The 144179-nt window shown below is 43.4% G+C and overlaps 2 protein-coding genes across 2 annotated transcripts; both read right to left on the bottom strand.

Annotated features, from left to right (window-relative positions):
* Positions 1-30342: 30342 nt before the first annotated feature.
* Positions 30343-31731, bottom strand: LOC142669460 (uncharacterized). The gene has a single exon (XM_075847106.1). The coding sequence runs from the start codon at positions 31520-31522 to the stop codon at positions 30464-30466; it is 1059 nt and encodes a 352-aa protein (XP_075703221.1). The 5' UTR covers positions 31523-31731; the 3' UTR covers positions 30343-30463.
* Positions 31732-86162: 54431 nt separating this feature from the next.
* LOC142656024 (uncharacterized) lies at positions 86163-141008 on the bottom strand. Its single transcript, XM_075830886.1, is given in 12 exon segments — positions 86163-87298; positions 87301-89022; positions 96841-96952; positions 97119-97216; positions 103629-103743; positions 103910-104007; positions 104134-104212; positions 104299-104396; positions 130141-130264; positions 130349-130534; positions 130999-131153; positions 140932-141008. Coding segments are annotated over 11 exon segments (2949 nt in total). The 5' UTR covers positions 131077-131153; positions 140932-141008; the 3' UTR covers positions 86163-87059.
* Between the last annotated feature and the right edge of the window lie 3171 nt (positions 141009-144179).

Below are 144179 nucleotides of genomic sequence, written 5' to 3'. Positions count from 1 at the left end.
TCTTTGATGAAACGAGACAAAAAATAACTATAATAATTGCAACCAAACAAGAACATGATTTATTCTCTTTGTGAATTCTCTGATGAGTTTAAGACATTATTTACACGAGCGTTGCGCATCTCAGACGTTGTGCATCTGTGCTCTGCGCTGCAGGACGCAATGTCTCGCATCCCCCATAGATGAGAGTCTATGGAGGGATGCGTTAAGCGTGAAAAGATAGGACATGTCCTATTTTCTGACAGACCCTACACACGGTCTGTTGAAACAATGCATGTGTGAACGGCCACATTGAAATACAAAGGTCCGTGGGACGGCCGTTTAACACGCTCGTGTAAATAAGGCTTGACAACTTTATTTGTAAATCAGATATAGTTGGCAACTGCCCTCAAATCTTAAATTCTAATATAAGTTGCAAAACGAACCACACTAGGTGTACACCACCTATGTATGTATGTATGTTCTCCGCCATATGTGACAACCTGGGGACCACTTAGCTCATGGGATCGCCATCTCCCAGGTGAGATGGTTGGCACACATAGAAAGTTCACTCCAACTCCTTGAGTAATAGGTTTAAACCAGCCGCAGCTAGCTTTATTGTCTTCACAACAGCAATCAGTGGTACAACAATAAACATACAAAATAAACCCTAGGCCGTCCAGCCTCTAACTAACACATTCAGTGTCCCTCACTACGAGACACTGAGCCTTGTGCCCAGCACCTCAAAACCTTCAGTTTTACCTCCCACGGTGGTGACTCTCACAGGCCAGTATGCCTGTCTTCCCCAGACTGAGAGCCCTGTGTGAACAGCACACACCTGAATTAAAGAGCCGTCTCAGGTGAAGCCTAACTAAGCTCATCAGACAGCCCAAGACATGGACTGTCTGTATGGAGTGGAAGCCCGCCCTTCTCCTTCACACTCCTGCAAACCAGGCCCTATTCCAGGCTTTACACCCAAGCAACAGCAGAGAAAACCCTCTCTGCTGTACATGCTCCCTGGTTGCTTAAAACCTGAGTTTCTGCACTGCTACATATCCCCCCTTTGATAAAGTCTGTAGGACTGATCACATTTCAACCTCCCTCCAGGGTCAAAGCTCCTACGTTGGGACATAATCACACTTAGGGTCACCCCTACAGTAACAGACATTTGATAATCACCCCTGGGTGTATTAGACAGGTGCTCCTGCAACTCTTCTATGTTGGCATGCCTACCATCCTCATCCCTTGTAGGCACTACTAGCTTTTGCTGATCACAGCCGTATTTACTTGTGTTGTGCCCTACATTCATGGACCTTTCCGCATCCATGAAGTGGCTTTGTGTGTCACCCCTTGGTTTAGACACTGGCTCATAGTGTTCAGTAACACTCATCTCGTGAGTTTTGGTATACACCGTACCATCTACCAAACCACTTTCAGACGCTATACTCCCCTCCATCTTGGAGTTTTTCGTCTCAGCATTTAAATGCTCAGACTGTCCGTCTAGAGACAATTTTTCACCGCACTAACCCGTCCCCTCTGAGTTACTTCTATCAGACCCAGTAGTAGTCGTCTTTGCCGCAGTGTTAGGGCCCGCATCCTGCTTAGTTGTATAGCACCACTTGTTGCCCTTAGCAACCTGTCTTGTGTCACATGCAACTTCAATGGCTAAAGCACACTCTGCATTAGTATCCATTAAACCAGCCTGGAAGACCCCCTCTATTGCTCCCGTTACCTCTTGGGAAAGTGTGGGCGCAATATGGGTCTCAACGTCTACATGAGAAAGACCTGCAGGGGGCAGAACTTCTAAGGGTGAAGTAGTAACCCTTCTCACACTATACATGGCAGTAGTGTCCTCATTGGTACCATGGACAGCCCCAACCTCTAGGGTAATGTTTTCATGTACATCTGGTTCCCTACCGGGCAGTTCATTAGTGACCGAGGCCACAGCCACCAGCGCACACACCTCACTGACACCACTGTCCAGGAACTCATGTGCGTCACTTAGGGCTACATTCACACTGGTGTGGTCGCTCAAATAAAAAGGTGGATCACTGCTGCTGGATTCAGCTGACTCTGAGGTGACCCCAACCACATTCTCAGACCTGTAGAGTTTATCACCACTCCACTCACACATCGCAGCAGTATACAGCTGGTTGCCATTAGGAACAGTGCACACATCACCTGCAACAGTCTTGTTATTGTGAACCATGACCTCTAGGGGCACACTTGAGCCTTTAGTAACCTGTTTTACATCACATGTAATATCAGGGACAGAAGCATACACTATAGTAGCCTCCACTGAACACGACTTGAAGTCTACCTCCTGTGCTTCCCCCATCCCCATGGAATGAGTGAGTGTTACATCAGTCTCAGTTTCTACAGCATAGGAATGACCTGTAGGGGGCAACATTTCTAAAGGTGCTGCAGTCACCTCTATTGCACCAGGCACATTTTCATCACCATCACTAGGTATGGCAGGGCTGTACTCCAGGTTACCACCATCAACAATCCCAACCTCTAAGGAAATCTCAGATACACCTGACACATCTGTTTCCAAGGACACATCCTCTGGATTACCATCAGTAACAGTACGCACATCACATGTGACACGCTCGACTTTCTCAACTACAGCCTCAAGGGGCACACTTGAACTAATCCCCTCTTCTGTCTCGGCTGCTGTTTCTTTAACAGCCTGTTCACACAATGCATTAACCTGCTCAGGCTGGGTGACATACTCATGGATTAAAGACACGTTAGGCACAATTTTTGACATTTCACTAGTGTCATCACATAAACGATGTGCATCAAATACATGTGCGTCATTTTTAGCAGGCATTTCCTGAATCACATTATCACTTGACATCATTACAACTGGTGCATTTTCCCTTTCTGGCAGTGGAGCAGCACACCCTGCAGAGGACTTTTCCCTGTAATAGCTACAATGCTTATCGGAGATATTGCCTTTCTCCCACAACTGACAAAAATGAGGGAAGTCCCTTCCCAGCACAAACTCCTCATCAAGTTCCTGACATTTTATAAGTCTCTGCTGCACAGTCCCAAAATCCATTTCAAAGTCAATCAGAACGGTCTCACCTATTTCAGGATTCTTCTTCACGAACAGCAAAATGTCCGGATGCACCCACGAGAACTCTTGGCGAAGATCCAGACTGACCAGTAGCGGAATCCCACCAACCAACACTTCACGTGTCTTCTTTTGCGCTCTCTCTGGCCTCCTGACCAGAGAACAATCAGGTGCACATCCATCCGCTCAATGGCATCTCCAACAGCGCTCCTTTTGCTGAACAGCTCCACATGCTATCGGGGTTGGTTGCTCCTAGCAACCACATCTGGGCGATTCAGCACACTTGGCTTTTTAACAGCTGCCCAACATTGCTTGGGAACACCTTTTCCATCCAGACAATAGTCCGCTTGCAAAGATTCCCACCATGAGTCCGGGTGGTTGCCCTTAGCAACGGTCCTCACAGCTTGTATCACAGGTATGCATGCTCTTTGCTCTCTTCTGCGAACTGTCTGCAACACGTCAGGAGTACCCGGCATCAATGCAGCTGGTGTTGAAGAGCATCCACTTGGCTTGGAATGCTGCGTATCCTTGGACAGCACTTGTGCCCTTAGAGCCTCTCGATCTGCTTCCAACTGTGCCAGGAACCTTTGGTTATCCTCCCTTTGTTTGGCATTTGTTTCCTGCAGCTCTGCATTCATCTGCACCATTTGTTTGAGGAGTTCCTCCATAAGACCCATTGCAATGGAAAAACAGTCTCTTTAATTGGGCTTCTGGCCCTTTAAATTTCACTGCACACTTCTTGTGCCATTTTATTGCCCAAAGCAATTCTCCGCCATATGTGACAACCTGGGGACCACTTAGCTCATGGGATCGCCATCTCCCAGGTGAGATGGTTGGCACACATAGAAAGTTCACTCCAACTCCTTGAGTAAAAGGTTTAAACCAGCCGCATCTAGCTTTATTGTCTTCACAACAGCAATCAGTGGTACAACAATAAACATACAAAATAAACCCTAGGCCGTCCAGCCTCTAACTAACACATTCAGTGTCCCTCACTACGAGACACTGAGCCTTGTGCCCAGCACCTCAAAATCTTCAGTTTTACCTCACACGGTGGTGACTCTCACAGGCTGGCATGCCTGTCTTCCCCAGACTGAGAGCCCTGTGTGAACAGCACACACCTGAATTAAAGAGCCGTCTCAGGTGAAGCCTAACTAAGCTCATCAGACAGCCCAAGACATGGACTGTCTGTATGGAGTGGAAGCCCGCCCTTCTCCACACTCCTGCAAACCAGGCCCTATTCCAGGCTTTACACCCAAGCAACAGCAGAGAAAACCCTCTCTGCTGTATATGCTCCCTGGTTGCTTAAAACCAGAGTTTCTGCACTGTCCAGTAGCTGCACTGCTACAATATATATATATATATATATATATATATATATATATATATATATAGCAATTAATAATGGGAAGGGGGAAAGATGTGTGATTCTATAGAGAATAACAATTGAAAATATACAAACATACAAACAGAGTGTCATAATGATGGCGGCTGCGCGAAAATCACGCAGCCACGCATCATATGCAGCTGACACACTGAGCTGTTATGTACCTTTTGCGTGCGCAAAACGCAGCGTTTTTTGCGTGCGCAAAACGCAGCGTTTTTTGCGCGCGAAAAACGCACACGCTCGTGTGAATCCGGCCTTAGTGTGTATTTTTTTAGTCATGGCTCAATCCAAGATTACTGATCAGATTCAGTCACTGCTATGACAAAGAGAAGAACTTTCAAATGTTTTTTCCTCAACGATACAAAATGAATCCCAACACTCTGGTAGAGAAGTGGATGTCAATGATATCTTCAAAAAGTTTAAAGACCAACAAATTAGATAGATACACCTGGACAAAATCAACTCTGGAACAGTATATTGAGCAAGGTCTTATTTCCAGAGGCCTCTTTTCAACTTCCTATGAACTATCCAAACCTGGACTTAAAGACAAATGGGAAACAGCGCTATCAGATTTGTTCTAGGGTGTTGATGACCATCCTTATTGAGGATGAATCTTACATCCTAGAAAATGTGAAAAAGAATTAGAAACCTTGACCCCAAATCTGGAAACTCATGTGGGATCCCCACGTTTTGAGGAGGCCTTCCATAAGACTCACAAAAATAGAAAAAGGAATGAGGCAACTGAAGCCTCTGATTCAGAAACAGAGGTGACCACCCAAGGCCAGATTAAGAGACATTCCAGTCCCCTAAGAGGATATCCAGATGTAGCGTCCATGGCCCCGGGCCGTCGGGTTCACTCACCTCCCGACGCCCGCAGCCATGGATCCGTTCGGCTGTGTCCCGTAGGGTGCGTGCGCACGCTCGTGCCCGGCCTTAAAGGGCCAGCGTGCACAAATAGGAAATCGTCATCATCATCAACTGCCCTGAGTTCCTGGTCTATAAGAAGGCCCATGGCCTTCTGATCCTTGCCTGAGCGTTGTTAGTCTATCCCAGTCTGTCTCGCAAATGGTCCCTTAGTGTTTCCCCGTTCCAGCTGTTACCCGTGCCCTGTTACCCATTCCTGTATTCCGTATTGTTCCAGTTCCTGTGCCTAGCAGCGTTGGAGTCGTGTCTACTGCCATGTCCAGTGTCGTCTGCCACGTCCAATGTCGTTTGCCACGTCCAGTGTCTTCAGCCACGTCCAGTGTCTTCTGCCACATCCAGTGTCTTCTGCCACGTACAGTGTCTTCTGCTTCATCGGATACTGCCCGCCACGTCTGGTGCCACCTGCCGCACCAGCCTCCATCCGTGCTGAAGCCACAGCCACCGTCCGGACTATTTCAGGTGCCCAAGCGTTACTGTCTGCCATTGACTTTCGCATTGACTTTGGCATGGGCGAACCCAATCTTGGAGCAACAAGGACCTGTATCCGCGGACCTAGCCTTGTTCCTGCAGTCCTTTCGTGCCGTTTTTGAGCAGCCGGGTCGAACATCCTCTGCCGCAGCCACTCTGTTGACCCTCAAGCAAGAAGGCTCCACAGTCGGGGAGTATGCTATCTCCTTCCGTACCCTAGCAGCCGAGCTGGCATGGAACAATGAGGCACTGGTTGCGACCTTCTGGCAGGGACTGTCCTCTCACATCAAGGACGAACTGGCAGCCCGCGACCTTCCTTCTACCTTGGATGCCCTCATCCTGTTAGCCACCCGGGTTGATATGAGAATCCGGGAGCGCTCTCAAGAGGTTCGACAGGAGAGCCGGATCCACAGACCAGCACAATCAGTCCAGAGACCACTATTGTCCACTCCTAGTGCGCTACCTGAAGAACCCATGCAGGTAGACAGAGTCCTGTTATCTGAACAGGAGAAGCAGCGCAGACGCTCCTCTGGACTTTGTATGTATTGTGGACTCAAGGGTCATTTTGTGCGCCAATGCCCACAGAAACCAGGAAACTCCAGTACCTAGTGTTGATTGGAGAGGCAACTCTAGGTGGAATGTCTCCAAACGATAAAACCTCTTCCAGATTATCGATTCCTGTGTCCATCGTCACCGGAGAGGCATCACATCCTTCCTCCGCCTATCTTGACTCTGGAGCGGCTGCTAATTTCATCCAGCAGGATCTAGTGGATCGTTTTCGTGTACCCACAGTCCGTCTGGAGAGACCACTGGCTGTTGCCTCTGTAAATGGTCTACCATTGCCTGATCCGATCATGCTCATCACAGAGCCGTTGACACTACGGGTTGGAGCTCTTCACTCAGAACAGATCACCTTCCTGGTACTACCCAAGGCTATCAATCCCATCCTGCTGGGTCTGCCATGACTCTGTCTACACGCCCCGACACTTGACTGGAATTCTGGAGAGGTTCTTCAATGGGGTTCCAGATGCCATAGCCATTGCCTGTCACAAGTCCGTCCTGTTGTGCCCCCTCTGCCTCAGTCACTTTCCGGTCTACCATCTCAGTATGCCAGTTTTGCGGATGTCTTTTGCAAACGAGAGGCTGAGACGTTGCCTCCACATCGGAATTATGACTGTCCCATTGAACTGGTTCCCAATGCTTCTCTTCCCCGTGGATGAGTATATCCTCTCTCCTTGCCAGAGACTTTATCGATGTCAGCCTATATCAAGGAGAACTTGGAGAGGGGTTTTATTCGAAAATCTTCCTCCCCGGCCGGGGCAGGCTTCTTCTTCGTTAAAAAGAGAGATGGATCTCTTCGACCCTGCATTAACTACCGTGGTCTCAATCAGATCACGGTCAAGAACAACTACCCGTTGCCACTTATTTCCAAGCTCTTCGATCGCATACAAGGAGCCAAAAAAAATTCTAAGCTAGATCTGCGGGGGGCTTATAATCTAATCCGGATTCGCCGGGGTGACGAATGGAAGGCGGCATTTAACACCCGCGATGGGCACTACGAATACCTAGTGATGCCCTTCAGACTGTGTAACGCTCCCGCAGTATTTCAGGAGTTCGTTAATGATATCTTCCGAGATCTCCTCTATATGTGTGTTGTAGTTTATCTCGATGATATTTTAATTTTCTCCCCAGATCTGATGACCCATCGGAGGCATGTTCGTCAAATTCTTCTGCGACTAAGAGAGAATCGCTTGTATGCCAAGTTGGAGAAGTGCACCTTTGAAAAGAGGTCTTTGCCCTTCCTGGGCTGCGTCATCTCGGATCAAGGCCTTAAGATGGACCCTGAGAAACTAAATTCTGTCCTGGAATGACCACGTCCTCAAGGCCTAAGGGCCATACAACGGTTCCTGGGATTCGCCAATTTCTACCGGCAGTTTATTCCAAACTTTTCTTCTCTGACGGCTCCCATCTCCACCCTTACCAAGAAGGGTGTGAACGCCAAGGTGTGGACTCCAGAGGCAGAGTCCGCATTCATTAGCCTCAAGAAAGCCTTCACTTCAGCTTCAATCCTCCATCACCCTGACGTATCTCGGCCGTTCTCACTAGAAGTGGACGCTTCCTCTGTTGGTGCAGGTGCACTTCTGTTCCAGAGGAGCTCCAAAGGGAAGGCAGTGGTATGTGGCTACTACTCAAGACTGTTTTCTTCTGCTGAGCGCAATTACTCCATTGGAGATAGGGAGCTACTGGCTATCAAATTTACCCTGGAGGAGTGGAGACATCTTCTAGAAGGCGCAGCTCACCCCATCCTGATCTTCACCGACCACAAGAACCTCACCTACCTTCAGTCCGCTCAGAGACTGAATCCTCGTCAAGCCAGGTGGTCGCTGTTCTTCACCCGTTTCCAATTTCTGCTCCACTACCGTCCCGCTGACAAGAATGTGAGGGCCGATGCCCTGTCCAGATCATTTGAGACGGAAGACACGGTGGAGTCCCTACAGACTATCATAGACCCATCCTGCGTTGTAACCGCTAATCCTCTGCAGCTTAGATATATCCCTCCGGGGAGAACTTTTGTTCGGTTGGCAAACAGAAAAAGAATTCTCCGCTGGGGACACAGTTCTAAACTAGCTGTCCGTAAAACCCAAGACCTGATTGCTCGTCACTTTTGGTGGCCCACGCTACCTAAAGATGTTCTGGACTTTGTCTCTGCTAGCACGGTGTGTGCCTCTAACAAAGTGACTCACTCCAAGCCTGCCGGCCTGCTTCAACCTCTGCCTGTACCCAGTGCCCCCTGGCAGCACATCGCAATGGACTTCGTCACAGACCTTCCTCCCTCAGCAGGATGCAACACCATCGTGGTGGTGGTGGACCGGTTCTCTAAGATGGCACATTTTATCCCGCTGACCGGCCTACCTTCTGCTCCCCGACTGGCGAGTCTCTTCATTCAGCACATCTTTCGCTTGCCACTTCACATTTTGTCCGACCGGGGGGTTCAGTATACCTCTAAGTTCTGGAGAGCCCTCTGTAAACTTCTGGATGTGAGTTTGGACTTTTCCTCTGCCTATCACCCCCAATCCATTGGGCAAGTTGAGAGGATCAACCAGATCATGGAAAATTATCTCTGCCACTTCATCTCTTCACAGCATGATAACTGGGTACAGCTTCTTCCATGGGCCGAGTTTTCATACAACAACCACACAAGTGAGTCCACCACATGCACTCCGTTTCACATCGTGTACAGTCAACATCCCAGAGTCCCTCTTCCTGTGTCGACTTCATCTCAGGTACCCGCTGCTGACTCTGCATATGGGGACTTCCTGCAAATCTGGCAACAGACCCGGTCCTCTGTTTTGCTGGCAGTAGATTGCATGAAGCGAAAGGCAGATACTAAGAGAAGAGAGCCGCCTCAGTATCTTCCGGGGACTAAAGTTTGGCTGTCCTCTCGGAACATTCGCTTGAGGGTGCCTTCATACAAGTTTGCTCCCAGGTTCCTTGGTCCTTTCGAGATCCTGCAACAGATCAACCCTGTCTCCTATAAGCTGCGGCTGCCTCCTACCCTCAGTATCCCTAACTCCTTCCATGTGTCCCTCCTGAAACCAGTGGTCCTGAACTGCTACAGCAAGACTTCTAGTTCCACAGTTGCCCCCAGCGGTCCTTCTGATGTATTCAAGGTAAAAGAGATCCTGGACTGCAAAAGGGTAGGAGGAAGGACTTTCTATTTGGTGGACTGGAGAGGGTTTGGTCCTGAGGAGAGGTCCTGGGAGCCAGACGAGAACCTCAGCGCTCCTGCTCTTATTAAAAAAATCCTCTCTCACTCTGGCCCCAAGAAGAGGGGGCGTAAGAGGGGTGATACTGTAGCGTCCATGGCCGCGGGCCGTCGGGTTCACTCACCTCCCGACGCCCGCAGCCATAGATCCGTGAGCGCTGGTCCCCGTCTCCCTCCTAGGAGACGCCAGCTGTGTCCCCTGAGTTCCTGGTCTATAAGAAGGCCCCAGGCCTTCTGATCCTTGCCTGAGCGTTGTTAGTCTATCCCAGTCTGTCTCGCAAATGGACCCTTAGTGTTTCCCCGTTCCAGCTGTTACCCGTGCCCTGTTACCCGTTCCTGTATTTCGTATTGTTCCAGTTCCTGTGCCTACCAGCATTGGAGTCGTGTCTTCTGCCACGTCCAGTGTCTGCCACGTCCAGTGTCGTTTGCCATGTCCAGTGTCTTCTGCCACGTCCAGTGTCTTCTGCCACGTCCAGTGTCTTCTGCCACTTCCAGTGTCGTCTGCCACGTCCAGTGTCTTCTGCTTCATCGGATACTGCCCGCCACGTGTGGCGCCACCTGCCACACCAGCCTCCATCCGTGCTGAAGCCACAGCCACCGTCCGGACTATTTCAGGTACCTAAGCGTTACTGTCTTCCATTGACTTTCGCATAGACTGTGACCTGGTCAGCTGCCTCCCCGCTACGGCGGAGCGGCCTAGTGGGTCCACATACCCTGTGTCCGTGACACCAGAGATCCGCAAGAAACACATCCATAACCCGGAAGTCCTTTTTTTACGGGACAGAGTGAGATTGAGTTTCAGGGGGACCTGGAGAGAGAAAGGCAGGAACCGGGAACCTCACAGGAGGTAACTTCCAACAGATTTGATGCACTGGGAGATTCTTTGAGAGTCATTAATCTCTCAAGGCATCCTCTCACTGGAACACAAGTACAGGTCTTAAAAAAGGGTCTTGATAAATTTTTGCTTTACCACTCAGCTGAACAAATTTACAGTTATCAAGGATCTATACCTTTCCAGACGAAAGCTCATATATACATTTTTTTTTTTGCTAAACAAGAAATACTTGCCCACGGGGACACTGTTGAAGATGGGTCCGATATTCTACCATTACAGATGATGTCGGAGCAGGAAATAAACATCATGTAAGCCTTTGGCGGCGTTAAATTGACAACATTCTCATGATCTGGGGGTGGGGGGTACCATCCCCGATCTGCAAAAATTCATCCAATTGTTGAATGATAATGACTTGACCGACACTTGCTTTTGATCGCCTTTTTGAACGTCAAAATTTACGCCGACATTGTAAAAGATCTGCCAGGCACAGCTTCTGTGTCAACGCCCATAGGTAATCAGTCTGCACCTGCTTCTATGTCTGTGAGACTGACTCCATCTTCCACCACTCAGGATGGCAGGCTTAGGAGTGGGAGAGCCTATCACAGCCTGGCCAGACGGAGCTAGCTCCCGCCCTCTGTCTATTTATACCTGCCTTTCCTGTTCCTCCTTACTTGTGATTCTTCTCATTTGGTTTCCTGGCCCTGCTGCAGCTTCTTGAACTATTTGACCCTGCTTCATACTGACCCTGGCTTACTGACTACTCTCCTGCTCTGCGTTTGGAACTTCTTACACTCCTGGTTTGACTCGGCTTGTTCACTACTCTCCTGCTCTGCGTTTGGTACCTCGTACACTCCTGGTTTGACTCGGCTCTTTCACCACTCTTGTTGCTCACGGTGTTGCCGTGGGCAACTTCCCCATTTCCCTTAGCTTCTGTGTACCCTTGTCTGTTTGTCTGTCGTGCACTTATTGAGCGTAGGGACCGTCGCCCAGTTGTACCCCATCGCCTAGGGCGGGTCGTTGCAAGTAGGCAGTGACTGAGTGGAGGGTAGATTAGGGCTCACTTGTCTGTTTCCCTACCACCACCATTACATAATCACAAGCCCATATACCTAGTCTACCCTGGTCCCTGACACTACTATGGACCCCGTTGAGACCCTGGCTCAGCAAATGCTCCAGGCCCTGGCTCAGAGGGTTAACCAGCCTGATGCTACCATGGTAGTGCCCCTCACCTCACCTCTTGAACCCCACCTCAAGTTGCCTGACCGGTTCTAAGGGGACCGGAAGACTTTTCTCTCCTTTCGGGAGAGTTGTAGGCTCTATTTTCGCTTAAAGCCCCACTCCTCAGGTTCTGAGAGCCAGCGGGTGGGTATAATTATGTCCCGGCCCCAGGAAGGGCCCCAAGAATGGGCCTTCTCCTTGGCTCCTGACGCCCCTGAACTTTCCTCCATTGATCTTTTCTTTTCTGCTCTCGGACTCATTTATGACGAGACTGACAAGACTGCCTTTGCCGAGAGTCAGTTGAGGAGTATTGTTCTGACTTTAGGAAGTGGTGCGTAGCTTTTCGGTGGAAAGACCCTGCCTTAAGGTGCCAGTTTAGGTTGGGTCTGTCGAACGCCCTGAAAGACCTGCTAGTTATCAATCCCTCTTCTGACTCCCTAGACCAGGTTATGGCTTTAGCGGTACGACTTGACCGACGTCTCAGGGAACGACAACTTGAACGTTCTTGTGTTTTCTCCTCTGACTCCCCCATGATGCCTCCCGAGGTTCCGTTGCTTTGTTCTTCCACGGAAGACTCGGAGGTACCTATGCAACTCGGGGCCTCCGTGTCCCCCCAACAACGTAGAGAGTTCCGCAGGAAGAATGGTCTCTGCTTCTATTGTGGAGATGACAAGCATCAAGTGAACACCTGTCCTAGGCATAAGAATAAGCAGCCGGAAAACTTCCGCGCCTAAGTGATCATCGGGGAGGTCACTTGGGCGCACAGGTATTTCCCGTAAATATGAAACGTAATAAAATCTTGCTTCCCTTTCAGGTCTCTTTTGGTGGTAGGTCTACTACCGGCAGTGCCTTCATGGATTCAGGGTCTTCTGCTAATATCATGTCTGTGGAATTTGCTATGTCTCTAGCTATGCCTTTGATTGATTTGCCTAAACCTGTCCCGGTAGTGGGTATCAACTCCACTCCTCTTGCTAATGGTTATTTTACACAGCATACCCCTGTTTTTGAACTCCTTTTTGGCTCCATGCATTTGGAGCAGTGCTCTGTACTGTTGATGCAGGGATTATCGTCCGATTTGGTTTTAGGCCTTCCCTGGTTGCAGTTGTATAATCCCACGTTTGACTGGAATACTGGGGATCTTACCAAATAGGGTAATGAATGCTTGACGTCATGTTTTTCTGGTAATTCTATTTCTCCCCCTGAGGAGGTGAACACGCTACCTGAGTTTGGTCAGGACTTCACTGATGTTTTCTCTAAGGAGGCCTCCGAAGTGTTACCTCTTCATAGAGAATACGATTGCGCTATCGAATTGGTACCAGGAGCTAAGCTCCCTAAGGGTAGGATATTTAATCTCTCTTGTCCCGAACGTGAAGCCATGAGAGAGTATATCCAGGAATGCCTGGCCAAGGGTTACATTCGCCCCTCTACTTCTCCGGTAGGTGCTGGCTTCTTCTTCGTAGGGAAGAATGATGGTGATCTTAGGCCATGCATTGACTACCGTAACTTGAATAAGGTCACTGTAAGGAACCAGTATCCCCTTCCTTTGATTCCTGATCTCTTTAATCAGGTTCAGGGGGCCCAATGGTTCTCTAAGTTTGATCTACGGGGGGGGGGGGGCGTATAACCTTATCCGCATCAAAGAGGGGGATGCGTGGAAGACTGCGTTTAACACGCCCGAAGGTCATTTCGAATACCTCGTCATGCCCTTTGGGTTGTGTAATGCTCCCGCGGTCTTCCAGAATTTCATAAATGAGATTTTAAGAGATTACCTGGGGGTATTTCTTGTAGTGTACCTTGATGACATACTTGTGTTTTCCAAGGACTGGTCCTCCCACATTGAGCATGTCAGGAAGGTGCTCCAGGTCCTTCGGGAAAACAAACTGTTTGCGAAGACCGAAAAATGTGTGTTTGGGGTGCAGGAGATACCATTTTTGGGCCAAATCCTCACTCCTCATGAATTCCGCATGGACCCCGCCAAGGTCCAGGCTGTGGCGGAATGGGTCCAACCTGCCTCCCTGAAGGCGTTACAGTGCTTCCTGGAGTTCGCTAATTATTACAGGAGATTTATTGCTAACATCTCGGTCATCGCTAAGCCTCTTACGGATCTCACTTGCAAAGGTGCTGATCTCCTCCACTGGCCTCCTGAGGCTGTCCAGGCTTTTGAGGTCCTTAAGAAGTGCTTTATCTCGGCCCCGGTGCTGGTTCAGCCCAACCAAATGGAGCCATTTATCGTGGAGGTTGACGCGTCCGAGGTGGGAGTGGGGGCTGTCTTGTCTCAGGGTACCAGGTCCCTCACCCATCTCCGTCCCTGTGCCTACTTCTCCAGGAAGTTTTCGCCCACTGAGAGTAACTATGATATTGGCAACCGCGAACTGGGCCACTTGAAGAGTGGCGCCACTTCCTGGAGGGGGCTAGGCACCAGGTAACGGTCCTTACCGACCACAAGAATCTGGTTTTTCTAGAATCTGCCCGGAGGCTAAACCCGAGACAAGCTCGATGGGCGTTATTTTTTACCAGATTCAACTTTTTGGTTACCTATAGGGCTGGGTCTAAAAATATTAAGGCTGATGCACTGTCGCGTAGCTTCATGGCCAGCCCTCCTTCGGAGGAAGAGCCTGCTTGTATTTTGCCTCCAGGTATAATAATTTCCTCTATTGATTCTGATTTAGTCTCTGAAATTGCGGCTGATCAAGGTTCAGCTCCCAGGAACCTTCCTGAGAACAAGCTGTTTGTTCCCCTGCAATTCCGGCTAAGGGTACTTAGGGAAAATCATGACTCCGCACTATCTGGTCATCCAGGCATCCTGGGTATCAAGCACCTCATTGCCAGAAACTATTGGTGGCCTGGGTTGCCTAAAGACGTTAAGGCCTACGTCGCCACTTGTGAGGTTTGTGCTAGGTCCATGACTCCCAGGTCCCGACCAGCGGGCTTACTACGTTCCTTGCCCATTCCCCAGAGACCTTGGACCCATATCTCCATGGATTTTATCACCGATTTGCCTCCATCTCAAGGCAAGTCGGTTGTGTGGGTTGTAGTAGACCGCTTCAGTAAGATGTGCCACTTTGTGCCCCTCAAGAAACTACCCAATGCTAAGACGTTAGCTACGTTGTTTGTCAAAGACATCCTGCGTATCCATGGGGTCCCTGTCAATATTGTTTCTGACAGAGGGGTACAATTTGTTTCATTGTTTTTGAGAGCCTTCTGTAAAAAGTTGGAGATTGATCTGTCCTTCTCCTCTGCCTTCCATCCTGAAACTAATGGCCAAACTGAGAGGACTAATAAGTCTCTAGAACAATATTTAAGGTGTTTTATCTCTGACTATCAATATGATTGGGTCTCATTCATTCCCCTCGCCGAATTTTCCCTTAATAACCGGGTCAGTAATTCGTCAGGGGTCTCCCCCTTTTTCTGTAATTTTGGGTTTAATCCACGGTTCTCCTCTGTTTCACCTGGTAGTTTCAACAATCCCGAGGTAGAGGTCGTTCATCGGGAACTGTGCGCAGTCTGGGCCCAGGTTCAGAAGAACCTAGAGGCGTCCCAGAGCATACAAAAAACTCAGGCACATAGAAGACGTTCTGCTAACCCCTTGTTTATGGTCGGGGATCTGGTGTGGCTATCATCAAAGAACTTGCGCCTTAAAGTCCCGTCCAAGAAGTTTGCTCCCCGGTTTATAGGGCCTTACAAGGTCATTGAAGTCCTCAATCCTGTCTCCTTCCGACTGGAGTTGCCCCCATCTTTTCGAGTACCCGACGTGTTTCATGCCTCCCTCCTTAAACGCTGCTCTCCGTCCTTGGCTCCCTCGAGAAAACCTCCTATCCCCGTTCTCACCCCTGAGGGGGTAGAATTCGAGGTGGCCAAGATTGTGGACAGCAAGATGGTCCAAGGCTCCCTCGAGTACCTGGTCCATTGGAGAGGATATGGGCCTGACGAGAGGACTTGGGTACCCGCCCGGGATGTTCACGCTGGGGTATTGGTCAGGAGGTTCCACCTTCATTTCCCCATTAAACCAGGTCCACCTAGAAAGGGTCCGGTTGCCCCTCATAAAAGGGGGGGGGTACTGTAAAGGATCTGCCAGGCACAGCTTCTGTGTCAACGCCCATAGGTAATCAGTCTGCACCTGCTTCTATGTCTGTGAGACTGACCCCATCTTCCACCACAGGATGGCAGGCTTTGGAGGGGGAGAGCCTATCACATCCTGGCCAGACGGAGCTAGCTCCCGCCCCCTGTCTATTTATACCTGCCTTTCCTGTTCCTCCTTGCTTGTGATTCTTCTCGTTTGGTTTCCTGGCCCTGCTGCAGCTTCTTGAACTATTTGACCCTGCTTCATATTGACCCTGGCTTACTGACTACTCTCCTGCTCTGCGTTTGGTACTTCGTACACTCCTGGTTTGACTCGGCTTGTTCACTACTCTCCTGCTCTGCGTTTGGTACCTCGTACACTCCTGGTTTGACACGGCTCGTTCACCACTCTTGTTGCTCACGGTGTTGCCGTGGGCAACTTCCCCATTTCCCTTAGCTTCTGTGTACCCTTGTCTGTTTGTCTGTCGTGCACTTATTGAGCGTAGGGACCGTCGCCCAGTTGTACCCCGTCACCTAGGGCGGGTCGTTGCAAGTAGGCAGGGACTGAGTGGCGGGTAGATTAGGGCTCACTTGTCTGTTTCCCTACCCCCACCATTACAGACATCAAGGGGGAGATTCATACGGATTTGTTCAGAAAGGAAACTTCCACCAACAGCTCGCTCACTGCTGATAGCGCCCATTCCAGGAACACAATTAGACGAAACTGCTTGACACTGCCTATCTTTAAACATAGAGCGTTGGAACTTAAATCTAGACTCCAAGTGAGGAACTACTCCAATAGAAACATTAAGGAGGCATACAATGTATCTTTAAGAACTGCCCGGGAAGAACTGTTAAACTCAACTGTTAACTGTTAAGAAGAAAAATAAAAACAAGGAATTTGCTAGTCAATCGAGATTCATTACAGGTCTCAATAAAATTCTGGGAGATAGAGTCCCTTCGGGATACGGTAAAGGAAAAAGTATATCAAACCTCCTGGTCTCCAGTCACTTTTCACAAAATGATACAAGCAATATTACATCAACTCCAGGGTTCTTTCCATGTAAATTATGTAAAGCCTGTAGAGTGTTAAGAACCACAAAAGAGTTTGTAGACGGCTTCGGGAACAAATGCCCCATTAGAGAACACATAATATGTACATCAGTAGGTGTTGCCTACTGCTTAGAGTATCCATATGGTCTGAGATATGGGGGCAAGACAATGAGAGAACTCAGGGTCCGCATTACACAGCACATCGGTAATATTTTTTATTTTTTATTTCATTTTTTCTTATTCAACACTGTGAAATTTTACAGGAATATATCACTTTAAAAATAGAATATTGCAATACACATTTTATAATACAAAAAGGCTTTTAAAGCTTTTACCACAAATCTTGACACCCGCCCGCCCCCCCCCCACCAATAAAGCCCCCCCATTACCCACCCCAAGACAAGCATGGAATCAGATTCCTCAAAAATTACTTGAAATTACACAGGAACAGAATCACTACCATTGGCCCCAGAAAAGCTATTTTTAACGTTATTACAGGAGGTACTATTCAGTGGCGGATCATCATTAGGGCGGTTTTAGCGGCCGCCCGGGGGCCCAAGTCTCCCAGGGGGCCCATGGCCGCCCGAACCGCACATGACCAACCGGACCCCTTCATGCCCGGTGGCGTCGCTAGCACTGGAGGGGGCCCTGGTGCCAGGGCCGCACCTGTCATGAGGCGAGGTGAGCTTCTGTCCGACTCCCAGCTATTAGCAGCCGTGGTCTGTGCTGCGATATTAAAACTCCCTCTGCTACTTTAGAAGCTCCCCCTCAAGCCCCCTCCCTGCTCTACACACCTATCCTCCTCATCCTGCTCCTGCTGCTGCTGTTACCAGTCGGGACATGAGGGAAGGGGAGGGGAGACTGTCTGAGGCACTGTATCTGGCCATAAAGTTGCTGAATGTCCTTCAGAAATATCCTACATAAAAGGTAAGTGCATGTGTGTTTACAATGTGTACTTTATGTGTATAATGTGCATATTCATGTGTGTCTGTGATGTGTACGTGTGTGTGTGTGTGTATGTATGTATGTATGTATATATAGCGTGTGTGTATGTATATGTGTAGTATATGTATGTATGTATGTATGTATGTATGTACTGTATATATATAGTGCACGTATGTGTGTCTGTATATATATATATATGTATATATATATATATATATATATATATATATATATACATACATTGAAGGAAATAAGTATTTGATCCCTTGCTGATTTTGTAAGTTTTCCCACTGTCAAAGTCATGAAAAGTCTATAATCTTTAGGCTAGGTTAATTTTACCAGTGAGAGATAGATTATATTTAAAAAAATATATATAATTTTGACAATGTGATTTTCTGGTTTTGTTTTTATATAATCTATCTCTCACTGGTAAAATTAACCTAGCCTAAAAATTCTAGACTGTTCATGCCTTTGACAGTGGGCAAACTTACAAAATCAGCAAGGGATCAAATACTTATTTCCTTCACTGTATATATATATATATATATATATATATATATATATATATATATATATATATATATATATATATATATATATAGTGTATGTATGTGTGTGTATATATATATATATATATATATGCAGAAAATGGTGCGTATTTTGCTGCGTTTTTCTCAACGTTGCGAGATGGTGACATCTCCTTTGAAAAACGCAGGAATTCAGTCCACTATCCGCAGCAGGAATTTACATGCTGCGGCCCAAAAAATACGCACCGCAATACAAAATTTCTGGTCGGAAATTTTACGCAGCGTCTGAATGAGATTTGTTAAATCTCATTAACTTTGCCACTACTTTCCGGAAAATACGCAGCAAATCAATTAAGTGCGGACAAGCCCTAAGACAGTAGCAGCGGAGTAGATTAAATGTGAACAATTCTCATCCACACGTAAATGATATGGGGGGAAAAAAAAGCTCAGAAATTGACCTGCGATGCGATTTTTTTATTCCGCAGCATGTCAATTGTATTTGCGTAAATGCTGCTTATTTGTTTTGGGTTCTCCCAATTTAATTCAATCAGGAGGTAAAACCTGCAACAAATAACAGATGTTATGTAACAACACAATTTAGAAAAAATAAAAATCTTATACTTGCCCAGAATTCTGTTCCTTCGTCCGGGCCGGCTTCCTGGGATAACGTTTCACCCCATGTCACAGACTGCAACAGTCATATGGGATAAAATGTCATCCCAGGGCTGCAATGTAGCGACGCTGTGTAGCACTATATACAAGGGGGGGAGCGCTGTGTGGCACTATATACAAGGGGGAGCGCTGTATGGCGTTATATACAAGGGGGGAGCGCTGTGTGTCACTATATATAAGGAAGGGAGAGCTGTGTGGCACTATATATACAAGGGGAGAGTGCTGTGTGATGCTATCTATAGGGGGCTGTGGGATGCTATCTATTGGGGGCTGTGTTGCGCTATCTATAGGGGGCTGTGTGGCGCTATCTACAGGGGGGCTGTGTGTGGCGCTATTTATAGGGTGGTGTGTGTGTGGCACTATCTACAGGGGGTTGTGTGTGTGGCGCTATCTACAGGTGTGTGTGTGTGTGTGTGTGTGTGTGTGGCACTATCTACAGGGGGTGTGTGTGGCACTATCTACATGGGGGGTTGCTGCTATCTACAGGGGGCACTGTGTAAGTGGTGCTTTACTTTACACTTTGTGACACAATTATATTCAGGGGCGCAGTGCATGGTGATATTATATTTAGGGGCTACAGAAATGGGCCATGGCTGGGAGAAGTCATCATGAGCTCTGGACCGGATTTAGAAGAAAAGAGGAAAAGAAACTACTAGCATCTGAGATGTCGTCACCTGTGAGTCACTGGATTTGTAGAGAATCTGTCCCCTCTCCTGACATGTTTATTATAGGAAATCCTTGTATTTCACATAAAGTCTTTGTGCTGTCCAGGACTGACAGAATTGTTCGGGCTCTCCAGAACTTCGAAGTAAACTGAACCCCCTGATCAGACACAATATGCTGAAGCAAGCCGTGCAGGCGGAATATGTGCTGGATAAACAGCTTGGCCAGCCGAGGAGCAGAAGGAAGACCAGTCAGAGGAACGAAGTGGGCCATCTTCGAAAATCGGTCCATCACCACCCAGACAGCATTGCATCCAGCAGAGAGAGGCAGATCCGTAATAAAGTCAATAGCTATATGCTGCCAGGGAGCATTGAGCACAGGCAATGTCTGGAGCAGACCAGCAGGTCTGGAGTGATCGGCCTTGTTGGCTGCACATACAGAACAGAAAGAAACAAAGTCCATAATATCCTTGGGCAGCGTGGGCCACCAGAAATAATGAGCAATCAGATCCCGGGTCTTACGGACCCCCGCATGACCTGCCAGTCTAGAGGAGTGTCCCCAGCGGAGGATTCTTCCACGATCAGCCAGGCTCACAAAAGTCCTCCCTGAAGGAATGTCCCTAACTTGCAGGGGATTGACAGAGACAATGCAAGATGGATCAATAATTTTCTGTGGACTCTCTATGGTGTCTTCCGTCTCGAAAGACCTGGACAAGGCATCGGCCCTCACATTCTTGTCGGTCGGACGATAATGAAGCTCAAACTGGAACCTTGTAAAAAACAGTGACCACGTGGCCTGACGAGGGTTCAGCCGTTGAGCCATCTGGAGGTAGGTCAGATTCTTGTGGTCTGGAAAAATCAGGATCGGATGAGCTGTGCCCTTTGGTAGATGTCTCCATTCTTCCAGAGCCAATTTGATGGCCAGTAACTCCCAATCCCCGATCGAGTAGTTGCGTTCTGCGGAAGAGAAGAGCTTAGAAAAATATCCACGTACCCTTGACTTGCCCTTGGGACCTCTCTGCAACAGGAGTGCACCAGCACCAACAGAGGATGCGTCCACCTCCAACGAGAATTGCAGAGACATCCGGATGATGGAGGAAAGAGTCTGACGTGAAGGCACTCTTCAGGCTATTGAATGCGGACTCTGCCTCGGGAGTCCACACCTTGGCATTCATACCCTTCTTAGTAAGGTTAGAGATGGGAGAAGTCAGTGAGGAGTAGTTTGGAATAAACTGCCCGTAAAAATTAGCGAATCCCAGAAAGCGCTGTATGGCCCTCAAGCCTTGAGGACGTGGCCATTCCAGAACAGACTTTACCTTCTCAGGATCCATCTCGAGACCTCGATTCGAGACGATGTAGCACAGGAAGGGTAGAGCATCTTTGTCAAACACGCACTTCTCCAGATTGGCGTACAAACGATTCTCCCTTAACCGTAGCAGAACTTGACGGACATGTCTCTGGTGCGTCATAGGATCTGGAGAAAAAATCAAGATGTCATCAAGGTAGACTACTACACAAACATAGAGGAGGTCACGGAAAATGTCATTTACAAACTCCTGGAAGACCGCGGGAGCATTACACAGGCCGAAGGGTATTACTAGATACTCATAGTGTCCATCACGGGTGTTAAATGCAGTCTTCTATTCATCACCCTGGCGAATCCGGACTAGGTTGTAAGCCCCACGCAGGTCTAGTTTAGAAAAAATCTTGGCACCCCGTATACGATCAAACAGTTCAGAGATCAGTGGTAACGGATATTTATTCTTCACCGTGATCTGGTTGAGACCTCTGTAGTCGATACAAGGACGAAGAGAGCCATCTTTCTTTTTGACAATGAAGAACCCGGCTCCTGCCGGGGAGAAAGACTTTCGTATGAAGTCCCTCTCCAAGTTCTCTTTCACATAGGTGGACATGGACAGATTCTCTGGCAAGGAGAGAGGATATACCCTACCACGGGGAAGGGATGCACTAGGAATCAGTTCGATAGGGCAGTCATATGCCCGATGTGGAGCCAAAGTCTCCGCCTCCCTCTTGCTGAAGATGTCCGAAAATGCAGCATAATGACCCGGCAACACTGCCAATGACCGAGGCAGAGGAGGCTGAGCCGAACGAATCTTCACCAGGCAACGACCTTGACAGTCAGGGCCCCACTGGAGAACCTCTCCAGAATTCCAGTCCAGAACTGGGGCATGCAGTCGGAGCCAAGGCAGGCCCAGCAACACAGGGTTAACAGCTTTAGATACCACATAGAAAGGCAGAAGTTCGGAGTGAAGAGCTCCTGCTTGGAGCCTCAGCGGCTTGGTCACAGCTATAACTGGGTCTGGCAGAGGTAGTCCATTCACTGAAGCAACTGTCAACGGGCTCTCCAGAGGGGTGGTGGGTTATTGCAGAAGATCCACCAGGTCTCTACGGATGAAATTAGCAGCGGATCCAGAGTCTAGATACGCAGAGACCTGATGCGTTTTCTCGCCGGACACTATGGTCACAGGTATGGACAAACTAGATGGAAGTCCATTCTTACCCAAGGTTGTCACTCCTAGCAACCCTAGGTTTTGGGATCTTTGGGGACACAGGCGCACAAGATGGCCACCGAGGCCGCAATAAAGACGGAGTCCAGATGTGCGTCTGTGTTTCCTCTCCTGGGTGGATAGCTTATACTGGTCCATTATCACAGACTCCTTAGGAGGATTGACATCTGAGGACAGCAGGGGTTGCTGCAAAGTAGGAGCCAAGCTGGGAAGGGCTCCCTCTCGTCGAACCTCTTGGAGGCGTTCTCGTATCCGTATATCAATCCGGGCAGACAGAAGGATGAGGTTGTCCAGGGTAGACAGCAGATCTCGGGCGGCAAGTTCGTCCTTATTTTAGGAGACAGCCCATGCCAGAATGCAGCCACCAGGCCCTTATTGCTCCATAACAGCTCTCCCACCAGGGTGCGGAAGTGGATGGCATACTCACTCACGGAGGTGTCTCCTTGGCGTAGATTAATCAAAGTTACCGCTGCAGATGAGACTCGTCCAGGCTCCTCAAACACCATGCGAAAAGTCCAGAGGAAGGCTTGGAAGTCACGGGTCTCTGGACCTTGTCTCTACCAGATAGGGTTCGCCCATGCAAGAGCCTTGCCGGTGAGGAGAGAAAAGATGAAAGCGACCCTTGCGTCATCAGACGAAAATGTACTACTATACAGGCTGAAGTGGATCTGGCATTGATTAAGAAATCCATGACAGGTACTTGCTTCTCCATCATAGCGGTCAGGAAGTGGCAAAGAAATACGCGGGTCAACACTGCCAAGAGGTGTAGTCTGAGGATCAACACTGCCAGGAGGTGTAGTAGGAGGAACAGCAGCTTGTGCCTCCTGCCGACATGCAAGGATGTTTAACGCCTGGAAGAGTTGGTCCTGTCGGGACCGGAGGTCCAGCATATCCGCTCGCATCTCCTGTGACGTCGTCATGCTCTTGAATCTGCCAGCGGGGTCCATGGCCTGAGCGTACTGTCACGAAGGGTCTGTGGACCCACTTGGTGGTAAGGCAGCTGGCCAACAGGGCGCAGGTGAATGTCTATAGTACATATAGGGTACCTGTGGCAGCTCAGACAGCAGCAGGGCAGGCTCAGCTAGGACTAGGCAGCAGGTAGACGTCAGACGAGGTGAAGCAGGTCAGACGTGGAAACAGCACAACACAACTTTGGCACAGCACAGTGCTCGACCAGGGTGGTATGGAATACTAGGAACAGGAACTGGAACAGGTACAGGAATAGGAAGTGGAACAGGTACAGGAACAGGTAACACACGGGATCCGGCTGAGGTGAGTGGACGTGAGCGTTGGCTGGGGCCAGCGCTTGCCGACTCATGGCTGCAGCTGTCAGGAGGGGACCGGAGCTGACAGCCCGCAGCCACGGACATTACATATTGTTTATGTTTTCATATCTTATGATTGTTTTCACGTTATGGATCCATGCTTCTACAGCCAGTGTTAGAGATCCATTTTATAACGATCTGAAGTTTGGCGATAAACAATAATTTTATTGGGGAGAGAAAAGAATATCCACTTCCTGACGGCCCGAAATGTCTTTAAAAATTGCTACCCAACATTTGTACAACTGCCAGACAGCTCCATAGGATGTGCATATAGTCGGCCTCCACCTCCTCACATCTGGGACAGATAGCAGACTTTTTTTTATAGATCCTATTCAGGAACACCGGAGTGTAATAAAGTCTGTGAACTATATTGAATTGTATCAATTGGTGATTCCTGTTTAATGAGGCTCTACTAATGTTTTTATAAATAATATCCCATTTTAACTTCCCTAAACATTTCAGGTTGTTTTCCCATTTTTCAATACTCCTAAATTCTAATTTATCTGAATTAACCTCTAGCAATGTTTTATAAATATTAGATAGGGCCTTGACCCCTACTTCTTGGATGAAAAGTCTTGAATAGAAGCCATTCGTAACATCCTTATAAAGGAGCAATTTATTGTCCAAGTGATCAATGGCATGTTTTAATTGAGCATAGAAGAACCTTTCCTTTGAGGATAGATCAAAAACCACTGAAAGTTACTCCCATGATTTATTTTTTCTTTATCAACAATTTTTATTAGAGTATAAAACATAGCATATAAAACATCTCACAATATCACAAATATAATATGCAATGAAATCAAAACTGTACAAGATAATTTTACAGAGACAGAAGAGTAATTTGAGGCGGTAACCTCGCAGACATAAAAAAATAATAACAGCTAATGGGAAGTAGCAGCACTATAACCATAATCAAAAGTAGTGCAATACGTAGGGAAACAAGTCCCAAGAAACTAATACCAATAATATGTTAAGTGTGAAAATTCAACATACAAAGTTACAAAAAACACAAAGACAAGACAACAAAGGGAAAAACAAACAGACAAAAGCGGCAGAGAATTTGCGTTATGAGCATTCAAAAGAGGCCATCCAACCAGAGAAGCAAATCAGCGCCACCCCGAAAACAAAGACCACACTGACCAAGTTTGACCAAAGACTTCGGATTTACCCCGATCAGCAGACATCAACTCCTCCATTCTCATAATACCGTTCATCTCCGTTACCCATTCCTGCAAAGAAGGCACATTAATGAACTTCCAATGACGTGGTATTACAGTTCTAGCTGCAGTCAGAAAATGCCTAAAGACGCCCCTTTTGAGGTGTGGGAGTGATCCAGGAACCATGGAAAGCAATCCAATAGAAGGAGAAGTAGGGACATCAGTGCCAAAGAGCTTATTTCCAAGATCAAAAATTTTCCCCCAAAAGGGACAGAGCTTAGAGCAATCCCACCAAATGTGTAACATAGTTCCAGGAGCATCCCCACACCTCCAACAATCTGCAGACACATCAGGAAATATCCTATGTAAAAAGGAAGGGCAACGGTACCAACTTCTGTGAATTTTATCGTTTTTCTCTTGAGCAAAACAGGAAGTCGGCAATTTATGGGCCAAGTGGAAAGAAGTCTGACAATCCTCAGAGTGTTGAACGCCCATTTCCCCATCCCATGCCTTGGTGAACGCCAACTCAGAATAAGAGTAACCAGGCCGGAGGATTCCATGTAAAAAGGATAGCATATGAGATGGAGCAGAAGACAATGATAGATAATGTTCCAAAGGAGTCTTATCCTGAAGCAACGCAAGACAATCTCCCATGGAAGAGAGATAGGACCATAATTGAAAATAGGACCACCAAATTGAGCGTCTCCCCAGGCAGGCCTCAGAGACAGCAGCAAGCGACAAAATTGCACCAACAGGTGTAAGGGTCTGAGCTAAGAACCCCCGTCCTGTCTCCCCCAGCAGAGGAATGTGTCCACACCCACGGGCGGAGGGAAGGAAGGATTATCAAAAAGAGGGGTGAAAGCACCTGGACGGTGAGCAAGGTCCAGAGCACCAATGAGCCGTTCCCAAACAACAAGAAACTGATGTGTGAGGAAAGGCAAAGAAGACGCGAGTCGCTGTGAACTAGTCAACTAAGGCAAAGAGGACAATGCAAGAGAGGACATACTTTTATCAATGCGCACCCATTGCTTACCAGTATCTGAGCGGAACCAGTCCTCCAATCTCATGATGATCGCAGCTTGGTGGTAACGTTTGAAGTCCGGCAAATCCACCCTCCCCCTCCAATTTAGGCCGGCTAAGGACAGAGAATCTATTGCGAGGCTTAGAGGAGCCCCACACAAATTTGGTTATGGCCCTATGTACTGTCCTGAAGAAGACTGTGGGAACCACAATAGGGACAGTCTCAAATATGTACACATTTTTTTACAATATATCCATTTTAACAGTGTTAATACGCCCAAACCACGACATGTGCCCGCCCCCATACGCCTCTAAATCTTGTAAGGTACACTGTAGGACAGGAGTGTAATTTAGGGTAAACAGATCAGACAAATGAGTGGGGATATGTATCCCCAAGTATTTAAATGACGTGAGCTGCCACTTTAACGGGAAAACCTGAGCGAGATGAGCAGCAAGAGGAGCTGCTAGAGATATATTCAACGCCTCTGATTTAGAGTAATTGACTTTAAAATTACTCAAATTACCAAATCGCTCAAACTCCCCAGTCAAAGACGGCAAGGAAATCATAGGATCAAGTCAGGCAAGAACGTAGAAAGGCGAGAGACAATCAATTTCACAAAGAGTTTCACATTTAGCAAAGAAATGGACCTAAAGTTTGCACATTTTGTGGGATTCTTACCCAGTTTTGGCAGAAGGGTAATGTGAGCCTCTAGAGACAGAGGCGCAAAGACACAAGAGGAAGACACGGAATTAAGAACTTTTGTCAAAAATGGAGCAAGTTGATCCATAAAGGGGTTGTCTGAGATACCATCGTATTTTCAAAAACCCCTTTAATTCATGTAAGTTATAAATGCAAATACTGTACATTTCTAATATACTTACGTTTTCCAAAGTGGCCCCGTTTCCAGATCCTGCCGTCAGGAACTTGACTGTTGACGTCTCTCTCTGCTCCGGATCTGCCGCTTTGTTGATCTTGGATTCTTTGCGGGTATACGACACGTCACTTGTGACGTGGTGTATATCGGCTTGTTCTGCTGTAACCCGCATTCGCGGCCCCTGCGGTTATCTCGAGAACAGCAGGGACCGCGAGAACAGCAGTGACAGCGCATGCTCGTTACGGGCTGTGAAGCAGAACAAGCCGATATACACCACGTGACAAGTGACGTGTCGTATACCATCCGAGGTCTCTATGGTTTGAGACCATGTGATCGGTGAAGGAGGCTGAAAACGTGACGTCAGAGCTCATGTGATCAGAAGGAAAAAAGAAGCCAGAGCAGAGAACAGAAGCAAGATTGCACGGGTAAGTATATTATACAATTGTAAATTTAAACCAGAAAAAGAAGAAAAATCACGACCAAGTATTTGCAAAATTACAAACAATCTTTATTTCAGTCAAAAATACACAGAAAAAACACATTACAACTATACACAGTGTGAGACAGTGACAGGTAAAGTCATTGAGGGAAGGTACATTTCCCCTAGAATCCTGTCATATGTATCCTAAGCTCCAGGGAATGAGTAGTTCTTGCATTGAAAGCTCTAGCTTTCCAATCTCGGCTTAAGGAAAAGCCGGAAAAAGGGCCTGGAGTTGGATTGGAGAAGAGCAGGGCGGGTTCCCCAATCCCTAGTCCATCTCTGTTTGTAGGACAAGGCTGCTGCTCAATTAGCTGCACCTGTAGCCTGTGTATAAAAAGGTGCAGACACAGTGTGTGGGAGTCTCACCCCTGACTCAGACTGGAGACTACTAAGGCTGGAGTAGCCTGTATGCTATGTGAGTAAAGACCTGTGTTACTTTGTGTCCAGTGCCTGGTAGGAAGGCACTTGGTATAGTTAGATAATATCTTGTTTAGTTAGTGCTCAGATGAGCAGGATTTATTTTGTATTTTGCCTTGTTGTACAAGAGGCTGTTTCTTTGACAAGAATAAAAACATAGGCAAAGCCCTGTTATGACTTTTAATGCACGGTGTCCCTGTCTCTGGCTACAAAGAAACCGCTGTACCAACCTCTCCTGATGCTAAACCCTCATAACAGTAAAAAGAATAAACCCTCATAAAGAGATGGAGTCCGAACATGAAAGCAGCCTGGTCCCCCAGATGTTAAAATGGTCAAAAATCCCACAAAAAGCATAAATCAATATTTTTAGGCAGGTGCTAAGCCTAGTACATTTGCACAGATAGATACCTAATAAAATACATGCAAAGTGCAGTCATAGGCAAACTAATGAGCAGTATACCTACACCTACGTAGTGGAAAATGAGCAGATCATCAGGACCGGGAGGGGAGACCGCTGCCAGACCCGACGCGCGTTTCGCTGGTGACGATTAATTTTACTACTTTTTGGAAACATGACATCGGGACCATTATTAACTTTGACAAGAATGAGAAAGAGAGTCAGATCCAAAACAAACCATTTACTCCCACCCCAATTGCCAGGCTCTTTAGGAAGAGACAGAACCTGGATTAGACTACTCTCAGACGTTGGGCTATCTGTAAGATTAGTTGGGCATCAGGGGTGGCAATTTGGATGAGGCTCTCTTGAAGAGAGAGAGAGCAAATGGATCTTTTGCATGAACTTTTTCTGATTGGCTCCTATTCCTGTCAATCAATCAACTGACCTATTTGCGGGCTGCTGGTTTGGCGGTCGCCACCCCTAGAAGAAGCCAGAAATGCCAGCGAAACGCATGTCGGGTGCTTAGTTACAATTTTAATCAATCCAATGTTAGGCTATAGTAATCTCTCTGCAATATAGCAATCCAGCCTACCTCCACATACACAATCACCCAATGTGTCCTTTCCCTTCCCGTGATCTACGGTCATCCTAACAGTGGGAATTCCCGAGTCACAGCTGGGCTGATACAGCCGCTCTGACACACATCTCAGAGCGGCTTTTCCAGTTATCTGTGCCTTTTCTCCTCCCTCTCCACGCTTACCCCGAAAGTGGGACTCAAGGAGTGACAGCTGAGCTGAAACAGCCGCTCTGACACACTACTCAGAGCTGCTCCTCCAGCTCACGCTCTCTATCTCGTTGCTCTTTGTGATCCTTACAAACACAGACGGTGTCACTGCGGGTTCACACCGGTCACTGCTTCTGCATGTGGGGCCGCTCCACCGTTGGACTTCATTCTTACAGTCCGGTGGAGAGGCTTCGCTAACATGCAAGCACATACAGGGCAATTCTATATCTAGCCCACACAATTTCTCAAGTGCAATGCAATCACTGGTGTGTTGAGGACTACTTCGATGACAGCATTTTTTTTTTATTCTCAATAAAATGGTTAATGAGGGTTGTGTGGAGGAATTTTATTTCAATAAAATATTTTTTCTATGTCCTTGTATTTATTTTAACTTTATTACTACTGTTTTAGTAATGGCCGCTGGCTGATTGACAGCGTCCATTACTAAGGCAGGGCTTAGTGTTAGCCAGTCCAGAGGTTAACACTGGGGTGGCCGCTGGCTGGTATTACTAGGCTGGAAAAGCCCAAAAACAGTGGCTCTTCCAACCCTGGTAATGCTAATCTGCTGCTGCTAAGTTGTATCTGGCTGGTTATGAAAAATGGGGGGGACCACACATAGTTTTTTCCAATTATTATTATTATTTTTTTTTTAAACAATGTTGGGTGCCCTCTTTTTTTCATAACCAGCCAGATACAACATAGCAGCAGCAGCCTAGCATTACCAGGGTGGGAAGCCCCACTGTTTGTGGGCTTTCCCAGCATAATAATACCAGTCTGTGGCCGCCCCTCACTATAGATGGTCAGGTACTGGAACGCACCCGGCTCTTGCCGGCACCCCTGGTGGTGGTGGGTACCGGGGTAATAATGGGGGTTAGGGTTAGACTCTGCACCAGCTAACATTAAGCCTCGCCTTAGTAATGGATGGTGTCAATCAGCCAGTGTCCATTACTAAGGGGGTAGTAATAAAGTTTAAAAAAAATACACAGACATAAAAAATATTATATTGAAATAAAAAAAACACACAATCCTCAATAACCATTTTATTGAAAATAAATGGCACAGTTTTGCCGCGATATTTGCAATTGTGGCAAAACCGCACCATTTTAACCGTGATTAAGAAAATCACGGGAAAAATGGGCCGATATTGACACGATTGCGAAAATCGCAGCAAAAAACGCAACAAATTCGGGAAACAAATGCAAAGTCATGTAAACATGAGTGATTGGGGAAGCACTTTCTGTAGTGGTCTTCACAGCCCTCTGCAGTCTCTAAGGAGAAGGGGAATCGCTGATGATCGGACTGCAAACTGCAGGTACTGTACCCGTTAAGGTCTCAGGAGATGTCATGAGTGGTGGGCGGGATCTTCTCTCCTGGGTGGAAGCAGCTGACTTCTTTAGAGTTCCACGGTCTCCGGTCTTCATGCTGCTTGTGCAGCAGCCTCATATCATTGTTTAACTGAGGTGGTGCGAGCGGGCCCTCCTGGATTTGGCACCCGGTCGCAAGTGCGACCCCTATAGCTACGCCACTGACTGGAGGTACTTCACACTATTGTGTTTTGTCCAGTTTCTCTCATTGCAGAGCGTTTACAATTCATATGGACCGATTTTCCTTCATGTTAGTGCAGAATTAGGGGTCATCTGAACTCGGTACATCATACTCACATTGGATATTTTAATAATTTATTAATCTATTTAATAAAGGTTTTTTATTTTCAATTGTTATTCTCTATAGAATCACACTACTTTCGCGCTTTCCCATTATTAATTGCTATTTGTTTGTAAAACATTTTTCACATACTGAAACATCAAAACGGCTTCTCTCCTGTCTGACTTCTCTGATAATCCCAAAGTCTCGCTTTACTAATAAAACATTTCCCAATTCTTAACATATATATGGCTTTTCTCATGTGTGAATGTTCGCATGTGCAACAAGACTTGATTTATTTGTAAAACATTTCCCACATTCTGAACATGAATACGGCTTCTCTCCTGGGTGACTTCTTTTATGTATAACAAGATGTGAATTATGTGTAAAACATTTTTCACATTCTGAACATGAATATGGGTTCTCTCCCGTGTGACTCCTCTTATGTATAACAAGATGTGATTTATTTGTAAAACATTTCCCACATAGTGAACATGAATATGGCTTCTCTCCTGTGTAAATTTTCTCATGTGTAACAAGATTTGATTTATCTGTAAAACATTTCCCACATTCTGTACATGAATACGGCTTCTCTCCTGTGTGACTTCTCTGATGATCCCGAAGCATGGATTTAGTAATAAAACACTTCTCACATTCTGAACACAAATACGGTTTCTCCCCTGTGTGAATTCTCTCATGTATAACAAAACATTTCCCACATAGTGAACATGAGTACGGCTTCTCGCCTGTGTGAATTTTATTATGTCTAACGAGAGTTGAGTTATCTGTAAAGCACTTCCCACATAATGAACATGAAAATGGTTTCTCTCCTGTGTGAATTCTCTCATGTATAACAGGATTTGATGTATTTATAAAACATTTTCCACATTCTGAACACACATATGGCTTCTCTCCTGTGTGAATTCTCTCATGTGTAACAAGATGTGATTTATTTTTAAAACATTTTCCACATAGTGAACATGAATATGGCTTCTCCCCCGTGTGGATTCTCTCATGTCTAACAAGACTTGATTTATCTATCAAACACTTTCCACATAATGAACATGAAAATGGTTTCTTTCCTGTGTGACTTCTCTCATGTACAACAAGACTTGATTTATGTGTAAAACATTTCCCACATTCTGAACATGAATATGGCTTCTCTCCTGTGTGACTACTCTCATGTATAACAAGACTTGATTTACCTATAAAACATTTTCCACATTCTGAACAGGAGTATGGCTTCTCCCTTGTGTGAATTCTTCTGTGCGTAAAACGACCTGAGTTATTTGTGAACTGTTTACCACATTGAAACATTTTACCCCCTCTCTGAGCAGTACTGATAATAACAATCGGTGATTGGTCCGGAGTAGATTCCTCATGACTAGGAGAATTATATTATAGATCTGTACTGTGAAGTCCTGGATATACATTAGGGTTAATTACATTTTCTCTCGAAGAGTGCTGCATAATATCTTCATCTTCCACTTTAAAATTTTGTGACAACATTGAATTTCCCTCAGTGGAATTTTCTATTGATATAATAAAAAAGTATTTAAAAAAAAAAACAACAAAAAAACACAGTTATAACATATATAACTTTCCTATTAGGCTGGAAAAACAGATTCAGCTTTTGATGCATTGTGAAGTGCAGATTTTGAGCCTAAGCCAGAAGTGGATTCAGCAGGAAGGAGAAGTATAAGCTATTCTTTTGGAATCCACCCCTGGATTTAGCTAACTAATAATAATTTAAAAAAAAAAGCTTCATATAACACTTTCAAATATACACATACTATATTTAACATCTGGTCTACACCCAGTCACCACTTTTATAACGTAAACCTTAACTTGATAACATCCAAAAACGTGAAAAGCACAACCTGGTATGGCATCACTTTAATACAACTTAACTTACTATTATTAAAAATCTAATCATCGCCACAGTCTACATTTAACAAGGTCATGTGCCATGGGACTAAGCAACATCTCAAGCTGAATTCACGGACTTGACAATGAGGTCTGTATATCCTAATAGCTGCAGTCACCAGATCTCAATTTTATAGAGCATCTTTAGGATGTAGTGGAATAGGCAGAGTGCTGTTATCAATCACAATCTGTAATAAAGGTTTCCAGTATCTTGTTATATCATTTTACTAAGAATTCAGGCTGTTCTAAGAAGAAAGAGGGTACTACCTACCAAAACTTTAAAACCAGTTTAAAAGCTTCTTAAAGGACCCTTAACCACTTCCCGCACCTTGACATAACTGCACGTCGATGTGTGCAGTAAGTTTGCGCACCTTGACCTGCAGTTACATCTGTGCTTTGACAGTTAACCACCACGCGGCGCTACACCGCAGCGACGGTTAACTGTGCTGCATTCCCCGTTGCCGATCAGTGGCCCATCGCCGCTGATTTCGGCAGTTAACCCCTTAATTGCGGCGTTCGATTTTGAACGCTACAATTAAGGTGTTTAGCGCCGATCGGCAGCCCCCACGTGAAATCACGGGTGCTGGCGATAGTACCCATGGCAACCGGACTCCAGACAATGGCTTCCGGGCTGCCATGTACAGAAGCCTATGAGGATCAGCCGGAGGGTGGTCGTCGTAGGCTTCCTGTCAGTGTGACTGTTACGTCACAATGACAGTTACAATACATTACACTACGTAGGTAGTGTCATGTATTCCAGCAGCGATCAGAGCTGCAAGTCTAAGTGTCCCCTAGTGGGACAAGTGAATAAAGTAAAAAAAAGAATAAAAATGTTTTAAAAAAAGTGTAAAAATATAAGTTATAAACAAGAACTGCTTTTTTTTCCTATAGTAAGTCTTTTATTATAGGAAAAAAATGAACACGTAAAAAAAAGGAAAACATATCTGGTATCACCGCGTTTGTAACGACCCCAACTATATTATTTTTCCCGCACGGTGAACACCGCAAAAAAAATAAACGAAAAACCATGCCAGAATCACTATTTTTGGTCACCACCCCTCCCAAAAAACACAATAAAAAGTGATCAAGAAGTCGCATGTATGCCAAAATAGTACCGATACAAACTACAACCCGTCCTGCAAAAAACAAGCCCTTACACAGCTTTTTTGACTAAAAAATAAAAAAGTTATGGCTCTCAGAATATGGTGACAAAAAAAATAATTTATTATCTAAATAAGATATTTTATTGCGCAAACGCTGAAAAACATAAAAAACCCTATATACATATGGTATCGCCATAATCGTACCGACCCGCAGAATAAAATATAATGGTCATTTATAGCCCAGGGTGAACGCCGTAAAAAATAAATAAAAATCATTGTCAGAATTGATGGTTTTTGGTCACCTGGCTTGCCGAAAAATGGAATAAAAAATGATCAACAAAATCGCATGTACCCCAAAATGGTACCAATGAAAATTACAGATTGTCCCGCAACAAATAAGCCCTCATGCAGCTCTGGTGGTGAAAAAATAAATAAAGTTCCGGCTCCCAGATTATGGCAATGCAAAATGTGCAGAGCGTTCCAAAAGCGGATAGGATCGGGTGCCATTTATAAGTGCGACACTGGCCACATATCTGCAGATTATTATTTATTTACCCCATTATTATACCCTCTTATTATGCCCTGATGTACTCTGCCCAGCCTACATATGCCCCCACATTATAAACTGAAATACAAGCAAAACGCCAGAGCTTCTACCAAGCTAAATCTGCGCTCCAAAAGCCAAATGGTGTCCCTCCCTTTTGAGCCCTACAGCGTGCCCAAACAGCCATTTACGTCCACCGATATGGCATCGCCATACCCGGGAGAACCCGGTTAATATTTTATTAGGTATTTGTGACACAAACTGGGCACAACATATTGTGCACAAAAATGGCATATCAGTGCAAAATTGTAATTTTCACTCTGCACCATCCACTGCGCATTAAACCCTTCGCACACCATGACTTAATAGCATGTCGTGGTGTGGGGGGTGATATATGGAGCGTTTCACGTGCTGAGCCCGCGCCATGAGCTGCGGGTGTCAGCTGTGTATTACAGCTGATACCTGGGACTAACGGACAGAAACAGCGATCACGCTTTTACTGGAGCCTGTAAAAACGACAATATACTGCAATTCATTAGTATTGCAGTGTATTCTACCAGTGATCTAACAATTGCTGGTTCAAGTCTCCTAGGGGGACTAATAAAATATGTAAAACCAAAAGTAAATAGTTATTGTTAGTGGAGAAAATTAAATAAATATTTAAAGTCCAAAAAGAAACCCTTTTCACATTTTTTCTCTAAAGTAATATAAAAAAATACACAAAATTGGTATCACTGCGTCCGTTAAAGGCCAAGTTATTACAATATACCATTATTGAACTCGCACGGTGAACGCCGTGAAGAATAAAGAATTTTAAACTGAAAAATCACGTTTTTTGGTCACCTTGGCTCTACCAAAAAATGTAATAAAAAGTGCTCAAAAAGTCTTATGCACCGAAAAATGGTAACAATAAAAACTACAGCTCGTCTTGCAAAAAATAAGCCCTCACACCACTCTATTGACGGAAAAATAAAAAAGTTGTGACTCTCGGAAAGCAGGGAGGAAAAAGAAAAAGAAAAAGCAAAACATGGATCAGTTCGGAAAGGGTTAATTACTTTCTAATGAAAAAACATTTATGACCACATGTGGAGTATAGCCGTACTCGGGAGAAATTGCTTTACAAATGTTGGGGTGCATTTTCTCCTTTATCCTTTGTGAAATTGAAAAAATTCAACATTTTAGTGGAAATAATGTTGATATTAATTTTCACGGCCTAATTCTAATAAATTCTGTGGGGCCTAAATGCTCACTATACCCCTAGATAGATTCCTTAAGTGGTGTAGTTTCCCAAATGGGGTTACTTTTGGGGGCCTTACATGCTCACTATACCCCTAGATAGATTCCTTAAGTGGTGTCGTTTCCCAAATGGGGTTACTTTTGGGGGCCTTTCGGTCTCTCAGTGGCTTTGCAAATTCGACATGACACCCAAAAACTATTCCAGCTAAATTTGAGCTCCAAAAGCCAAATAGCGCTCCTTCCCTTCTAAGCCCCGGTGTGGGTCCAAACAGCTGTTTATTACCACATATGGGGTATTTACGTAATCAGGGGAAATTGTTTTACAAATGTTGGGGTGCTTTTTCTCCTTTATTCCTTGTGAAAATTAAAAATGTCAAAGTTCTTACAGAAAAAAAGTAGATTTTTACCTTTACAGACTAATTCCAATGAATTCAGCAAAACAACTGTGGGGTCAAAATGCTAACTTTACCCCTAGAAAAATTCCTTGAGGGGTGTAGTTTCCAAAATGGGGTGACTATTGTGGAGTTTCCACGGTTTTCATCCCTCCAGTGCATTGCAAATGCGACACGGCACTAAAAACTATTCCAGCAAAATCAGAAATCCAAATGGTGCTCCTTCTCTTCTGAGGCCTGCTGTGGGTCCAAACAGCAGTTTATTACCACATATGGGGTATTGCTATAATTGGAAAAAATTGCTTTACATATGTTGGGGTGTTTTTTCTACTTTATTCCTTGTATAAATTTTCAATTTCTACGTTTTTTCACAAAAAAAGTAGATTTTCATCTTCACATACTAATTTAAATAAATGTAACAAAAAAACGGTGGGTTCAAAATGCTAACTATACCCATAGATAAATTCCTTGAGGTGTACAGTTTCCAAAATGGCGTCACTTTTGGGGGGTCTTTACTGTTTTGGTACCACAAGACCTATTCAAACCTGACATGGTGCCTAAAATATATTCTAAAAAAAGGAGGCCCCAAAATCCACTAGGTGCTCCTTTGTTTCTTAGGCCAGTGTTTCAGTCCATTACCGCACTAGGACCACATATGGGATATTTCTAAAAACTGCATAATCTGGGGAATAAATATTGAGTTGCATTTCTTGGGTAAAACTTTCTGTGGTACAGAAAAAATGTATTACAAATGAATTTTCGAAAAAAAATATGAAATTTGTAAATTTCACCTCTAGTTTGCTTTAATTCCTGTGAAACGCCTAAAGGGTTAAAACACTTTCTGAATGCTGTTTTGAATACTTTGAGGGGTGCAGTTTTCAAAATGGGGTGATGTATGGGGACTTTCTAATATATAGGGCCCCCAAAGCCACTTCAGAACTGAACTGGTCCCTGAAAAAATAGGCTTTTGAAATTTTCTTGAAAATATGAGAAATTGCTGCTAAAGTTCTAAGCCTTGTAACGTCCTAGAAAAATAAAAGAATGTTCAAAAAACGATGCAAACATAAAGTAGACATATGGGAAATATAAACTAGTAAGTATTTTGTGTGGTATTACTATCTATTTTACAAGTAGATACATTTAAATTTAGAAAAATGCTAATTTCTGCTAATTTTCTCTAAATCTTGGTGATTTTTACAAATAAATATTGAATTTATCAACCAAATTTTTTCCCTAACATAAAGTACAATATGTCACGAGAAACAATCTCAGAATCACTTAGATAGGTAAAAGCATTCCGGAGTTATTACCACATAAAGTGACACATGTCAGATTTGAAAAATCGGCTTCGTTCTGAAGGCCAAAACAGGCTCAGTCCAGAAGGGGTTAACGTAAACCTACCATGTTAGAAAGAGCTATTTAGTGTACAGTAGATTATATCGGAGATCTGATTGCTTGATATTGCAGCCTAAGGTTGTACTATCGAAATATCCTGAAGACAACATGTCCCCTTGTGACCTGTGTGCAGAGTTGTCATGGGGACCTTTCTAATACCGCCTCAATTCTTGTCCCAGCCTCATATTAGAGATACAGGAGGAAAAACGGGATACACTGCGCTGCTTAATGTAATTGATTTAATAACGATAAATGCTATGCATTTCGATACCGGACCGGCATCTTAATCAGGCATATCAAGGGGACAGTACAAAAGAACACATATATATATACACAAATGTACAAGATTGAAAGCAAGTTCATTGGGCCAGTTCAGACCAGCCTCCTGGCCAGAAAAACCGCCAAAACCAGCAGGTCAAAGTTCAGCAAATGTCAGAACATAAAAAACATAATAAGAAGTGAAAAAAATAACAAATGGGTTGCTAAGAGATAATAATTGATATTAGATGTCACATTTTAGTACAGATAATCTCTGAACAAACTGATCCGTTCAGTCTAAGAACCACAGGGACTTGCGGCACTCAATACAATTGATAAATTGTTCTTACGAGTGTTTTATATGTGGTATGTGGAAGGAATAGATAATGTGGAGTTGTCAGGGGGATGGTGAGTTAGTACGATGTCAAAACACATTTTTTTATTTGTACGAGATCCTAATACAGCGCATAATAGCGCGTTGTCATGGTAACCTGTAAACACAGACATACCGGAAGAGAAGGGAAACTATGTTGGAACGCATAGTGAAGCGCAAAGCGCGCAGTGGGGAAGTTTTTTAATAATAAACACACATGAACTAGTCTTCATTTTTAGTCAGTCATAGATGGCAGAATAGAAGCAGCAGGGTATATGTTTATAATGAGTATAATAGATAGTAAGGTATTGTAAATGACGATCACTAACAGCTAAAGTGGCCGAACAGGTTCAATGTGGGGAGAAATACCATGAGTCAAATGAGCAGCTTGTAGGAGCATATCGCATATTTATATCATAATTAAAGATATTGGACAGGAATGCGATTGTGTATGCCATATAAATGTGTAAGAAATAATATGTGAAAAATAAAAGCTATGTAATAAATAATGCTTAGTTGTGAGTGTAAATGTATACCCATCGGACAGATCTGGAATTATTAATAAATATACAACTAGATGTGGACATTAAATTACAATATCTCAATAAAATTAATGCATAAAAATTATTAAAATTAGATTAGTATAGACATTAAATTGCAACGTATCAATAAAACTAATAATTAGAATTAATAAAATACAATAAATGAAATTAGATTAAATGGTTAAATGTGCTGATATTAGTCCAACGCAGACTCTGCAATATCATTAAAGCCATTGGGGTATAGGGTCACCAGTTTGTATATCCAGAAATTCTCTCTTTGTTTTAGTCTAATAAATCGATTAGATATATCAAGGGGTATTTTTTCAATGGGAGTCACAGTGATAGAGTCAAAGTTGCATTTATGTTCAGTAGCACAGTGGCGGGACACGCTGTGTTTTTCAAACCCAGTCTTAACATTGAATCTGTGCTTGTTAACCCTACATCTAAGGGTTTGGGTGGTGCGACCCACATATTGTCGATCGCACGTACATTGCAACAGGTAGACGACGTAGTCACTACCACAGTTGAGAAAACTTTTTATCGGAAAACTTTCATTCGTAATCATGGAAGTGAAGTGCGTTTTTTTGTTTGTAATGTTTAGACAACAAAGACATCTAGATTTGCCACAACGATACGACCCATTAATAATTAATGATGTTTTTGGAGGGTCTTGGATAATTTTCTGCAGTTTGCTCGGCGCTATCATATTTCTTAGCGTTTTTGCCCTTCTATATGTGACCTTTGGCCTGATGGGAAGGATACCTTTCATAAATTGGTCATTTGTTAGAATGTGCCAATGCTTCAGAAGTATAGCATTAATTAGTTTGCTCCCTTTATTAAAAGTAGATTTTCGTTTAAGTATAAAATCAATACAGTCCATCAGAAAGTTGATCTGATTATTTGGGAAGAGAGGGTTAGAGGTTAAATAAGTTCGAGATGCTTGAGATCAAATAAGTTATTTAACCTCTAACCCTCTCTTCCCAAATAATCAGATCAACTTTCTGATGGACTGTATTGATTTTATACTTAAACTAAATGTGTTCACTTTTGAGGGAAAATTTTATAGACAGGTTAAGGGCTGTGCGATGGGGTCAAGATTTGCCCCGTCGTACGCTAACCTGTACATGGGGGCCTTTGAAGACTTTTATATATACGGTGACCATAATTTTAAGGATAATATTATTTTTTATAAACGCTATATAGACGACCTTTTTTTCATCATTAAAGGAGATGCAACGGTAATTTTAGATTGGGTTAGCCACCTTAATAACAACAATTTTGGTATTTTATTCACACATACATCGTCCTTTGAACAAATAGACTTTTTAGATTTAACAATTGAAAAAAATGGCCGCTTTTTAAGTACCAAGACACATTTTAAAGGAGTTGACGTCAACAGCTATCTAAATTTTAAAAGTGCACATTATCGTCCATGGCTAAAGAATGTACCTTTTGGCCAATTCAAACGAATAAGAAAAAATTGTACTAGCGATAAATATTTCGCCATTGAATGTAATATTTTGAAAAAAAGATTCAAACAAAAAAACTTTCCAACTAGTTTGATTAAGGGAGCAGAGTCTAGAGCAAAGGCGCTAACGCAATCGGAGTGTATTAACCCCATAGCGCAAGCTGTTGTGAAGGGTTAACAAGCACAGATTCAATGTTAAGACTGGGTTTGAAAAACACAGCGTGTCCCGCCACTGTGCTACTGAACATAAATGCAACTTTGACTCTATCACTGTGACTCCCATTGAAAAAATACCCCTTGATATATCTAATCGATTTATTAGACTAAAACAAAGAGAGAATTTCTGGATATACAAACTGGTGACCCTATACCCCAATGGCCTTAATGATATTGCAGAGTCCGCGTTGGACTAATATCAGCACATTTAACCATTTAATCTAATTTCATTTATTGTATTTTATTAATTCTAATTATTAGTTTTATTGATACGTTGCAATTTAATGTCTATACTAATCTAATTTTAATAATTTTTATGCATTAATTTTATTGAGATATTGTAATTTAATGTCCACATCTAGTTATGTATATTTATTAATAATTCCAGATCTGTCCGATGTTGAGGGTATACATTTACACTCACAACTAAGCGTTATTTATTACATAGCTTTTATTTTTCACATATTATTTCTTACACATTTATATGGCATACACAATCGCATTCCTGTCCAATATCTTTAATTATGATATAAATATGCGATATGCTCCTACAAGCTGCTCATTTGACTCATGGTATTTCTTCCCACATTGAACCTGTTCGGCCACTTTAGCTGTTAGTGATCGTCATTTACAATACCTTACTATCTATTATACTCATTATAAACATATACCCTGCTGCTTCTATTCTGCCATCTATGACTGACTAAAAATGAAGACTAGTTCATGTGTGTTTATTATTAAAAAACTTCCCCACTGCGCGCTTTGCGCTTCACTATGCGTTCCAACATAGTTTCCCTTCTCTTCCGGTATGTCTGTGTTTACAGGTTACCATGACAACGCGCTATTATGCGCTGTATTAGGATCTCGTACAAATAAAAAAATGTGTTTTGACATCGTACTAACTCACCATCCCCCTGACAACTCCACATTATCTATTCCTTCCACATACCACATATAAAACACTCGTAAGAACAATTTATCAATTGTATTGAGTGCCGCAAGTCCCTGTGGTTCTTAGACTGAACGGATCAGTTTGTTCAGAGATTATCTGTACTAAAATGTGACATCTAATATCAATTATTATCTCTTAGCAACCCATTTGTTATTTTTTTCATTTCTTACTATGTTTTTTATGTTCTGACATTTGCTGAACTTTGACCTGCTGGTTTTGGCGGTTTTTCTGGCCAGGAGGCTGGTCTGAACTGGCCCAATGAACTTGATTTCATTCTTGTACATTTGTGTATATATATGTGTTCTTTTGTACTGTCCCCTTGATATGCCTGATGAAGATGCCGGTCCGGTATCGAAACGCGTAGCATTTATCGTTATTAAATCAATTACATTAAGCAGCGCCGTGTATCCCGTTTTTCCTCCTGTATCTCTACTACCTTGGCAACCCCGTGGGAGTTTGCGTTGGGATTGGCAGCAGCTTTTTCTACTACGAATTACATGCCGGTAATTTACAACCTTGAAGGTGAGCATATATGTGCGTTATCTCCGCTCATTATCTATTGATACCACAAGTTTTGGCGCCGTGTCCTTTTTGTTTCACTTCAGTAACAGCCTCATATTAAATATAGAACTATAATGAGGATCTTTCTCCTCAGTTGTTATTATTAGGGGATTTGTAATGGTAGAAACAAATAATTAGAGTACAAAAGAAGTCACAAAATGTAGTTATTTTTTTCTATTTATTTTTGCTGACCCAAAATGATGTTTAACCTTTTCCCGCGAAATTACATACATGTAGAACACTGGCAGTATGTAGTTGCTAAACAATGTCATACGTGTACTTCATCAAGATTACACAGCCATTAAAGCTGTGCCCGCGGAATCACCAGTGGGTATATGGCTGTAATTGACGATCCTGCAGTTGTATTGACCACACAGCGTTAATGAAATTTAGTATTTATTATACACAGAAATAATGATACAAAAAAAATCGTAATCCACAAGGACTAAATCTAAGTCTTGTTAACTATAATTCGCCAAGAACAGATGGCTTTTTTAGTTTTATAATCCACAGGGAATAATTTACAGTCTTGTAAACTATTAGGCTGGGTTCACACGAGCACATTAACGTCCGTAATGGACGGACGTATTTCGGCCGGAAGTCCCGAACCGAACTCAGTGCAGGGAGCCGGGCTCCTAGCATCATAGTTATGTACGATGCTAGGAGTCCCTGCCTCTCTGCAGGACAACTGTCCCGTACTGTAATCATGTTTTCAGTACGGGGCAGTAGTTCCACGGAGAGGTAGGGACTCCTAGCGTCGTACATAACTACGATGCTAGGAGCCCGGCTCCCTGCACTGAGTTCGGTCCGGGACTTCCGCCCGAAATACGTCCGTCCATTACGGACGTTAATGTGCTCGTGTGAACCCAGGCCTTATCCGACCAAGAACAGAGGCTTTGTTAGAGCAGAAAAAGGCAGGATAGAAAATGGTGGAGGTCTGTCAGACTTTAACAAATATGTCAAGTTGTCCACAGGTTTTTATTTAGTTAAGGAGATGCTATTTCATAATTGTACATACATTATTATGTTTACTTACACCAGTTTTCTCTACCTCACTTTCCTTTATTAATATCTAGTGTTCCTCAATCTATCTTTCTTCTTTTGTTCAGTTCTCTGATGCACCTCCCTCTTTCTAGCTCACTTCAAATGCTCTCCTCGCACTTCATGCTCTTTCCGCTCATCCCTCTAGCTCTTCCCCTTTTCCTTCCTCAGATATCCTCAACCTCCTGTATCCCTTTATCTCCACCTCTTTCTCCCTTAACGCCTCCCCCTTTCCTCCCCTTGCCAATATTATCAAAGGACCAGACTACTCCCAGTCTGCACCCTCTGTTCTCTGGTATTCCCCCTCAACAATGAGGCCACGCTCTACTGGAGTCCGCCTCCCCCATTGTTCCAGCCGCAACGTCCATACGCCGATGCGGCCACTGTGACAGGGCTGCACACACCTGATCGGGTCCCCAGAGGCGTAGCTAGGTTCTCCAGCACCCGGGGCAAAGATTCAGTTTGGCGCGCCCCCCCCCCCCAACCTCTTTCCCGACATCTCCTTCCCCCTCGCCGTGTTTGTTTTCTCTAAGAATCGACATGTCATTTCTTTTTATGTAATGCGAGCATAAAATTATTTGTACATTTCACAAGCAATATGGTTCTATACACAACACCAGAACCAAGCTCAGTACATATATACAGCCCCAGAACCAAGCTCACTACATATATACAACACCAGCACAAATACAGCTCAATTTAGTGCAACCCCTGCCGTATAGGTGTGTACGGCGTAAAACTACAGCTCCCAGCATGGCACAAACAATGATAAGTATATGCTGGGAGATGCCGTTTCACAAAAATAAATCCTATCATAATCATACCACCCATCATCTCGCTGCAGATCATACAGTGACTACATTACTGATTAGAGGCAGAATCAGATTCTAGTTCTTTCTCTCCATCCGGTCCAGAACTCTATGATGACTTCTCCTGGTCACAGACCATTTCTGCAGTTTGCCGCTCACATGTCTTCAGCTTCTCACTTTTCCAACATTTCTGCACCTATAAATAAATATAAAGTTATCATTATACCACACACTATGCCCCTAAATATAATAGTGACATACACTGCACCTCTAATTATAATAGCACCATACACTGCACCTCTAATTATAATAGCACCATACACTGCACCTCTAATTATAATAGCACCATACACCATGTCCCACACACACACTGTGCCCCCTGTAGATAGTGCCTGCCATAGAGCCCTACAGATAGCCCAACCATGTATGTAGCTCCCCTGTAGATATAGCCCACCCCTGTATATAGTGCTCCACATATAGTCCACCCCTGTATATAGTGTTTCACAGATAGCCCACCCCTGTATTTAGCCCCCCCTTGTACATATAGTGCTCCACTAGATAGTCCACCCCTGTATATAGTGCTCCACAGATAGCCCACCCCTGTATATAGTGCTCCACAGATAGCCCACCCCTGTATTTACTATTTACTATATACAAGGGTGGGCTATCTGTGGAGCACTATAGACATGGGTGGACTATATGTACAAGGGGGCTATATACAGGGGTGGGCTTTCTGTGGAGCACTATAGGGGGAGCTATTTGTGGGATACTATATACAGGGGTGGGCTATATCTACAGGGGGACTATATAGAGGGGTGGGCTATATCTACAGGGGGACTATATACAGGGGTGGGCTATCTACAGGGGGACCATATCTACAGGGGGACCATATCTACAGGGGGACCATATCTACAGGGGTGGGCTATACACAGGGCTGGGATATACACAGGGGGGCTATATCTACAGGGGTGGGCTATACACAGGGGTGCTATATCTACAGAGGGGGGCTATATACAGGGGTGGGCTATACACAGGGGGGCTATATCTACAGGGGTGGGCTATACACAGGGGGGCTATATACAGGGGTGGGCTATATACAAGGGGAATATATCTACAGGGCTGGGCTATATACAGGGCGACTAGATCTACAGGGGGGCTATATACTGGGGTGGGCTATCTATGGAGCACCATATACAGGGGTGGGCTATATCTACAGGGAGCTATATACTATATAGCCCACCCCTGTATATGGTGCTCTATAGACAGCCCACTCCAGTATATAGCCCCCCTGTAGATATAGTCCCCCTGTATATAGCCCAGCCCTGTAGATATAGTCCCCCTGTATATAGCCCAGCAGATATAGTCCCCCTGTATATAGCCCTATAGATATAGTCCCCCTGTATATAGCCCAGCCCTGTAGATATAGTCCCCCTGTATATAGCCCAGCCCTGTAGATATAGTCCCCCTGTATATAGCCCAGCCCTGTAGATATAGTCCCCCTGTATATAGCCCAGCCCTGTAGATATAGTCCCCCTGTATATAGCCCAGCACTGTAGATATAGTCCCCCTGTAGATAGACACCCCCCGTAGATAAAGTCCCCCGTGTAGACAAAGTCCCCCCCCCGTGTAGACAAAGTCCCCCCCCCCCCGCAGATACAGCCACACTTCTATTACAATTTTAAAAAAAATAATTCAAACTCACCTTATTCCCGCTCCCACAGTCCGGCAGCCATGGAGACCTGCTCTCTTCTGCGCAGGTCTCCAGGGGGTTGAACACAGCGTCTATGAAAGGCGCTGATTGGCTGGGCAGGATGACTTTTCCTGTCAGTCAGTCAGCGCCTTTCATCGACGGAAGCGTCACTGGTACAAAAGGTACCAGTCGCTTCATTCGTGGAAAGGCGCTGAATGGTCGGGCACGGAACGTGTCCGGTCATTCATTGCTTCTAATTGTACCTGTGTCCTTGCGACACAGGTACAATTATAGTGCAGGAGGAGGTGGCGCTGGCGCCCCCCTCTGAACCGCCCGGGGCACGTGCCCCGCCTGCCCCCCCTAGCTACGCCCCTGGGGTCCCTCCTTCCCTCACTAAGTATAGACACAGTGAATGCATCGTACACTAAGTCGATCCCCTCACTTCTCCAACCCCACTGATGCCTCACTCAGGCAGTCCGAACCAGTCCCCGCACCTCTCCTATTGGCATCACACAAAAAGAGCCGTGCTGAAGGAGAGCCGGTTTCCTTCTCTACTCTGCCGTGGTTTCACAAAAGAAGCCGTCCCACTCTGCACACCGCTCCGCCGTCCAATGGTAAGCTCCCTTAGCTTCAACATCTTTCCCCCCTTTTTTTTTTATTATTTTATTGTCGTCCCGACAATTGTAAAATCTTTCAATCTTGAGGGTGGATTTGCAAAATTTGAATTCTGAGTGTCTGGTGGTCATGTTTTCAGTAATAGGAATTTCTTCTTCTTGTATTACTTCTTTCTCAATTGGAATTTGCCACCATACCTCTTTTTCTTCTTGACCTTCTGTACTTGGTGGCATGAAACTTTCTGTTCTCTGAAGCGACTGTGTTGTTAAACATGCACAGTCGTAACATATTTTGGTGGACATTTGATTTTGATTTTGATTTCAAATACTGGTAAATTTTGATTTGGCTGTCTCACTACGTTATATGGTATAGGTTCCCATCTTCATCGAATCTTTCCTCTGCCTCTAGCATATTTATTTTTAAGTAACACTTGATCTCCCATTTGTAGAGGTAGATTACATGATGTGTGATTTGTGGACAACTCTCGAGAACCCAATCGATGTGTCACTATCTCATAAACATCTTGTAGTCATCTTCGATGTTCTTCGGCCCAGGCTTGTGGGGTCCATACATCATTACTTTGTTTCAGGCATCAGAAAATGCAATGGACAACGTCCTTTTCACCCAAACAACAATAAAAAGGGTGGATATCCAGTTGTAGCATATACTGTATAATTATAAACCCACACTAATTCGGCAAAATATGCTGACCATAGTTCCTGCTTATGTACTTCTAAAGTGTGTAGTAATTGTTATAATGTCTGGTTTAGAATTTCACATGCTCTATTTCCTGATTCAGGGTATTGTGTGTCTTCTGAATATGGTACATATTACTTAGTTCTTCTAAAACTTTTCCTTCAAAACAAGCTCTTTGATTAGAATGTATCTTGGACAACCATATGGCAAAATTAGTGAAATGATCGATTATGACCAATATAGTTTGATATTCTTGAATGGACTCTTCTATTGATAAATAATGTATCAGAAGCATTTGTAAAGGCTAGGTGGTCTGAATATTTAGTATGGGTGCACGTTGTTCAGTGGCTTTGGCTAAAGCACAGTTTCGGCAAGTAGTGCATATTTCTTGAACTTTATCCTTTAATCCAGGATAATAATAAAATTGTTGAATCCATTGAAATGTTTTTTCTGTTCTAAAGTGTCCCTTTTTTTTTCGTGAAGCCACCGTACCATTTTGTTTATTGGTTTTGGAGGAATAACAATTTGCCACGTCTGTTCTAGATTAGTGGGTAATCGTGCTTTTCCATACAAAATGTCTTCAAGAATAATCCAACGATCCCATTGTTTTAGTAACTGTTTCTCTTTGGTTGTAAGCTTTTCTTGTTCTTCATAATTGGGTCAGTGATTTCTTTCCAACTACCCTATTAGTTTGTCCAGAAATGCGTCTTGTCTCTGTGTTTCAACCCAATTTTCTAGAGAAAAGTGTCGTTCGTGTTTTGTCTCTCATTGGCATTTCCCACCCAACTGTATATAGGCCTGTATCAACTCCCTCTCAATAGGCATGAAGTTTGGTGTTTCTGTTTCTTCTAACTGTTCATCTGTGAGTCCCTCCGGAATATCAACGGGATTTCTTGATCGAGCATTAGCGTTTCTATTATTTCTGCCTGGGCGGTACTTTATTTAACCCCTTCCCAACATTTGACGTACGCCAAAGTCGGGTAGGGGAAGTATGGAGCGGGCTCACGAAGTGAACCCACTCCATACAATGCCGGTGTCGGCTGTATGTTACAGCCGACACTTCAGAGTAACGAGCGGGATCGCGCTAGAGCGTGATACCGCTAGTTTAACTCGTTAAATGCTGCGGTCAATATTGACTGCAGCATTTAAATCGTTAGAAAGAGGGGGGCGACCACCTCTAACAGCTCATCGCGCCCCCCGCAATGCAATCGCGGGGGGCGATGGTTGCTATGGCTGCCTGGGGGCCTAATGAAGTCCCCCAGGTCCGCGATCTTTGTGCACCTATATAGAAGCCTGCCAGAATCACGATATACTGCAATACATTAGTATTGCAGTATGTCGTGCAAGCTATCTAACGATCGCTGGTTGAAGTCCCCTAGGGGGACTAATAAAAAAACTAAAAATGAGATAAAGTTTTTTTTTCTTGTGTAAAAAAAATAAAAAATATTAAAAGTTAAAAAAAAAAAAACCCTTTCCCATTTCCCCTCTAGAGCATAGTAAAAAAATAAATAAATAAACATAATTGGTATCGCTGCATCCATAAAAGTCTGAACTATTACAATATATCATTATTTAACCCGCACGGTGAACGGCGTAAAAAAAAAAAAAATTGTAAACGCCAGAATCTCTATTTTTTGGTCACCTAATCTCCCACAAAAAATGAAATAAAAAGTGATTAAACTGTCACATGTACACAAAAATGGTATTATTAAAAACTACAGCTTATCCCGCAAAAAATAAGCCCTCATACCACTTAATCGACAGAAAAATAAAAAAGTTATGGCTCTCGAAATTTGGCGACACAAAATACATTTTCTTTTTTACACTTAGGTTTTTACTTGTAAAAGTAGTAAAATATAGAAAAAACTATATATATTTGGTATAGCTGTAATCATATTGACCCACAGAATAAAGTTAATATGTTGTTTTAATTGCACAGTGAATTCCGTAAAAACGGCACGCAAAAAACCAGGAGGAATCGCTGTTTTTTTCATTTTTTAATCCACAAATAATTTTTCCCCCCTTTCCTAGTACATTATATGGCAAAATAAATGGTGCTACGAAAAACTACAACTCGTCCCGCAAAAATCAAGCCCTCATAGCACTATATTGATGGAAAAATAAAGACATTATGGCTTTTGGAAGGTGGGGAGGAAAAAACGAAAATGAAAATCTGAAAAAGGGCTGTGGCAGGAAGGGGTTGGAATTTAGCTAGTCGCGCTACCCTTCGTTGTTCTAGAACTCCATGTTTGGCGGTATCCAAATATGCTAATGCATTATTAACGGTTATAAGTTCCAACTCCGTTCCGATTAAACAATCCGCAAATTTTTCTGTCTCAGCTCAGACGACTGCTAGTAATTTTAATTTGAAGGAACTATAGTTTTCTAGATTTCGTTCACTTTCCCTTAAACTAAGACTTGTGTAAGCAATGACCCTTTTGTTTTCCTTCTTGTATTTGTGATAGCACAGCTCTTAGACCTTTAAGGCTACCATCCGTATATACAGTAAATGGTTTTGTTTAATCTGCATATGCCAGGATAGGAGCTTTGGTCAATAATTCTTTCTGTGTTTGGAAAGCTTTTTGTTGTTTTTGTCCCCAAGATAATATGGAAGATCTTTTAGATTTACTTTCTTTTCCTTTTAGAATAGAATAAAGTGGTGCAGCCACCTTTGAAAAATCCTTAATAAAATGTCTGTAATAGCCAATATGATCCAGAAATGATCAGAGTTTTCACTGTTATGGGTGTTGTCCACTGTTGAACATCTCGTATGAGTGAGGAGAGTTCCAAGGGGCATCATAGTTGGTGTTGGTATTACGGAAGACGTTACTAATTCAGTTGTCATTATTTTCTATCCTGCCGACTACGCCAATTTGTAATGACCTCGTAGGGTTAATGAAATGTAGTATTTATTATACACAGAAATAATGATACAATAAAAATCGTAATCCACAAGGACTAAATCTTGTTAACTATAATTCGCCAAGAACAGATGGCTTTTTAGTTTTATAATCCACAGGTAATATAATATAAATTTACAGTCTTGTAAACTATTATCCGCCAAGAAAAGAGGATTTGTTAGAGTAGAAAAACGCAGGATAGAAAATGGTGGCTGTCTGTCAGAATTTAACAAATATGTCAATTTGTCCACAGATTTTTATTTCTTTAAGGAGATGCTATTTTGTAATTGTACATACAATATTCATGTTTACTTACACCAGTTTTCTCTACCTCACTTTCCTTTTTTTTAATCTAGGGTTCCTCAATCAGTCTTTCTTTTGTTCACCTCTAACGCACCTCACAAGAATCCTCCCTCTCTCTTAAACTGCTTTGATCGTGCTTCCCGCTCTTTCCGCTCATCCCTCTATCTCCTCCCCTTTTCCTTCCTCATATCGTCAACCTCCTGTATTCCCTTATCTCCTCCGCTTTCTCCATTAAACCCTCTCCCTATCCTCTCCTGACCAATCTTAACAGAGGACCGGACTACTCCCAGTCCGTACCATCTGTTCTCTGGCATTCCGCCTCAACAACGAGGCCACGCTCCACTGGAGTCAGCCTCCCCCACTGTTCCAGCCACATCTGTACACCGATGCTTCTACTGTGACCGGGCTGTATATACCTGATCGTGGTCCCTCTTTCCCTCACTAAGTATAGACACAGTGAAGGGATCGTACTCTAAGTCGATCCCCTCACTGCTGAAATCCCACTGATGCCGCACATAGACGCGGGTACTGCCCCAGGACCGAAGGCAGTCTGAACAAGTCCCCGCACCTCTATTGGCATCACACAAGAGGAGCCAAGCTCATGTAGAGCTGGTCTCCTCTCCTCTGCCGCAGCTTCACAAAAGAAGCCATCTGCACTCCGCTCCGCCGTCCAATGATAAGTTCCCCTACCTTCTTCACAGTAACAGCCAAAATCAGAGAAGATTTTGATCAAAATAGCTGTCAGCTGAATAAGGGGTCTGACACACGGCTCAAAGGTATATTTTATTTTGTGACTAAGGACATCTCCAATAAAAGAGCCGCGCAGCAGCAAGATAAAAGGTACCAATGACAAAATGTGAATTTTATAAATGGAGTTTTCTGCTGAAAGCACCCTGCTGTAGCGCTAGAAACACTGATGAACATTAAAGAATGTATCAAAAAATATATATTACAAGATTGCTTATAATGAAGTTCTCTTAACCCCTTAATAACAAGGACAATTTTGGATTTTCGTTTTTTCCTCCCCACCTTCCAAAAGACATAACTTTTTTATTTTTTGTCGACATTGCAGTATGAGGGCTTGTTTCTTAAGGGACAAGTTGTAGTTTTTCATTGAACCATTTAATGTACCATATAACGTACTAAGAAACTGAAAATAAAATATATATATTTGTGGGGTGAAATGTGCAAAAAACAGCGATTGCTAATTTTATTGGGGGGTTTAGTTTTTACAGCGTTCATGGTGTGGCAAGAATGACATGTTCACTTTATTTTACGGGTATATACGATTTCGGTGATATCAAGTTTTTTTTATGTTTAACCACTTTTATAAAAAGACCTTGTTGAAAAAAATATTGTTTTGTGTCGCCACATTCCGAGAGCCATAACTTTTTTTATTTTTCTGTCGATTTAGCAGTTTGAGGGCTTATTTTTATTGGTACCATTTTGGGCTACAAATGTATTTTAGATCACTTTTTTTTTTCTTTGGGAGCTAAAGTCACCAAAAAACAGCAATTTGGGTGTCTTAGAATAATTTTTTTTACGCCATTCACCAAGAAGGTTAAATAACATTATAATAGTTTTGACTTTTACAGACATGACAATACCAGTTATGGTTTTTTTAACATTACTTTAGGGAAAAGGTGATCTTTCATTCTGCATGTTGCAGTGAAGCGTTGGCTGTATTGCACAGCCGACACCCACTAATTATGGAGCGCATTCCGCCCTTGAGCCCGCTCCATACTTCCCCTTAACGGTTTTTAACTCTTTACAAATTTTAGCTTTTAGCCCCTTAAGGACCAGACAATTTGGGGAATTTTTTTTTCGTTTTCTATTCTTTGTGTTCCAAAAGCCATACCTTTTTTTATTTTTCTGTTGATGCAGCAGTAATATGGGTTATTTTTTTGCGGGACAAGTTGTATTTTTTAATGGGAGTACATATAATTTATTCATTAGCTGTTATTCATTTTTTATTTTGGAGGAATGAAATAAAAAAAATAAAAAAAACAACACATTTCTAGGTTTTATAGAAAAAAATCATTTTTGGTCCGCGCTTCCGAGAATCATAACATTTGGATCTTTCTGTCGATTTAGCAATATGGGTCTCATTTTGGGGTAAATATATAAATTATTGACTGATTTTTATACATAGTTTTTTTTTGGGGGGGGATAAAAATCTATCATAGTTTTTTCTGCCATACGTTACCTTGATACATTAGGCCCCCTTTACATCACGCTTTTGCTTACTGTGAATAGGTCCATGCCGTGACGACTCCCGATGTATATCTCCAACGAAAGGCTTCAAAGAATACCTATGTATATGCATACAGTGGGATACGTTGCCCTTACCCCCGGGCTGAGCGCTGCCTAGGTGGTGTACCAAGGAAGCCCTTGACTTTACTGTTGATATATGAACAGTGATGTTAAGAGCTTTACGATGCCGGAGTCCCAGGCCAGGGCGTTGGTAAAACTCTGACCGGGGATTTTGCCCCTGCTAAAGACCCTGACGTCACTGTCCATGTATGTACAGTGACTTCAGGGGCCTTTGCGATGTCAGAGTCCCCAACCAGAGCGTCTGACGCGATCTGACCAGGGACTAGAGATGACCCTGACGTTACTGTCCAAATACGGACAGTGATGTCAGGAGCTTCCTCATGGCCAAAGTCTGCAGGTTTGGATTCCTTCTGACTTTTGTGTCGTGGCAACTTGTGGGTCGCAACAACACCACATTCATTATCTGCAAGGCAAAGTTGTCGTATAGTCCTAGCTTAACTATTTTATTTTTTTTCAGTTTAAAATTTTGTGCGGCAATAAGAGACTTTTATATTTTAAAAGTAGTGTATTGTCATATAAAGTGCTTTGGAGTCTGTTAAGACCTAAGGAATAACAGGCTTTACTACATGCTTTGTGTCATTGATAGGACACGAGAGGTCAGGCTAAATTCATTATTACTTACTTGTGGTAACACCTCCTGGAATTTCCTTCTCCACTTCACTCTTACACGGTTGATCGCCCCTCATCCGCTTTTCTTCTTCTTCATCCCCTGCTTTAATATTAGTCGGATCTTCCCCCTAATTTCACATATGTAACAATTCAGTACAATACAGCAGAGTATGCAAAGAATCTAACAAATCAATATAAGAAACCATCAAAATCTATGACCGCAGGACCAAAAAGCTCCACACTCCCCAATATAGATCTGGTATAGGGTTCATCTACCTGATGATTCTCTGGGACATTGTGATTTTCCTCTGGACAGTCCTGGGAATACAGAGGACTGGGACATCTCTCTGGTGGATTTCTCCTACTGGATCCATATGTAGGAATAGATTACTACTGTGTGTGTGTGTGTGTGTGTGTGTGTGTGTGTGTGTGTGTGTGTGTGTGTGTGTGTGTGTGTGTGTGTGTTTGTATATATATATATGTATATGTATATATATATATATATATATATATATATATATATATAGATAGAGAGAGAGATAATCTGTAAAAAAAAATAAAGAAAAAAGCGCCTCATGGTGCAGAAATACCAATACAATTTGTAAGAGACACGATACAGGTCTAGGAGTGAACCTCACTTGGGCAGGTTGTGCGATGTCAAGGCACAACACTTATTCTAATCAATGAATATTGTAGTTGCAGCTGCTTCCTAACCGGTGGGACAACAGGATTCCACTGTGTGGTTATGCATTAAATCCAGGGGAAAAAAGTGGAAGCCAAATAGCGCTACTTCATCACAACTGAAAGACCTCATCTAGTGGATAATTCGGAATTCCAGTTTTAATAAGGATAATAGGGTGACGCGTTTCAACACCGAACTGGCGTCTTCATCAGACCGTATACAGTATATGCTCTGATGAAGACACCAATTCGGTGTCGAAACACGTCACCCTATTAACCTTATTAAAACTGAAATGACGAATTACTTACTGGATGACGTCTTTCATTTGTGATGAAGTAGCGTTATTTGGCTTCCAATTTTTATCTCCTGGATTTAATCTATATATAAAGAGGAACAGAGAAAACCCTGGGAAACAAAAGCAAAGGTTATAAAAACATTAAAATGTATTCACACACACATTATATATATATATATATATATATATATATATATATATATATATACATACATATACACATACATATACATACACACACACACACACACACATACAAAAATCCTGCATCACCATAAGGAAGTCACATACCTGGCCGGGGCAGTAATGACAGTTCCATAACCAAAGGAGAAATAGTGCATATGGACCCAGTTTAAAGAGGTACATTTCATGAAATTTCAGTAATGTACAAACAACAAGTATGATAGTATACATATAAACACACAATGCAATTAATGTGTGTACATCCAAGAGTATTAGTCATAGGAATTAGTGAGACATATAAGCACATAATGGTTAGCTGAGAAAATAAATTAATTTAGCAGGTCGATGACCTCAGGATTGTGAATCGCCACTATATGATATGAGCAGCTACATGGCATGGAAGCAAAAACATCAGCCCTATAGATCTTAGTGCAGAGATGAAAATGAATGCTGAAATTTCAGCTGTTTTGAATAGTCAGTCAGTTTAACCAACTTCAGGAGGAATCCACTCGTGATGTGTTTGGTCTCTTTAAAAACCATTGAATATTTCGATATTTAGTTATTTACTTATAAAGTGGGACATAAAAAGTCTTGATACCTATTTGAACTCTACCTAGTCCCGAATTCTTCGGGCTAATCATTTCCGTAATAATATTTCTATGAAAAGCTGGGACAATGAAAGTTTCACCAACATAAAGCGCCTTATGTCCTTAACCCGTTAGTGACCGCCAATACGCCTTTTAACGGCGGGCCACTAACGGGCTTTATTCTGATGCATATGCCTTTTTACGGCACTGCATCAGGATAAAGTGAACAGAGCAGGGAGCGTCAAATCTCCCTGCTCTCAGCTGCTAGAGGCAGCTGAGGGCTGGGAGCGTCCCTGCTATGCCAGGTGAGATCGATATTAGTATCGATCTCACCCGTTTAACCCTTCAGATGCGGTGCGCAATAGCGTGCACCGCATCTGAGTGGTTTTGGAGAGAGGGAGGGAGCTCCCTCTCTCTCCCACCGACACCCGGCGATACGATCGCCGAGTGTCTGTGTCTCCAATGGCAGCCAGGGGCCTAATAAAGGCCCCCTAGGTCTGCCTGGAGCGAATGCCTGCTAGATCATGCCGGAGGCATGACCTAGCAGATGCCTGTCCGTTTTAAACGGACAGGCAGTAATACACTGCAATACAAAAGTATTGCAGTGTATTACAATAGCGATCGGAGAATCGCATATTAAAGTCCCCTAATGGGACTAGTAAAAAAGTAAAAAAAAGTTTCATAAAGTTAATTTAACATTTTTTTTTAAAAAAAATGAAAAACCCAGCTTTTCCCCTTACAAAATGCTTTACTATTAAAAAAACAAAATAAAGTAAAAAAAAGTTACACATATTTGGTATCGCCGCGTCTGTAACGACCCCGACTATAAATCTATTACATTATTTAACCCGCACGGTGAACGCCGTAAAAAATTTTAATAAAAAAACTATGCAAAAATTGCTGTTTTCTGTGAATCCTGATTTTAAAAAAATGTGATAAAAAGTGATCAAAAAGTCGCATCTACTCCAAAATGGTACCAATAAAAACTACAAGTCTTCCCACAAAAAAAAAGCCTTCATACAACCGCATCGGCGAAAAAATAAAAACGTTACGGCTCTTCAAATATGGAGACACAAAAACAAATAATTTTGAAAAAAATGCGTTTTTACTGTGTAAAAGTAGTAAAACATACAAAAACTATACAAATTTGGTATCGTTGCAATCGTAACAACCCGCTGAATAAAGTTATTGTGTTATTTATATCACACGGTAAACGCCGTTGATTTAAGACGCGAAAAAGTGTGGCGAAATTTCAGGTTTTTTTCTATTCCCCCCCAAAAAAAAGTTAATAAAAGTTAATCAATAAATAATATGTCCCCCAAAATGGTGCTATTAAAAAGTACAACTTGTCCCGCAAAAAACAAGACCTTATATAGCTATGTCGACGCAAAAATAAAAAGGTTATAGCTCTTGGAATGCGACGATGGAAAAATGTAAAAAATGGCTTGGTCATTAAGGTCTAAAATAGGCTGGTCATTAAGGGGTTAAATATTGAGGAGGAACGTAAACAATCAAAAGTACTTTACTTGGAGATTACCCAGAGTGTCTTTAAATTAGAGAACTTTAAATCTCATCCTGAGTTTGACAAATTGAACTCCAACCATAAAAAAAAGATATAGAACGAATTCAAGTTTTTTCTTTCAATATGGCCTCCTCTAATAATTACAGTAAAAATAAAAACAAAAATAGGAATAGACGTAAATGTATCAATGGCCGTCAGGTGGCACACTTCAGGCCCTCTTCTAATGACCATGAGACTAGTGATTATTCCTCTAGTGCAGAGTTTCCCAACCTTTTCAGGCTCGAGGCACCCCAGGAAAAAAAAAATTCTCAGGGCACCCCTTCCAAAAATTGTTTACAAAACGACAAAAAATGGCTAAAAACAAGCACTCTCAGGGTATGTTCACACAACTTTTTTTGTAAGGCAGAAACTAAAAATCTGCCTCCAAATTCATTTAGGAATTTTGATGCAGATTTTGAATTGACAGCGTTGTTTGACTTTTTTTTTGCTGTGTTTTTTGCTCAGATTTTTTTTTAAGCCGTTGAAGCGAATGCAAAAACTGCAGACAAAAAAACGCAGGTTTTTTCTGCCTCTTATCAATTTCAATGGGAGGTCAGAGGCAGAAACCACTCGAAGACCATCAGCCCCCCACTCACAGTAATGACCATCAGCCCCCCACTCACAGTAAAATGACCATCAGCCACCTACTCACAGTAATGACCATCAGCCCCCCACTCACAGTAAAATGACCATCAGCTGCCCACTCACAGTAATAACCATCAGCCCCCCACTCACAGTAAAATTACCATCAGCCCCCACTCACAGTAAAATGACCATCATCCCCCACTCACAGTAATGACCATCAGCCCCCCACTCACAGTAAAATGACCATCAGCTGCCCACTCACAGTAATAACCATCAGCCCCCCACTCACAGTAAAATTACCATCAGCCCCCACTCACAGTAATGACCATCAGCCCCCCACTCACAGTAAAATTACCATCAGCCCCCCCACTCACAGTATAATGACCCCTCAGTAGAGACCATAAGCTCCCCCCCCAGTAAAGTCACCATCAGCCTCCGTCGTCCCCCCCCCAGTAAAATGACCATCAGCCCACTCCAGTAAAGCCACCATCAGCCCCAGTCCCCCCCCCCCTGATAAAATGACCATCTGCCCCTCTAGTAAAGTGACAATCACAGAGAGAAAGTGTGCTTACTCCTTGAAAAGGAATAAATAAGGAGGTATAAGAACAACAACTCCCAGCATGTCCAGGCTATTATGTGATATCAATGGACATTACAGGGAGGAGATATAAGAGAGAACTACAACTCCCAGAATGTCCAGGATGTTATGTGATATCAGAGAAAGTTTACAGGAGGAGGAGGAGGTATAAGAGGAGAGAACTACAACTACTAGCATATCCAGGCTGTTATTATGGGATATCAGAGGACATTACAGAGAGGAGGTATAAGAGGAGAGGACTACAACTACCAGCATGTCCAGGCTGTTATTATGGGATATCAGAGGACATTACAGAGAGGAGGTATAAGATGAGAGAACTACAACTCCCAGCATGTCCAGGCTGTTATTAAGGGATATCAGAGGACATTACAGGAGGAGGTATAAGAGGAGAGGACTACAACTCCCAGCATGTCCAGACTGTTATTATGGGATTTTAGAGGACATTACAGGAGGAGGTATAAGAGGAGAGGACTACAACTCCCAGCATGTCCAGACTGTTATTATGTGATGTGGTTCCTATTTTCAAAAAGGGCTCTAGGTCTTCGCCGGGTAATTATAGACCATTAAGCTTAACATCCATCGTGGGGAAAATATTTGAGGGGCTATTGAGGGACTATATACAGGATTATGTGACAAAAAATAGTATTATAAGTGACAGCCAGCACGGTTTTACTAAAGACAGAAGTTGTCAAACTAACCTGATTTGTTTTTGTAATATATATTCGTGGTATTGTATATCGTCTACCACCTTGACAATATTGGTTTAGCAAGCATTCTCCGTAAATGATAACAAATAAACAAGATTGATCCGGAGTGTATATATAAAAAATAACTTTTACTTAATTTCTTTAAAACATAAACATTTTTGCGACATGTGCGCATAAATTCAATTCATTCGTCACAGTTGTATGCAATTTTTCATGTGTTTTTTCAGTATGCATACACAACGATGTTAAAGACAGCAAAATAGTCCACCTTTTAAGGTTTCCTAATCCATATGGTTTCAATAATTTGTTATTTTCAGAGGTTCTCTCATAAGCACTTAGATGAACTGTTTGTCATATAAGATATACAGGTGACATAAGATTTTTTCGGGCAGTTGCCCTCCTACCCCTTTATTTTCGGGATGATGGTGTTCCTTTCAGGAGTTGTCTGTAAAATCCTGGATTTAGTTGGACCTCTGAAGTAAGGTAATTTTGCTCCCAATTTCTCTCCCAACGCATTTCCTCTGACCCATTGATTCCTCAGGGGAGATAGGTCATGAATGCTGCTTCGTCCTATTCTTTGGGAAGCTGCATGAAAATTAGATGTAGCTGTCTTGTGAAGAAAGTAGTTTGCTGTCAGCAAAACATGCTTGCAGTGGCAAGAGAATGGCCTCTCGGTTTGGAGGCAGAGTATCGGCGTCTGGTCCTGACGCCAGCTGTCACTACACTGAGGGATTCCCTGTCTCTTTTTATAATCCATTTCCCTCCCACCCATACACACCTCCCAGGTGTGACACACCTCCCCAGTGACGTGTTTAGAAGAGGTGAGGGGGGGTGTGTACTGAAGGGGGCGGGGACCCGCAGCGCCGCCGACACAAGGGAAGATTTCCCTGTGTCTGAGGTGACACAAGCGCGCCGCAGGCCTCCACCTATGTCCCCAGATCGTGCTCCCTAGACATCTCTTAACGGAGGAGATGTACAGTAAACGTCTGCATACAGCGATGGATATCATCGCTGCCCGCAGACGCGTAGTCAGGGGAATGGAGATAACTCCGCCCCCCGGGGCGACGTCGCGGCCAGGGATAGGTCGCGACGTAGCCCAGGGAACCGATCAGCTGTGCAGCGCCAGGCGTCTAAAATAGACGCCACTGGTCTGCACAGGGACCGGTAAATGCAGGCAGAGAAACTCTGCCTGCATGGGGGATGTTCGATCTAAGGGCAAAGAGGGGTGTATGGTAGGTGGGGACCTAATGATAGAACGTCTGAGTGCGGGGATTTGTGTATTAAGACAGATCCAAGGCATATGGCTTCCGTCTATCCCTAAGCACTGCAGACCATTCTAAAGTGTTATGGAAAAGAGATGTTTTATGTACAAGGGAAAACAATAATCATAACTCAATGGTTTATCAAATAGAGGATATAAACTGGCTAAGTTTTTGGTTTAAAACTATTCATTTCTATAGTACGTTGTTTAAACACTAGAGCAAGCAATGGTTAAAGAACTGCAGAATATTCGCACCATTAATATTGTTATTTTCTTGTATAAATATGTATATTATTGTACCCTTGAAGTTATATATGTTGTTACTTCAGATAGAGGGGTCGTTTATAAGTTCTGGTCAGCGAGAAAAAAAGTGAACAAATGTGAAGGTGCAAGTTGTTTGCACCACCAATTTTATTCAAATGTTTTCTAAGTATTTAGTGTTTTATTTTTGCTTTTTATTTTTTATTTTTTATTGGAATGGAGGAGTCAAGTATTATCCTATTTAGATGGAAAGGATGAATAGCTGGAACATATATATAAGAATGGACTCAGATGAAGCATCCGAAATGCAACTGTTCAGACCAGTGGCGTCTATTTTAGGTGGGAGGGAAATGGATTATAAAAAGAGACAGGGAATCCCTCAGTGTAGTGACAGCTGGCGTCAGGACCAGACGCCGATACTCTGCCTCCAAACCGAGAGGCCATTCTCTTGCCACTGCAAGCATGTTTTGCTGACAGCAAACTACTTTCTTCACAAGACAGCTACATCTAATTTTCATGCAGCTTCCCAAAGAATAGGACGAAGCAGCATTCATGACCTACACATACACCACACACACACACACACACACACACACACATATATATACATACATACATACAAACATACACACATATATACATACATACACACACATATATACATGCAAACTATCATACATACATGCATACACACATGAAAACATACATACAAACAAACATGCAAAGATACATACATATATACAAGCATGCACAAATATACATGCAAACATAAATACATGCAAACATAATTACATACATGCACATATATATAAACATACATGCAAACATACATGCAAAAATAAATACATGCAAACATACATACATGCACATATATACATGCATGCCAACATACATGCAAACATACATACATTCAAACATACATACATGCAAACATACATGCACATATACACATACATACATGACAACATACATACATGAAAAGATACATACATGACAACATGCATACATGCAAACATACATACATACATACATACATACATACATGCACATATACACATACATACATGCCAACATACATACATGCAAACATACATACATACATGCAAACATACATGCAAACATACATGCACATATACACATACATACATGAAAACATACATACATGACAACATACATACATGCAAACATACATACATACATGACAACATACACACATGCAAACATACATACATGACAACATACATACATGCAAACATACATAAACTCACCTAAGACGTTCCTACGAAGATCTGAACGGTCCTGTCACGTTTCTTCTTACTGCTCCCATTCACAATAACAGAGCGGTGGGCGCAGATGACGTAATCACGTGGGCCTGATATGATTACGTCATCTGCGCCACAACGCATTATTACTATGAATGCGAGCGGCGCCAAGTACAAGGAAGATGGCAAGTGACGGGATCGTTCAGAGTGCCGTTAGAACGTCTTAGGTGAGTTTATTTTTTTTATATATTTTTTGTTGTTCGCCGGGTGCTGATGCAGCACCGGTGCGGCGGCTACAAAAATTACATGTAGTGAGAGGGTGGGGGAGGGAAAAGTTGGTTACCGAAACGGGGTGAATGTAGTGTAGTGCAGTGTAGTGTAGTGTTGTTGACATTCACAGTAAGTTCGTCTGAACCGGGCTTACCATGTCCGCTTGAGGCGAACATTCTCCTGATGTTGCTAGAACTACAGTGTCTAGCAACGTCGGGAGCGCGCACACTGCAGAGCAGAGCGGCTTGATTGACATCGAGCCGCTCACGCCCCTTTTTTGAAAAGATAACCAGCACTTGCTGAGTTATCAAGTGTAAAAAAAAGGTACTTAGGGTATTAATTTTTACATTTTTTTAACAGCAAATGTTTTAAAATTAATTTCATGCTTAGAATGTCTAAAAAAAAAATTTTGAGCCAACTTGGGAATAACCCTTTAAGGTCTAAAATAGGCTGGTCATTAAGGGGTTAATATTCCGTTGTAAGTATCATGATAAACTTTGATAGTTGCATGGTGTTGGTATGTGCCAGGGATAGCAAACGTCTCCACTTCAAGATAATCCGCACATAGCGACCCACCAGATCACAGTTTATTATTTTAATCTGTGTAACATTTTTTTTCTTTTTGTTATTTCAAGTCAAATTCTTGCCAAATTGAAAATCACGAATACATTGGCAAAGTTTATTAGTAAAAGATGAACCGGTCAGTGAATTTTCAGGTAAATTCGCATGTAGCAGTTGAGGGTTTGTTTATTTCCAAATCAAATCGTGGTAAAACCGCATACATTTTTCGGATGTGTTTTGAACTGCTACGTTTGAATATACCCTAACCGTTAATCTGCCAGTTTTCCACAATACTAAGTACAGATATCTTATAGAAGTGGGTGCCTATCGAGTCTGTTCCCTGAACCAGGGTTGCCAACTCTTCTTTCCTGGCCAACTTGTCGAAAAATCACGGACAGACAAAAAATTTTTTTACAGTTATGGTCTATGACTCCCTACCCTTTTCTAGTATTACCGAGACCCTTGGACATCAGATTGTGAAACTCAATAAAGTTTACTGTCAAAAACAAGATGGTGGAAATGACTGTGGTGTGTTTGCAAAAGCAAATTTCTTGGCCTTCACAAATAAAAGACCCACGTAAAATGTTTTGTTATTATTTTTTTTGTCATGAAAGACGAGACGGCATGTGGTGCAGACACTAGGCAAAGAAAAGTTGGAACTTTTTCCATTCTCTGTTTCTGAAAACAAAGTAATAGTAAACTCCAGCAATGATACAAAGTGACAAATGCCAAATGTGGCTTCATTTTTCATGCGCAGGAGTGTTATATTTTATTGTATGCTTTATTATTTTTCTTTACCATAAGCGCTCATCCTCTAAGCAGGAGCTGTAACTAACCGCTCCTGAGCTTACCTTAGAGCAGCCTCCTGAATACAGCTGGGATCGGAAAAAATGCTGACCCCAGCTGTCTAACCCTTTGAACGCCACGGTCTGTGACCGGGTCATGATCGAAGGTGACTCCCCTCTTTGTTCAGAAAACCAGTGACATCATCGGAGACTGGGGGAATCCTCTGCAGTCAGCCCTGGGGACCTAGAAAGGACTCAAGGGCTGTCTGCTCAGTAAGCCTGCTGTAGGACACACCATGTGATGTCATAGTGACACCGTATAATGTATTCACATACAGGAGTATGCTAACACATATATAACTTACGGAGAATTGTACTTTTCTATACCCCCCCCCCCCCAGACAGAGCAGGAAAAAAAATACAATTGCAACAAAAAACAAGGCCTCATAACAACCACGTCAATAGAGAAAGAAAAAAAAAATGGCTGCTGATCGAGGAAAAAAATGTAGCGTGGTCATTAAAGCGTTTTCAGGCCTGGTCATTAAGGGGTTTGTGTGAAATGACACAATCACAAAAGACTGCTGGTCCGTCCTCTTTGCATCCTGGTGCTCATAACTTTTATTTTTTGCTTGATGTAGCTGTATGAGACTTTTTTTGCAGGACGAGTTGTATTTTATGTAAGTGGCATTTTTTTGGTACATTTACATTAAGGATATGTTCACACACACTAATTAGGACGTAATTCTGGCGTTTTTGCATCCGAATTACGTCCGAAAGCAATGGGCTGACGTTTGTCTGTTCACACGAGGCGTATATTTACGCGCCGCTGTCAAATGACGGAACGTAAATAGACGCCCGCGTCAAAGAAGTGACCTGTCTCTTCTTGGGGCGTAATTGGAGCCGTTATTCATTGACTCCAATGAAAAGCAGCGCCAATTACGTCCGTAATGGAGGCGGCGTTCAAGCGCCTGCACATGCCGTTACGGCTGAAATTACGGGGATGTTTTCTCCTGAAAACATCCCCGTAATTTCAGCCGTTACGGACGCTGTCGTGTGAACATACCCTATCACTTAACCCTTTCAGGACAGAGCTCATTTTGGCCTTCAGGACCAGCCCCATTTTTTCAAATCTGACATGTGTCAATTTATGTGGTAATAACTCTGGAATGCTTTTGCCTATCCAAGCGATTCTGAGATTGTTTTCTCGTGACATATTGTACTTTATGTTAGTGGAAAAATTTGGTCAATAAATTCATTCTTTATTTGTGAAAAACACCAAAATTTAGAGACAATATATCTGCTTGTAAAACAGATAGTAATACCACACAAAATAGTTACTATTTCATATATGTCTACTTTATATTTGCATAGTTTTTTGAACATTATTTTATTTTTCTAGGATGTTACAAGGCTTAGAACTTTAGCAGCAATTTCTCATATTTTCAAGAAAATTTCAAAAGGCGATTATTACAGGGACCAGTTTAGTTCTGAAGCGGGTTTGAGCGCCTTATGTACTAGATAGACCCCATAAATCACCCCATATTAAAAACTGCACCCCTATAACCCCTATAATGTAGGTGACAGCAGTGCTTTTTATTTAGAAAAACGATCTATTTTTACCACGTTAGGAGCGATTTTAGCTTTATGCTAATTACTTTCTTAATGCCCAACTGGGCGTGTTTTTACTTTAGACCAAGTGGGTCTACTGTAAGTCCCACACAAACGTTAGCGAAGTGTCGGGATTGTGAATAGACATCCCGTCCTGGCTGGAAGGAATGTCTATTCACTGTCTAAACACTTCAGTAACTTTAATGTCTCAGTATGACAGCACATAGTGAACAACGCAGTGTCACTATGTGTGGACTAAATAAATGGGAGAAGTGCATGACGCTGATTGGTCAGCGTCATACACTCCTCTGTACAACGCCCACTTGGTCTAAAGTAAAAACACGCCCAGTTTGGCATTAAGAAACTAATTAGCATAAAGCTAAAATCGCTAATAACGTGGTAAAAATAGATAGTTTTTCCAAATAAAAAGCACTGCTTTTACCTACATTATAGCGCCCATCTCCTTCTTTAGGAGATAGGGCACTTATGTGGTGACAGAGCCTCTTTAATTCATATAACTTTTTATTTTGGCAAAAATGCAAAAAAAAAAACGTTTCCGCTGGGGTTTTTCTTTTCTTTTATCATCCGAAAAAATTTTTTTTACAGTTTGTTACAGTCGTGGCAATATCATATGTGTGTATATTTTATGTTTTTGAACTTAAATGATATAAAGTTTATTAATTGTAAAAAATGTGCATTTCTGTGTATTTTGTTTTTACCGGTTTTTTTTACTTACCATTACTTTTTTTTTTGTATTATTTTTTTTTTTTTAAATCCCATAGGGGGATTTTTTATTTTTATTTTTCAACTTTAATGTACTTGCACGTCTCTTTAGTACAGATAGGTATGTCCTAACAACTGTCTGTGTACTAAGTATGCCCTGATAACAGGAAATATGGTCCAAAAGTCCAGGGGTCCTTCAATGTCCCTAGATTGCATCACATGAATTCCCTGTGACGCAATCAAAGGGAAGCCCCTTCTCCTTTTTCCATTTGAATACCGCGGTCAGTTTTGTTTGGGGCATTTAAGGGGTTAACGGCAGAGATCAGAAGTTCCTTTGATCTCCACTGTTAGAGCGGGGCTGCGGCTGTGAATTACAGCTGTTCCCCTCTCCTGATCACGCGGGCACACTTGTGCCCGCGTGATCAGCATGCCGTCTACGCCAGTCATGATGCGCCAACGTCCTGCCACTCCTAACGAGAATAGACGTCAAGCGTCGGCAACAGTTTAATGGTGTTGCAGGTAAGGTAGTATGAAATCATAAAGATAGAAGATGAAACACATCTGCACATCATATTCAGTAGGTCTGCAGGTTTCTCAGGGAAATTAGAGCATCTTGGTGTGCGATACACCCCGTGGATCAAGAAAAAAAGTTGAGACCTGCGATGTGTCACATTTGGTTTTCAGATAACTTTATTGGATTTTTGTCATAAGAGAAGTAACACAATTTGCCTCAAAGAAACGACACCCAGGGGGTGCAACAGTCAAACAAAATGTGCTCAAATAGAGAGGGCTAGTACAATAGCAAATACAGTCAGATGGGTGCGAAAGAAGGAAATCTACCCCTAGATTATCTTAAAAAAAAAAAAAGAGTGTGGCCCAATGCACACGTCCGTGCAGTATTTACGGTCAGTAAAAGCTGCACAGACAGGCTGCGGAGTGTATCCACATTTGCGGACCATGCTCACCGTGATAATTATAGGAGCACGGTCCATAAATGCAAAAAAAGGACGTGTCCTATTTTTTTGCGGCTTATTTCTACGGCCCTGGACACACACACGTAAATATACGGGAAGGCGTTCATGGCCGATATAAATTATTCAGTATTTTAGACGCAATTACGGATCCGTAATTGTGGATAAAAACTACGGACGTTTTCATGGGGCCTAAAAGGATACAGAAACATGGACTCTCATGAGTGAGCCAAATGTTGTAAGCCTCGGGAGTTGCTCTGATCTGTCCAGGCTGCCAAGTGATCAGGAATTGTTCCATGCTGTCAGTTCGAAAAGCAGAATTTTTTTTTATAAACCAACATTTTATTAAGACATCATGCAGACGACCGTATTTTCACAGCCACAATTTATCCGCATTTTTGCAGACCCATTCTTTTCTATGGCCTCATGAACAAGACCGTGATTTACACGGAGAGATGCAGGCGTTGAAATTGTGGACCAAAAAAACTCAAGGACTAGTCATTTTATGGTCCGCAATTGCAGATTCACAAATACTGGTGTATTGTTGTGGATCCGTGAGTCTGGATGCACAACGAGGGTTTTTTTGCGGTCCGATAAACGGCTACAGACCTGTGAATTTGCGGACCGTAAAAACCAATGTGGTCGTGTGCATGAGCCCTAATTCTCCAGTTTGCCGCAATCTGTATCCTAGCTGCCATGCATATGAACTGGGAAAGCTTGTGTTGCATGTTATGGGGGTCTATCTCCCAGGAGCAAAACAGCCCAGGATTTAGGGAGACCCTTCCCTATCGTAGTGCTAATAAGGTCACACACTTTTGACCAGAAAGTAGAGACAATCCGGCACGAACACCAAACATGTAGGTGTGAAGCCATCTCTTGGCGAGATCGGAAGGAACGAAGATCTCTTCCACACGGCAATATGCTGTCAGTATTTGGAAGCCAAAACTAGGAATGGAAAATAAACAAAAAAAAAAAAGTACAATGGAACAATTTGCACTTTTTCAGTGTTTTGGATGCGTTCCTGGTATTGCCTTCCAAATACTGATGCAAAATACTGACCAAAATACTGCCATGTGAAAGAGACCTAAGTATGTACAGTGAAGAACTTTTATATACGTCTCAGCCAATCTTACTTCATCACTGCTCTTAGATACGGTTGTGCCACAAGGAGGGAGAGAGTCATCCCTAAGGGTATGTATACTCGCTGTGTTTTCAGGTGTATTTCGGGGCGTAAACGCCTCAAAATATGCCTGAATTGTTTTAATCTAAATGCCTACAAACATCTGCCCATTGAAATCAATGGGAAAAACTGCGTTTTGGTCAGACGGAGGTTTTTATTTTACGCCGCTGTTTTAAAAACCACAAACAGAAAAAATGGGACATAAAGATCATCAAAACCACAAAAAAGGCCATACTCACTAGGTAGGTGGGTGGGTGAAAACCCGTTCCCATCAGGACGCAGACGGGTCAAAGAATGCTGCAGAAGGAGTGTGCATTAAATAGTGATATCCCCTCCCACTAGTCTTGAGGGGAGTGGCGGACTAAGTGCTCAAAGGTGTGCGATAAATGAGTGTCAGTGTAGTGCTAAGGTGTGAATGGATGGTAAAAAATAAATATGTATGTATGAAAGTGTCAGAACTGTGTAATAATGTAATAAAAATAAATAAATAAATAAATAAATGTGATGAATAGGGGTCAGTGCTGTGAATAGTACATGGGGTGTCAGTACTATGTGTAATACGTGGAGGGATAATGTGCTGGTCGTCAGGCATGGCGTATCTTGCCGAATAACAGCCTATTTGTAACGCCGCTAGTGTTAGCTAAAGCGGGCTGCTCTGCATTCCAAACCAAACGCCAGCACATCATGCCCTCCCAGCATATAAGACCCGGCTGCGTCCTGAAAAAAAGTGTAGTATACGTAGTAAGAAATATCCATGAAACATGGGGTATTAGTTGTTATTTTGGCCAAAATACGCAAAGCTCGCAACCCAACGTCAAGGGTCCCCAGTGCCTTGCGAGTCCCTAACCAGAACTTTTCGTTCCTAATTTAAAAACACAAACAGAAAAAATGGGACATAAAGATCATCAAAACCACAAAAAAGGCCATACTCACTAGGTAGGTGGGTGGGTGAAAACCCGTTCCCATCAGGACGCAGACGGGTCAAAGAATGCTGCAGAAGGAGTGTGCATTAAATAGTGATATCCCCTCCCACTAGTCTTGAGGGGAGTGGCGGACTAAGTGCTCAAAGGTGTGCGATAAATGAGTGTCAGTGTAGTGCTAAGGTGTGAATGGATGGTAAAAAATAAATATGTATGTATGAAAGTGTCAGAACTGTGTAATAATGTAATAAAAATAAATAAATAAATAAATAAATGTGATGAATAGGGGTCAGTGCTGTGAATAGTACATGGGGTGTCAGTACTATGTGTAATACGTGGAGGGATAATGTGCTGGTCGTCAGGCATGGCGTATCTTGCCGAATAACAGCCTATTTGTAACGCCGCTAGTGTTAGCTAAAGCGGGCTGCTCTGCATTCCAAACCAAACGCCAGCACATCATGCCCTCCCAGCATATAAGACCCGGCTGCGTCCTGAAAAAAAGTGTAGTATACGTAGTAAGAAATATCCATGAAACATGGGGTATTAGTTGTTATTTTGGCCAAAATACGCAAAGCTCGCAACCCAACGTCAAGGGTCCCCAGTGCCTTGCGAGTCCCTAACCAGAACTTTTCGTTCCTAATTTAAAAACACAAACAGAAAAAATGGGACATAAAGATCATCAAAACCACAAAAAAGGCCATACTCACTAGGTAGGTGGGTGGGTGAAAACCCGTTCCCATCAGGACGCAGACGGGTCAAAGAATGCTGCAGAAGGAGTGTGCATTAAATAGTGATATCCCCTCCCACTAGTCTTGAGGGGAGTGGCGGACTAAGTGCTCAAAGGTGTGCGATAAATGAGTGTCAGTGTAGTGCTAAGGTGTGAATGGATGGTAAAAAATAAATATGTATGTATGAAAGTGTCAGAACTGTGTAATAATGTAATAAAAATAAATAAATAAATAAATAAATGTGATGAATAGGGGTCAGTGCTGTGAATAGTACATGGGGTGTCAGTACTATGTGTAATACGTGGAGGGATAATGTGCTGGTCGTCAGGCATGGCGTATCTTGCCGAATAACAGCCTATTTGTAACGCCGCTAGTGTTAGCTAAAGCGGGCTGCTCTGCATTCCAAACCAAACGCCAGCACATCATGCCCTCCCAGCATATAAGACCCGGCTGCGTCCTGAAAAAAAGTGTAGTATACGTAGTAAGAAATATCCATGAAACATGGGGTATTAGTTGTTATTTTGGCCAAAATACGCAAAGCTCGCAACCCAACGTCAAGGGTCCCCAGTGCCTTGCGAGTCCCTAACCAGAACTTTTCGTTCCTAATTTAAAAACACAAACAGAAAAAATGGGACATAAAGATCATCAAAACCACAAAAAAGGCCATACTCACTAGGTAGGTGGGTGGGTGAAAACCCGTTCCCATCAGGACGCAGACGGGTCAAAGAATGCTGCAGAAGGAGTGTGCATTAAATAGTGATATCCCCTCCCACTAGTCTTGAGGGGAGTGGCGGACTAAGTGCTCAAAGGTGTGCGATAAATGAGTGTCAGTGTAGTGCTAAGGTGTGAATGGATGGTAAAAAATAAATATGTATGTATGAAAGTGTCAGAACTGTGTAATAATGTAATAAAAATAAATAAATAAATAAATAAATGTGATGAATAGGGGTCAGTGCTGTGAATAGTACATGGGGTGTCAGTACTATGTGTAATACGTGGAGGGATAATGTGCTGGTCGTCAGGCATGGCGTATCTTGCCGAATATCTTGCCGAATAACAGCCTATTTGTATCTTTATGTCCCATTTTTTCTGTTTGTGTTTTTAAATTAGGAACGAAAAGTTCTGGTTAGGGACTCGCAAGGCACTGGGGACCCTTGACGTTGGGTTGCGAGCTTTGCGTATTTTGGCCAAAATAACAACTAATACCCCATGTTTCATGGATATTTCTTACTACGTATACTACACTTTTTTTCAGGACGCAGCCGGGTCTTATATGCTGGGAGGGCATGATGTGCTGGCGTTTGGTTTGGAATGCAGAGCAGCCCGCTTTAGCTAACACTAGCGGCGTTACAAATAGGCTGTTATTCGGCAAGATACGCCATGCCTGACGACCAGCACATTATCCCTCCACGTATTACACATAGTACTGACACCCCATGTACTATTCACAGCACTGACCCCTATTCATCACATTTATTTATTTATTTATTTATTTTTATTACATTATTACACAGTTCTGACACTTTCATACATACATATTTATTTTTTACCATCCATTCACACCTTAGCACTACACTGACACTCATTTATCGCACACCTTTGAGCACTTAGTCCGCCACTCCCCTCAAGACTAGTGGGAGGGGATATCACTATTTAATGCACACTCCTTCTGCAGCATTCTTTGACCCGTCTGCGTCCTGATGGGAACGGGTTTTCACCCACCCACCTACCTAGTGAGTATGGCCTTTTTTGTGGTTTTGTTTTAAAAACCAGCGCGTAAAAAGGAGCATGTCACTTCTTGAGCTGTTTTTGGAGCTCCAAAAACGTCTAGAAAAAAACAGCTCAAAAAAACATTTTCAGCTCCAAAAACGGCTGAAAATCAGAGGCTGTTTTTTCTGAAAACAGCTCCGTCATTTTCAGCTGTTTGTGAACATACTCCAAATCTTGTTCCCATCAAAGTATAAACTGCAACTTAGTATTACAGGGAGGGGCATTAACTCCTTTTTTGTCGATGTAGCTGTATGAGGTCTTGACTTTTGCGGAACGACTTGTAGTTTTTCATGACACCATTTAATTTATCATATAATGTACTGGGAGACTGAAAAGAAATTCTTTATTGGGTGAAATGGGCAAAAAACAGCAATTCCGCCATTTTTTTTCGGGTTAAATTTATTGTATGGGTTTATATGATTACGGCTATACCAAATTTATATAGTTTTACATTCCAATGAAACTGAACACCTTAATCTGAACTCTCTGGTCTATAACCCACAAACGGGTAACTAAGCTAACAAGAACAGTGGGGATCTCCTAATTCAGGAGAACTCTAGCCTGGGGTAGAAGGAATTGTTGATTTTCTTTAAGTGTAATGCGTTTGCTGAATGGTGTAGTTATATCAAGTGCTTTAAGGAAGGGTGTCGCGAAAAAAAAATTTTTTATATCAATTTGCTTTTAGTGTTTTATTAAAAAAAAAATATTTATTTGTGTGATTGTGTTTTACTTTTTTTTATTTTTTAACCTTCTCTTGTCTATGGGGGCTGCCATTTTTTTTTCATCTCTGTATGTGTCGATTAACGACACATACAGACATGGAATACGGCACATACAGCCCCATAGCGAATGCGAACGGGACCCGTTCCATTCACTATGCTGTACGCCGTCTGTGTGGGAACGGCGCATGCGCCGCTCCCACACAGTCCAAATGGAAGGTCTTCGGCCGAGCGACATCCGGCGCCACCGCGGCCGGACAGTAAGATTTCTACTTCCGGTCGCGGCTTCCGGACTTGTGTTCTAATGCAAGCACTTGGAGCGGAGGGAGCAGACGGAGCGTACGGACCGGAGGGAGCGGCGGCGGCAGGAGCAGGTAAGTTATGTTTGTGTATGTACGTGTTTTAGTGTGTGATTACTACTGTATGTAAACCTACTACACTGTGTGTTTGCTCAAAAAATGGCGACACACAGTGTAGGAGGTTTGAACGTTCAATCCCCTCCTTTCTCCTGGCACTAGCCAGGATAAGGGAGGGGGTATTCTGTGAGCTCACTAGATCGAGTGTGTCTTCTCAAATTTTGCAGCATAAAGCAATGTGGTTGCTTTACCACATGCCAATGCTGCAATTTTGGGAATTGCTCCATCTAGTGACCAGCACTGGGAAATGTTATAAATTAGAATCTAATTTATAATATTTCCTGACTCGTGAAAAAATTAAAAAAATTAGAACAATATTAAATCATTTATACACTAACTGTTTAACACATTCCCTTTTAGGGGAGGAAGTAGCAGTTACACTGGGTGTAATAAATGATGAGAAGAGGGAGTGCATCTACACCGAAACATTCTGAGCTTCTACGTCAGGTAGACGAGCAAATTCACCAGGGGCTAAAGAGTTAAGTAAGGATCCCAGTCATAAATCCCTAGAGACTCAAAGACAATATCTAAATGGTGTACCAACGCAAAAGTGGGAGTAGATGACCCAAAAATAAAAAATGGAAAATTGACAATTGGTGCAGAGCGAGTAGAGAATTTCTCCACATCAGATAAAGTTTTGGTTGCTATTAACAACTGTGACAAATCTATTGTGGATTTAGTAGGTGAAGTTGGGGGTTTAAAATCTGAAATTACGTTCCTAAGAGCAGATATGCAAAAATTAAGAGTTAAAACAGTGGTGGGGAAAGTTGAAGAGGTGGATGTAAAAATGGTGCAAATTGGGAGGGATGCGAGCGATGTAAAAAAGGAAAATAAACAACTGTCTGAGAAAATAACGGATTAAGAAAATCACCCACGCCGAGCCAATGTTTTTTAAATCAAGTATTTCTTTATTAAAGATTTTGTCAACAAACAGATAACAAAAAAACGTACATACCCCTTAACCCCTTCACGACTGAGCCTGTTTTGGCCTTGAGGACGAGGACGATTTTTTCAAATCTGACATGTATCACTTTATGTGGTAATAACTTGGGAATGCTTTTACCTATCCAATCGATTATGAGACTGTTTTCTTGTGACATATTGTGCTTTATGTTAGTGAAAAATTTGGTCGATAAATTCAATATTTATTTTTGAAAAACAAAAAAATGTAAATGGATCTGCTTGGAAGACAGATTGTAATACCACACAAAATAGTTACTATTGCACATATCCCATATGTCTACCTTATGTTTTCATAGTTTTTTTGAACATCCTTTTATTTTTCTACGACATTATAAGGCTTAGAACTTTATCAGCAATTTCTCATATTTTCAATAAAATTTCAAAAGGCTATTTTTTCAGGGACCAGTTCAGTTCTGAAGTGGCTTTGAGGGCCTTATATATAAGAAAGTCCCCATAAATCACCCCATTTTGAAAACTGTACCCCTAGGCGTTTCACAGGAATTAAAGCAAAGTAGAGGTGAAATTTACAAATTTCATTTTTTTTTGCCAAAATTCATATGCAATACAAGTTTTTCTGTAACACAGAAGGTTCTACCCAATAAATGCAAATCAATATTTATTGCCCAGATTTTGCAGTTTTTAGAAATATCCCACATGTGGTCCTAATGTGGTAATGGACTGAAACACCGGCCTCAGAAGCAAAGGAGCACCGAGTGGATTTTGTGGCCTCCTTTTTTTAGAATATATTTTAGGCACCATGTCAGGTTTGAAGAGGTCTTGTGGTGCCAAAACAGTAAAAAAACAAAACAAAAAAAAAAGTGACCCCCATTTTGGAAATTACACCCCTCAGGGAATCTTTCTAGGACTATAGTTAGCATTTTCACCCCACAGTTTCTTTTGCAAAATGTATTTGATTTAGTGTTTGAAGATGAAAATCTACTTTTTTTTTTACAAGTAACAAAGGTGAAAAAGCACCACAACATTTGTAAAGCTATTTCTCCCGATTATGGCAATACCCCATATGTGGTGATACACTGCTGTTTGGACCCACAGGAGGGCTCAGAAGGGAAGGAGCGTTATTTGGATTTTGGAGCGTGGATTTTGCTGGAATCGTTTCCGGTGCCATGTCGCGTTTGCAATGCGCTGGAGGGACCAAAACAGTGGAAACCCCCCAAAGGTTAACCTCTTTTGGAAACTACACCCCTCAAGGAATCTTTTTAGGGTTGTGATCACTTTTGTAACCCCATCGTTTTTTTGCAGAATCTTGTGGAAATCTGGCATGAAAAAGAACATTTAAAATTTTTCACAAATGCTTCATTTATAGGTCAGATTTTTCAGACACACAGCATGCAAGTGAAGAAAAGCACCTCAACATTTATTGGCCCATTTGTACCGAGTTCAGAGATACCCCCAAAGTGGTCCAAATGTGTTGTGTGCACACGTGGCAGTGCCTGGAATTGAAGGAGCAGTCTTATGGTATGTGCACACACAAACTCAAAAACATCTGAAAATACGGAGCTTTTTTAAGCCACTCGCGATTTTTGTGGCATTTTTTCAGCTGTTTTTCTATAGAGTCTATGAAAAACTGCTCCAAAAACTGCTGAAGAAGTGACATGCACTTCTTTTTTGCGGCTGTTTTTTTTTACGTGGGCATTTTAAAAAACGGCTGCGAAAAAGACGGCCCGTCGGAACAGAACGACGCTTTTCCCATTGAAATAAATGGGAAGATGTTTTTCAGCCGTTTTTCGGGATGTTTACGGCAAGAAAAATGGCTGAAAACACTCCGTGTGAACATACCATTGGATTTTCAGGGCCAAGTTTTGTATGATTGGTTCTACAGCCCCATTCAATTTCTGAAGAGACTCTGAGCCCCCAGAACAATGGAAAAAAACCAGAAACTAACCCATTTTGAAAACTACGCCCTCAAAGAATTTATCTAGGAGTGTGATCACTTTTTTTCACCGCACATTTTTTTGGGCAGAATCGTGTGGAAATCGGTCGTGAAAAAGAACATTTTACATTTTTTCAAAAATGCTTCATTTATAGGACAGATTGTTCAGCACATGCAAGTGAAGAAAAGCACCTCAACATGTATTAGGCCATTTCTTCTGAGTTTATAAATATCCCCAAATTGGCCCTAATCTGCTGTTGCTGGACATATGGCAGGGCCAGAAAGTATTGGAACACCACAAGGATTTTGAGGCCTTATTTTACTTGGATGATTTTTGGGCACATGTCATGTTTGCATAGGCCTAAAAAATTGTGCAGACACTACACCATATTACAAATCCTAGGTATTCATCTAGGGGTATAATGAGAAGTTTTAGTTTTGTTATGGGGGTATGTTACATTTTTAAATGGTGAAATGGTTATGGTAAATGAAAGGAACGATAATTATAATTGAAAGAGACGGATGAAAATAAAATTTAGAACTCCAGAGAGGTGTGGTATATCTGGAAGCACCCTTTATACACAGTCTAGGGTGGGTGGGACAGGTGTTTCACTGGTATGTAATTTCTCTTCTTATGCCTCTTTTGGCACAGATGCGACACCTTTTCTGAGGGCGCCTTTTTTTTCTGTGGTCGGCACTTCACCAGGAAAGTGCTGCCCTGGAACTATCCTAGGGACATCACTACTTGCAGATGTAGAACTTTCTCCTACCTCTGCCACATTCCCAAAGGGAAGGGATTTGATCACCTTCTCCTGGTACTCCAGGTATGTCCCCTCCTGACCAGTGCTCCTGTAAATTACAAACGAGTTGCACAATGCCATTTGGACAAAGTACACCACCAGTTTTTTTTATACCATACTTTGGATTTCCGCATGGCATTGTACGGCTTTAGCATCTGGTCAGAAAGGTCCACAGGCCGTGACGTAGTGCTCGATGTTGCACCACGCACAGGGACAAGGGAGCAGGTGGCGTCATGAATGGATGTTAGCATCAACATATCCTTCTTGTCCCTGAATTTAAGAAAAAGGACCCCTTAGCTATGGAGCACCCTGCTGCAGGGTTTGGCAGAGAAGGGTTTTTGGGAGCAGTCGTTGGTTTTTGTGGACCGTTCCACACGCCACTGTATTTTGCTATGCCAGGCATTTGAACAGGGGTACACTCGTGTACCAGTTGTCTATATACAAGTGGTAACGCTGATTAAACAGTGGGTGCAGGAGGTCCCAGACAATCTTCCCAGTTGTGGTCAGGACGGGTGGATAGTTTGGGGGCTCAATGTAACTGTCCCTTCCCTCGTAAATTTTAAAATTGTGCGTGTAGCTCAATTTATAAATTTTGATGCCATACCTGGCACGCTTGTTAGGCAAATACTGTCTGAACTTCACCCTTCCCTTGAAATACACCAGGGACTCGTCAATGGCAATTTCTCTTCCAGGAATATCAACGTTTTTGAGCCAAAAGACCCCTTATTTCACATATGAAGGCACCCTCAAACGAATGTTCCGTGAGGACAGCCAGACTTTGGTACCTGGAAGATACTGAGCCGGCTCTCTTCTCTTTGTATCCGCATTTCGCTTCATGCGATCGACAGCCAGCAATATAGAGGACCCGGTCTGTTGCCAGATTTTCAGAAAGTCCCCAAATGCAGAGTCAGCAGCGGGTACCTGAGAAGTAGTAGACACTGGAAAAGGGACTCTAGGATGTTGACTGTATACAATGTAAAACAGAGTGAAAGTGGTCGACTCGCTTGTGTGGTTGTTGTACGAGAACTCGGCCCATGGAAGAAGCTGTACCCAGTTATCATGCTGTAACGAGATGAAGTTACGGAGATAATTCTCCATGATCTGGTTGATCCTCTCGACTTGTCCATTGGACTGGGGGTGATAGGCTGAGGAAAAGTTCAATCTCACATCCAGGAGTTTACAGAGGGCTCTCCAGAACTTTGATGTAAACTGAACCCCCCGATCGGACACAATGTGAAGGGGCAAGCCATGCAAGTGGAAGATGTGCTGAATGAAGAGACTCGCCAGTCGGGGGCAGAAGGTAGGCGGTCAGCGGGATAAAATGTGCCATCTTCGAGAACCGGTCCACTACCACCCAGACAGTGTTGCATCCTGCTGAGGGAGGAAGGTCAGTGACAAAGTCCATCGCAATGTGCTGCCAGGGGGCACTGGGTACAGGCAGAGGTTGAAGCAGGCTGGCAAGCTTGGAGTGAGTAACCTTTTTAGAAGCACACACCGTGCAAGAAGAGACAAAGTCCACAACATCCTTGGGCAGCGTGGGCCACCAGAAGTGACGGGCAATCAGGTCTCGGGTTTTACGAACACCAGGGTGCCCAGCCAGTTTAGAACTGTGTCCCCATCGGAGAATTCTTCTCCTGTCTGCCAACCAAACAAAAGTCCTCACCGGAGGGATGTCTCTAACCTGCAAAGGATTGGCAGTGACAATGCAGGACAGGTCTAAGATACTTTGAAGGGACTCCACCGTATCATCCATCTCAAATGACCTAAGCAGGGCATCGACCCTCACATTCTTGTCAGCAGGACGGTAGTGGAGCACAAATTGGAAACGGGTGAAGAACAGCGACCACCTGGCTTGACGGGGATTTAGTCATGGAGCAGACTGAAGGTAGGTGAGGTTTTTGTGGTCGGTGTAGATCAGGATTGCGTGAGCTGTGCCCTCCAGATGTCCCCACTCCTCCAGAGCCAACTTGATGGCCAGTAGCTCACGATCCCCAATAGAGTAATTGCGCTCTGCAGAAGAAAAAAGTCTCGAGTAGTAGCCACATACTACTGCCTTTCCTTTGGAGCTCCTCTGGAACAGAAGTGCACCTGCACCAACAGAAGAGGCGTCCACCTCCAAAGAAAAGTGCCGAGATACATCAGGATGATGGAGGATTGAGGTTGAAGTGAAGGCTTTTTTTAAACTAATAAATGCGGACTCTGCCTCTGGGATCCACACCTTGGCGTTCACATCTTTCTTGATAAGAGTGGAAATGGGAGATGTCAGTGATGAGAAGTTTGGGATAAACTGCCGGTAGAAATTGGCGAACCTGATGAAACGCTGTATGGACCTCAGGCCTTAAGGATGTGGCTACTCCAGGACAGCTGTCACTTTCTCAGGATCCATCTTGAGACCTTGAGCCGAGATGATGTTGCCCAGGAAGGGCAGAGAACTCTTCTCAAAGACGCACTTCTCCAGCTTGGCGTATAAATAATTCTCCCTTAATCGTAGCAGAAATTGACGGACATGCCTCCGATGAGTCGTCGGATACTAAGGTCACAGGAATAGTCAGCTTGGAACAGAATGCTTTATTAGGTACCGTTCCACCTAGGGTTGTCTCTCCAACCAATCCTAGGCAATGGGGTCTCTCTAGCCTCTGGGGACACAGACGCACTATATGGCCTCCGAGGCCGCAATACAGACAAAGTCCAGAAGTGCGTCTGCGTTGTTTCTCCTGGATAGACAATTTGACATGGTTCATCTGCATAGGATCTTCTGGTGGGACAACTGATGAGGATAGTAAGGATTGCTGGAAAGCAGAATGCAGCCTAGGAAGTTCTCTCTCCCGGAGAACCTCTTGGGAACGCTCCCGGATCCTCATGTCAACCCGTGTGTAGGATAAGACCGCCCAGGGTAGATGGCAGATCACGAACGGCCTGCTCGTCCTTAATCCCTGAAGACAGTCCCTGCCAGAATGTGGCCATCACAGCCTCGTTGTTCCAGGTTAACTCAGCAGCCAGGATACAGAACTGAATGGCATACTCGCCCACGGAGAGGTCTCCCTGGTGTAGGATCAGCAGAGATGCAGCAGCCGAAGAAACTCTCCCAGGTTCCTCAAAGATCGAGTGGAAGGACCGTAAGAAGCACTGCAAGTTACGGGTCTCTGGTCCCTGATGTTCCCACAGAGGATTTGCCCATGCCAGGGCTTTGCCAGTAAGGAGAGAGATGATGAAGGCGATCCTGACGTCATCCGAAGCGAAGGACCTGGCATGTAGTCTGAAGTGGATCAGGCACCGATTCAAAAATCCCCTGCAGGTCCTCGGGTCTCCGTCATAGCGTGGAGGTAGCGGCAAGAAGCACAGGGTATCGGCACTGGTACAGACAGGAAGTTTAGCAGGAGGAACAGCAGGAATGGGTGCGGTGACGATGATGGGTAATGGCGCTCACCGACAGGAGAAGTTGGTCTTGCCATGACTGAAGGTCTTGCATCTCAGCCAGCACGGCTTGTGTCGTTGAGGTCTCAGGTTGACCAGTGGGGTCCATGGCCTGAGCGTACTGTCACGGCGTGTGGGTATGTGGACCCACTAGGCTGCACCGCCGTAGCAGGGATGCAGCTGGCCAAACAACAGGGAACCCCAGCAATACAAATTCCCGCACAAGGGTACCTGGATAGTCCAGACAGTGGCCGCAGCTCTGGCACGGATGGAGATGCAGCAGGTAACGCCAGACGTGGCGGATGACAGCAGGTGCCGCAGGTTGCGCCAGACGTGCCGAATCCCTCTGGACGTGGCAGATGAGACAGGACGTGGCGGATGACACAGGTGCAGTAGACACGACTCCAACTAGTAGGCACAGGAACAAGAACACAGCACAGGATACAGGAACAGGTAACAGGGCACGGGTAACGACTGGAAAGGGAAACACTAAGGGACCATTTGCAAGACAGACCTGGGAATACTAACAACGCTCAGGCAAAGATCAGAAGGGCTGGGGCCTTCTTCTAGTCCAGGAAATCATGTGTGTTGATGATGATGATGATTTTCTTCATGTGCGCGCGCACGCTCTTGCCCGCTCTTAAAGGGCCAGCGCGCGCACAAGAAGAAAATCATCATCATCAACACACATGATTTCCTGGACTATAAATCTACGGGTCACAGCAGACTGGAGAGGAAGTGAGAGCACTGCCATCGGCATATAAAGCTATCCTTTCCTCCACTATACCTCACCAAAACCCTACTATCCCTGGATGTATTCTAATCTACGCCGCTAAAGGTTCTATGGCAATTGCGAAGAGCAGGGGAGACAAGGGGAAACTCTGTCGTGTGCCCCTGCCCAGCGCGAACGCCTCGGTCAATCCCCCATTAACCCTCACACATGCCACCAGAGCCTCATACAGTAGTTGAATGGATGTTATGAACCTTTCACCAAATCCCATACATTTCATGACCTGCCACAAATACGCCCATTCTATATTGTCAAAGGCCTCAGCTGCATCTAAAGAGCATATAGCCCATCTACCCGGGTTATCCACTGGTATCTGCAAATTCAAGTATAATCTCCTAAGGTTAATAGCAGTAGATCTTTCTGGCATAAAGCCGGTCTGATCCGGATGTATCAATGATGTTATTATTTTGGATAAACGTACAGCCGAGGCCTTTGTAATAATCTTCACATCTATTGGGAGTAGGGATTTCGGCCTATAAGAGTCTGGTAAAAGTGGACCCTTTCCTGGTTTCGCCAGAACCACAATAATAGCCTCCTTCATGGAATCTGGCAAGGAACCCGTCAGTAAGGACTCTTTGTATACCTTCAGTAATTCAGGAAGTAGAACATCCCCCAACTGTTTATATAATCGCCCGGTAACCCATCTAGCCCGGGGGCCTTATTGTTAGCTAGAGACATAGTAGAATCTTTCAGCTCCTCCAATGTCAGCGGAACCTCTAAGAAATCTCTATCAGTCTCCGAAAGTACACCCAGGGGTATGTCAGATAAAAATTGTTGTATATGGTCAGATGACATGAGCCATCTAGATTTATAAAGATTCCTATAGAAAAGATGAAAAATCTCCAGTATTTGTTCTGTGTCCGTTACTAGAACACCCTGGGGTGTATTTATAGAGGACACGTGTGAGGAACCTTCCTGTGCCCTGGCTATTTTGGCTTTTGGCTAACATACGTGCTCTCCTTCCTCAAAATATGACTGCTTAGAGAAGTATCTCTTATTCTCAGCTTCTGTCAGAAGGTGTACCTGTAAAGTCTCCCTAGCTTCCCTCCATGGTTTAGCGGTCTCCTCTGTAGGACACTGAATAAAAGTGGGTTCCGTCTCATCTTCCCTTTGTCTCAATGCCACCCCCAATCATCTATTTCTCAACTTTCTCTGACAAATGAGTTTAATAAGTATCCCCTAGTAGCTGCCTTCATAGAATGCCAAACTATGTTACAAGAGGATGTATTAACATTATAACCAAAAAAAAAAAATCAGAAATCTGACGCGAGATAACCTCACCATCCAACAATGGAAGCCAAAATGCATTTACCTTCCACATCTGAAGACCCTGCCGAGCCGTATGTGAAAAATCTGTCCGCAGCAACAGAGGTGAGTGATCCGACAGCGCCCTAGTCAAATATTCCACATAGCGAACACTGGGTAAAAGAAGATAATTGACAAACATAATCTATCCTGGATAAGGAATTAAATGTACTAGAATGGCAAGTAAAAGCCCTCATTTGGGGATGTTTGAGCCTCCAGATGTCGAGCAGTGAGACTTCTTGTATCAAATGATCAAAACTATTTAACCCATCACATCTAGAAGCAGAGTCAGCTCGCAGTTTATCCCAGTACCCATATTATTAAAGTCTCCCATCATAAGTAAGGGGACATTGGGGAATCTATCAGCAAATAAAAGAACTTTATTTAACACGACCCCAGAGTAAGGAGGATGCACATATATCGCCACCAAGACACATTCAATGGCATAAATGGTGCAATGCAGGCATATATATATATGCCCTCTCCGTCCCTCTACATCCCTGTCCCAGGTGCACCAAACACCCCCCCCCCAACAACTGCAAATAACATTACATAGTATGATGAAACCACCTGAACAACAATGTCAGGTGGGGGCACGAGTCCAACTTAGAACCTTCAGGTAGAATGTGAAAATTCGGCTACCACCTATCACACATAGGAGACGTAGTCCCCACCAGCTAGAAGGATAAAATCAGCAGGTAGCAATCGTACAGAAGAAGCGGTTCAGAGCACCAGGACATCCTCAACAAATCGAGCACACAGCATATAAACATATTAGCATATCCTTCTATCAGGTTGCATTATCGTCTTGAGCATTGCATCGTAATCTTTGCTCCTAATGATCCATCCAATCCAGGGCCAATTTCAAATTTTCAAAAAAGTGTGTAGAACCCATGGCAACCACTCGCAGACAAGCAGGATAAAGCATGGCGTACGATCCATCCAATCAAGGGCCAATTTCGGATTTTTAAAAAAAGTATGTAGAACCCATGGCAACCACTCACAGACAAGCAGGATAAAGCATGGCATACGGCAATTGCAGATTTCTGAGGCATCTCTTGACATACATAAATTTAGCCCTCCTATTTTGAATGTCCGTAGAATAATCCGGATAAATGGCGTTTACATCCATTAATGGCAATATGAGGCATCTCTTTGGCTTTCTTCAGGAAAACATCTCTATAATGTAGCAGTTAAGCCAAAACGGTTCTAGGAGGGGCACCTTTCGGCAATGGGCGCGTTGGTACTCTATGAGCCCTTTCTACAACATACAATGGTGATAAAGTCCCCTCTCCGAACGTATTTAGCATCCAGGATTTGAAATACAACATAGAGTCCGTACCCTCTACTTTTATCCATTCCCCCAAAAGGCGCACATTGTTTCTGCGGAGTCTATTCTATTTTCCAAGTTGTCAGCCTCAGCCATAAGACCTGCAATAGCTGAATCATGATGCCGTATGTCTCGCAGGGCAGGTGTGACTGCTTCCTCCATGTCACTTACTCTCCCCTCCACTGTCACAGATCTTTTGAATATCATGTCCCAGAAATGTGATATCTGCTGTCACCTTTCCCATTTGAGAGACTATTGTAGAAACATTCACATTGCATGCATTGACTGCCAGCAAAATGTCCCTCATAGTAGGCTCTGAATCAGAATAACCCGTGGGTTTATCTGGCAGTGAAATTGCTGCCATAGAATCTTGAGGCATCAATAAATCACATTCTGCACTCCATTCACTCCCACCTCCTTTCTCCGCCATATCCTCATCGGTTATATAATTTACCAGCATGTCTGATATCCCAAGTACTGCCGGATCAGTACATGTTGTAGAGATGGACGGTCTTGCAAATTGTTCAAGCCTCGCTGTCGCGTCCAAAGCCTTCTCCGCTTGTCCCAGCTGCCTGGGCGTCTGCAAGACCTGGCCAGTGCCATTTTGTAAGGAGCGATCTGTCCATTCAGCGAGAGATTGCTTCTGCCTCGTCATGAGGTTCGGGATTTCGGAAACATCACCGCGTTCCCTCTAACGTCTTGCGCTCGGTATGCAGGCCTCCAACATGCACCGACAGGATGGTTTTAGCAGGATAAACGGTCAATACATGAAGTGCCAGGCGAGGAGCTCTCACTTCCTGCAACTGCTCACATCCCGATTCAGGCCACGCCCCCACTTATCCAATATTAAATATCTTGGTTTCCCAGAGGGGAAAGATGCAGTGCAATTCATGGAAGGACGGTTTAACCCCTTAAGAACACGGCCAATTTTGGCCTTGAGGACAGAACAATTTTTTTATATTTCCCTCTTTGCATCCCGACGATTATAACTTTTTTATTTTTTGTACGACGTAGTTGTATGAGACTTTGTTTTTTGCGGGACGAGTTGTACTTTATGTAGGTACCATTTTTTGGTACAAATACATTATCGTTTAATTTATATACATTTTTATTTTGCCGAAAATGCAGAAAAAAAAGCAGTTCCACTGCAGTTTTAATCTTTTTTTTTTTTTACACCACACACCGATCATCGTAAATAATGTTATACATTTGTTGTACAGGTTGTTATGGTCGTGGCGATACCAAATATGTCTTTATTATTTCATGTTTTGGGACATATATTTTAAAAAGTTTATTATAAAAAAATGTGTTTGTGGATTTTTTTTACTTTTTATTTATCATAAATTTCTTTTTACACTCAATTTACTTTTTTTTAAAATCTAATAAAGGGATTTTTCATTTCTATTTTTTAACTGTAATGTACTGGCATAGATCTATATGCTAGTACATTAGCCTGTGTACGGATTGTACACAGGCAGTTGTTAGGTCATTCCTCAGTATGCCCTAACAACAGGAAATATGTTCAGACAGCCATGGGGTCCTTCAATGGATCCTGGGTTGCCTAGCCATACAAGTTATGGGCTTTGATCGCGTCACAGTTATTTTTTGTGACGCAATATTAGTGAAGTCCCCCCTCCTTGAACGCTGTGATCCGCTTTTATAACGGCATTCAAGGGGTTAACGGCTGTTAGAGCGGGGCCATGGCAGTGTATTACAGCCGTTGCCCCGCTCTTGATTACGCGCACAAATGGCTGTCACACAGGATGAGAATGCTCCTCCTAATGCACGAAGTACCCGCCGCTCAGGACGGTTAAGGAAAAATTTGAGAATGATTGTTTTTTATTTCAACATATTATAGAAAGAGCTCATGGAATCCCCTTAAAACCTCTTTCTTCAGGTTTGCCACCTAGGCTTGTATTGGTTAAAATGTTCAGTTCGCGGAATTGTGATAAAGTAATGCACTCGAAGCCAAAATACCAGGACCTGACCTGGAATGGTAAAATTATAAGACTTTTTCCTGATGTTGCACAACAGACACAAAAGGAGAGAAGTACATTTAGACAGGGCCATATTTAGAGTTGATGCTGCAAGGGGCACTTTTAGTGCTGACGCCCCATAACTCCCGAAGTTATGGAAACAGCGTAATTCGCTGACATTTGATGGAAATGGAAGGAAATCTTAACCCCTTAATTACCAGCCTATTTTAAAACTTAATGACCAAGGTATTTTTTACGTTTTTTCATCGTCGCCTTCCAAGAGCTATAACCTTTTTATTTTTGCGTCGACATAGCTGTATAAGGTCTTATTTTTTGCGGGACAAGTTGTATTTTTTAATAGCACCATTTTGGGGTACATATTATTTATTGATTAACTTTTATTAACTTTTTTGGGGGGGGGGGATAGAAAAAAACCTGAAATTTCGCAACCCTTTTTTGCGACCTAAATCTACGCCGTTTACCGTGTGGTATAAATAAAACAATAACTTTATTCAGAGAGTTGTTACGATTGTAACGATACCAAATTTGTATAGATTTTGTATGTTTTACTACTTTTACACAGTAAAAGCGCTTTTATTTCCAAAATTATTTGATTTTGTGTCTCCATATTTGCAGAGCCATGACGTTTTTATTGTTCCGCCGATGCAGTTGTAGGAGGGCTTTTTTTTTTTGCGGGACGACTTGTTGTTTTTATTGCTACCATTTTGGAGAAGATGCGACTTTTTGATCACTTTTTATCACATATTTTTTTAAGTCAGGATTCACAGAAAACAGCAATTTTTCCATTGTTTTTTATGGCGTTCACCGTGCCGGTTGAATAATGTAATAGCTTTATAGTCGGGGTCGTTACGGACGCGGCAATACCAAATATGCGTAACTTTTTTGCTTTATCTTGTTTTTTTAATAGTAAAGCATTTTGTAAGGGGAAAAGGGGGACTTTAATATGCGATCCTTTGATCGCTATTATAATACACAGCAATACTTTTGTATTGCAGTGTATTACTGCCTGCCCTTTTAAAACGGACAAGCATCTGCTAGGACACGCCTCTGGCATAGCCTAGCAGGCATTCACTACAGGCAGACCTTGGGGGCCTTTATTAGGCCCCTGGCTGCCATCGTAGACACAGACACTCGGTGATCTTATCACCGGGTGTCGGTGGGATGAGAGGGAGCTCTCTCCCTCTCTCCAAAACCACTCAGATGCGGCACTCGCTATTGAGCGCCGCATCTGAGGGGTTAAACGGGTGAGATCGATACTTATACCGATCTCACCCATTCGAGCAGGGATGCCCCCAGCCCTCAGCTACCTCTCGCAGCTGAGAGCAGGGAGATTTGACATTTCCCTGCGCTGTTTATTTATCCTGATGCAGCGCCGTAAAAAGGCTTATGCATCAGAATAAAGCCCATTATTGGCCGCCGTGAAAAGGCGTATTGGCGGTCACTAACGGGTTAAACGGACTCTCATCTCACAGGGAAATTAAATGAAAGATTTATTAATAAAGAAGTTACAATAATGAGAGAGTGCTAGAGAAGATTCAGGAACAGCACATGAACCAAGCCTTTAGTCACGTGTGGCCGTGTCAGAGCGTCATCAATATTAGATAAGCTCCAGCACTTCCGGGAACAATTCACGAGGTTTCAACTGCACCATTTAGTACAGAATTTTTAATTAAAGTACATTTGTAAGTTACTTCGTTTTACATAAATATATTATTGCAATGCAATTTTTTGTCCCCGGATAACCCCTTTAGCCTCTCTCTGTTCCTGTCTTTACAGAGGTCAAGGGGTCATCTTCCAGGTTTGCCATCATGGGGACGAAATGGAAAAGTGTATATAAAGTCTTGCTTTCTAACAGTTCCAGTGGGTCAGGAATACTTTTGTAAGGGCAGGCAATATCACAGGTCTTTACACTATTGCTTATGCTAACAAATGTTAAGATATCAGGTCCAAACGCAATAGTAAACAAAAAGCGAAGGAACATAAAAACATAGTGGCATCCCTTTCTGCAGTATACAGTGAAACCTCTCAAAAAGACAACCCTTATCGAGACCACATTTTCTGTTCCGCCATATACTATGTAGACTCCCCATCTTCTTTGAGAAGGTGCAGAAATAATAATCAATTACCGCCACAGTGCACACACACAGATTTACACTTACACACCGCACATATACCTACAAACGCATATATACACATCCTCCTGCTATATATTCACATTGGACCTGTCTGCTTTTTGAAGCCTGGATGTCATTGTGAACAGCTTTTTTCTCCTCCTAGTACTGGTATGTCGCCGCAGGGGGAGAGGGATTTTTCTCCTGCGGAATGGAACCTCGGCCAGCAGCAATGTACGATATAAGGACACAGAACAGCCACATGTGGATTAATTGTATTGCTGCAGTCGGCTAAACTACTTGCGGAGCATTGGAAGGGTCCCCTTCCCGCTTCCTGACGTGCATGTAGGAGATGGTGATCACGTGATCCCTGTGGGAGTTTTGCTGTGACTAATCGTAAGGCTCCTGCTGCAACAGTCGGGATCATAATAAAGTTACATTTACTAGTTTGAGGTGCAGCATTTTATGCAATTTCTTGAGCCAAAGCCAGAAGTAGATCCAGCAGGAAGGAGAAGTAGAAGTTGTTCCTTAATATTTTTCCACTCCTGGCTTTGGTTAAGAAACTTAAGCCAAAAACAGCCTGTGTATTTCCAGCCTTATAGAGCCTGCAGTACCTAAGTCTCCAACTATAGTCTCGTAAATTCGTCCCTAGTATAATTTTTGTTCTTTAAACATATAGGAATAGATCAATATTTGATCTTTATTCGCACAGTATAAAAAGATAACGATGATGGAATTGAACAAAAAAAACTCCAACAAATTGACTTGGAAATAATTTATTAAAAGAAAAATTCACAGATCTTTTCTCCACAGATGGAAATGTCATAAGTATATTTATCACTACCTTAAAGACCCAAAATTAGAATCCGATTTCGTACAAATGGTTAAAACATTGTTAGGGTAGATTTACATGTGTCAGATTTGTAGCAGAAATTTCTGCAACTGAAAATCTGTTCCATACATCTGAGTGGGGTTGTTTCTGCAACGTGCACGTAGATTCTGAAAGTCCCATTCAGATGAAGGGGACAGTCGCAGACATTTCTGCCACAAATCTGGTGTGTGTGAAGATTTCCTTAAAGAGGTTTTAGTAGAAATGTGTAGTAGCACCGAGCCCAAATTTAGAGCTTTCAGATGCCTTCAGAAAAAAATTGGGTACCTATAAAGTTTTGAAAGGGAAGATGGCCAAACTATTGGATGTCAATCCTTCCACAGTCCAGAAAACCATCTACAAGGGGTAACTTCAGTCAACTGCCAATTGGCCCCGACCAGTCTGTGTCCACAAGATCAGACAGAGTAGAATGCAAGATGCTGAGAGACGTCTCTAAGAACCCCAGAAATTCTTTCTAAAACCTACAGGTAGGTTCTGCCACTATTGCTGTCTAACCATTGCAAATTTGCTGCACAAATAAAAACTACATTGTGTGTCCTAGAAGTAAACCTTTGTAGTCTTGCCCCGATTTTTTTCTGAATGATAGTTGCCTCATGAACTATGTCACTCCCGATTCTCCTGCAGAGTGGATGACCTTATGAATACAGTAATAGGAAGCAAGGTCCACGGTGACAATTCAGCTTCTCTGGTTTGACATTAAACAAGGCTCTTCTCTTGTTATATATATATATATATATATATATATATACACACACACACGAATCCTAGTCACAGATGACCACAAATAAATATAATTTGGGTGCTTGGCGGATCCAGACTAATTCCACCTAAAAAATTAACACTCTTATTGGCTGTATAATGTCTGTGAATAATCTGATGTATTAATCTTGTTTTGCTCTTATAGCATCTCCCACGTTCCAAGCAAGAATATGGTTTCTTCTCTATGTGAATTCCGTGCTGAAATTCAAAATTGTATCTCCTTGTAAAAGAGGTTACACATAAAATCAATATGGCTTCTCCACTGTGTGACTTCTCTGATGAACCCTTAGCCTGGCTTTAGTAATATAACACTTCCCACACTCTGAACATGAATACGGCTTCTTTCCTGTGTGAATTTTCTCATGTCTAACAAGATGTGATGAATGTGTAAAACATTTCCCACATTCTGAACATGAATATGGCTTTTTTACTGTGTGAATTTTCTCATGTCTAACAAGATGTGATTTATTTGTAAAACCCTTCCCACATTCTGAACATGGATATGGTTTCTCCCCTGTGTGAATTCTCTGATGTCTAACAAGATATGATTTATTTATAAAATATTTCCCACATTCTGAACATGAATACGGCTTCTCTCCTGTGTGACTTCTCTGATGATCCTGAAGTTTAGATTTAGAAATAAAACATTTCTCACATTCTGAACATGAATATGGCTTCTCTCCTGTGTGACTTCTCTGATGTTCCTGAAGTTTAGATTTAGTAATAAAACATTTCTCACATTCTGAACATGAATATGGTTTAGCTCCTGTGTGACTTCTCTCATGTGGAACAAGATTTGATTTATTTGAAAAACATTTCCCACATTCTGAACATGAATATGGTTTCACTCCTGTGTGAATTCTCTGATGTGAAACTAGTTCGAATTTATGTATAAAACATTTCCCACATTCTGAACATGAATATGGTTTCTCTCCTGTGTGAATTCTCTCATGTCTAACAAGCTGTGATTTATTTGTAAAACATTTCCCACATTCTGAACATGAATATGGTTTCTCTCCTGTGTGAATTCTCTCATGTTCAACTAGATCTGATTTATTTGTAAAATATTTCCCACATTCCGAACATGAATTCAACTTCTCTCCTGTGTGAATTCTTTGATGTTTAGCAAGATTTGATTTATGTATAAAACACTTCCCACATTCAGAACATGAAATAGGTTTCTCTCCTGTGTGACTTCTCCCATGTGTAACAAGACGTGACTTATCTATAAAACATTTCCCACATATTGAACATGAATAGGGCTTCTCCCCTGTGTGAATTCTCATATGTATAACAAGACTGAATTTATCTGTAAAGCACTTCCCACATTTTGAGCAGGAGTATGGCTTTTCCCCAGTGTGTCTTCTCTGATGTGTAACAAAACTTGCTTTTTGTTTAAAACATTTACTGCATAGTGAACATGAATATGGCCTTTCTCCTTTGTGACTTCTCTCATGTATAACAAGACGTGACTTATGTATAAAACATTTCCCACATTCTGAACATGAATATGGCTTCTCTCCTGTGTGAATTCTCATATGTAGAACAAGACTGCATTTATCTGTAAAGCACGTTTCACATTTTGAGCAGGAGTATGGCTTTTCCCCAGTGTGTCTTCTCTGATGTTTAACAAGACTTGCTTTTTGTTTAAAACATTTGCCACATGGTGAACATGAATACGGCCTTTCTCCTTTGTGACTTCTCTCATGTGTAATAAGTCGTGACTTATGTATAAAACATTTTCCACATTCTGAACATGAATATGGCTTCTTCCTTGTGTGAGTAACAATTTGTGATTGATCAGAAGGATCCTGATTTGGGGAATTATATGATAGAGCGGTACTGGGATGTTCCGAATGTACAGTAACGATAATGAGGTTTTCTCCTGTAGACTGCTGCATAAAATCTTCATCTTCTACTTTATAATTTACCGATAACATCAAGTTTCTCTCAGAGTTCTTACGGGGATTGTCTGTTGGATTAACATGTTTTTTTTTGTTGATTAGTAAAACCACAATGTTGACAAATTTATAAAACATGACGAAAGACACAGGCCGGTTTTTAGGCCGTTTTCTTCATAGCCAATGCCAGAAGTGGATCCAGCATTAAGGAGAAATATAAGTCCTGCCTTTATGTTTCTCATGCCTTTTGAATTCATTAAAGGAAGGGTGTCGCGGGAAAAAAAAAATTTTTAGATCAATTTGCTTTTAGTGTTTTATTAAAAATGTTTTTATTCATTTGTGTTTTACTTTTTTTTTCTAACTTTTTCTTCACTATGGGGGCTGCCATTTTTTTTCATCTCTGTATGTGTCGATTAACGACCCATACAGAGATGGAATACGGCACATACATCCCCATAGAGAATGCCTGGTAGCCATGGCCGGACAGTAAGATGACTACTTCCGGTCGCGGCTTCCGGACATGTGTTCTGAAGCAAGCACTAGGAGCGGAGGGAGCAGATGGAGCGGACGGACCGGAGGGAGTGGCGGCGGCAAGAGCAGGTAAGTTATGTCTGTGTATGTTCATGTTTTAGTGTGTGATTACCACTGTATGTAAGCCTACTACACTGTGTATGCGCTCAAAAAATGGCGGCACACAGTGTAGGAGGTTTGAACATTCAATCCCCTCCTTTCTCCTGGCACTAGCCAGGATAAGGGAGGGGGGATTCTATGAGCTCACTAGAGCGTGTGTGTTTACACCAAATTTGCAGCATAAAGCAATGTGGTTGCTTTACCACATGCCAATGCTGCAATTTTGGGAATTGCTCCCTCTAGTGACCAGCACAGGGAAATGTTATAAATTAGAATCTAATTTATAATATTTCCTGACTTGTGAAAAAATTATAACAATGTCTAATCATGTATACACTAACTGTTTAACAAAAAAAATAAAACATTTCTAGTGACACATTCCCTTTAATTGCTTTGGCTAAAAAAAAACAACCAAATACAACATAAAAAACTGCATCAGCTTCTCTTGTATAATTGGTTGTTTTATCTCGAATGTTAAAAATGTTCAATAAAAATAGAATTTAAAAAAAACAAACTGCATTAATGATTCCAGCCTTATAAAGCTTTGTCCTTGATATATTTTAATCAGGATTCTGGTGACCACATTCAGTGACCACTTTTATTACATAAACTTAGACTTGATCAAAAATAATAAATCTGAAAAGCACAACCCCATCTGGCAATCAAGCCTGTCCTCTGCCAACACATTAGGCCCTTTAAATCAGATTAGGTATCAGACTTATGAAAAGTGGTTTACTGCAAAACGGCACAGATTTCAAATTGATTTTTACTGGCTGTGCCGTTTTTTTTCACAGCCCGTTTTACCCGCAAAATAAAATTAACCCCTTAATGACCGGGCCAGATTTTGAAAATATGGTTTGTCTGACTTTATCAGAGAATAACTCTGCAATAGTTTTGTATATCCAAGTAATTCTGACATTTTTTTTTTGTCACGTTGTACTTTATTTAGTGGTAAAAGTAGACTGATAAGATTTGCGTAAAATTAGTTAAAAAATCCAAAATGTGAAGACATTTTGTAAAAATTTACATTTTTCCCTAGTTTGAACTGCAATAGGTCCCATATGTACATACATACATACTGTACAATTTTTTTAATTAAATATATATTGCCATCTCTTTACTCCCTTTTGGCTGCACTTTTGAAAAAAAAACAAAAAAAACATTTTGAGCAATTTAGAAGACTTACAAATTTAATAATAATTTTATACATTTTGAAGTACATTTTGTTTTCCTGCACCAAGCCAAGTTTAATGAGGTTCATAGGTGTCAGAATGATGGAAACCCCCATAAATGACCCCATTTTGAAAACTACACCCCTTCAGGTATTTATTAAGGGTTGTTGTAAGTATTTTGACCCCCATGGTTTTTTTGTAGGAATTCATGCAAAGCGGGTGTAAATATAATTTAAATTTTTTCACAAATATATCATTTTAAAAGGCAGATTTCTTTGTAAAGCAAACATGAGAATAAAGAATCACACCCCAAAAATTTATCACCCTGTTTCTCCTGGGTTTAAAAATACCCCCATTGTGGCCATAATACGCTGCCTGGATACGCGGCAGGGCCCAAAAGGAAGGGAGCACCCGGTGGATTTCAGGACACATATTTTGCTTGGACATGTTTTAGGCCCCACTGTACATTTGGTGAGGCTATGAGCTGCCAGAACGATAGAAACCTCCCATAAATTACCCCATTTAGAGAACTAGACCCCTTAAGGTATTTATCTACGGGTGTAGTGAGTATTTTGACCCCACAGTTTTTTGCTAAATTGAATGCATAGCAGGTGAAAAAAAAACAAAAAACACTTTTGTCATAAAAGTATCACTTTGAAGACCGATTTCTATGTAAAGCGACCGTGAGAATGAAGAAACACACCCCAAAATCTATCACCCTGTTTCTCCTGTGTTCAAAACGGCCTCCACTTAGGACGTAATTCATTGCCTGGCTGAATGGTGGGGCATGAAATGACAGGAACCCCTCTATGGCTTACAGGACATAATTTTAGCTTGAATGACTTCTAGGCCCCACTCCTTCTTTACAAAGGATTTGTGCTTTCAGAACGATGTAACACCCCCAAAAGTGACCCCATTTTGAAAACGACATTCCTTAAGGTATTCATCTAGGGGTGTAGTGAGAATTATTTTCTTTTTGTGGGAAATCATTCCCTAATGGTATTCATCTAGGGTTGTAGTGAGATTTTTTTGGGGGTTCAGGATCTTTCCCTAATGGTATTCATTTAGGGGTGTAGTGAGATTTTTTTTGTTATTTTGGAGTTTTTCTTGCATTCCAATTTATATGTGGGCTATAGTATAATAAAAAGTGAAGTGAAAACAAAATCAATGGATTGGATAATAAAATGGTAACGAAAATGAATAAAAGGCCTAAAAATAGTTTTAAATCAAATTATTAATTTAGGGATATATGGTACACACGGAAACATTCCCTAATGCAGAGCCCTGGTTTCTCTGGGCAGGTGTCACACTGATAACTGCTTTCCCTCCGTATTCCGTTCCTAGCACATACGCAACATTTCTTTTGGGGTCAGCTTTTTTGGGCAGTAGGGGGCACTTCAGATGGGAAATGTTGTCCTGGGACAATTCTGCTGGCTTAGCTAGAGGATGCCACCCCTCCCCTCCCCTGGACCTGGTCTCCAAATATAAGGTTTTTAAAAACTCTTTCTTGATAGTGAAGATAGGATCCCTGGTTCCCCGCCTTTCTAAAAATGACAAAGGAATTATATAGTGACACTTGGATGAGGTGAACAGACAGTTTTTTGTACCATATCTGGTATTTCCGGACAGCGCTGTAGGGCTGCATCATCTGGTCTGCAAGGTCCACCCCACCCATGAACTTATTGTAATCCTGTATGCAAACAGGCTTACAGACACGACTTGTCCCGCGTACAGGAATGTGGCTGCTGCTGTCTGGGTAAAATCGATGTAAGCATCAGGACATCCCTCTTGTCACGGAATTTGGCAAGATGCAAGTCCTCATTACAAAGTCCCCTGATTTCCCCAGCTTTTAATTTTTGGTTGACCAAGGACATTGGAAGGCCTTTTTGATTTCGGCATATGGTGCCACAGGCCACTGTTTTTTTTGCAGACAGGCACCTGAAGAGGGGTACGCTAGTGTTGAAATTATCCACATACAAATTGTAACCCTTATCCAAAAGAGGGTGCAAAAGTTCCCAGACAATTTTTCCACTGCTGTTGAGTGAAGGGGGGCATTCTGGAGAGACAATTTGGGAGTCTTTCCCTTCATACACTCTGAATTTATTAGTGTAACCAGAGTCGCTTTCACACAGCTCATACATTTTTAACCCAAATCGGGCCCTCTTGTTTGGCAAATATTGCTTGAAATGTATGTGGCCTTTGAAAAGGACCAGAGACTCATCCACAGCAATCTTTTTTTCGGGGGTATATGTCTCCAATTTTAAAAAGCCGGTCATGGCTGGGGTCACTGCGGGGTGGGCAAAGCGTGTGATCAACAAAATCAAGGAAGCGCAGTATGTTCTCAAAGTGCTGCCTCGTCATTACCTCTCTATACATAGGGGTGTCATACAGGACATCAGATGTCCAATAGGACCTAATTGTGGGTTTCTTAACCAAACCCCTATTCAATAGGAGGCCCCAAAATTTTAAAATGTCTGCCACAGCTACTGGACGCCACACGCTATTTTTGGCGTAATAAGATGTGGGGTGACTGGCGATAAATTGAGCAGCATATAAATTGGTTTGCTCAACCTTCAGGAGTAATAACTCCTCAGAAAAGAAGATTTTAAAAAAGTCCTCCTCCCTAAACCCCTCGGTGCTGATTTGGATGCCCGTCACAGAACTAAATTCTGGACCACACGGGGCGTATGACTCTGTGGGCACCCAATCGGGGTCAATGGCACTAGTGCTAGCCTGCGGCACCTTGGCTGTGGCTCCTCATCACAAGAGCTAGTGGATGATGACAAAATGAAAAATTGCTCATCAGTCTCACTTGCGCTTTCTGTATCCGAGCAGATCATGGCGTAGGCCTCTTCTGCCGAATACAGACGCTGAACCATTTTATTACTATAAGCCTAACACTAACCCTAACTAACTTTATCTAACTAATTGCCCCCTAACTAACGCCCTACACCTAACTTATGCTACCTAATGCCCTCTGCCTAACACTAAGTAACGATAATGTACCCTACTAAACCCCAACTAAATGCTACACTATATATATATATATATATATATATATATATAAAACACTAAAACGTCCCTACTACATTAACCCTATAAACCTAACGCTGATAAATGTTCCCGAACACTAGCCCTAACTATGTGTTTGTTAACGGTGTTTATTTGGTACACGTATTTTGAAGACTTATGTACTTTTGATGTTGAGGGTTTTCATATTATTGAATGTGAGGCACAGATGTGTCCATAGTTGATTTATTATATTCACTCATTAATTTATATATATATATACACTTTTTCTATAGTACTCTTGCAGTCAAATATACATAATTGATTATTTATTTTTATTTTTAAAAAAACAATATGAGCAGCGTTCCGGTAGAAATCGGCCCCTAATGAGGTACACAATAATAAAACATCTGCTGGGTAAAAACGTATTAGATTTAAATCATCTGTATTTCCTGGTCAAACTTCACCAAATTGTGAAGATAGAGAGATTATGCTGCATCAAAAAGGGTTTTGATATGTCCCAATTATACTTACTTGTACGTAGTGTTCCGTTCTGTCCAATCGGGTGCGCGCCTCTGACGTGTGCAGCCGGGACTGGGTGAGGCCACGCCCGTCTCTCCTAGAGTGCGGTGCGCATGTCCGGATCATCTGGTACGCGACCAGAGACCGGATGTGCGCCGCAGCACTGGAGGACGGAAGTGGGGCATGCCACACTTCCGGTTTCGCCGTCGGATGCGCGCCAATTACGCTTGGACGGGACGGAACACAGATAGAATACACCTGGGTAGATAGGGTATATAGGGTGCCCCCTGGCCAGACACACTACACCCCCTTGAGGAAGCGGACATCTGCGAAACGCGCGTCGGGGCGCACACAGTGACCATCAGGACTTAGCCTAAGGACTTTTTATGGGTAAGACTATCCCAGCAATTTTTTCACATAGGGTCTGCTTCAGACCCATTACCCTCATTTCTGATGTTCGTTTTCGGGACCATTTATGCCCTTTAAACAGCATCTAAGACTGTAAATAGATCTAACTAGTCTCATGCCACATTAGTGTTAGTCTTGCCCCAAACCTATACGTTCAAGGTTTATTATACACACCTTGGCTCTCCTGATGTGTCTCTATGTCATTTTTTGATTGAGTACTGTTATACGTCTTTTAAATGTTTGTCTATTATGTATATTTAAATAAAGCTTTGTATTGATACTTTTCTAATATATATTGGCTATAGACTCTGTTCTTCTCGTGTGTACACTAGCCCTAACTATGTCTAACTAATTGCCCCCTAACTAGCGCCCTATACCTAATTTACGCTACCGAATGCCCAACGCTAACTAAATGCTAAACTAATTATATATATATATATATATATATATATATATTTATTAATTAAACCAAACCAAAAGCACAAAGCACGTTATCCCCAACGATCTGACAGCAATGAGGAGAACGGAGCTGTTTGCCCTGCCTCACAGCCTTTGCATGCTGCGATTGTTCTGTCAGATTTGACTGACCAATAACAGCGATCGCTGTACGGGGACCACTGTCATTGGTCCCTCGACGGCTCCCTGTGACACTCAGCTGACTATGACAGCTGTTGCCAGGGACTGGTCACCGTGTAAATACACATGGTGACAGTTTAAGTGCAGGACGGATATATTCGTCCTCCTGCACGAACTAGCAACCGCAGAGAATGGATATATCCGTCCTTCAGCGTTAAGAGGTTAAAACATTTTTAGTGAAATAGCTGCAATTGTCGGCGCAGTTTTGGTCCACATAAGTCACACCATGGCCCGTGTGTGAACACCGCTTTAAAGACAATCTAATCTTGGCGCAGTCTGCCTTTAACAAGATAAATGTGCCATGAGACAAAGCACACATCCCAGGCTATATCATGGACCTGCACCGTCACCAGATCTAAATTTTTATTAAACATCTTTAGGCCACGATCATACATGCAGTTAAAATACTGTGACAAAAACTGTATCATAAGCCAAAACACAAGAGAGAGTGGTCAAAAGAAAAAAAAGAAAAAAATTAATGCAACAATCTTTTTTCTGCTTTCCTTCATATTGAATCCATTTCTGGCCTTAGCTAAAAAGAACGGAGCCAAAAAATGCGTCAAAACATCATTTTCGGTATTTTATTCCCAGCCAATTAATAATGTAGATCATTTTATAGGTGGGTTTGTCTATTGTCGATACTAAATCTGTAATTTTTTAATATATTTTAATACTTTTGCACCCAAAAACTTTTAGAACTTTACACATTCCGAGACCCACAACTTTATTTTTCTGTCGGCGTGACCATAATATGGCTTATTTTTGCCGGATAAGCTGTAGTTTTTATTGGTACATATAATTTCTTTTTTAGAAGGTAAAATAAGTAAATTTATTTCACGGGTTGTTCTAATTACGGTGATACCAAATAAGCATTTTTATTTAATGTGAAACCGTTTTTAAAAAAACAAGAAAGTAGATACGGATGTAGCCATCTTTATCTTGTGTGATATCACGCTGCAGCAAGTTATCAGTCAACAAAAGCCATTGAAAAGTAATTGAAGTCAAGATAAAGATGACTACATCAGCACATTGTTAATGAAAAAAGGGGCTTAATTTATTTTTAATAAATCTAATTTTAGGACTCGTAGCGGCGATCAAGTGGTCGCTTACATGATGCTTCGGAATACATAGGAATTCAAAGCATTATTGCCTGGCAGTGTTACACAGACAGGCAACCTATTAGTGCCAAGGCTGGAAGACAAGTGTCAAAGCGAGACTCCTATCAGCGATGATTTCAGTAGATACGTAGTTAAATGGAGTTCTCCCAGATCCCGGCTGTTAGTGCAGCTGTTAATAGTAGCTGGTTCCCCCCAAAAAAAAAGTGACACTAAGCCTAGTGCATGACCGGATTGATAGAACACATTGTAGAGAACTTCTATGTGCAGTCACAGCTCCTTCAGGTCCTGCACTATGTATAACACATTGTCTGAAGTGTTACTGTAATGTAGAACTAAGGAGGAATCTCACCTTAACAAACCTCCCAATTCACTCTCTAAATTCATTATTACTTACCTGTGGTAACATCTCCTGGAATTTCCTCCTCCACTTCACTCTTGCACGGTTGATCACCCCTCACCCGCTCGTCTTCTTCACCCTCCGGTTTAATATTAGTCAGATCTTCCCCCTGATTTCACATATGTAACAATTCAGTACAATACAGCAGAGAGTGTAAAGAATCTAACAGATCAACATAAGAATCCACCAAAATCTATGACCACATCTATGACCACAGGACCAAAAACCTCCACACCCCCCTATATAAATCTGGTATAGGGCTCAGCTTCATCTACCTGATGATTCTCTGGGATATTGTGATTTTCCTCTGGACAGTCCTGGGAATACAGAGGACTGGGACATCTCTCTGGTGGATTTCTCCTACTGGATCCATCTGTAGGAAACACACAGTGACTGAATACATGACTACTGTATATCTGTCTATATATCAGACACTTCTCTCAATACCTTCAATCCCCACTTTTGGTAGGTACTAACCATTGCATCCCGGGAACACCCCACAATACCATTTTGAAGATGCTTTGACCCAGTCGTCTAGACTTCACAATCTCTCCCTGGTCAGTCGCGGAGATCCTTACACTTGTCCAGTTCTACTACTTCCAACACATCAACTTCAAGAACGGACTGGTCACTTGATGCCCCCCCCCCAGTCAGACGCCATTGTGACGGAACAAAAGGTTATTCACTTCACCGGTCAGTGGTATATATAGATTATATATATATATATTATATATATAAAATTTGTGTTTTCATTTTCTTATTTCCTCCCCGCTTTCCGAGAGACATATCTTTTGAATTTTTCTGCCGACATATGAGGGCTTATGTTTTGCAGTAGGAGTTTTGTTTTTAACGGCATCAGTTATCTCTGATCCTAGTCATTGAAACGAGGCGTCAGCTGTAATACACAGCTGACTACCGCAGCATCAGGAGTGGAGTCCGTGAACCCGCTCCATATTCCGCCACCTTCCCAAACCATGACATACATGTACGTTAAGTGTCTAAAAATCTCAGCCCGGCGTTTCATTCTCCACTTTCAACATGGGACCTTTCTATAGTTAAAGTCCTGAACTTAAATACAACTGGGCTTTACATTTTTCCCTGGAGGAGGTTTTTTGTTTTTTTGTAATGATTATTTAGATTTTTTGGTGGAATATTAGGGGTAGAAAAGATCCAGTAAAACGGTTGACAGTTTTTAATGTGATTACAATGTATCTTCCAGCGATAATAATATTACAAGAAACTCATTTGACAGTAGATTCCGTTCAGTTGATTTGTAAAGGTTGGGTGGGTAAGGCATATCACTCATGTTATTCGAATTATGTTAGGGGGGTTTCGATTCTAGTGCATGATAAAACCAGATTTCAGACAGAAGATACGAGAATTGATGATCAAGGTAGATCTATTTGCTTATATGGGTTGTTGGAAGGGCTGAGGTGTATTATAATGACAGTCTATCTCCCGCCACTTAGTTAAGCTGCAAGATTATGTTTTAGGTAAACCGCTATGCCCTGCATTCATACTTAGAGATTTCAATCGAATATTGGAAGGCCTGGATAGATGGTCTATGGCGGCATCCCCTTTGAGGGTTGGTAGTACTCAATTTAAGCGCAATATTGAAGAGTTAAATGGAGGAATCCAGGGGTGAGAAAGTATTCTTGTTTTTTGAGATCGTATAGGGCAATGTCTAGAATTGATCATGCATTATGCAATCAAGTATCTATTTCTCAGGTTAGATGGGTGAAGTATGGCTCTAGGGGCCCATCAGATCATGTGCCCTTATGTATAGAGACTGGGATGCAAGTGTGGCTTCGGTTCTGGTAAATTAGTCCTTATTGGCGGCCGTTGATAGAGAGTAGTGATTTGCTACCGGAGATTGCCTCCTTTTTTAACTCAATACATTTTTATTGAAATTTTTTCAAAAGAAAGAACAGACAGACATTGTACTCCATTGAATACAGTTTGATAAAACAACATAGTCACACGATAATGCAAAATCATCAATCACATGGATCACATTGAAATGAGTTAACCATAAAATAAAAATCTAATATCTTCGCCAAATTATAAGAGGTCCATTAACCCCTTCCCGTCGTAAACAACTTTCAGATTTTCATTTTTGTTTTATCCTCCCCACATTACAAAAGCCATAAGGTCTTTATTTTTCCGTCGATATAGTACTATGAGGGCTTGATTTTTGTGGGACGAGTTGTAGTTTTCCGTAGCAGCATTTATTTTGCCATATAATGTACTAGGAAACGGGAAAAAAATTATTTGCGGGGTAGAAAATGAAAAAAAAACAGCGATTCCTCCATGGTTTTTTTGTGCGCCGTTTTTACGGAATTCACTGTGCAATTAAAAACACATGTTAACTTTATTCTGTGGGTCAATACAATTACGGCGATACCAAATATATATAGTTTTTTTCTATATTTTACTACTTTTACAAGTAAAAACCTAAGTGTAAACAAGAAAATTTATTTGGTTACGCCAAATTCCGAGAGCCATAACTTTTTTATTTTTCCGTCGATTAAGTGGTATGAGGGCTTATTTTTTGAGGGATAAGCTGTAATTTTTAATACCATTTTGGTGTACATGCGACGGTTTGATCACTTTTTATTTCATTTTTTGTGGGAGATTAGTTGACCAAAAAAAATAGAGATTCTGGAGTTTACAATTTATTTATTTTTACGGCGTTCACCGTGCGGGTTAAATAATGATATATTGTAATTGTTCAGACTTTTACGGACGCGGCGATACCAATTATGTTTGTTTATTTTTACTATGCTCTAGGGGGAAAGTGGGAAAAGATTTTTTGGTTTTAACTTTTAATTATTTTTTTTCTGACAGACAACTATTAAGCCCTGCCAGAGGCACAAAGATGGCAGACCTGGGGGACTTCATTAGGCCCCCAGGCAGCCATAGCAAACTTTGCCCCCCCCTGCAATTGCGTTGCGGGGAGGCGCGATGAGCTGTTAGAGAGGGTCGCTATTGACCGCAGCATTTAACTATTTAAATGAGCGGGATCGCGCTCGAGCGCGATGCCGCTAGTTACTCTGAAGTGTCGGCTGTAACAGACAGCCGACACCCGCATCGTATGGAGCGAGTTCACTCCGTGAGCCTGCTCCATACTTCCCCTACCCGACTTTGGCGTATGGATACGTCAAATGTCGGGAAGGGGTTAAAGGTTAAGCTTGAAAACCCTGTCTGCAAACAGGGCGTATGTCCATGTAGGTGGGGAATAAACAAGTGTGAGCTCCTTCTCCCAAGCCAAGAAAGGGGAAGACTTTTCAAATTTAGCTTTGAATCCTAAGAGATCATATAATAGGACGCAAACCTTTAAGGTTTGTCACAGGTTGACACCATAGCTGGAATAGAACAGCATTAGCGGTAACCATTAATGGACGATCCGATGGTAAGAGGTGTCTAATTCTATGAAATTTGTAGAAATCAGAGTTTGAGATACCAAATCTATCATGCGGGAGGTAGCAATTGATTATTTTCCATAAGGGATATCATATGAGTCAAACCCCCAATCTTCCAAGAGCGGAGATCCAAGTCAGAGAGAAGGAGCTCGAGAGCCTCTATAGGTGAACAAGAAAGTAGAGAAAATGAAGACTTGCTACACAGTGAATGGAATTTCATCCAATTTTGTATAGATGTGGATAGAAAATATGGTATAGAAATATTTGGCGTACGAGGATTTAATCTAACAATTAAAATAGCTTTTAAATGGTGTATAGGGGCCAATGAGGTTTCAATATGAACCCAATGTTGAGGAGTCGCCCTTCCAGCATTGCTTCAGTTGAGATATGCGAGTACCTAGGTAATAATGGTGAATATTGGGCAAGCTTAGGCCTCCAGTCTTTTTCCCTTTTCTCAACAATCTAACCGCTATACAGATATATGAAGTAAGCAATCTACGTGCCTTAGTGAAAAAAAGATAAGGGCATTTTTAATCGGTAACGTCCTAAAAAGATATAATAACTTCGGAAGCACCAGCATTTTAAATGCAGCTATTCTGCCTATCCATGAGACTTTGTGTGTTGCCAACTGCCTCAAGTCAAGTTCTATTTGCGATAGCATAGAAAAATAATTGGCCTGATATAACTGCGAGACTGTTGAAGTGATATTTATCCCCAAATATTTAATTTGATTCGGTTGCCAATGTAAAGAAAACCTAGACTGTAGGGACCGGAGATCCGACAATGAGCAATTTAAAAGGCATAGCCTGTGATTTTCCCATATTAACCTTATAAAACACCAAAGTCCTGTATAATCTTAAAGGCGGCTGATAAAGAGGTTTACGTTTTTTCCAGGGTTAATATTAGGTCATCCGGGTATAGAGAAATGCAATGAGACCGATCTCCTATCTGTACCCCATAAATGTCAGTGTTGTCTAATAGCTTGAGCTAATGGCTCTATGGAAAGAACAAAAATCAAAGGTGACAGGGGACATCCCTGCCTAGTCCTGTTTGTGCCTCCTTTTTTTTTTAGATCAATCTGGTTTTCTTCTGATATTTATATGGTATGGGGTACTGTCAAAGCTTTGATACGGGGTTTGTTGTACAAAAATGTTTTGTTATTTTTTTAAAAAAATCTTGGGAAAAGATTAATAAGCGAAATAAGGAAGTACGGGAGGTGGAGTCAATGTTTTTGGGGTCACCAACGGAGGTTAATAGAAGGAGGTGGGTTGAGGCACAAGAAAAACTTGATCTGTTTATGTGAGAAAAAGTCAATAAAATTTTCAAAAACAAACCCGTTTTCAGGTTGGGGATACATCTCCAAAATGGTTGGCTAAGTTGGCACTTGGAAATTCGGATAACTCATCGTTGGAGGCAATTAGGAGAGTAGATGGCTCAATTATGAGTGATACTGAGGAAATGATGAAAGAATTTGTCAATTATTATTGTGAAGTTTATACCTCTGAATTAACGAAAACTATGGAGAATTGTGTTGAATTTTTGGAGCGAATTGCACTTCCCAAACTGAGTGCGGAGCAGGTAGAATGTTTGGAGGCCACGATAGATATTTTAGGAGATAGAGAGTTGCGGGGAGAATGGTGAGAAAGAAGGTCCCTGGACCAGATGGCCTACCAATAGAGGTACTACTCCAGCTTTCAGAAGTCTTGTTTCCAATGCTGGTGGATATTTGTGCTCGATGTTTGATCGGGGTGAATTGCCAGATAGTATGAAGGATCCGGATTCTTAAGCCAAAATAAAGATCCTTTGGATATGAGTTCTTATAGGCCCATGTCACTTCTCAATGCCAATTATAAGTTAATTGCTAGTCTATAGGCTGATAGATTGGCTGGGGTTTATGGTTCATTAATTTGCCCTGATCAGATGGGCTTTATGCCCGGTAGGACCACCTCTTGGAATTTGCGTACATATATTGGAATTTGCAGTGTCATGCGGAAGAGGTGGGCGGTCAGGCTATGGTTTCGCTTGATCCGGTAAACAGCTTTAACCGTGTCGAGTGGACCTACATCTCGGCCGTCTTAATTAGGTTTGGTTTTGGGCCGAATTTTCGTTCATGGATTAGGGTGTTGTATGAGGAGGCTGGCGCAAGGATAGGGATAACTGAGTTGGCATCTGAGAGATTCAATCTACATAGAGGGACAAGACAGCGATATCCTAGCTCACCCTTTTTGTTTGCTCTGATAATGGAGCCAATGGCTCATGTTATAAGAATTAGATCTGACATTAAAAGGTATAATGTATGGGTCTCTAGAGGAAAAAAATGCTATATGCTGATTATGGTCTGTTAATGTTGGGTGAGGCAAAGGACTCGCTGAATAAAGTGATTAAGATTATAAAAGAATTTGGGGAGTAAGGGTGAAATCTGCTACATTGGCAAATCTCCCCATGCCTTGCTCTACCTCATTTGAATATCTGGGTATAGAGATATCGGGACGAGTGGAGGAGTTTAAGATATTAAACGTGATCCCTTTGTTAAAAAGAATGAGAAATAAGGCCAAGATATGGCGTAAATTGCCCATTTCAATGGCGGCTAGAATCTCATTGGTAAAGATGATCTGGCTTCCAAAAATACGGTATTATTTGCAGAATTCACCGGTTTGGATTTCTGATAACGTGTTTACAAACTTAGATAGCATAAGAAGAGAATTTGTATGGAAGGGGACACAATTAAGAGCGAAATTACAGTTGCATGTTAAATACGACTAGAGCTGATGAATATCTGGAGCCCAGTTATTATAAGTGGAAGAAGGATTTGGAGGAAGAGCAATGGGTGAGAGCATTGTGTTTGGCCCCTTTGGTATTAAGAAATCCGATACACACAATGTTGTACTATACCCCAAAACTTAGGAGTATATTTTCAAAGGGGCAACCTTATAAATGTCCGAGGTGCCTAAGAATTAGAGCTGATATGATACATATGTACTGGCGATGTTCAAGATTAATAAGATACTGGGAACAAGTGGATCAGGTTTTGGGATCCCGTTTCTGTTAAATATTGAAAAAAGTTTGTTGGGTACGGATTCGGGACTGGAGGGCGATTTACAACTGAAATTAGTTTGCTTGAAAGCTTTTTTTCTGGCTCGTAGAGTAATTGCCTCAAATTGGAAATGATCCAAGACCCCATAAGAGGATGCATGGACGGATTCATAGAACACCTTGTAGAGAACTTCTATGTGCAGTAACAGCTCCCTCAGGTCCTGCACTATGTATAACACATTGTCTGAAGTGTTACTGTAATGTAGAACTAAGGAGGAACCGCACCTTAACAAACCTCCCAATTCACTTTCTAAATTCATTATTACTTACCTGTGGTAGCAACTCCTGGAATTTCCTCCTCCACTTCACTCTTACATGGTTGATCGCCCCTCATCCGCTCTTCTTCTACTTCATCCTCCACTTTAATATTAGTCAGATCTTCCCCCTGATTTCACATATTTAACAATTCAGTACAATACAGCAGAGAGTGCGAAGAATCTAACAGATCAACATAAGAAACCACCAAAATCTATGACCACATCTATGACCGCAGGACCAAAAAGAGCCACACACCCCTATATAGATCTGGTATAGGGCTCAGCTTCATCTACCTGATGATTCTCTGGGACATTGTGATTTTCCTCTGGACAGTCCTGGGAATACAGAGGACTGGGACATCTCTCTGGTGGATTTCTACTACTGGATCCATCTGTAGGAAACACACAGTGACGGAATAGATTGTTTACATGCGATAATGAAATGATGGGAGTAGTGTTTAGGTGACTCCAAGAAAATGTTTTTCTTTTACAACTAATGAAAGTCTCCCCCTCCTTACACTGCTGATCAGTCATTAAATCCTCCTCCTCTTCTGCTTCATCTTTAACCTCGTGCTTAAGATAAATCAGATATTCACCCTAAACAGAGAAGAAAAAAAATTAAAAATTATCTTAGGTTCAATTCCTTTATGGTCATATTTTGGTGAGACTTTAGCGCCATCTACCTGATGATTCTCTGGGACATTGTGATTTTCCTCTGGACAGTCCTGGAAATACAGAGGACTGGGACACTTCTCTGGTGGATTTCTCCTACTGGATCCATCTGTAGGAAACAGTGACTGAATACATGACTACTGTAGATCTGTCTATATATCAGACACCTCTCTCTACACCTTCAATCCCCACTTTTGATAGGTATTAACCACTGCATGCTGGGAACACCCCACAATACCATTTTGGCGATGCTCTGACCCAGTCGTCTAGACTTTACAATTTGTCCCTGGTCAGTCGATGAGATCCTTACACTTGTCCAGTTTTACTACTTCCAACACATCAACTTCAGGAACGGACTGGTCACCTGATGCCTAATTTACCTCTCACCCCTCGATCAGGCGCCATTGTGACGAGATAAAGGTTATTCACTTCACCTGTCAGTGGTTTATATATACAGTGAAGGAAATAAGTATTTGATCCCTTGCTGATTTTGTAAGTTTGCCCACTGTCAAAGACATGAACAGTCTTGAATTTTTAGGCTAAGTTAATTTTACCAGTGAAAGATAGATTATATATATAAAAAAAAAAAAGAAAATCACATTAGCAAAATTATATATATTTATTTGCATTGTGCACAGAGAAATAAGTATTTGATCCCCTACCAACCATTAAGATTTCAGCCTCCTCCAGACCAGTTACACACTCCAAATCAACTTGGTGCCTGCATTAAAGACAGCTGTCTTAAATGGTCACCTGTATAAAATACTCCTGTCCAGACTCAATTAATCAGTCTGACTCTAACCTCTACAACATGGGCAAGACCAAAGAGCTTTCTAAGGATGTCAGGGACAAGATCATAGACCTGCATAGGGCTGGAATGGTCTACAAAACCATAAGTAAGATGCTGGGTGAGAAGGAGACAACTGTTGGTGCAATAGTAAGAAAATGGAAGACATACAAAATGACTGTCAATCGACATCGATCTGGGGCTCCATGCAAAATCTCACCTCGTGGGGTATCCTTGATCCTGAGGAAGGTGAGAGCTCAGCTGAAAACTACACGGGGGGAACTTGTTAATGATCTCAAGGCAGCTGGGACCACAGTCACCAAGAAAACCATTGGTAACACATTACACCGTAATGGATTAAAATCCTGCAGTGCCCGCAAGGTCCCCCTGCTCAAGAAGGCACATGTACAGGCCCATCTGAAGTTTGCAAATGAACATTTGGATGATTCTGAGAGTGATTGGTAGAAGGTGCTTTGGTCAGATGAGACGAAAATTGAGCTCTTTGGCATTAACTCTACTCGCCGTGTTTGGAGGAAGAGAAATGCTGCCTATGACCCAAAGAACACCATCCCCACTGTTAAGCATGGAGGTGGAAACATTATGTTTTGGGGGTGGTTCTCTGCTAAGGGCACAGGACTACTTCACCGCATCAATGGGAGAATGGATGGAGCCATGTACCGTCAAATCCTGAGTGACAACCTCCTTCCCTCCACCAGGACATTAAAAATGGCTCGTGGCTGGGTCTTTCAGCACGACAATGACCCGAAACATACAGCCAAGGCAAAAAGAAGCACATTAAGGTCATGGAGTGGCCTAGCCAGTCTCCAGACCTTAATCCCATCGAAAACTTATGGAGGGAGCTGAAGATCCGAGTTGCCAAGCGACAGCCTCGAAATCTTAATGATTTACAGATGATCTGCAAAGAGGAGTGGGCCAAAATTCCATCTAACGTGTGCAAACTTCATCATCAACTACAAAAAACGTCTGACTGCTGTGCCTGCCAACAAGGGTTTTGCCACCAAGTATTAAGTCTTGTTTGCCAAAGGGATCAAATACTTATTTCTCTGTGCACAATGCAAATAAATATATATAATTTTGACAATGTGATTCTTTTTTTTTTTTTTATATAATCTCTCTCTCACTGGTAAAATTAACCTTGCCTAAAAATTCTAGACTGTTCATGTCTTTGAAAGTGGGCAAACTTACAAAATCAGCAAGGGATCAAATACTTATTTCCTTCACTATAATATATATATATATATAAAAAAATTAGTGTTTTAATTTTCTTATTTCCTCCTCCGCGCTTTCCAGGAGACATTTTTTTAAATATTTCCGCCGACATATGAGGGCTCATTTTTTGCGGTAGGAGTTTTGTTTTTAATGGCATCAGTCCTCAGTCATTGAAACAAGGTGTCAGCTGTAATACACAACTGACTACCGCAGCATCAAGAGTGGAGTCCGTGAGTCCGCTCCATATTCCGCCACCTTCCCAAACCATGACATACATGTACGTTAAGTGTCTAAAGGGGCTAAAAATCTCAGCCCGGCGTTACATTCTCCACTTTCAACATGGGACCTTTCTATAGTTAAAGTCCTGAACTTGAATACAACTGGGCTTTATATTTTTGTTAATTTCTTCCTATAAGAGCTAGAGTTGTAAGGAGAACAGAACCACTCGATATCAACTCCTTGAAAAAGTTGAAGACTAACTAAGGTAAATGTATGGCAGTAGCTACTTCTTGGTAGCTAGTAGAGTAAAAAATACCAGATCACACAACCCCTGATACTCAAGACCTGCCACTCCAACCCCAAGCTGTGAGGTGAAGATTCCTAGAATCCCTGGGGGTCCCACTGCTGGGACACAAACCCCGCACAATCTCAGTGAGGCAGAGCTAGGATAGAGCGGAGGGCAAGCATGCACCCTGCCGTTCCATGGGGACGGACTGAGACCGTGCTTAGCAGTTTACCTCACCCCTTAGACATGAATGGAGCAGAAGGGCAAATGCTCATCCCCCACTTCATTCAAGTTCATCCTCACTGCGATTGTGCAGTGAGAAACAAGGGGTTCAGGAGCCCCCGTTCTAGTGATCGGTGGGGCCCCAATCGATCAGATCTTGAGAAAACAGAAATATATATATTATACACACACACACACACACACACACACACACACACACACGACTACACCCCCATGGGTAGGTTGAGAGAATCTGTCCACCAACCCAGGGAAGATACAAATCCAGAAGATTAGGATAGAGAAAGGTCTAGCAAGGGAAGGGCATCATCTCAGGTTCTCAGGATCTTCATCTGCAGGGCTCAAGTTGCGCTACGTCCACCTCACTACTGGGATACATGAAGTCATGAGTCCCAGAACAAACAGTTTTCCTCAGGGTGACCACCATGGAAACTCTTAAGGACTCTGCTTTCTCCACCACTAACTGCTTTTTTTGGCAGGTGAAAAGAGCAGGATACATTTTCTGGAGTGAAGGAGACAGAGCTGCAATACCAGGGACAGTCACTACAAAATGTATGAAGCCGGGGCTGGTAAACATCGCAGGGGACTCGGAGCTTGTTGGAGCGCCGCTGCCCCTTCAATCAGCTGATCGCCACAACTGATCTGATATTAATGGCCTATTCTAAGTACTAATTAAATTTTTCCTAGACGCCCTCACAGAAGTCCCTTCCTTTAGACTTGACAATGCCCTTAATGTTCTGAATTAAGGAATGGGATTCCTCCACTATCACCTCTTCCATACGTTGCGGACACAAGGGTTTAGAATATGAAGTGGGGGGGGGGATTTTTCTTGCATATTCCACATTCCATATATTTAACATATGGTTATTTTTCTAATGGTGCTCCTAGATCCCTAAAATAAATATAATACATCAGAAAAACAAGGTTTCATAAAAAAAAGTCCGCTTTTTAAATGACGTGCTCTTGATGTATCCTCCAAACAGATGGCCACGATCTATAGAGTTTGTCACGTATGGTGCCCCCCCACATCCCGCACTGGTGACATACATGTATGGCCCGACCCTACAGCTTTGCACCACTTTCACTGCATACCGCAGAACTACATAGCTAAGGGACAAATTCAGAGGCCCATTCATGGGCACATGATGAGGTTCAATTAAATCTCCCAGGTACATTGTATTTGTTGGTGTTGACATGCGCCACCATATTACTTTTTTTATCAGCCCCAAAGATTTTTACGGCTTTGGTGCTATAAACAATTTTCAGGAGGAGAACTTTTTCTCAACTTACAGGCATTGCAGGGTGAGGATCTCAAAAAGTGTTCCACCCCCGAATAATAAGGAATTCAAAACCCGTAATCCACTTTATTCTCTCCTACAAGCTGTAACGGCTGCGGTCGCAGACCGCTGCCATCCCCCATCGTCGGACAGACGCGACCGCAGACTTTTGGCCTCCTGCCAGTCTCTCCCTCCTCGGAGACACCAGCTCGCGCGGCCGTCCTGCAAACAGTCCCTTAGTTGTATCCTGCTCCTAGCGTTCCCGTATCCTGCTTCCTGTACTCTGTATCCTGTTGCGGTGTGGTTTCCTGTGCCTAAGCCTTTAGTTGGAGTCGTGTATCATCTGCCACCTCTGGTGTCATCTGCCACGTCAAGCTCTATCTGTGCGAAAGCCTCCGCTACTGTCTGGACTCTCACAGGTACTCTTGTGCTAAAGACTTTGCATAGACTTTATATAGACTTATTTGGCCAGCTGCCATTCCGCTACAGTGGAGCGGCATAGTGGGTCCACATGCCCCTAGATCGTGACACAAGCAAGGGAACATGTTCTAGACGACTTTCAGTCACGAGTCGAAAAAAAGATAAATTACTTAGAGGTAATATGTTTTTCAAGAACCTATGACAGCACCCCTGGAGAGACATCCCATCCGCTGGACAGGAAACCTGAGGATATAAAAAAGGGACACACCTCTCCACACACCAATTCTTCAGGAAGAACTCAGGATGAGAATTAGTTTATTTTATATACACCTTTATTTTATTTTTTGCGCCACCCAAGTGAAATTACCTCACACCTTCATATACAGTGAAGGAAATAAGTATTTGATCCCTTGCTGATTTTGTAAGTTTGCCCACTGTCAAAGATATGAACAGTCTAGAATTTTTAGGCTAGGTTAATTTTACCAGGGAGAGATAGATTATATAAAAAAAAAAACTGAAAATCACATTGTCAAAATTATATATATTTATTTGCATTGTGCACAGAGAAATAAGTATTTGATCCCTTTGGCAAACAAGACTTAATACTTGGTGGCAAAACCCTTGTTGGCAAGCACAGCAGTCAGACTTTTTTGTAGTTGATGATGAGGTTTGCACACATGTTAGATGGAATTTTGGCCCACTCCACTTTGCAGATTATCTGTAAATCATTAAGATTTTGAGGCTGTCGCTTGGCAGCTCGGATCTTCAGCTCCCTCCATAAGTTTTTGATGGGATTAAGGTCTGGAGACTGGCTAGGCCAATCCATGACCTTAATGTGCTTCTTTTTGAGCCACTCCTTTGTTGCCTTGTCTGTATGTTTCGGGTCATTGTCGTGCTGAAAGACCCAGCCACGAGCCATTTTTAATGTCCTGGTGGAGGGAAGGAGGTTGTCACTCAGGATTTGACGGTACATGGCACCATCCATTCTCCCATTGATGCGGTGAAGTAGTCCTGTGCCCTTAGCAGAGAACCACCCCCAAAACATAATGTTTCCACCTCCATGCTTGACAGTGGGGACGGTGTTCTTTGGGTCATAGGCAGCATTTCTCTTCCTCCAAACACGGCGAGTTGAGTTAATGCCAAAGAGCTCAATTTTAGTCTCATCTGACCACAGCACCTTCTACCAATCACTCTCAGAATCATTCAGATGTTCATTTGCAAACCTCAGACGGGCCTGTACATGTGCCTTCTTGAGCAGGGGGACCTTGCGGGCACTGCAGGATTTTAATCCATTATGGCGTAATGTGTTACCAATGGTTATCTTTGTGACTGTGGTCCCAGCTGCCTTGAGATCATTAACAAGTTCCCCCCGTGTAGTTTTCGGCTGAGCTCTCACCTTCCTCAGGATCAAGGATACCCCACGAGGTGAGATTTTGCATGGAGCCCCAGATCGATGTCGATTGACAGTCATTTTGTATGTCTTCCATTTTCTTACTATTGCACCAACAGTTGTCTCCTTCTCACACAGCGTCTTACTTATGGTTTTGTAGCCCATTCCAGCCTTGTGCAGGTCTATGATCTTGTCTCTGACATCCTTAGAAAGCTCTTTGGTCTTGCCATGTTGTAGAGGTTAGAGTCAGACTGATTAATTGAGCCTGTGGACAGGAGTCTTTTATACAGGTGACCATTTAAGACAGCTGTCTTTAATGCAGGCACCATGTTGATTTGGAGCGTGTAACTGGTCTGGAGGAGGCTGAACTCTTAATGGTTGGTAGGGGATCAAATACTTATTTCTCTGTGCACAATGCAAATAAATATATATAATTTTGACTGTGTGATTTTCTTTTTTTTTTCTTATATAATCTCTCTCTCACTGGTAAAATTAATCTAGCCTAAAAATTCTAGACTGTTCATGTCTTTGAAAGTGGGCAAACGTACAAAATCAGCAAGGGATCAAATACTTATTTCCTTCACTGTATACAATATTTACAAGGAATCCCTTTGTATTCATGTTGGCAATCTACCTTATAAGTGCTCTATATGCTACAAGAACTAGGGAGGGTAACAGTCATAGGTTCTTGAAAAATGGATTACCGGTAAGTAATCTATCTTTTACCCTTTCACCTATGACAGCACCCCTGGAGATGTAAAATAGAAATCAGTATTTTGGGTGGGACCACAGCTTGTAGCACCTTTCTACCAAAGGCCAAGTCAGAGGCGGTATGCAGTTGTAATCGATAATGCTTGAGAAAGGTGTGAGGAAAACTCCATGTAGCAGCCTTGCATATCTGATCTAAGGATGCCTCTGCTCCCTCAGCCCAGGAAGTGGACACAGCTCTGGTGGAGTGAGCCCCGAAGAACTCTGGAGGTTGGAGTTTCTGATTTACATGGGCTAGCTGTATGGCCTGTTTAATCCATCTCGCTATAGTGGCTCTACTGGCTGCCGAACCTTTGTTAGGACCCTGAAACTGGACAAAAATTTTCTGAGGACTTTAGATCCTTGGTGATCTTTAGGTACTGGACTAGGCATCTCCTTATGTCTAGGCAGTTAAACTGTTGTTCCCTTGGATTTTTTGGGGAGTCGCAAAAGGGGGGAAGAATAATCTCTTGGTCTAAATAAAAGGGAGAGATCACTTTAGGAAGAAATCCTGGTTAGGTTTTTAGGATGAGTCTATCCTCTAATAGTAGAGTATGTGGAGGAAAGGCAGAAAGGGCCTGAATCTCACTCTATGGGCTGATGTAATGGCTAACAAGAATGTAATTTTGAGTGTCAGCATTTTTATGGATATAGAGTCTAGTGGTTCGAACGGTGGATTTGTCATAGCCTGGAGAACGATGTTTAAGTCCCATGGAGGAACTGGGGATCTTATCTGGGGCTTAAATCTGCAGGAGGCTATTAGGAATCTCTTAATCCAGGGGTGTTCTGCTAATTTAAAAAAGGAACTTAGTGTGGATATCTGAACCTTTAAACGTGCTAGGGCTAAGGTTCTTATTTAATCCTGCCTGGTGAAAATCCAATATCAGAGGGATATCTGGTTTGGTTAGAGGATGTCCCTGCCTGCAAAATTTATAAATGCTTTCCAGGCTCTCAGATATATTTTTGAGGTAACCTGTTTCCTACTAGCTAGCAGGGTGGAAATGACAGACTCTAAGAATCCCCTCTGTCTAAGGATTATCCTTTCAGTTTCCAGGCTGTCAGATGGAGTTTCTGAATCTCGGGGTGCATTACTGGGCTCTGGAAAAGGAGATTTGGTATGTTCAGGAGGATCCATGGTTGGTCCGAGGACATTTTTCTTAACCACGTGAACCATGGTCTCTTTGGCCAGAAGGGGGCTATTACTATCACACTAGCCTTGCCTTCCCTGACCTTTCGGATTACTCTTGTGAGAAGGTTTAGGGGGGGGGGAATAGCCCCTCTCTTGACTCCAACATTGGGAGAATGCGTCTATAGCTGTTGGGTGTTCGAGGGGTCTAGGGAGAAGAATCTTTTGGTCCTTCTGTTTTCCCTGGACGCAAATAGACCTATTGAGGGGGTCCCCCATTTGAGGACGATCTTCTGAAATACTGTCGGATTCAGAGACCATTCTGACTGGCGTAGCCTTTCTCGGCTTAAGAAGTCTGTCACCTGGTTGTCTCTTCCCTTCAGATGGAAAGCTGATAGGGTCAACAGGTGGTGCTCTGCCAGAGAAAATATCTGGGAAGATACACTACCGTTCAAAAGTTTGGGGTCACCCAGACAATTGTGTTTTCCATGAAAACTCACACTTATATGTATCAAATGAGTTGCAAAATGACTAGAAAATATAGTCAAGACATTGACAAAGTTATAAATAATGATTTTTATTTGAAATAATTTTCTCCTTCAAACTTTGCTTTCGTCAAAGAATGCTCCATTTGCAGCAATTACAGCATTGCAGACCTTTGGCATTCTAGCTGTTAATTTGCTGAGGTAATCGGGAGAAATTTCACCCCATGCTTCCAGAAGCCCCTCCCACAAGTTGGATTGGCTTGATAGGCACTTCTTGCGTACCATACGGTCAAGCTGCTCCCACAACAGCTCTATGGGGTTGAGATCTGGTGACTGCGCTGGCCACTCCATTACAGATAGAATACCAGCTGCCTGCTTCTTCCCTAAATAGTTCTTGCATAATTTGGAGGTGTGCTTTGGGTCATTGTCCTGTTGTAGGATGAAATTGGCTCCAATCAAGCGCTGTCCACAGGGTATGGCATGGCGTTGCAAAATGGAGTGATAGCCTTCCTTATTCAATATCCCTTTTACCTTGTACAAATCTCCCACTTTACCAGCACCAAAGCAACCCCAGACCATCACATTACCTCCACCATGCTTGACAGATGGCGTCAGGCACTCTTCCAGCATCTTTTCAGTTGTTCTGCGTCTCACAAACGTTCTTCTGTGTGATCCAAATACCTCAAACTTCAATTCGTCTGTCCATAACACTTTTTTCCAATCTTCCTCTGTCCAATGTCTGTGTGCTTTTGCCCATATTAATCTTTTCCTTTTATTAGCCAGAATCAGATATGGCTTTTTCTTTGCCACTCTGCCCTGAAGGCCAGCATCCCGGAGTCACCTCTTCACTGTAGACGTTGACACTGGTGTTTTTCAGGTACTATTTAATGAAGCTGCCAGTTGAGGACCTGTGAGGCGTCTATTTCTCAAACTAGAGACTCTAATGTACTTGTCTTGTTGCTCATTTGTGCAGCGGGGACTCCCACTTCTCTTTCTACTCTGGTTAGAGCCTGTGTGTGCTGTCCTCTGAAGGGAGTAGTACACACCGTTGTAGGAAATCTTCCGTTTCTTGGCAATTTCTCGCATGGAATAGCCTTCATTTCTATCACATTTGTTTTTATTGAATTTTTCAAATCATACATACACGTAAGCAGAAACAAAGCTTACAAAATTAACAGAACGTAATATAAATAACTTTACATAGGTATCAGAACATTTTCAAAGCACTGTGTAAGGTAGAGCAGTATAAAAGGAAATAATTCCAGGTGCATAGATGGAAATTTGCAAGTTACCATAGATCTAAGAAGCATATAAATCTGCATAGATTAGTGGATAACATTACAGTATTGACCTGAGGTCCAGACATCCCACATATTATCAAATGTTCTTTTCCTGTTAAGAGAAGAGGCGATCATGGACTCAAACCAACAGTTGTCATTTATTCCCTGAATAATTTCTGCTAGTGACGGGATTTTATCAGATTTCCAATATTTTGCTATTTTCTATTTTGGATCTTGTCACTATAATAGTATGTAAGATAACTCCTCTATGAGTGCGATCGAATTTATCGCCGTCGATCGCCAAAAGACATAGTGGGGCATCTAGAATAATTGGGTATCCACATATATGTGACAGAAAACGACCTATTTTCCTCCATAACTCTAAGACATACGGACATTCCCACCAGATATGCATCATAGTTCCAGTGTTGTTACATCTCCAGCAATCCTTGGATTCTTTGTAATATTTGTAAAGTTTTGGCGGGGTAAGGTACCATCTATATAGGAGTTTTCTAGCTGTTTCAATGTGATTAGTACTTCTGGAAATCGATGAAACAGCTAAAAAGGCAGCGTTCTATTGATTGTCAGATAAAGTGATATCCAGGTCGTGTTCCCATTTATGTTTATAAATATGCAGGTCGTTTGGGAAGGAGCTTAATAAAAGTTTATAACAGTGGGATATGTTACCTCTGGAGGATGATTTAGATGATAACCACTTGCTTAGGAGCGACTGAGGCTGGAAGAGGCCAGGATATGGAAGAGATTGCATGTCTTATTTGTAGGTATTTATAGAAGTCATGTTTGTGGATATTGTACAATTGGGCCAATTTTTGAAAGGATAATAGCATACCATTTTCCCATAGTTCAGACATTGTGAGTAGGCAATTAGCCATCCAGGAGGAGGAGATATCAAGATCCGGGATGAGAGCCATCAACATTGCAATACTGGATCTCCCATAGTCCGTAGAGAACAAGCTGTGTTTAATAACTAGGTGGTGCCATAAGTCCATGATCGCCCTTAAAGAGGCTCTGTCACCAGATTATAAGTGCCCTATCTCCTACATAATCTGATCGGCGCTGGAATGTAGATAGCAGCAGTGCTTTTTATTTTGAAAAACAATCATTTTTGAGCAAGTTATGAGCAATTTTAGATTTAGTTTCTTAATGCCCAACTGGGCGTGTTTTTACTTTTGACCAAGTGGGTGTTGTAAAGAATTGTATGAGGCTGACCAAAGTAAAAACACGCCCAGTTGGGCATTAAGAAACGAAATCTAAAATTGTTCATAACTTGCTCAAAAATGATCGTTTTTCAAAATAAAAACCACTGCTGTTATCTATATTCCAGCGCCGATCAGATTATGTAGGAGACAGGGCATTTATAATCTGGTGACAGAGCCTCTTTAAGGTGGGATGAGTGGACTTCGTAGGGTCCCCAAATAAGGAAGACGCAGAAAAGGAGATTGCACCTGTTGACCTCCCCAGTACGGATGATTCAATAGATACCCAGTGTTTGGAAACATCCATTGACCACAACGATTTTAGTTGGTCAAGGATAGACGCTCTATAATATTGTATAAGAGTAGGGCATCCTAATCCTCCCTCTCGCACGGGTCTATAAAGAATGTCTGCTTTTACTCTTGGTTTGGTTTTCCCCCATATGAATCTCATTAAGTTAGATTGCAGTTTAACTATAAAAGCATTTGGTACAAATATGGGAACATTCCTAAATGTAGAGTATCTTGGGGAGAGTCAACATTTTGATAGCAGCAATTCTGCCTAGCCAAGAGACACCATGATGTTTATAATTATGTAGGTCCTCGTTAATTTTCTTGTGAAGAGAGAGGTAATTTTGGTCAAACATTTTTGAAACCGGAAATGCTAAATTAACGCCTAGATAAGGAAGGGCATCCTTCACCCATTTAAAAGGGAGTAACATTTTAAGTCGTGCAACAGTTTTCAAAGGGAGCCCCATGTTGAGAATTTGTGATTTAGATGTGTTAATTTTGTAGTAGGATGCTTTACTAAAGTCAGATAATACGTTGCCTATCTCAGGTAGAGATGTTATTGGGGAAGAGCATAGCATTATTACATCATCCGCGAACAGGCCTATACGATGTTCATATTTCCCTATAGTAATGCCGGAAATAGAGTTAGAAGTCCTTATTTTCTCAGCTAGGGTTTCCATTAGTAGAGCGAAAATTAAAGGAGACATGGGGCATCCCTGCCTTGTTCCATTTGTAATGTCGAAGCGTGTGGATAAGAAGCCTGCTGAGTATACTGAGGCAGATGGGCCGGAATAGAGAGCTAGAATAGCTCTCCCAAACGGGCCTACCAGTCCTATTTTATTCAGAACAGATTTCAAGTAGCCCCAATGGATCCTATCAAAGGCCTTCTCTGCGTCAAGGGATAAGAGCAGAGAAGGAATGTTAAGTGCTTCTGCATGGTGAAGGATGTTGATTAGTCTCCTAGTACCATCTACCATTTGATTAAAATTGATCAAGTTGGTTTTATTAAAAATAGGCAGAGAAGGAAGGATATCGACAAGCCTATTGGCCAAAACTTTAGAATATATTTTCAAATCACTATTTAACAATGAAATTGGTCTAAAATTTTCGGGTCTGTCAGGAGATTTGCCAGGTTTCGGGAAAGTGATTATTAATGCTTGTAGCATTTCTTTAGGAAAACATCCCGATGTATTGGCTTGGTTGAACACCGATACTAAGTGAGGGGAGATAATCTGAGAGAACTGTTGAAAGTATTCGTTTGTCAGACCGTCCGGCCCCGGTGATTTATTAATCTTGATTTGATTAATGACAGTCTGTACTTCTGGTAATTTAAAATTTGCATTTTGGAGTGATAGTTTGTTGCTCGGAATAGACGGTAAATTGACCGTCTCTAGAAAACCATCTATAAATTGCTGCGTAGGCTGACTAGTAGAAGGGTCCTTATTTAGATTATATAAAATGACCATAATATTTTAGCAAAGGAGTTAGCTATTCCTTGGGGATTTAAAAAATTTTCCCCGGACGAGTTGATAATATAGGGTATTTTAGCTTTCAAGGTTTTTTTTTTAAATTTGTTGGCTAAACATTTTCCCAGCTTTGTTACCTTGCCAGTAGTAGATCATTCTATTCCTTCTCAATGCATATTCACATTTATGGTATAGCAGTTGGTGAAGTTGCGTTCTTAACCCCTTAAGGATGCAGCCTAGTTTTGGCCTTAAGGCTCAGAGCCCATTTTTCAAATCTGACATATTTCACTTTATTTGGTAATAACGTCGGAATGCTTAAACCTATCCAAGCGATTCTGAGATGGTTTTCTCATGACACATTGGGCTTCATGTTCGTGGTAAAATTTGGTCGATATATTCAGTGTTTATTGGTAAAAAATTGCAAAATGTAGAGAAAATTTTGAAAAAATAGCATTTTTCTTAATTTAAATGCATCTGCTTGTAAAACAGACGGATATACCACCCAAAATAGTTTCTAGTTCACATTTCCCATATGTCTACTTTAGATTGGCATCGTTTTTTGAGCATTCTTTTATTTTTCTTGGACGTTACAAGGCTTAGAACATAAAACAGCAATTTCTCATATTTTTAAGAAAATTTCAAAAGCCTTTTTTTTAAGGTACCTGTTCAGTTCTGAAGTGGCTTTGAGGGGCCTATGTATTAGAAACCCTGATAAAACACCCCATTTTAAAAACTAGACCCCCTCAAAGTATTCAAAACAGCATTTAGAAAGTTTTTTAACACTTCAGGCATTTCACAGGAATTAAAGCAAAGTGGAGGTGAAATTTGCAAATTTAATTTTTCTTGCTGAATTTCAATTTTATTAAAAAAAAAATTCTGTAACACAGAAGGTTTTACCAGAGAAACACTACTAAATATGTATTGTCCAGATTCTGCAGTTTTTAGAAATGTCCCACATGTGGCTCTACTGCGCTCGTGGACAAAAACACAAGCCCTAGAAGCACCTAGTGCATTTTGAGGCCTCTTTTTTTATTAGAATATATTTTAGGCAGCATGCCAGGTATGAGTAGGTGTTGAGGTGCCAAAACAGTAGGAATCCCCCAATAGTGACCCCATTTTGGAAACTACACCCCTCAAGGAATTCAAATATGGTTGTTACAATTTTGACAGCACCGTTTTTTCACAGCACCTATTTGAATTGGGCTGTGGAATTAAAAAAGTCATTTTTTTCCAATAAGATGTCATTTTTTATCAAAATTTCTTATTTTCACAGGGAACAAAATACCCCATTTTGTTGCCCAATTTGTCCTTAGTGCAGCAATACCCCATTTGTGGTGATAAACTGCCGTTTGGGCCCATGGGAGGCCTCAGAAGGGAAGGAGCGCTGTGTGTTCTTTGGAGTGCAGATTTTGCTGGTTTGGTTTTCGGGTGCCATGTCGCATTTGCAGAGCCCCAGAGGTATCAAAGCAATGGAAACCCACCAGAAGTGACCCCATTTTGGAAACTACACCCCTCAAGGAATTCATTTATGGGTAATGTGACCATTTAGACCCCATAGTTTCTTCCCAGAACTTATTTGAATTGGGCTGGGAATTTAAAAAATATATATTTTTTCCAATAATATGTCGTTTTAGCTCAAAAATTCTTATTTTCACAAGAAATAAAATACTCCATTTTGTTGCCCAATTTGTCCTGAGTGCGGCAATACCCCATTTGTGGTGATAAACTGCTGTTTGGGCCCATGGGAGGGCTCAGAAGGAAAGGACCACCATTTGGCCTACTGGGGATTTTCTGGTGCGAAGTCATGTATGCAGAAGCCCCTGAGGTACCAGTACAGTTGAAACCCCCGAGAAGTGACCCAGTTTTAAAAACTACACCCTTAAGGCATTCATCTAGAGGTGTAGTGAGCATTTTGACCGGAGACATACACCCCATAAACTGTAATGTGTGTTCTCCTGGGAACGGCAATACCCTACATGTGGCTGTTATCAGCTGCCTGGGCACATAGCAGGGCCCAGAAGGGAAAGATGAGGGGGGAGAAGCTGTGCGGAGTACATCAGGGTAAGTAAAATTGGGGTAAATTATAAACCAAGGGATGTATGATAAATTTTAAAACACACTTTCATACAGAGCTCTGGTTTTTCGGGACACGCGTCACATTGATATATTGTGTCCTCCTTTATCCCCCTCTTATAGCAGACTTTGCACCTCTTTAGACTTTTTCCCTTCTTGCCAGTTTAGGGAACTTCTCCTGGAAAGTGTTGCCCTGGTACGATGCGTGTGGCCTCGCTTCCAGAAGTACTGGGTGCCCCCCCCCCCCTACTTGGTCCCTAAAGATTAGGTTCTTGATAATCATCTCTTGAAATTCCAGGAAAGTACCCCTCTGGCCTGCACATCGATGTAGCACGTACACATTGTACAAAGCCATCGGTATGATGTGCACGGCCAGCTTCTTATACCAAACCGCATAGCGCTGTAGGGCTTCAGGACTTGATCTGACAAGTCCACCCCTCCCATGTACCTATTGTAGTCCAGGATGCAGTCTGGTTTGGGGGTCTCTGTACTGGTACATGGGTACTGGTGTGGCCATGTATTGTTGTCAATACAAGGACCTCTCTCTTGTCCTTGTACTTGACACACAATATGTTGCTGCTAGAATGTGCCCTGCTCTCACCCCTTCTTGTTTGCCCTGCAGAGTCTTAGGGAGGCCTCTCAGATTTCTTCTAGCAGTGCCGCATGACTTCTGGAAGTGAGGCAGTTGAGTGGGACGCTGGTATAAAAATTATCCAGGTAGAGGTGGTGACCCTGGTCCAGCAGTGGGTGCACAAAATCCCACACAATTTTTGCATTAACTCCCAGTAAGGGGGGGGGGCATTCTGGGGGCTGAATACTGGTGTCCTTCCCTTCATATATCCTAAATCTGTAGGTATACCCTGATGCACTCGCACAGCTTATACATCTTCACGCCATACCTTGCCCTCTTACCCGGCAGGTACTCGCGGAACTGAACCCTCTCTTTAAAATGTACCAAGGACTCCTCAATAGAAATACACTTCTCGGGGGGTGTATGCTTGGGAAAACCGGGCACTGAAAACGGTCTAATAGGGGTCTCCGTTTATACAAACGGTCAAAACTGGGGTCATCTCGGGGTGGGCACGTCTCATTATCAGTATAATTTATTTATTTTTTTAGGTTACAGTTCAGTTCTGAAGTTGCTCTGAGGGGCCTATATATTAGAAAGCCATATCAAACACCCCATTTTAGAAACTAGACCCCTCAAAGTCTTCACAATAGCATTTAGAAAGTTTATGAACCCTTTAGGTGTTTCACAGAAATTTAGAGCAAAGTAGAGGTGAAATTTAAATTTTTTTTGTCAGAAAATCCTCTTTATACCATTTTTTTTTTATAAGACAAAAGGTTTTACAAGAGAAACGCAACTTAATACGTATTGCCCAGATTCTGCAGTTTTGAGAAATATCCGACATGTGGCCCTAGTGCGGTAATGGACTGAAGCACCGGCCTCAGAAGCAAAGGCGCACCTAGTGGATTTTGAGGCCTCTTTTTTATTAGGCACCATGTCCGGTTTGAAGAGGTCTTGTGGTGCCAAAACAGTGGAAACACCCCAAAAGTGACCCCTTGTGGAATTCTAGACCCCTTGAGGAATTCATTGTAGTTTTCTTGGGGTGCATGCGGCTTTTGGATCAGTTTTTATTCTATTTTTAGGTGGCGTGGTGACTAAAAAACAGCAATTCTACTATTGTTTTTTTACATTGTTCACCGTGCGCTATAAATGACATTCACTTTATTCTGCGGGGCGATACGATTACGGCGATACCAGATGTTTATAGTTTTTGTTTTTTTTATGTCTTATGGCGTTTGCACAATAAAATACGTTTTGTAAAAAATCATTCACTTTTTGTGTTACCTTATTCTAAGAGCCAGAACTTTTTTATTTCTCCATCAATAAAGCCGTACATATTTTTTGCGTAACGAACTGTAGTTTCGATCAGCACCATTTTTAGGTGCATGCGACTTTTTGATCTCTTTTTTATTCCATTTTTTGGGAGGTGAAGTGACCAAACAATTGTGATTGTGGTACGGTTTATTATTATTTTCTTTTACGGCGTTCACCGTGCGGGATAAATAATGAAATAATTTTGTAGTTCAGGCCGTTACGGACACGGCAATACCAATTATGTATAGTTTATTTGTTTGTTTATATATTTTTATTAATAATAAAGGACTGATAAAGGTAAAAAAGGGGGATTTTTACTTTTATTTTCTTATTTTTACACATCTTTTTTTTACCTTTATTATGTTATCCCACTAGGGACTTGAGGGCAGGAGGCCCTGATCGCAATTCTAATACACTGCACTACATGCGTAGTGCAGTGTATTAGAACTGTCAGCTACTCACTGACAGCAAGCATAGTGGGTCCTGACTTTGTCAGGACCCACTAGGCTTCAGTCGATGGCATAGCCGGACGCCATTGTTTGGTGTCCGGTTGCCATAGTCACCATCGCTGGCCGCTATCGTGTAGCAGGCCGGCGATGGCAGCTTAACCCCTAAAAAGCCGCGATCTCTATTGAACGCAGCTTTTAAGAGGTTAATCAGCGGGGACACAGCGATCGGTCCCCGCTGTAGGAGCTGTGACCGCTGCTGTACGAGACAGCAGCTGTCACAGCTCCTGTATGTGTCGGGAGGACGGCTGAAACGGCCGTTACTCCCGAGACGTACTATTAGGTCATGGAGCGCGAACGATACAGCTACCATGACCTAATAGTACGTCCAGGAGTGGGAAGGGGTTAATAGTTTTAGTACGAGTGTTAAGCCTCTGGTGGTTTTATTTTTATTAAGATCCTCTAATTTCTTAATTTTGAACAGCAGTTCTTGTGTTTTGGCTAGTCTTAATTTCTTTGGTGTTGCCGCAATTTTGATAAGATGACCCCTAATTACTGCTTTGTGTGTGCACCAGTTGTTAAAAATGGAGGTATCTTCCGGATTATTAATCTCGAAAAAGTCAGTCAACGCCTTGTGTATCTGGGCATTGTATTCCTCGTTGTTCAATAAGGAGTTATTTATGCACCAGGGGGAGGTGGGAACGTTATTATATTGCTCATTAATAGAGATAGAGACCGGGGCATGATCCGACCAAGTGATTGTCCCAATAATGGGGTGGGTTACACGTTGGAGCATCCATTGATCGACAATGATAAAATCTATTCTAGAATAGCATTTGTGAGGGTGAGAGAAAAAAGTATAGTCCCTTTCCGAAGCACTACAAGTTCTCCATGTGTCAGAGATTTTCCCTGAACAAAATATTGTAAATATCCGTGTTTATTTCTTTCGGTTTGCATTTACTTTTATCTAGTGGAGGATTCAGTACCTTATTAAAGTCTCCACACAGCACTAGGGAGCCAAATTTATTATTCTCAAGTCGCCTAAGTAGACCTTTGAGTAATCTACCTTGATGCTTATTAGGGGCATATAGTGAGACCAAAGTGTATTTCTCGTTGTTAATAAAGCATTGTACAATTATAAACCTGTCACATTTATCGTAAGTTACTTGGCTAAGTTGGAAGGCCAAAGAGCGTTTAATAGCAATCAACGTCCCCTTTTTTTTTATGTGAGTTTGGAGTGCAAAAAATATGGGGGAATTGTGCATTTTTAAGCCTGTGGATGTCTTTTTCCAGGAGGTGTGTCTCTTGTGCACATAAAACATCACATTTAAGCATTTTACATTCTTTCCACATGAGAGAGCGTTTGAAGGGACTATTAAGAACCTTCACATTCAAAGATGATATTTTAAAGACCATAATACAAAAAAGACAACAGATACTGTGTAACCTCGAAGCATTCCCGATCAAATCCTTCCCGACCCACATATTGCTATATAATCGAAGACCAAACACCCCAGTTATTCCCACTAATAAAGGACAATGTGTACATATCATATTCTTTTTTGCTGAGCAATAGTGATACCTTATAACATAGAAACCGGAGAACAAATACAAAAATATGTTCAAAGTGAACAAGCCAAAACCTTGTAAGGGTAGTTGGCCTCATGGAGGGGTGGTAACACAACATATGTAACAGTAGTGCCTGCCTAGCCTACAGGGTAATTTAAAGGCATGTCAAAACCCGCAGTGTCAAAATTATAAAAAAATACCGGTCAGGAAAGGAGTTCCCTTATCCTAGATTCAAGAGGAAGATCAAAGTTATTGCAGGAACTTTCTCCCCCACTCTCAGCCAGGTTTGGATGAGGATTTCTTCGGAGAGCCAACCTGAGTCCATTCTTGGGTTAGCAAAGGAGATTTATTTTTCTTTAGCATTTGATGATCCTGTGGTTGGAGACCAGGAAACCATTTTGCTAGTAGAATCGCAGCTTCCTTGGGTGTATGAAGAACATAAGTGGTACCATTCCTTGTAAAGATAAGCTTGACCGGGTAACCCCATTTATAGGGTATTTCTTGGTCACGTAATTGCTTTGTGAAAGGCGCAAATTCTCTTCTCCGGTTGAGAGTGGTTGGTGATAGATCAGCATACAAAGAGATATCCATAAATCGCTCAGGAATGCCATTAGCTCTAATCGCCGATTTCAAGATGGCCTCTTGTTTGGTAGAAATGAATTCTTGCCAGTACATCTCTTGGCGTGGTCTGCGGTAGTTGTTTGGGTTTTGGCAGTCTGTGTACTCTGTCAATCATAAAATCTCTTTGATCTGCCTCTGGCAGCAATGCAGAAAAATTGTCGATTAGGAACTCTTTGAGTTGAGCAGACATAATGGATTCAGGAATACCGCGAAAGCGAATGTTGTTCCTGCGGGAACGATCCTCTAAATCAGCCAGTTTTAATTTTACTGCAAGCATATCTTCATCGGTCTCATTTTGAGCGTCCACCAAAGAGTTAAAAGCAGAGGTGAACTCATCCATTTTTGTTTCAAGATGAGCTGTACACTCACCAATATCTCGAATATCCTTGGACAGTGTGGTGAAGGCAGTTTGAAAATCATTTTGCATAGATGATCTTAATTCTGACATCAAACTCCTCATGTTAGAGAAGGTAATGGCTGAACCCTCAGGAGGGCTACTTTCCCTGGATCCCCCACATCTTGGGCAGACTAGGAGGTAGGGAGACTGACCTAAAGTCCAGGGCATACAGCTTGTCTGGTGTGCCTGAAGAGCCATCCACACCAGAATTGCTGTGCATTGTGCTGCCTGGGAGGGAGTAGGAGCTCCGGTTTCCAGCGTGTCTGCCTGCAGAGGATGGCCGGCGCCATTTTGGGAGTTTCCCGCCGGGGGATAATAGGATGTGAGTGTCACTGGACCGGCCGGTTTGGGTCTTCCTCTCACCATCGCCGCCGCTCTGTGCCTGCTTCGGGAGTCTCCCGGTAAGCGTGTGTGTCGATATACGACCTTTAAAGGTAGTTGTGAGCCGCTTTAGATGAGGCAAGGAGCGGAGCTCGGAACTATGCGACTGCTCTCCTTGGCATCCGGCCACGGCCCCTAGCCTTCATTTCTAAGAACAAGAATAGACTGTCGAGTTTCACATGAAAGCTCTCTTTTTCTAGCCATTTTGAGAGTTTATCGAACCCACAAATGTAATGCTCCAGATTCTCAACTAGCTCAAAGGAAGGTCAGTTTTATAGCTCCTCTAAACAGCAAAATGGTTTACAGCGGTGCTAACATAATTGCACAAGGGTTTTCAAGTGTTTTCTAATTATCCATTAGCCTTCTAACACAGTTAGCAAACACAATGTACCATTAGGACACTGGAGTGATGGTTGCTGGAAATGGGCCTCTATACACCTATGTAGATTTTGCATTAAAAACCAGACGTTTGCAGCTAGAATAGTCATTTAGCACATTAACAATGTATAGAGTGTATTTCTGATTAGTTTAATGTTATCTTCATTGAAAAAAAACCCTGTGCTTTTCTTTCAAAAATAAGGAAATTTCTAAGTGACCCTAAACTTTTGAACAGTAGTGTAAGTCCATCAGCAAGGCTGATCTTGTACCCCCCTGACGATTTATATAAGACACTGTGGTCGTGTTGCCGGAATAGATTTTTAAGTGCCGACCTGAAATTGCCGGTATGGATTTCTTCATGGCCTGCAGAACTGCTTCCAGTTCCCTGAAGTTGGAGGATCTCTGAACGGTCTGTTGATCCCATTGACCCTGAAGAAAAGGAGTCGTAATGAGCTCCCCACCCACAAGGACTCGCGTCTGTGGTAATGTTGAGAGTAGGGGGCTAATTTCCATGGCATGCTCCGCATGAGATTCCCCCTGTTCAACCACCATCTTTAGACAGCATGGCTGCGGATGAGATGTGTAGGGATTGGTCTAGGGAGAGACTGCCCCTGTCCCACTCTAGAGCCCTGGATCTGAAGTGAGCTCATAGTACAGCTGGGATGCAGGACGTCATGAGGCCCAGGACTGACATGGCCTTCCTGAAAGAGGTGATATGGTCTAAGTATAGTTCTGAGACTGTCCATCAGGGGATTGATTTTGCCTTCTGGAAGGAAGGACGGACATCTGCTTGGAGGAGTCTAGCAGAATTCATAGGAATACACCTCTGTTTGATGGGTATAAAACTTTTCTATTTGTAGGGTCAAGGCCTGAGATATTTCTGCGACTATTAAAAAAAATCATCCAGGTATGGGATGAGGAGGATGTCCTTCGTCCTGATGTAAGAGGTAATTTCGGCCATTAGTTTCGAGAATACCCTTGGGGCTTGTGAAATGCCAAAGGGGAGGGCTCTGTATTGTAGGTGAAGCAAAGACCATTTGAGGGTCACTGATATCCTATTTTTTTGATGAGGACGGCATATAGGTACGTGGTAGTAAGCGTCCTCCAGGTCTATTGATTCCACCACACAATCCCTGGAGAGGAGATTTACGGTTGAAGCAATGCTCTCCATGCGGAATTTTTTGTAGGTCAGATAAAGATTCAATCTTTTTAGGTTTATTATGACCCGGTGTTTTCCTCCTGGTTTGTTCGCCAAGAAGAGAGGGGAATAAAAGCCCTGACCTGTCTCCATGCTTGAAGCCTGAATTAGGACTCCTTTTTCTATGAGTGACAGGACTTCTAATTCTAAGACTTTCTGCTCCTCTGGGTCCCTTAGGGGTCTTGTGCGAAGAAATCTGTCTGGGGGAAGAGACCTGAACTCTAACACGTACCCTGTCTTTATGATTCCTAAGATCCAAGGATTCGCTGATATTCTCTGCCAATCCTTGAAAAACAGGGAAAGACAACCCTTTTGGCATCATTGTTGGTCTATTTTTAGAGCAGTTTTCGGGCCTGAAGAGGAAGCCCTTATTTTTCCTTGTAAATTTTAAGGCGCTAAAATCCTGTCCCCTAGGGTTAGGTCATTTGTTATTAGGCCTTTTGGGACTAAAGGAATCTTTCGTTGGTCTTGTCTGGGTAGGGAACCCCTTTATGCTATCGGACACTTTTTCTAGTAAGTCATCAAGCGGGGGCCCAAATAGAGAATCTCCAGAGCAGGGAATAGCGCACAGCTTCCCTTTTGACCCAGTGTCTCCCTTCCAGGTTTTTAGCCAGATAGCCCGTCTATCGGAATTTGACAGGGCTGCTGATCTGGTGAAAATGCGTAGAGTCTACTGAGGCATCTGCCAAGAAGTCTGCGGCCTTGGAAAACAGGATAGGATTTGATCCCTAGAGGTCTTGTCTTTCAGATGATTGTGGGAGCCATATTTTTAGAGACCTGTCCACACAGGTGGCAGCAATTCCAGGTTTAAAGGCCCCCGTAGAAGCTTCCCAAGTCTTTTTTAGATAGAAGTCGGCCTTTTTATCCATGGGATCAGACAAGGAGCCTAGATCCTCGAAGGGAAGGGAATGTTCCTTGAAATTTTTGCCACTGGGGCGTCAAGTCTAGGGGTCTTATCCCAGTCTTTACATACATCGTCCTCACAGGGATATTTCCTTTTGAGGAATTTGGGAATACCCGCTTTCCTATCAGGATTTTTCCATTCCCTTTTAATGAGGCTGGTTATGTTCCTATGAATGGCAAAGGTTCTATTCTTTTTAGGCCCTAGGCCTTGAAACATTATGTCCTGGACGTACAGAGGTTCTTTAGGATCATCAATGTTCATAGTTGCCCTTACGGTCTTGAGAAGTTGATCTAGGTCTTTCGTTAGGAACAAATTTCTCCCTCCCTCGTCTTCGTCTGGGGAGCCTAAGGAGCTGTACTCTCCTTCTTCCTCTAGCTGAAAGTTCTCTTCAGATGAGGATTCGGATAGATCTATCCGGCTAGAAGAGGTAGGTGGTAAATCCTTTTTTCTTTTAAGGGAGTTTAGGGAGTTCCTAACTTCTGCCTTTACAATATCTTTAATACTTGAGGCCAAGTTTGTAGATTCTTCGGAGATAATGTTGTCTAAACACTTCTGACAAAAGTCTCTTATTATAGGAGGATGCTAGTTTCTTTTTACAAACAGCACATTCCTTGTTATGGGTTTTTTCCTAGGACAATCCCTGGCCTAAACATATGCAAGAAAAGGGCGACAGCATTTAGTAAGGAATAGGTTATTTTTATCTTACCCCATGGTCCTGACTTTTCCTCAAGTACCGGACTGAAGGACTTGGTGGCATCCGAGTGGTCAGTGCGTCCTGATGCTTCTGCTGGCGTTTCCATAATGGAGGAAGAAGCTTGAGACCGAGGCTCCTGTTGTTCAGGCCTAAATAGGCCTTGGATTGGCTGGGAGGCCCTCTGCTCCGGACACCTGGAGCACCTCCTTCCCGCTAGGGTCACCAGAACCAGTGCCTCCCGGAGTGTTGGACGCATCACCCCGCCGGAAGTGACGCGTCATGGCGACCGGAAGTCTCTGCAGTGAATGCGCCAGAAGCCGCCAACGCTGGGCATCATACCACTAGGGAGCAGAGTATGACCTTGGGAGACCACTCTCCCACCAGAGGAAGGACTCACCCTGTGGACCTTGAAGCACCTCCAGAGGAGGGAGTACCTGTACCAGGCATAAGGTTGCTCCCTACAAAAGGAGACTTATACCTTCCAGAGCACCCCCTTGCTAGGGGGTCTGCAACTCAGGGAGAAGTGCTTTTCCTACAGGACAATCCTTCCATCCGGAGGACAGGAAACCTGACTGGGTGTGTGGAGAGGTGTGTCCCTTTTTATATCCTCAGATTTCCTGTCCAGCGGATGGGATGTCTCTCCAGGGGTGCTGTCATAGGTGAAAGGGTAAAAAATTTGAAAAGGCTGTATGATATAAAATGTTCTCATGTGCACACAGGAAATAAAAGTGATTTATCCAGACAATACGTTCAAGAAATTAAACATCTGGGAACAATAATAACATCATTATTCATGAGGCGGATTAGGAAGGCGCGGTAGTGGCATAAGATGCAGATCTGTATGCGCCACAAGTCTGGGCGATTTTTGGTTAAATGAAAACATATCGAAAATTAAAAGACCCCACTCCATCATTTAGGATTTACCTAGGCCGCTTATGGGTGGAAGGAATCCGCTTAGGGGTCCCTTAAAGAAAAATAGGCATGGTTTTGTTGAGTGGATTTTCCTGTTATTCCAATGTTTCATGGGCTGCCTCCCGCCGTCTCTACGCGCCTTTGTCTCAGGTGTGGGTCTCAGAATGAGAGACTCCGGGTCTGGGTTCATAACTATTTAGAATGTGTTAGTTCTGTATATTCCAGGATATCTGGTGCACAGCTTAAGGAATCCCATGACTTTTCTTGGGTTACCCGTGTTATAATAGGGTCATATTAATGCATGCTACATAATATCAAAGTGAAGGATGTTGGTTACCATTTAAATTAATACAGCGATTGTGCAGGGAACTTCAAGCAATATTTGATAATGGCAAATATTTATTAGAATATAATTCTGTTTTGTTGATCAAAATGTGGTTTGGAAACAAAGCCAGAAGTGGATCCAGGAGGGAGGAGAAGGTAAAGGCCTTCATATTTCAAACACTGCAACGGTGTGTGTGAATTCACGATACCAGAATTCCGACTTCGATACCGATACTAAAAAGATACTTTGCCAACAATATAATTATATATGTCCCTCTATTATCTGATGTGACGTACATAATGTTATCAATTTGCTTCATATTGACCCTGGCTTTACTGACTACTCTCCTGCTCTGCGTTTGGTACCACGTACACTCCTGGTTTGACTCGGCTCGTTCACTACTCTTGTTGCTCACGATGTTGCCGTGGGCAACTGCCCCATTTCCCTTAGCTTCTGTGTACCCTTGTCTGTTTGTCTGTCATGCACATAGTGAGCGTAGGGACCGTCACCCAGTTGTACGCCGTCGCCTAGGACGGCCCGTGCAAGTAGGCAGGGACTGAGTGGCGGGTAGATTAGGGCTCACCAGTCATTACAGTCTAACCCCCGATCCTATGCTGCCCTCTGATAGGGGAACATAAGAGACCGGACACATCCACAGTAAATGGATTGTTCTAACTGGACAAATCTTCTCAAAAAGAAAGCTGGTCCCAAGAGAAGCCGTGCGCCATGTGTCCAGCCGCTGAAAGCTCTGACGCCAGATTGTATTGCCGGACAAATCTGCGGGGGCCACTTATTTAATATGAATGTAATATTACAGAACTCCCATTTACATGAACCCCAAAAATATAACACAATGGAAGCCGCTCTTTAACCCTCTCACTGCTTGGCCGGAGCTGTGCCCGGGCAGGAGGAAAAGTACAACACTGTTTATAATGCGAAGAGCTGGGACAGTGGTGTTACTGCAGGGAGAACGGCTTGTAATGAGCAGCAGCTTCTCCCTGCGCAGTAACAGTAAAGACAATTCTTTGCCACTTCTTGTTAAAAACAAACAAGAAAATATTTTCCCGTCCTTATTAAAAAAAATGTTACATTTGGGGTAGAAACAGTTCATTGATGTTCCCTATTCTCTCGTATTGATCCCCCTTTATCTGCATTTCTATATCCGTCCAAAAAAAATGTAAAAGAATAAAACAATATATTGTGGGAATTCGCTCTGCAGCGGGAGTAAAATGCAGCCGGAGACCGGGACACACAAGTTCTGTATGAACAGAGGACCTGCCGCGTGTTTTTTGTGGCAAAATACAAAATAAAAACAAACGGCCTTTACATTCAGCCACAAAACATAAATGAACCTCCGTTCGGCTGAGCACTGACTAACCACGCTTTTTCCCCTCACTAGTCGAGTGGCCGCCCGAAAGAAAACCAAAATCATGTGTTACCCCCCACACCCAGCAGCGTCCAGCCGGGGGCCGGCAGTCCTCAGTTTTACTGTCTCCATGGAGAATGAATGAAACACCAGGGACTTGTTGGACATAAACAGCAAACATAGAGCTAAGGAGATGAGAAAAGAGACAAAATGGTGGAGCTTCTACATTACCTCATTGTCTCTTCTTACCTTGTGATTTGCGCGGCCGGTAGTTCTCCATCATGACCTCCTGGTACAGATCCTTGTGTCCTTCTAGATACTCCCACTCCTCCATGGAGAAATAGACAGAGACATCCTGACACCTTATAGGAACCTGACACACACAATGATACAGTCATCACCCAGACACCTCCAGTGCTGTTACTGTAGAATTTCCCAGCATTCCCAGCAGTGTCACCTCTCCAGTCAGCAGCTCCGTCATCTTGTAGATCAGTTCTAAGATCTTCTTCTTATTGTTCTTCTCATGTATCCGGGAGTGAGGGGGTGGCTCTGTGATGGCGCTCGGACTACTGCTCCATCCTCCTGACTCATGGATGATGGGAGTCGTACAGTCACCCGATGTCTTCTTCACTATTGTGTACTCCTGTGTATGGAGAGAGACACTTAGAGAACTGAACACAGTATCCCCCCTCAGTAGAAAGAGGGAGATTGTGACCCCGCTGTATAGAGCTCTAGTGACCCCACATCTGTAATACTGGAGACCTCACCTACAAAAATGCTGAGAAAAGAGAACGAGGCCAAAGACGACTGCAAGAATGGTGGAAGGTCTGAAGAACAAAACTTCTCAGGAGAGACTTAAAGAATGTCATTTATATCTCCTGGAGGAAAGACGGGAAATGGGGGCATGATGGAAACCTTTATATATGTTACAGGAGGGAAGAAACTAGACACAAGAACAAGGGGCACTAGTTGTGGGGGGGGGGGGGGGGGGGGTCAAAAGCAATGTCAGAAAATATTATTATACTGAAAGAGTAGTAGATACTTGGAGCAAACTTCCAGCAGATGTGGTTGGAAGATGAGCAGTAAGTGAAATGTAGAAAAGTTTACCTCTCCGCTCAACAGGTAGATGATCTCCAAGGTGAAGTCTAATATTCTTCTGCTCATCTCATTCCTGTCCTTGTCCATCCTTGGTGGGTCATTCAGGAGAAGGAACGTTGTGGAGGAGAAGATGAGAAAACTGGAGGATCTAGTACTGCAGACGTCTTTATGAAGAAAGGAGAAGATGGAGATCATACAGGGGACAACATCATGTGTGACATACAGAACCTCACTTATTCATCATTGAGAGAAACATCTTCTCAGAGCCGTCACCACATGGAATAAAGGGGTATTCCCAACACGGACATTTCTCCCCAGGATATGCCAGAAATGTCTGATAGATGCGGCTCCACCTCTGGCCGTGCTCGGCTGTTTCAGTAAGCCCAGCGTAATGTAGGCGCAGCCGTAATGAAGGAAGCGCATGACTAGGTGTTTGGGAGTTCTAGGCTATTATGTTCTAGGTATTATGTTTTAGGCTATATTTATAGGGATTGGAGGGTTATGTGAAAGGGGGCATGGGGCAAAATGTATCTATATGTGGTGGGTGGAGAATAAAGTATATAAGTCCATGCGGGGAAGAGGCAGCCCTCTTTCCCGCTGGACAACAGGAGAAAGTTTTGTCCTGTTATTATAGTAAAAGATAAATATACAGATAAATATTTTCTACTTACCTGATGGAAGCGGCGATGGAGTCAACGATGGCCAGGATCCGGGATGCAGCGATGCAGCACGGCGTGGGATGGCTGGATGCGCTGATTGCCGGGGCTCTCCCTCCGGTTCCAGCGGCTGGAGAGGAGAGTGAGGGACGCAGCAGCAGGCGTTCCGGGCCTCAGGAGAGGCCTTCTTCTGCGGATGCACCTCGGTCTGGTCGGCGCCGAGGGAGCCCCTCCAGGGACCCTCCTCCTCCTGCTGGTCTGGAGCTACACCCTGGCGACGGTCCGCGGAGGTCTGGGAGGAATCCCATCAGGCGGGCCAGATCGGAGGTGACAGGAGGGGGGGGGCCGCGGCGGCCATCTTCCTCCCTCCTGTCTCAAACAACGACGCCGGAAGTGGAGGCGGGACCGGATGCGCGCGCAAGACCGGATGCGCGCACAAGGCCGGAAGTGCGTGCGGGACCGGATGCGCGCGCATCACAGGAAGTGACGGCTTTCTCCGGCGCCGATGCTCCAGGTGCCGGAGGAGCTCTACACACGGATGTCCGGACTGCAAGACCGACAAGAAGGAAGAGGCTAGCGGCCTCTGGATGGGGAGTGAGATCGCCTCCTGCAGGAGCAGGGAGGCGTGTGACAGCGACAGCGACCGGAAGGACCCGGGCAGCTGCGGTGAGTGACGCCGGGCCCCATCCGGACGAGGGGGGGCAGCGGTCTGCACGACAAGCGGCGACAAGACGTTTTGTGTTTGACAGCCCTGCAGAAGGACTGGATCGGCAGGGCTGTCAGGCTGAAGTCGCGCCACCAGCGGGTGGCAGGATCGTGGCTGGATATGTCGCGCCACCAGCGGGTGGCAGGATCGTGGACGGGCCGCGTTCCGCTGGGCCTAGAGCTTCCTCAACAAGAAGTGTGCGGAGTTACGGGGAGCATGGGGTGCAGGAGCACCACTCCCCAGGATCGTCACGACCGACGCCTGGATTATCTGGAGTGATGGACGCGTCCGCTGGGAGGTCACCTCAGGGACGTACGGGTGAGTTTACCACGGATGTGGTGCCGGGGATGTGTGGGGGGGATGTGGGGGGGATGTTGTCAATGTCACAGATGCAATTGTTGTTTAGAGGGATGCAGGAGTATTTTATGAGAAATGTGCCAGGCGTAGAGCAGTCGCCAGCGAGGGTATGGGGCGCTGCTAGTGAGGCGTCTGCTAGTGCGGCAGGGAGTGCAGTTGCTAACGAGGCGATTTCTGGTGCGGCTGCGGCAGGGATTGCGGGTGTTAGTGACGTGGCGCCGGTTGTGGGTGCCGTAGTGGCGGTGGAAAAAGCGGTTGACGCGGCGGCGAGTGCGGCTAAGAAAGTGGTGGAGGATGTGCGTTTGGCGGATGCAGCAAAAGGCGAGGTTTATGTGTGCTTTGAGGGCCCGCTGGGGGCACATTTGAAGGTGGAAATTAGGGAAAAGATCTGGAAAGATGAATATGTTGAGATTTTTTCTTTGCTGCCATTAGAAAAGTTTAATTTGGACCGGTGGAAACCGGACGAAAGTAAGAAGGAGGAGGAGGAGCGGCGGCGGTATCGCTTGATTCCTCGGACTTTTGCGAATTGGCTGCAGGCCTTCGCTATATTGGCTAGTGTGGTGGGTGAGAAGGCGCCGGAGAACTGTTCGGCGTTGTTTTGTTATATGGATTCGGTAGGGGAGGCGTATCGTGTATACGGCGGTAACGCTTGGTTGCGGTATGACGAACAGTTTCGTCAACGGAAGTCGGTGCGCCCGTCATTGCGATGGGACCACAAAGATATCAGTTTGTGGATGCGGCTGATGTCTGCGCCAAAACAGGGTCAGCAGCCCTTTCGGGATGCGGCCGGCGGTCAGGGGTCAGCAGCGGGTCGGTCAGGATCCTCAGGAAAGGGGTGTTGCTGGCAGTACAACGAGGGGCATTGCAAGTTCGGCCCAGACTGCAGATATAAGCACGAGTGCTCCGGTTGCGGAGGCGCCCATGGTTTGTCCAGATGCTTCAAGAAGCATAGGGGCAGGCAGGGAGATGCTGAGCAGAAGAGGGGCGACGCCGGTGAGGGTGGAAAGGATGCTCCCGTTTTTAAGGGGCTATCCAAATAAGAAAGTGGCGGAGTTGTTGTGGTTAGGTTTTTCAGTAGGTTTTCGGATTCCTTGTACGTCAGCTGGACGTGAAGGGGTAGTCCGTAATTTGTCGTCTGCTTTGGCGCGGCCTGATCTGGTTACGGATAAGCTGCTGAAGGAGGTGGCGTTGGGCCGCATGGCGGGTCCGTTTTCCTGCCCGCCTGTTCAGAATTTGCGTGTTTCCCCGTTAGGTTTGGTTCCAAAAAAGGAGGCGAATAAATTCCGCCTTATTCATCACTTGTCTTATCCGGAAGGCGAGTCGGTGAATGACGGCATTGATCCGGCATTGTGCGCGGTTAGTTACACTAATTTTGATGCGGCGGTTGTTTGGGTTCGGAAATACGGGAAGGGCTCTCTGTTAGCAAAAACTGACATTGAGGCCGCTTTTCGTTTATTGCCGGTGCATCCGGATAGTTTTTGTTTGCTGGGATGTTATTGGCAGGAGGAATATTTTGTAGATTGTTGCCTCCCGATGGGCTGCTCCATTTCATGCGCTTATTTTGAGATGTTTAGCACGTTTTTGGAGTGGGTGGTCCGTCGGGAGGCGCAGGTGCAATCTGCCCTGCATTATCTGGATGATTTCCTGTTTATCGGGCCGCCGGGTACCTATGTGTGTGCAGGATTGCTACACACTATGGAGAGAGTGGCAATGGATTTTGGGGTACCTTTGGCGCCTGAAAAAACTGAGGGACCCACGACGGTCATTAAGTTTTTGGGAATCATGATTGATTCAGATAATATGGAGTGTCGCTTGCCTGATGATAAGTTGCTGGAGATGAGAGGGTTGGTGGCGAGTGCGCTGCGCAGGAAGAAGATACAATTGCGGGACTTGCAATCCTTGTTGGGGCATTTGAATTTTGCTTGTAGGATTATGCCCATGGGGCGAGTGTTTTGCAGGCGATTGGCGAGTGCTACCGCAGGGGTGCATTCCCCCCATCATTTCATTAGGTTGTCGGCGGAGTTGAAAGCTGACTTGTTGGTGTGGGGGGAGTTTTTGCAGACCTATAATGGGCGGTCGGTGCTCATGTATCAGCCGGTGTCTAGTGTGGACTTGGAGCTGTATACTGATGCATCAGGTGCTTGTGGATTTGGGGCTTATTTCCAGGGGCAGTGGTGTGCAGGAGTTTGGCCGGATACATGGCATGAATGTGGTTTTGTCCGTAACTTGGCTCTGCTGGAACTGTTCCCGATTGTGGTGGCGGCGGAGTTGTGGGGGGATTGTCTGCGGGACCGGAGAGTGCGTTTCGTATGTGACAATCTGGGTGTGGTTCAGGCTGTTAATGCTCAAACAGCTAATTCTCCGCCAGTCGTGCGACTATTGCGACATTTAGTTTTGAGAGGTCTGATGTTGAATGCGCATTTTGTGGCAGTGCATATTCCTGGGGTGCTGAATTCTGTGGCTGATTCCCTTTCTCGTCAACAGTGGGACAGGTTTCGTCTGCTGGCGCCGGGGGCGGAGTCTCATGGCCTGCCTTGTCCAGAGCATCTGTGGAAGGTGGTGTGACAATGGCGATGTCGCTTGTGGAAAGGTCGGTTAGTGCGGTCACGTGGCAGAGGTACAGTGCGGTATGGCAGGTATGGGAGGCGTTGTTGGAAAATGCGCAGGCAGGTATTGCAGATCGGCAGGCGTGTTTGTTGTATTTTATAGGAAATGCGTACAGTGAGGGGTCGTCTGCAGCAATGGTCGCTCGCAGTTTGTCGGCCTTGGCTTTTTGGTTTAAGAAGAAAGGTGAGGAGGACGTGACTAAGTCCTTTCTGGTGCGGCAGGCAATGAAGGGTTTCAGGAGGGGTTCCTCAGTTAGGGACCTCAGGAAGCCGGTGTCATTTGAGCTGTTGGTAGCGATTTGTGATTTGTTGAGGGATGTTTGTGTTTCAGCATTTGAAGTGCGGCTATTTACACTGGCCTTTTCTTTGGCTTTCTTTGGGGCGTTCCGGATATCGGAGTTGGTGTCGGCCAGTAAGAGTGTGGCAGGGGGCTTATTGTACGCGGATGTGGATTTGGATGGCTCCTGCCTTTCTTGTTTGCTACGTAGATCTAAGACAGATCAGGAAGGGAGAGGTTTTGTGGTGCGTTTGTATGAGTTACCAGGGTCGCGGGTGTGCCCGGTCCGCTGTTTTCGGGAGTTTGTTGCAGTAAGGCCTGAGGGCCCGGCATCCTTGTTGGTTCATGCAGATGGGTTGTCTCTGTCAAAATTCCAGTTTTCACAGGTGTTCAAAAAATTTATCCTGTTGTCTGGCAGAGGTGGAGCAGGTTTTAGCTCTCATTCCTTTAGAATTGGCGCAGCTACGGAAGCAGCTCGGTGGGGTTTATCCCCGGCGATGGTTAAGAAGATCGGTAGGTGGGAGTCAGACCGATATAGGTTGTATGTGCGGCCTCATTTGCTTTGAGGCGGTGGTGATAAGATGTGCTGGAGGTGGATATGGAGTAGTTACGTTGTTGTTTTGTGTTGTTTTAGGTGCAGGTCCCTGCTTGATTTGGATCATGGGGCACTCCTACGTACACTGGGGAGGTGTGCGTGCTGATGTTCGTCCGGCCGGACGGCAGTTGGGCATGGATCACGCAGAGGTGCAGGTCAGATGGTTGGGCCTGCGGGGCATGCTGTGGTGTAGGCTGTTACCAGAGGTACAATTTTATGCGGGTTTGGACAGGGCGCCGGATATCTTAGTGGTGCACCTTGGCGGCAATGATTTGGGCATTCGGTCGTCCAGGGATTTAGTGAGGGATGTGAAGATTGACCTTTTGCGGTTGTGGTCGGCGTTCCCAGGAGTGGTTATTGTATGGTCTGATATTGTGGCTCGCAAGGTGTGGCGTCAGGTACGTTCCGTACATAGCTTAAACAAAGCGCGAGCAAAGGTCAACAAGGTAGTTGGCAGATTTGTGGCACGCAATGGCGGTGTTGTGGTGCGGCATAAGGAGTTGGAGGGTAGAGAGGTCGGTTTCCTCAGGCCGGATGGTGTTCATTTAAACGAGGTGGGTCTTGATATGTGGACCCTGGACATTAAGGAGGGCATGGAGAAAGTCCTGCAGTTGTGGAGGGACAATCATGTGTAAGGGGTCACACATGATTGTCGTGGCGGTAGGAGGAGGGGTCTTTGGAGGCACGGAATGGTAAGAAGGAGAAGCAACAATGGAGATTGTTGCAAGAGAACTCGGGGCGTTTAACCCGGGATAGTATTGGAGGGGCTGGGGAGTGGTTACCCAGCTCATATATATTCCTGATGGGCAGGGTCCCCAGGAAGGGAGAGAGAGGTCTTGGACATGGTTGGTGCCCTCGGGTCAGGTGCAGAACGGCTGTAGGGTAAGAGGTCCAGACCTAATAAGGAAACGATGGAGTTTAATGATTGAAGTGCCTTCAAGGATCCTTTATCTGGAGTTGGGAAATAGAGCAGGATGTTATCATGGAGTTATGATGTGTTTATGGTTATGCTCTTTTTCAGAAAAAAAGGTGTGTTTAATAAATGGCTGCTGTGGCCTTTACACCAAAATTCATGTGTGGTCTCTTATTGGGGTTTGGGGTGTAAGGTCGTAGATAGCGGAAGCATCAAACATACCTTAAGTCATGGAACTCCTATACAAGTGAACGGAGAGAGTCGTGCACATGTGTGGTCACCTCTCCATTCATTCTCCACCTGGATGCAGTCATCACCTCACCAGGCGGGCCGGGGGACCCCCGTTCTCCACATAGAGGTGGGACCCCCATATATCAGACCTTTATGTCAGATCTCTCAGGTGAGAAGAGTAAAATGAAGACATTCCCCCCCCCCCCCCAGACAATGAAGACCGGACTCCTGACACATGGCGGATACTGGGGAGACATTGCTGACATCTCATAAGACGTGGTGCACACTATGCAGTCAGTGTTTGATATGAACTGTGAGGTTCTGCAGCAGCTGAGGTGACATTACATATAAAGGAGCCCAAAACACCCAGAAAACGTCTCCCCCCGAGTTTATGTGAGTGAAATACGGGGTCACACTTGTCTCCCCTCTGACGGTTTTCTCCACCGTGATCATATAAAGCCGACGCTGGAAATATAACAAAGCCGCTAACAGCTTCTCCTCTCCTACAAATAATCAGACCCCGCGTCACGTCCCCCAGTAACCTGACCATTATTTTTTAGTGAAAAAAAAACAAAAACTTACCCCCCCCTCCCCGTAGTAAACGTGTAATGAGACTCCCCGGGAAAAAGCTCCAGAACAATCTATATATTCTCCACAGAGAACGCCATAAACACAAGAAGAAAATCTGATAATTATTCATAGCCCACAAGTAACAGGTCATCTCACCACTGGCTGATAACAGAGAGAACACCCGACCAGCACTGCTCTATAATACACTAACCACTGGCTGATAACAGAGAGAACACCCGACCAGCACTGCTCTATAATATACTAACCACTGGCGGATAACAGAGAGAACACCCGACTAGCGCTGCTCTATAATATACTAACCACTGGCGGATAACAGAGAGAACACCCGACCAGCACTGCTCTATAATATACTAACCACTGGCTGATAACAGAGAGAACACCTGACCAGCGCTGCTCTATAATATACTTACCACTGGCAGATAACAGAGAGAACACCCGACCAGCACTGCTCTATAATACACTAACCACTGGCTGATAACAGAGAGAACACCCGACCAGCACTGCTCTATAATATACTAACCACTGGCGGATAACAGAGAGAACACCCGACTAGCGCTGCTCTATAATATACTAACCACTGGCGGATAACAGAGAGAACACCCGACCAGCACTGCTCTATAATATACTAACCACTGGCTGATAACAGAGAGAACACCTGACCAGCGCTGCTCTATAATATACTTACCACTGGCAGATAACAGAGAGAACACACGACCAGCGCTGCTCTATAATATACTAACCACTGGCTGATAACAGAGAACACCCGACCAGCGTTGCTCTATAATATACTAACCACTGGCTGATAACAGAGAACACCCGACCAGCGCTGCTCTATAATATACTAACCACTGGCTGATAACAGAGAGAACACCCGACCAGCACTGCTCTATAATATACTAACCACTGGCTGATAACAGAGAGAACACCCGACCAGCGCTGCTCTATAATATACTAACCACTGGCTGATAACAGAGAACACCCGACCAGCGCTGCTCTATAATATACTAACCACTGGCTGATAACAGAGAACACCCGACCAGCACTGCTCTATAATATACTAACCACTGGCTGATAACAGAGAGAACACCCGACCAGCGCTGCTCTATAATATACTAACCACTGGCTGATAACAGAGAGAACACCCGACCAGCGCTGCTCTATAATATACTAACCACTGACTGATAACACAGAGAACACCCGACCAGCACTGCTCTATAATATACTAACCACTGGCTGATAACAGAGAGAACACCCGACCAGTACTGCTCTATAATATACTAACCACTGGCTGATAACAGAGAGAACACCCGACTAACGCTGCTCTATAATATACTAACCACTGGCTGATAACAGAGAACACCCGACCAGCACTGCTCTATAATATACTAACCACTGGCTGATAACAGAGAACACCCGACCAGCACTGCTCTATAATATACTAACCACTGGCTGATAACAGAGAACACCCGACCAGCACTGCTCTATAATATACTTACCACTGGCTAATAACAGAGAGAACACCCGACCAGCACTGCTCTATAATATACTAACCACTGGCTGATAACAGAGAACACCCGACCCGCACTGCTCTATAATATACTAACCACTGGCTGATAACAGAGAACACCCGACCAGCACTGCTCTATAATATACTAACCACTGGCTGATAACAGAGAACACCCGACCAGCGCTGCTCTATAATATACTAACCACTGGCTGATAACAGAGAACACCCGACCAGCGCTGCTCTATAATATACTAACCACTGGCTGATAACAGAGAACACCCGACCAGCACTGCTCTATAATATACTTACCACTGGCTGATAACAGAGAACACCCGACCAGCACTGCTCTATAATATACTAACCACTGGCTGATAACAGAGAGAACACCCGACCAGCACTGCTCTATAATATACTAACCACTGGCTGATAACAGAGAGAACACCCGAACAGCACTGCTCTATAATATACTAACCACTGGCTGATAACAGAGAGAACACCCGACCAGCACTGCTCTATAATATACTAACCACTGGCTGATAACAGAGAACACCCGACCAGCGCTGCTCTATAATATACTAACCACTGGCTGATAACAGAGAACACCCGACCAGCACTGCTCTATAATATACTAACCACTGGCTGATAACAGAGAACACCCGACCAGCACTGCTCTATAATATACTAACCACTGGCTGATAACAGAGAACACCCGACCAGCACTGCTCTATAATATACTAACCACTGGCTGATAACAGAGAGAACACCCGACCAGCACTGCTCTATAATATACTAACCACTGGCTGATAACAGAGAACACACGACCAGCACTGCTCTATAATATACTAACCACTGGCTGATAACAGAGAGAACACCCGACCAGCACTGCTCTATAATATACGAACCACTGGCTGATAACAGAGACAACACCCGACCACCGCTGCTCTATAATATACTAACCACTGGCTGATAACAGAGAGAACACCCGACCAGCGCTGCTCTATAATATACTAACCACTGGCTGATAACAGAGAGAACACCCGACCAGCGCTGCTCTATAATATACTTACCACTGGCTGATAACAGAGAGAACACACGACCAGCGCTGCTCTATAATATACTAACCACTGGCTGATAACAGAGAACATCCGACCAGCGCTGCTCTATAATATACTAACCACTGGCTGATAACAGAGAGAGAACACCCGACCAGCACTGCTCTATTATATACTAACCACTGGCTGATAACAGAGAACACCCGACCAGCACTGCTCTATAATATACTAACCACTGGCTGATAACAGAGAGAACACCCGACCAGCACTGCTCTATAATATACTAACCACTGGCTGATAACAGAGAGAACACCCGACCAGCACTGCTCTATAATATACTAACCACTGGCTGATAACAGAGAACACCCGACCAGCGCTGCTCTATAATATACTAACCACTGGCTGATAACAGAGAGAACACCCGACCACCGCTGCTCTATAATATACTTACCACTGGCTGATAACAGAGGGAACACCCGACCAGCGCTGCGCTCTTCCTCATACACGGAAACAGCGGAAGGACCTGTGATGACGTCACCAGCATGTGACCGGGGAAAGGAGGGGCTGAGAGAAGTGGTGGCTGACGAACGAGTGATGATGATGATCACGTGACATAAGGGGCGGAGCTTTGTGAGGGGGAGGATCTCCTGTCCTGTGTATAGTGATGTATTCAGTGTTTTATTCTATAGGTTGTCAGCAATTGTGTGTGAGCTGGAGCCAGGGGAATGCTGGGAGTTGTAGTTCTCTTATACTCCTCCCTGTTTTGTCTTCTGATATCCCATAATAACAGCCTGGACATGCTGGGAGTTGTAGTTCTCTTCTCTTATACCTCCTCCCTGTAATGTCCTCTTATATCCCATAATAACAGCCTGGACATGCTGGAAGTTGTAGTCTTCTCCTCATACCTCTCCATGTAATGTCCTATAATATCCCATAATAACACCAGGGCATGCTGGGAGTTGTAGTCCTCATTATTCCTCCCTGTAATATCCTCTGATATCCCATAATAACAACCTGGACATGCTGGGAGTTGTAGTTCTCTACTCTAATACCTCCTCCCTGTAATGTCCTCTGATATTCCATAATAACAGCCTGGACATGTTGGGAGTTGTAGTTCTCTACTCTAATACCTCCTCCCTGTAATGTCCTTTGATATCACATAACTGTCTAGACATGCTGGGAGTTGTAGTTCTCTTCCTATTCCTCCTCCCTGTAATGTCCTGTTATCCCATAATAACATGCTGGGAGTTGTAGTCCTCTCATACTCCTCCCTGTAATGTCCTCTGAGTCCTGCCGTCGCAGCTGCCGGCATCCCCCACTTACCGGCATATCCTTCCCTAGGGACGCTGGCGCACTCTGCTCTCCGCTCCGGCCAATGCCCGTACTGTGCGCGCGCGCTTGCCCCCGGTCTTTAAAGAATTTCATCCCAAACCAATCCCAGCATATCCGGGACTTTAAATAGAACTGTGCCCACTTTGCCTGAGCAATGTTGTGTCTAACCATGTGTTAGTCTGCAAAGGTTCCCCAGCGTTATCCTGTATCCGTGTCCGTGTCAAGTCCAGTGTCTGTGACGACTTCAGTAGCCATGTCTGGTGTCCGTGTCAAGTCCAGTGTCTGTGACGACTTCAGTAGGCATGTCTGGTGTCCCTGTCAAGTCTAGTGCCCATGACGACTTCAGTAGCCATGTCTGGTGTGCGTGTCAAGTCTAGTGTCCGTGACGACTTCAGTAGCCATGCCTGGTGTCAAGTCCAGTCTCCATGACGACTTCAGTAGCCATGTCCGGTGTCCGTGTCTTGTCCAGTGTCCATGACGACTTCAGTAGCCATGTCTGGTGTCCGTGACGACTTCAGTAGCCATGTCTGGTGTTCGTGTCAAGTCCAGTGTCTGTGACGACTTCAGTAGCCATGTCTGGTGTCCGTGTCAAGTCCAGTGTCTGTGACGACTTCAGTAGCCATGTCTGGTGTCCATGTCATGTCCAGTGTCTGTGACGACTTCAGTAGCCATGTCTAGTCCAGTGTCCATGACGACTTTAGTAGCCATGTCTGATGTCCGTGTCAAGTCCAGTGTCCGTGACGACTTCAGTAACCATGTCTGGTGTCCGTGTCAAGTCCAGTCTCCATGACGACTTCAGTAGCAATGTCCGGTATCCGTGTCAAGTCCAGTGTCTGTGACAACTTCAGTAGCCATGTGTGGTGTCTGTGTCTTGTCCAGTGTCTGTGATGACTTCAGTAGACATGTCTGGTGTCCGTGTCAAGTCCAGTGTCCATGACGACTTCAGTAGCTATGTCTGGTGTCCGTGACGACTTCAGTAGCCATGTCTGGTGTCCGTATCAAGTCCAGTGTCTGTGATGACTTCAGTAGCCATGTCTGGTGTCCGTGTCAAGTCCAGTCTCCATGACGACTTCAGTAGCCATGTCTGGTGTCCGTGTCAAGTCCAGTGTCTGTAACGACTTCAGTAGCCATGTCTGGTGTCCGTGTCAAGTCCAGTGTCCATGACGACTTCAGTAGCCATGTCTGGTGTCCGTGTCAAGTCCAGTCTCCATGACGACTTCAGTAGCCATGTCTGGTGTCCGTGTCAAGTCCAGTGTCTGTGACGACTTCAGTAGCCATGTCTAGTGTCCGTGTCAAGTCCAGTGTCCGTGACGACTTCAGTAGCCATGTCTGGTGTCCGTGTCAAGTCCAGTGTCCATGACGACATCTGTAGCCATGTCTGGTGTCCGTGTCAAGTCCAGTGTCTTTGACGAATTCAGTAGCCATGTCTGGTGTCCCTGTCAAGTCCAGTGTCTATGACGACTTCAGTAGCCATGTCTGGTGTCCGTGTCAAGTCCAGTGTCCATGACGACATCTGTAGCCATGTCTGGTGTCCGTGTCAAGTCCAGTGTCTTTGACGAATTTAGTAGCCATGTCTGGTGTCCCTGTCAAGTCCAGTGTCTATGACGACATCTGTAGCCATGTCTGGTGTCCGTGTCAAGTCGTCTCCATGACGACTTCAGTAGCCATGTCTGGTGTCCGTGTCAAGTCCAGTGTCTGTGACGACTTCAGTAACCATGTCTGGTGTCCGTGACGACTTCAGTAGCCATGTCTGGTGTCCGTGTCAAGTCCAGTGTCTGTGACGACTTCAGTAGCCATGTCTGGTGTCCGTGTCAAGTCCAGTGTCCATGACGACTTCAGTAGCCATGTCTGGTGTCCGTGACGACTTCAGTAGCCATGTCTGGTGTCCGTATCAAGTCCAGTGTCTGTGATGACTTCAGTAGCCATGTCTGGTGTCCGTGTCAAGTCCAGTCTCCATGACGACTTCAGTAGCCATGTCTGGTGTCCATGTCAAGTCCAGTGTCTGTGACGACTTCAGTAGCCATGTCTGGTGTCCGTGTCAAGTCCAGTGTCTGTGACGACTTCAGTAGCCATGTCTAGTGTCCGTGTCAAGTCCAGTGTCCGTGACGACTTCAGTAGCCATGTCTGGTGTCCGTGTCAAGTTTAGTGTCCATGACGATATCTGTAGCCATGTCTGGTGTCCGTGTCAAGTCCAGTGTCTTTGACGAATTCAGTAGCCATGTCTGGTGTCCCTGTCAAGTCCAGTGTCCATGACGACATCTGTAGCCATGTCTGGTGTCCGTGTCAAGTCCTCTCCATGACGACTTCAGTAGCCATGTCTGGTGTCCGTGTCAAGTCCAGTGTCTGTGACGACTTCAGTAACCATGT

Source organism: Rhinoderma darwinii, chromosome 1 (genome assembly GCF_050947455.1).
Source record: "Rhinoderma darwinii isolate aRhiDar2 chromosome 1, aRhiDar2.hap1, whole genome shotgun sequence".
In the NCBI taxonomy this organism is placed as follows: domain Eukaryota; kingdom Metazoa; phylum Chordata; class Amphibia; order Anura; family Rhinodermatidae; genus Rhinoderma; species Rhinoderma darwinii.
The sequence above is the reverse complement of the archived record's forward strand: the minus strand, read 5'-3'. Positions and strand labels throughout refer to the sequence as shown.

What these genes read in the sequence shown, in the direction of transcription:
- LOC142669460 (XM_075847106.1), bottom strand. Translation starts at nt 31,522, where the DNA reads ATGTTTCAATGTGGTAAACAGTTCACAAATAACTCAGGTCGTTTTACG.